Raw genomic sequence first — 130,499 nt, 5'->3', positions numbered from 1 at the left:
AGGCAAACCGGATAATGGAAGATCTCGGTCATCCTGCCCTCTGGCAAACAGTGCAGGACCCCTGGGACTTTTACCAGTAAATTCAGGGATTACCTCTATTCACAGGCTGTAAGGTAACTGAGTAGCCAATTACAGCATAATAACAAACATTCTAAGAAATTTTATAGTATAAAAAGTACTTTCACATTTACTGTTATACAATATTGCTTTTTTGACATTGGACACCAGGAAAAGACTGTTTAATGTCAAAGTGAAAACAGATGACTGGAAAGTGTTGTAAACTAGTTAAAAATATAAAAAATAAAATAATTGATTTCACAAGTCAGTACTTAGTAGATATACTTTGGCAGCTTTGAGTCTCTATCAGCTTCCAACATCTGGATACAGCCATTTTTCCCCCAGTCATGAACAGCCACAAGTTGTCAACTGGACTGAGATGTAGACTCTGACTTGGCCATGCCAGCTTGTTAACATTGGGGTCGTTGTTATGCTGGAAAACAAATCTACCAAGGCATAGATTTGTAGCAGACTGCATAAGGTTTTCTTCCAGGATTTAACTGGATTTTGCTGCATTTGCGGCCACCATCATGTGGTGGATGATTTGTTTTTAATAATGCGCAGTGCTGGGCTTACACCAAATATGATGTTTAGTCTGATGGCCAAAAGGCTCAATTTGGTCTCATTAGACCATAGAAGATTCTTCCAGCTGACTTCACAATCTGCCATGTGCCTTCTACTCACATTTCATGCTTGTTTTTTTTTTTAACAGTGTCTTTCTCTTTGCCACTCTCCCATAAAGCTGTGACTGGTGAAGCACACAGACAACAGGTGTTGTCTCTCCATTCTCAGATATGGTAGGTTCTAACTTCTTCAGAGGTCTTTTGGTGGCCTTCCCTCAATAATCTTCTTCTTATTTGATCACTCAGTTTTTTTGTGAGTGGACTGCAGATTTACTGCTCTGTCAGAATCTTTCCATTTCTTATTGACCAACTTAACAGGACTCTAAGGGATATTCAGTGACTTGGATATTTTCTCGTCTCCATCTTCTGACTTGTGCTCTTCAATCTCCTTTTCACTGAGCAAACTTTTTTTGCCCCAAAGGTGAAATTTGTAGATATGTATGTAAGTAAATAAATACATATACACACACACTGACTGACTGACACACTTTGGTCTGAACAAAGAAGAAAATGAAAAAGAATGAAGTGAAAACGTCTGACAGCTTTCACAGTCACATTGAGATATTATGTAGACAGACGTATTGCTGTTAATATAAAAGAGTCCCAGTCGTGTTTCTTGACACAAATCTGCTGAATAATTCATTGGCTGAAACTCCTCAGTGTGTGTGTATCACAGAGAGGATGTGCAGCATTGTTCATAATGGCACTCAGTTTTGTTTTTATTCTTCCCTTAGCTACGACCTGCAGCCGGTCCATAATGTATCATATTACTGAGCTTGCTCTTGCAAGTAGCTTATTGATTCGGTGGGCCTCTCTTGAAGTTACCAGCTCAGCACACCACAGTGTAGAAGATCGCGCTGGCCATCACAGTTGTAGGACATGTGAAGGATGTCACTTCCCATATTAAATAAGTATTCTGCCCTTTCTTATACAGTATAGCTTGTGTTCCAAGAGCAGCCCAAACTGTCATTAATGTGAACCTCCAAGAACCTGTAGGAGTGGACCACTTCCACATCCATTCCTTGAACAGTAACCAGACATAGAGGCTCTTTGGTGTGACAAAAGTTAACCATTTCCTTGGTTTTGCTGATGTTAAGATGCAGACAATTCTGTTTCAACCAAGAAACAGACAACCTGGATCCTCTCCTATATCTCATCCCCTTTATCAGTACACTCCATAAGTACAGAATCATCTGAGAAGTTCTGCTAGTGACATGACCTTGTGTCCAGAGTGAAGAGAAAAGAAGACCGGAGTGTTTCTTTGTTGTGTTCCAGTGTTGCTCACGTCCATATCAGAAACACAGTCCTTGAGTCTCATAAACTGAAGTCTACCTGACAGATAGTCCATTTTCCAAGACACCATAGGCTCATCCACCTGCATCACTCTGAGTTTACTCCTTAACGGAGATGGCTGCATGGTTTTGATGACATTAAAGAAATCAAAAATCATAATCATTACAAGTGCTTTGTCCGGGTGAGAATAAGCCTTGTGGAGCAGATAGACCATTGTATCCTCCACTCAAATCTTTGTCTGATAGGCAAACTGCAATGGGTCCTACAATGGGTCTACCACAGGAGGACTATGTATTCCAAGACCAGTCTTTCAAACGTCTTCATGATGTCAAACCCAAGTGCACTGGTATGTAGTCATTATGTAAAGAGGTAGCTGCTTTTATTTGGAACAGGAACAATGCAGTATGTTATGCACAGCAGCAGCACTTTCTGAAGTCTTAGGGATAGACTGAACAAGTGACAGGGGGCACAACACAGTTGATCAGCACAGGCCTTAAGAACTTGAGGACTGACTTCATCTGGTCCTGCAGCTTTTCCTGTGTGTGTAGCTTCCTCAGTTGTTTCCTTACTTGGTCTTCAGAATGTAAATATGGTTAAATCAAACAAATGAATATGTGCAATAATTATTTTGAAATGATAAAAGGGACTTATTATTTATGGGCCTCAGCATATTTGCCATATTTGACTGCCTATTTTCCATAAAACAAGTCAAACATGAAGGTGACACACTACTGCAATGGTTAAACCTCATGGCCCCAGTATTCTGGTTTTGAAAGTATCACCTGCACTCTTAGAAATACTAGTTCTTTAATGGCATTTTATGGTTCTTTACTGGGTTGTGTGGTTTCTTGTAGAAAGAATCACTTTCATTCTGGGAAGGTTTTTTTGCATATGAAGTTGGTTCTTTGTGCTTTGAAAAACCCTGAAATCTTGAATGTATGTTAGGCTACATAGAAGGACACCAACAGATCAGGAAAACCTGAGCATAGCCTGTGTTAGTGCATGCATTCTTTTAAAATCAGGAGCCTTTGGTATTTGACAGATTTTTTATCATTTGTGCACGGTTGTTTACTGTATGGACTCTGTAGCAGGTCTAAATACATAAAGGGTCTTTCTGGAACCTTCATGTAAATGGGTTTCTTGTAAAAAAAAAAAAAAAAAGCTGGCTCCTTTATGTCATCGTGCTGAAGGACCACCTTGACACTTTCAGTTTTAAGAGTGTGGTGGTATTTATTTAATTATTACGAGAAAAACAAAATACGAACATATAACTCCAGTTCTTAAATCCTTACACTGGCTCCCGGTTAAGTTTAGGGCAGATTTCAAAATCCTCCTTTTAATCTATAAAGCATTAAATGGCCAAGGTCCGGCTTACTTGTCTAAACTTATCATGACTTACAAACCAGAGCGCACATTTACTGTAGATCTCAAGATGCCGGTCTGCTTATGATTTCAAGGATTTATAAAATAACAGTGGGAGGTCGAACTTTTAGTTATAGGGCCCCTAAACTGTGGAATGGTCTGCCTGCTACTATAAGAGATGCCCCTTCGGTCTCAGCTTTTAAATCCTGGCTGAAGACTCACTACTTCAGTTTAGCATATTCTGACTACTGATTTACTTGTACAGGCTGCACCTCTGTTGTTAGTCATTAGCACTAAAACATAAGTAACATGATAGTTACAATTGGATACTAACCCTCACCTATTCTGTTTCTCTTCTCGGTACTCAAATGTGACACTTGGTTCCATGGCCCACCTGACAAGTTGTTTTGCCTGCCTAAGGTAAAGTCATCCCTGATTGAGGATCGCAGGAATTATGGGAAAGAGGGGTGATTTCATCTAATTGGCTGGCCCAGCACTGTTTCAGCTGTGGAATGGCCAAATGGGGGAAGCAGCTTGATGGCTGAGGTCTCCAGGGGCCTCATGTATAACGCCGTGCGTAGAACTCGCACTATAACATGGCGTAAGCACAAAGCCGAAATGTGCTTACGCACAGAAAAATCCAGATGCAGGAATCTGTGCGTACTCCAACTTCCACGTTCTTCTGCAACATAAATCCCGATCAGTGTGAAAACTAACGCTCGTGCACGCACATTATGTAACGCCCCAAATCCTCCCAGAATTACGCCTATTTGAATATGCAAATCAATATAAATCGCCCTTAAGCGCAGCCTTCTGTGAAAAGACAATGGGAAAAGCACGGGGGGAAACATAAGAATTTCAGCGAATACCAAGTGGAGGCAAAGGAAAAACATACTATTTGTTCAAATAAGCCGTGGTATAATCAACAAAAGGAAGTTGATCGAGTGGCATAGCGTGTTGGAGAAACATGAAAGCTCACATCCACAAAATCGCACAGTGCCGGAAATAAAAAAGAAGTCACATATCAAAGTCGCCGTGGAAAGCCGAGTTGTAAGCCCACCATGTCTGAGTGTCATATGAAAGCTTATTAGGGTACAGAGAAAAAAGCCACACGGTGGGGAAAAAGCATGAAATGTCCACTTCAATCTCGACATTTCCACTTTAATCACATAGTTTATTTTGTCATTAAAGTAGAACATCATAAAATTCATCTTAAAATTGTTTAATTAACCAGTTTCTAAAATCACATCGTAATTAAAGTAGCACGTTAAATGCTTTGTTTTGTATTTGATTTTCTATGTGCTCTATGTGTGTGAATCACTACTTGTTTCTTAAACCGGCTCTCTTCCTCCAACTGGACACAGAGTCCATTACATTCATGATATTACAGCTCTCTGAATAACTAAAATACTGAGATGTATACGTGATGTCATTTTCATGATGATAGGAGTTAAAGCACGTTATTAAACATGTTTCACTTCGATGAAATAATTTATTGCAGCAGTACTCAGGGGCGGCTCTAAGCTTGTGGTGGCACTGGGCAGAGGAAGAATCGGTGGCTGGCTCCTTCGCCGCCAATGTCAGTAAAGTATCTTATGCACGGTGGATGGCCACGTATGTTGCAGACACTAGCCGCCTCGTGCTCATGACACAAGCATTTAACTTTTGCCGAAATTTGTCGCTGCGTTTTTAGCTGTGTTGTTATTTTATCTTTCTGTTTTATATTCAATATATATTGGCGTAGCCGTCACTGCAGTCAGTGCTTTTCTTTCCCCAAGTAACCGATCGCCATACAATCAGCTCTGTAATAGGCGTTAAGCCATCTGTAAGCTTAGCGCCGATTCTTCAAAACGTTTAAAGAACATTGAAATATCTTCGTAGTACATGTTTAATTATTCTATCCTTAAAGACCCCAGTGAAGAATATAGATTATTTAAATGAAGTTAAAGTTTTATCTGTATAATTTAACAAACATATTTTGCTGCATTTCACCTTAAAAATGATATCGTCATCATATGTAAATAGCGCTTTATAAAGTGGCTCAGGTTGTGCGATATTATAACTATAGAGCAAGTTTACAGTGGGGTGATTGTACTTATAAGTACAAACAGTTTTACAAGGAGCACTTGATTGGCTGCATTTAAAGTTCTTGGGATTAAACTGTTTTGAACCGAGGTCCGTACAGGAAAGGCTTTGAAACGTTTTGCCTTGGCAGAGACAGCGTGTGCTTAATGCCGTATACCGATAATTCTCTTTCCGATCAGCTGCTGCTGTGATTCACACTCAGATACAGTGATATAAATACTCCGAGTGGTGCAGTGAGAGAAATATGGAAAAAGATGATCCGCTGTGGCAACTCCTAACAGGAGGAGCTGGAAGAAGAAGAAGAAGAAGAAGAAGAAGAGAGAGTAACACCGCTAAAGCAGTTATGGTATTTGGAATACTATGGCTGTTCCCTGGACCATTATATTGTTACAAGTTAATTACAATCAGATGCATTACACTAATAAACAATATGCGGTTAGTTTCTGTGTATTTAGAAAGCCGCGTCATGAAAATAATGAGTAACCACACAAGAACAGTAGCACTGCTTTGACGCTGGGTGCCGCCAGTTTGCAAAACCGAGCGGAGAACTTGCGTCGACAAGACATGAGGTACCGTGGAAAAGTGCGTGGCTTTACGCCAAGTGTAGGTTTTATACATCGCGATTTGAACGTGGAAAAGTTCTTACGCAACATTTTTGTGCGTACGCACCGTTTATACATGAGGCCCCAGGACTCTAAACATATCCAAATCGTATAATGTGATGTCATCAACTGTTAAATTCTGCTCTATACTTGTAAAATTTGTATTTTTATACTGTATTAAGGATTTGTTCTGTTCTGTGTATTGTATTGTATTGACCCCCTTCTTTTTGACACCCACTGCACACCAAACCAACCTGGAAAGGAGTCTGTCTTTGAACTGCCTTTCCCAAGGTCTCTTCTATTTTTTCCCAACAAGGGTTTTTTTGGGAGTTTTTCCTTTTCTTCTTACAGAGTCAAGGCTGGGGGGCTGTCAATAGGCAGGGCCTGTTAAAGCCCATTGCAGCACTTCTTGTGTGATTTTGGGCTATACAAAAATAAATTGTATTGTGTTGCATTGTTGTTTGTGTGGAGTTTCTGTCTTTGTGTTGGTCTGACTATTTCTGTTCTTCTCTCACATTCCTAAGGTGTACAGGAAAGGGTAATTGTTAAACCAAACTTTCCTCCAAGTGGAATGGACCCTGCAGTAGTATGAACAGCCTTCTTGTCATTCCATCCATCCATCCATTATTCAACCCGCTATATCCTAACTACAGGGTCATGGGGGTCTGGCGGAGCCATTCCCAGCCAATACAGGGCACAAGGCAGGCAACAAACCCTGGGCTGGGCACCAGCCCACTGCAGGGCACGCACACACACACACACCAAGCACACATTAGGAACAATTTTGGATCACCAATGCACCTAACCTGCATGTCTTTGGACTGTGGGAGGAAACCGGAGTACCTGGAGGAAACCCACGCAGACACAGGGAGAACATGCAAATTCCACACAGGGAGGGTCCAGGAAGCGAACCCGGGTCTTATAACTGTGAGGCAGCAGCGCTACTCACTGCACCACCATGCTGCCCTCTTGTCATTCCATACGTATGTACAGTGCATCCGGAAAGTATTCACAGCGCATCACTTTTTCCACATTTTGTTATGTTACAGCCTTATTCCAAAATGGATTAAATTCATTTTTTTCCTCAGAATTCTACACACAACACTCCATAATGACAATGTGAAAAAAGTTTACTTGAGGTTTTTGCAAATTTATTAAGAATAAAAAAACTGAGAAATCACATGTACATAAGTGTTCACAGCCTTTGCTCAATACTTTGTAGATGCACCTTTGGCAGCAATTACAGCCTCAAGTCTTTTTGAATATGATGCCACAAGCTTGGCACACTTATCCTTGGCCAGTTTCACCCATTCCTCTTTGCAGTACCTCTCAAGCTCCATCAGGTTGGATGGGAAGCGTCGGTGCACAGCCATTTTAAGATCTCTCCAGAGATGTTCTATTCTTCATTATGTAAAGCACTTTGAGCTACATTTTTTGTATGAAAATGTGCTATATAAATAAATGTTCTTGTTGTTATTGTTCAATCGGATTCAAGTCTGGGATCTGGCTGGGCCACTCAAGGACATTCACAGAGTTGTCCTGAAGCCACTCCTTTGGTATCTTGGCTATGTGCTTAGGGTTGTTGTCCTGCTGAATGATGAACCGTCACCCCAGTCTGAGGTCAAGAGTGCTCTGGAGCAGGTTTTCATCCAGGATGTCTCTGTGCATTGCTGTAGTCATCTTTCCCTTTATCCTGACTAGTCTCCCAGTTCCTGCCGCTGAAAAACATCTCCACAGCATGATGCTGCCACCACCATACTTCACTGTAGGGATGGTATTGGCCTGGTGATAAGCGGTGCCTGGTTACCTCCAAACGTGACACCTGGCATTCACACCAAAGAGTTCAATCTTTGTCTCATCAGACCAGAGAATTTTTTTTTCTATTGGTCTGAGAGTCCTTCAGGTGCCTTTTGGCAAACTCCAGGCGGGCTGCCATGTGCCTTTTACTAAGGAGTGGCTTCCGTCTGGCCACTCTACCATACAGGCCTGATTGGTGGATTGCTGCAGAGATGGTTGTCCTTCTGGAAGGTTCTCCTCTCTCCACAGAGGACCTCTGGAGCTCTGACAGAGTGACCATCGGGTTCTTGGTCACCTCCCTGACTAAGGCCCTTCTTCCCTGATCGCTCAGTTTAGATGGCTGGCCAGCTCTAGTAAGAGTCCTGGTGGTTTCGAACTTCTTCCACTTACAGATGATGGAGGCCACTGTGCCCATTGGGACCTTCAAAGCAGCAGACATTTTTCTGTAACCTTCCCCAGATTTCCGCCTCGAGACAATCCTCTCTCAGAGGTCTACAGATAATTCCTTTGGCTTCATGCTTGGTTTGTGCTCTGACATGAATTGTCAACTGTGGGACCTTATATAGACAGGTGTGTGCCTTTCCAAATCATGTCCAATCAACTGAATTTACCACAGGTGGACTCCAATTAAGCTGCAGAAACATCTCAAGGATGATCAGGGGAAACAGGATGCACCTGAGCTCAATTTTGAGCTTCATGACAAAGGCTGTGAATACTTATGTACATGTGCTTTCTCAGTTTTTTATTTTTAAAAAATTTGCAAAAACCTCAAGTAATCTTTTTTCATGTTGTCATTATGGGGTGTTGTGTGTAGAATTCTGATGAAGAAAATAAATTTAATCCATTTTGGAATAAGGCTGTAACATAACAAAATGTGGGAAAAGTGATGTGCTGTGAATACTTTCCGGATGCACTGTATATGTTTAGAAATATGTATAAATAATTGAATTAATCTTATGGAACCACTTAGTCCTTTGGTCTATTAAAGGTTCATGGGAAGCCTAGCTCTTAAATAGGGGGTCGTTCAGAAGCATCAACTAACCTAAGAGATACGTTTAGGGTGGAACTCCGGTGGATATGGGGGAGAGTTTGTAAAACTGTCTGTAGCTCTCTTCACAACAACAGACACAGGTCGATTCTTTAAAACGGGCGTTTATTGCTTGGGCTCGTCTTACTCACACCGTCATGCCTCCACGCCGTGAGAGCTACATGGTGAGTAATCAATTATCTACAACATGAACTTTAATTAAATATTGTTCAACAACATTTACACTGTCAAAGACAATGAGTAGACTGGGAAGCCACGTTTCTGGATCTATGAGGCTGCAGTGCTAATTGACTTACCGTTGATACATAGTCACTTACACTTCCCCGACAATTTTCCCAGTGTTGTACGAACTTTTTAATGCCCAATTACTACTCCTCTCGCCTTCACAGTTTCCAACAAAAATATAAAAAGTGTGGAAACATTTTGAATGTCCCTTGTATTTACAAGTGAGTGGCGATTAGTCTCTTTAGAAAGATTATTGGAAATGAAAGAATACAACCTGGGATTCTTTAACAGTCAATGTGTAATAAGGAATTGCAGCCTCTTTGAGTGTAACTGATCACTGAGTTTGAACATAAATGTCTTAGTAAAAAAAAATATTGCATCCATTTTTAACATAAAATGTTCAAAACCGAATTATTATGTTACAGGTAACAAAACTCTATATTTCATTTTACTTGCCTTGTCAACAGAAAGTACAAATTTGATCAAACATATTTTGAAACTGAATAGACTAATAATGGATCGCTGAAGACTGTAGTCAAGCTGCATTTAGCACAAACTACACAACACATCTCTCGAGAACACAGCACATACAGTGACAGTTGGCCATGTAACTCCAAGTAGATATTGCTGCAGACCTGAGTAAAAAGGGCGTTAATATCATTTTCGACTTCAGCCAATCATATATTAAATTTGTGTACGTCAGGCACTGATCAGCCAATCGAAAATGTAAACATCGCTGTCAATCATCTTTTTATTTAACAAATCGCCAATTGGTGTTATTTGTCATTCATGCTCCACTTTAGCCAATTACCTTATGGATACGTAAAAAGAAAGGTGGGAGTAATTTCTAAAGGTGGACATGTAAAATAATTTCTAAAGTGGGACTATCCCGAAATCCCGTAGGGATTATGTTCCACTGTATAAGTCCCTTCCATATAAACCGAAGCCTGTCCTGAAGTCCCCAGGGCACGGGGTTGGCCACTCGCGTGGGAGTGCAGGGGAATGCGGATGGAAGGGGGGAGGACGGTTATGTGCACTTACCAACCCCTTGGCTACTGGTCATATGGGAGTAGTAATTATAAATGGATTTCGATTTACAGCTTCTAGACTCCAGCAGCAACATCTCTATTGTTGATTGCCGTAACGTACTACCGCGACAGTGGACGAGAATAAAGACCAGTATTCGGTGCATACACGGTGAAACTCGTGTATATAAAACCGCCCTGTATATTATAAGCTATGAAGGACTAGTAAAAAAGTTCTCCGTGGCAGTCCACCCACACCCACCTTCTCCTGTGATCCTAGGATGGGACTGGTCTGACAGTAAATGCAGGGTGCTGATATCTACTCCCCTTATCCCTGTAGGCCTAGTCATGGAAGGGGCTAACCTGACTCAAGCTGTTTCCACACAGTGTAACCAGCCGGAGGAGAGCAGTACGGAGGGCTGCAAGGAGGATGGGGAGGCTCCTGGGCCGTCGCACTTAAACACGTCATCAACTCGGGCCTCGACGAGTCGGGAGGACTCCCCGCCCTTTGAGGTCAGACTGGACCCTCCCTCCGAAATGCATTTCTAATTCAACAAAACTCTTTCAAGCGGGAGCAATGGAATGACGACTCCCTCACTTTGTACTAGACAATGATCTGTTATATTGAATAGCTGAACAAGAGGGCGGGGTATGGAAGTTGTTGCTAATCCCGTGAACCTACCGGTGACAGGTTTGCGAGTTAGCGCACGCCCACCTCCTGGGAGGCCATTTAGGCAACGAAAAGACTTTAGAGCAGATTAAGCACCGATTTTATTGGACGGGAATTAACGAGGAGGTTCGCCGTTTTTGCATCTCTTGTCCAGAATGACAATTACGGCAAATTCCTAGGAGGGACTGTGCTCCTCTCGTTCCCCTTCCCCTGATTGATGTTCCCTTTGAGCATATTGGGGTCGATATAGTAGGACCTCTGGAGCCCTCAGCCCGAGGACATGAATATAGTGTATATTAGTCCTCGTGGATTATGCTACCCGATATCCAGAGGCAGTCCCACTGCGTTCTGCCACTACTAAAGCTATCACACGGGAACTAGTGGGAGTCTTTGCACGTGTAGGGATCCCTAAAGAAGTCCTTACGGACCAAGGAATGCCCTTTACCTCAGCAAAGTTCAACGAAACGGCCAAGTTACTTAAAATAAAGCACTTAAAGACCGCGGTATATTATCCTCAAACCAACGGTCTTGTCGAGAGGTTGAATCAGACTCTCAAGCAAATGCTACGCAAGGTGGTCAGTGGGGACGGGAGGAACTGGGATCAGCTCCTCCCCCTCATGCTCTTTCCTTATCGGAAAGTCCCACAAGCCTCTACGGGGTTCTCCTCTTTTGAATTGTTATATGGACGACAACCCTGAGGACTATTGGATGTTTTAAAAGAAGAATGGGAAGGAGAGGATCTTCCCTTTATCAATGTACAGTATTAGAGTATATCGCGCAGTTACGCGATCAATTCGGAAAAATCCGACCTCTTTTAAAAACTCACATGGAAGAGGTGCAAGCAGCACAGACCCACTATTATGATCATGGCATGGCTCTCCGGGAGTTCCAGCCGGGGGATCGCATCATGGTATTGGTCCCTATCTCACATTCTAAGTTACTTGTCCATTGGCAAGGCCATATGAAGTTAAGGAGAGGGAAGGGCTCATCAGTTATTTGGTGAAACAACCCAATCATCAGCCGAGCGAGCGGGTATATCATTTCAACTTGCTGAAGCCGTGGAAGGAGAGGGATCCTGATCCTCCTCCACTCAGCCTCGTTCTTTCTTTGCTCAGAACGACAGCCTTAACTTCAGTCCCGAGTTGAGTGCCAAACAGAGACGGGAGCTCGAAACAGTGATCTCATCAGTTCCGGAGGTAGTGAGTGAGCAACCCGGAAGGACCTCTCTGATTGCGAATGACATAGTTAAAGAACCAGGAGTTGTCGTACGAAAACGCACATATCGTCTTCCCAAAGCAAAGAAGGCAGAGGTGGAACTTGAGATCAAGCACATGCTGGATCTAGGTGTGATTGAGGAAAGGTATAGTCCCTTGTCCAGTCCAATTGTCTTGGTCGGTAAGCCCGATAGAAATTGGAGGTTTTGCAATGACTTCCGTCAACTGAATCAGTTTGACGCCTATCCGATGCCCTCCTTCAGAGGCTTGGACAAGTGAAATTTTTGACCACACTTGACATGACAAAAAGGGTACTGGCAGGTTCCTTTAACGGACTCTGTGAAGGTTAAGACCACGTTTAGCACTCCCAATGGGCACTGGCAGTTGGGCACAAGTCCATTCGGGTTACATGGGGCGCCGGCAACTTTCCAGCGTCTGGTGGACAGAGTGCTCTGGCCTCATAATGCATTTAGTGCTGTCTATTTGGATGACGTTGTCATCTATTCCAGCACATGGAAGGACCAAGTGCGGTAGGTGGAAACGGTATTGCGGACGCTGGGTAAAGCCGGGCTTTGAAATAATCCCAAGAAGTGTTTCTTTGGATTAAAGGAGGCTAAATATTTGGGCTACCTGGTGGGTTGGGGTGCCATGAAGCCACAGTGCTCCAAAGTTAATGCCATAGTAAACTGGCCCTATCCGAATACCAAGCGGTAAGTGCAGGCTTTCCTCGGTTTGGCCGGGTACTACCGTCAATTTGTACCCCGGTTCTCTGAGAGAGCAGCACCCTTGACAGACTTAACAAAGAAGAGGGCTCCAAACCACGTCTTATGGACTGACAAGACTGCTGCTGCATTTTGTGACCTAAAACAGGCCCTTACGTCAGCACCCATATTGAAAGCACCCAACTTTTTACTTCCTTTCATACTCCAGACGGACGCTTCAGACACGGGCCTGGGGGGCGTGCTGAGCCAAAGCGTTGATGGTGTTGAACACCCCATCATGTACCTGAGCCTGAAACTGCTGGATCGGGAAACCAGGTATGGGGCAGTGGAAAAGAAGGCACTTGCAATAAAATGGGTGATTACACAGTTGAGGTACTACCTCTTGGGCCGTGAATTTACTCTGGTGACAGACCATGCACCTCTCCAGTGGATGGCCCTTCACAAGGAGTCAAATCCACGGGTCACTAGATGGTTTCTTGACCTCCAACCGTATAAGTTTTCACTTGTTCACCGTAGGGGTTCTTTTCATGCCAATGCTGATGCGAGTCCACGATGTCTCGGACAGGTCCGCCCGACCCGATGGGTCTAGGCTAAGGGGGGCCTTGTCACACATGTGCGCATGAGAAACAGCTGAAGGGCCCAAATACTAGTAATTCTACGCCAGACCAGGGGGTGGCAGAGTGTACTGACTATCTCTCTCAGTCCCTTGCAGACCTTTCCTGGGAAATCCCGCCTGTTGCCAGCCCCAAGGATGACATCACTTCCGGGCATGAGGACGCCACTCCCAGTTCCTGTACCGATGACATCATTTCCCTTCCAGGCCTTTAAAACTGCCATCTTGCTTCAGTACAGGCAGTTCTGTTCTGGACACTGACCTAAGCACATCGTGCTACTAAAAACCAAGTTTGCAGCCAAGAAAATTATACGGGTGGCTGCCCCAACTCTATGATGTCTCTGATTCATTCTTGTTACTATATATATATATATATATATATATATATACACTAATAAAAGGCAAAGCCCTCACTCACTCACTCACTCATCACTAATTCTCCAACTTCCCGTGTAGGTAGAAGGCTGAAATTTGGCAGGCTCATTCCTGACAGCTTACTTACAAAAGCTGGGCAGGTTTCATTTCGAAATTCTATGCATAATGGTCATAACTGGAACCTATTTTTCTCCATATACTGTAATGGACGTTAGCCCGATGGCCGTGGGGGCGGAGCTGCGTGTGACATCATCACGCCTCCCATGTAATCACGTGAACTGACTATGACCGCAGTACGTAGAAAAGAAGGAAGAGCCCCCAAAGAGTGCTGAAGAAAAACGCTGAATACTTTATTTGCGAGATACAAGTTTAATGAGAAGACACAAGGTATAAATGAGACTTTGGATCACTTTGTAACGGAGTTAAAATTGCTGTAGCGAGAAACTTTTAAGTGCCAGGTCTTAGCTAACATTAAATAACGCCATGGACATCGCAAGATTGCACAAGATAGCAGAGGCACAGCTCAGAAGCTTCAATTCATGTACTCCGAGCGGCTCACGTGAACTGACTATAAACGCAGTACGCAGAGAAAGCAAGACCTCTAAAGAGCGTGGAGAGTTTTGCTCACGTGAACATGTCTGCAAAAAGTGGCGTTTCCTGCACTGCAAAAATGCTACAAAAGTCGGGCAGCCGGCGCGCGCTTGCCTTAAGTGAAAGTAAACACTTTTAATTTTTTTCCCCCTTTGCATGAGCCCAGACAACTGTAAACACGGGATCCCATTTCTAGACCGCGGCAAACTAATATTAAGGAGCTTCGCACTTTCTTTTACACGTATACGATTATGAGGTCGTCGGGTCGGATTATGAAGACACGCACAGGAGCGGAGGAACGACAGTGCCATCCCGGACAGTTAATGGCAGGGCCATCTCTCCAGTCTACGAGACCCACCGCATACGCTCATATCATCAGTGAAGACCTCTCTCTACACTATATTAAAGAAAAAGGCAAGTTTCCTTTCTTTACACCTTTTTTCCTTTTATCCCCAACCAAACCCTTTCTCTCTTAACACTGCAGAGGACACAAAAATGATTTTCTTTTAATTGCTGGTAATGCCGGTAAGGCACATTACCACAGGCAGAAATTTGGACATTCACATAGAAAATGTAATTTCTATACCACAGCTGTGGTGTAGCGCCTTTCAAAAGGGATCTACTACCAACAGATGATCCATATACATTTTAGCTGCTGTTAGTACTACTTACCTGTTATGTTATACCGGCTTTAAAATGTAGCTTACCCGAAACCACTCCACTGGTGCTCAGTGTATCTTTACTTCTTAAAACGTTAATGTTTTACTGTTTAATAGCTTATAGACTACATTTTATTTTTTTCCCTTGCACTCAGTGAGTGAGGCCAATGGGTGATCAGTTATATATATATATATAGATATATGAATGACCTCCAAAGAGCGTGGAGACTTTTGATCACATGAACGTGTCTGCAAAACGTGGCGTCTCCTGCCCTGCAAAACTCGAACAGCCGGCACGCGCGCATAGCTGTGCCGGCCTTTGAGATGCTGACTGCGCTTCTGCCTTAAGTCAAAGTGGGCACTTTTAATTTGTTTCATCCTCCCCCTGAACTATAGCCCAGACAAGTGCAAATACAGGATCCCTTTTCTACATTGCGGCAAACTAATATTAAGGCGCTTCGCACTTTCTTTTGCACGTATGCGATTATGAGGTCGTCAGGTCGGATTATGAAGACACGCACAGGAGTGGAGGACCACAGTCGACTAATGGCAGGGACGTCTCACCAGTCTACACAAGACCCACCGCGACTGTCCCCAAAAGGCGCTCATATCGTCAGCGAAGACATCTCTCTACACTATATAAAAGAAAAAGGCAACTTTCCTTTCTTTACACCTTTTTTCCTTTTATCCCAAACCAAACCCTTTCTCTGTTAACACTGCAGAGGACACAAAACTAATTTTCTTTAATTGCTGGTAATGCCGGTAAGGCACATTACCAGAGGCAGAAATTTGAACGTTCACATAGAAAATGTAATTTCTATACCACAGCCGTCATGTAGCGCCTTTCAAAGGGATCTACTACCGAGAGATCATCCATATACATTTTAGCTGCTGTTATTACTACTTACCTGTTGTGTTACACCGTCTTTAAAATGTAGTTTACCCGAAACCACTCCAGTAGTGCTCAATGTACCTGTACTTCTTAGAACGTTAATGTTTTACTGTTTAATAACTTATAGACTATATTTTATTATTTTTCCCTTGCACTCAGTGACCAAAGCTATACACACACATATAGAAACATACATATATATACACATATATATACCTGTGTGTATGTTTGTATGTATGTGTATATATATATATACACACACACACACACACCCCTATCTACATTATATATATATGTATATATACACACACACACCTATCTACATTATATATATATATATATACACACACACACACACACACACACACACACATACATACATACACACAGGTATATATATGTGTATATATATGTATGTGTCGATATGTGTGTGTATATATGATGTAGATGTGATGTGTGTATATGTAGATATGTACTGTATATAGATATGTATATATGTATATAGATATGAACATATGTATGTGTATATATGTATATATTATATATATATATATATGTATATATATATATGTAGACTCAAACCGATTATGACAGCAGCAATCCAAGCTGTGAGAAAACAGTAAAAAGGAGGCGTGTCAGATGTCGTGGTACATTTTCTGATGCAGCTACTGAAAACAACTTTGTGACGCTGCCACCAAATACACAAAACAATTACTTTGACAATCATGTTACGTTATTTTCAAAATGATTCCTTTTCTTTTTCTTTACTTCTTTAACACACTACTTCTCCGCTGCAAAGCGCGGGTATTTTGCTAGTATATATATACTGTATATATATATATACACATACTGTATACACATATATATATATAACACTGACACACACTTAATGTCAAGACCTTAGAATAACAAGGTTCTAGCTGTGATTTATGGTTTTGACTCTCCATTTATCAAGAGTATACAATCCTTTTCCTTTAATTGTGTTCCTATATATACATATGCTGCATTTTCAGTTAAAGACAATGCAAGTTTTATTGAAAATGTGACTCCTAAATAAAAATAAGTAAGACCCTTATTGTTGTAGACTATGTTTGTAAGTGAGCAGCAAAGTCTTGATGAGGACGCTCAGTTTCCAAGATGTGGGATTACCGGCGAGTCCAGCATGCCATTTGTAGACGGTGTTGATAAAAGTGGAGGCTCTGCTCAAATCTATCAATTCTAGTTGTGTTAATACACGAGTTGATTGGGTCAGCATAAATTAAAACACTCAGTATTGTCATTACCAAAACCAAAATTTGATTAATAATTATTCAGTATAAATTGTACAAGAAATATTTACAATTAACAATAATAATGGGTCAGTTGAACTAAAAGAAAAATTAATCTTCTTTGTGCATTATAACAAACAGACTGATCGGGGAATATACTGAAACACGCCCACTTCTATATATTATATATAAATAATATGTAATGGGGATAGACATGTTTGCTTGTAATGTTCAAAAAAGTTTTAAAACTGTACAATGCAGTTATAAAAATTAAAGAAAAAATGCAGATGCCATGAATTGGCTAAAACAGATACAAAGACAATTTCAAATATACAGAACTTAATCAACAAAGTGTCCTTTATTATTTACATCAATAGTTAAATCAAATATACACAACTCTATTATGCACAGTCAGTTTAAAACTCAGTAATAAAAAAAGGCCAAAGACAAATAAAGCAAGTGACACATTTATTAGAAGAGTGGCTGAGATGGAATCCCAAGTTAAAAGACTTAGTGATGCTGTCTGTCCTCAAACTCCAATGGTTGAAGCACAAGTTTGTCAAACTTTTCGCTCACTTTAAAAAAAAGATTTACTTTTACCAATACTAAAAGTGTATTAATGCGTATTTTAAATTTCACTTTAAACACATATTTACATTTATATGTATTTAGTTTATATTCTTGTCTAAATTCACTACAAGTAAAATGGTATTCTGATTAAAAGAATAATAGTGCTGAAAATAAAAAGAAAGGACCGTCTGCTCCCCAACACCACATGATGTCCCACTCACCGTCTGCTGGTCTATCAATGAACAGACCTTCTACCTCTGGTAGAGAAATCCTCTCAACTGTTCCTTGAGCTTTAATAAGAGCCGATTCCAAACACAGAAACAGAGAGGACGTCACTCACAGACACTTTCTGTACACACTGGAGATTCACTGAAGCCAAATGAGTCTCTGGTATCAGCACATCCTGAATAATGTGAACTCTGTCGATCTTTTCAAAGGTATTTACAGCTCTTGACAGCACTTCATCAGATAGTTGTAGAGGTCATTTGTCAGCTCCTCATCTTGTACTGTATAGAGGTCATTACCCGATGACCTTTAGGTTCTTCATAATTTTTAAACCCTTTGGATGACACATTTTCAGATACAACAGCCTGTTGGACAAGCAAATACAAGAGTTTGGTGCTCTGAGGTCATCATAGCTCTTTGCTACATTTTACAATAACAAAGTGTAACTTGTTATCTGAACTAAGTTACCAGTAAGTGATCATCTGCTCAATGGCCCTTTATGATGAACTCCAACAGTTTTTCATGTTGAGTCCTCCTGGAGGCCCTGCTGATCTCTGCAGCCACAAAAACCTGAGCCCCTTGTTCTCGAGTCAGCTGCCCCTCTGCAGCCACACAGCCACTGTGGACACACACAAATAAATACATCAAATTGTCATACTGTATGTAGTATTTGTCTTGTGCAAGCTATCTGGTTTTGGTCTAAACACTCCTGTTTTCTCATAAAAGTGGACACTTTGGAATAGAGTTCAAACTGTTAAAATTACTCTGTGGTTCACTACAAAAACTCTCGTTCATGGTTATTGCAATAGTTTTTAGAATACATCAAATATTTCAGAATATTATGAATACACCAATCTGGACACTACCTAAAGTAATATGCAAGTCACAGGAATGTCATCCCAAGATAAAAAGGATAAATATAAATACAGAGCTCTCCACTATAAGTGGCACCCCTTGTAAAAATTAGTATGAAGAGTTAGAAAAAAATTCACTACTGAAGAAATGTCACCTTGCACTGAAAAAATTAGAAACCTCTGACTTTTAATTGAAACAATTTCATTAAAAGAAAAACAAAGCCCTCATCAAGAAATAAATATTTTTATAAAGGGTGCCATTAGTAGTGGAGGGCACGTTAAATGAATGCCACAATTAAAGGTATACCACACATGAAGAAAAAAATATATATTTTGAATGTCAGACACCACAAGTGAATTCCAAGTTTAAGAAATTGTTGTTTGCAATTTACCTTATTTTTCATTAACATCCAATTTCCAGAAGATATTCTTGTAGCAAGCTGGCTGAAAGGAAAAAATATAAATGTCATTTGTAATTAAATTGAAAAGGCTCTGTGACCATCGCGACTGTCAGTCTGAGTCACATACAATTAAGCGGAGGTGGGTAGAGTAGCCAAAAATTGTACTCAAATAAGAGTAGCATATACTTCAAAATAATATTACTCAAGTAGAAGTAAAAAGTAGTCATCCAAAAAATTACGCAAGTAAGAGTTATAAAGTATTTGCTGAAAAGACTACTCAAGTACTGAGTAACTGTTCATAATAAATAATTTATTTTTTTAGAAATGTTGTAATAAGACAGTCCTGCGGTGGGTTGGCACCCTGCCCAGGATTGGTTCCTGCATTGTGCCCTGTTTTGGCTGGGACTGGCTCCAGCAGACCCCCGTGACCCTGTGTTCGGATTCAGCAGGTTGGAAAATGGATGGATGGATGTAATAAGACAGACAAAAATATAAGATAATGTGCAAATTCTGCTATTTCCAAATAATAACATACAAAATGAGTAAAAATAAATACCATCTTTACAAAATAAAGATACACAAATAACACAAAGTTCCAAATCTCAGTTTTTCACAACAAAGCTTTTGAAGCCAATACCTACAGTAGGTAACATGTATGTTTGAACAGTGCAAACTACTTACAGTGACAAGATATACTGTACACCGGGGTGCCCAATACGTCGATCGCAGTCAACCGGTAGATCGGAAAGGTAGTGCAGGTAGACCGCGTTGCATTCAAAAAAATGTTTTTTTAAATGTTTGTCTGTCATTTATCCTCGCTATGGCATTTGCCACTTGATTGACATAAAGGGTGGCCAGTCTGAGATCTCTTTTCATCTAACACACTGGTCATCCTGCACGCACGAGATACTACAAAATTCTGGCTATCTAAGTGATCTAGTTAGCCTTCCAATTTATATCGACCAAAGAAGGGATTTAAAAAAAAAATGTTATTATGGGCTGGATGTGGAGTTGGAAGAGGATTTTTTTCTCTCACAATGTCAGAATCGAAGTGCGTTTGTCTGATCTGTCAATCTATCATTGCTATTCCAAAGAAGGAAAATGTTCATAAAAACTACAAAACTGACTTCTTTCCAAAAAGCGATCTGAGAAAGAAAAAAGGAGAGGGAACTAAAATCGCAGTTAATCGGACAGCCATCATTTTTAACTCGGCTGAATTCAAAAGCAAAGGCAGACACACTGAAGCAGCGTTCCAGGTGAGTCACTCGATCATTAAGCACAAGAAGTCCTTCCAAGATGTAGAGATGATAAAAGAGGCCTTCGTTGAGGCAGATGACTAGGGAGAAATTCCTGCTGAGATTTCAAGGTTCCTGGCCGGAGAAAAAGGAGGTTCTCCTTGTCATTAAACATGCAGAATACAATCAACTTAATAACGATCAATGGCCGCTAGACTTGGCATTTTTTTCTGATCTGACCAACATGTTGAATGAGCTTAATTTACAGCTCCAAGGAAAAGAGAAAACCGTGGTCAATATGATTAGCTCAGTTATTGCTTTCAAACAAAAAAATGCAACATCTGTCCTCAAAGCTGCAGCGCCTTGATTTGGGAAACATCCAAAACCTCCCGTCAGAGCTAGAGACGCAATGGAAGGCGTCTGCGTAACTTGACAGCATACGCTATACAGAGCAGATTAAAAATTGTCTGTTAGACTTTGACAGACAGTTTCAAGACTCAGTTTTACTTGAGCCAATCACTACATTTAAGTGCTATCCATTTTGGGAAGGTATTGAGGGTGATTCACCCACATCACAAATTGCAACACTGTTTCACCTAAAACTCCTCTACAGTGGAGGATGAGATTTTGACACTACAGGATGACATTCAGCTGAAGTATGGGGCTCATGGACAGTTTTGGAACATACTCACAGAGAAAAAGTACCCAAACATAAGGAAATGTGCTACCTCCTTGACTGCATTATTTGGTTGTACTTATTTATGCGAGTCAGCCATTTCACACATGAAAATTATTAAATCCAAATACTGTAGTGACCATAAATGTATTGAACTGTTATTGTGCCATAAGGGTTTTTCAGTTATGTTACAACAACATATATTTTATGTATAAAGTATACTCATATATATATATATATATATATATATATATATATATATATATATATATATATATATATATATCAATCAATCAATCAATCAATCAACATTTATTTATAGCTCAAAGTGCTTTACAAAATGAATAGAAAAATAGAAGACACAATAAAAAATAAACATAAGTCAACATTAATTAACATAGAATAAGAGTAAGGCCCGATGGCCAGGGTGGACAGAAAAAACAAAAAAAAAAACCTCCAAAGGCTGGAGAAAAAAATAAAATCTGTAGGGGTTCCAGACCACAAGACCGCCCAGTCCCCTCTGGGCAATCTACCTAACATAAATCAAACAGTCAAATCAAACAGCCAAATACAGTGTATTTAGGGTTTTCATGGAAGGACCTGATGATGATGGTCACGTAGACTTCTGGCTTTCAGTCCATCAATGTTGGTACATCATGATGCTTTGAGTAGGTGGTGGTGGCACAGGCCGCCACCACAAAGAAACTGGAAAAAGAAACAGAAGAGAGAGTAGGGGTCAGTACAGATTTTGGAGCCACTGTGAATAGTTATTGTGATGAATTGAACATACAGAGTATCAGTATTAAGTTAAAGTGAAGTTATAAAAAGGCCATGTTAAAGTAATGTGTTTTCAGCAGTGTTTTAAAGTGCTCCACTGTATTTGCCTGGCGAATTCCTATTGGCAGGCTATTCCAGATTTTAGGTGCATAACAGCAGAAGGCCGCCTCACCACTTCTTTTAAGTTTAGCTTTTGGAATTATAAGGAGACACTCATTTGAAGATCTAAGGTTACAATTTGGAATATAACGTGTCAGGCATTCCGATATATAAGATGGAGCGAGATTATTTAAGGCTTTATAAACATAAGCAGTATTTTAAAGTCAATCCTGAATGACACAGGCAACCAGTGTAGTGACATCAAAACTGGAGAAATGTGTTCGGATTTTCTTTTCCTAGTTAGGATTCTATATGTATATATATATAAGCAAGCAGAAAACAGTGTGGGCACCCCTGATATACACTGACAGTATAATACTGCATATTCACTTGCCCTCCAAATAACACAGCTGATAGAAAATAACATTAGAACAAGGCAGCTTGTGCACATACAAGAAGTCTCACTTTACCTTGACTGTCTGTGTCTGTGCATGTTTGGTTAAAACGTGCTTGTTCTTCACTCAGTGAAGTGATGGTTAAGCTTCAGCAGGAGTTGACTCTCATTTTTCATGTATTCTTTCTTTCCCTCCCTTTCTGTGAGGAGTTTGTGCCGCTTTGCCACCACAGTTTGTGTGTGGTCGTGTGACTGCATGGCTACATCTGATTTGTGAAACGGAGTATTGTGATTATTGTTGCTACGTCTGATTGGTGAAACAGTCATGCATTAAATCCACTGGCGGATTCTCTCTGGCAAAAATATAGCGTACTGTATCTAATGGGAAAAAAGTAACGATTCGAATGTTGCCCAATGTAGCGGAGTAAGAGTAGCGTTTCTTCCTCACAAATGTACTCAAGTAAAAGTAAAAAGCATGGTGCAGTAAAACTACTCTTAGAAGTACAATTTTTTAAAAAAGTTACTCAAGTAAATGTAACGGAGTAAATGTACTGTAACTCATTACTACCCACCTCTGCAATTAATTGGTGCACTGCCCACTACAGGAAAGTCTTTAACAGTTTAGAAATGGCAGGCATCATCTGCACAAAACTACCATGAAATTCTAATAAAATTGATGGTACAAAACATCGCAAATTATTTGGTATTACAATTTAGACACATTACTCCAACATAAGGAACTAAACTGAAAAGAAAGGTAATATCGTGGACCAATATATAAATCAGTTACTACAGCGAAAATGACTATTAATACAAACGTAAAGATTCACGGTACAAGCAAAACCATGCAAAACAAAGTTATTAAAAATAAAAAAAAAAACTGTGCAAATTTCAAACATTTTCATTTCGAAGCACACTTACTTCCACTGTCAAAAATACGAGCAATTAGTTTTGTCGCTTCTTCTTCTTTTGTGTAATTTAGTTTCGTCGCTTCTTCTTCTTTTGTCTAATGTAGTTTCATCGCCGCAGCTTCTTTTTTTTGTCTCCTTTTGTTTAATGGTGTTTAGCAGCTTGGTACAACGGCAGGTTATTTAAGAAGAAACTCTATAAGGCAGAACCGCAAAGAGGTAGGGATCACGAACTGTGAAACATTTGGTTAAAGTTACACTTGATAGACAACTTCAAACGTTGATAGTTGGACAGGTGAGCTTTTGATTATCATAGTGCAGGGGTGTCCAATGCGTCGACCGGTAGATCGCAAAGGTAGTGCAGGTTGATCGCTTTGCATTCAAAAAAAAAATAAATTAATCGTTAGTCTATCATATATCCTCCCTCTGGCATTTGCCACCAGTGTATTACTGTATATTTTAGTCTTTTAAATTGAAATACCTAAATAAGGAGGTGTCTGACACCCATGCTACGCCACTGTACTTGATTGACATAAAGTTCGGCCAGTCTGAGATCTCTTTTCTTCAAACACACTGGTCATCCCGCAAGCACGATCAAACCCACGAGCTACTGCAAAACTCCGGCTATCTAAGTGATCTAGTTAGCCTTCCAATTTATATCGACTAAAGAAGGGAGTTTAAAAAAAATTGTTTGGGGAGGGTATGGGCTGAATGTGGAATTGGAAGAGGATTTTTTTTTCTCACAATGTCACAATCGAAGTGCGATTGTCTGACGTCTGAGGTTCGATCCCCGATGAGGGGTGCAGTAGAGTGTGTACTCCGATGAGCCTAAGATAGGGCGAAACACGTGTAGCATACTCTTTGCATTATTTGACAGTTAAGTATGTAACATTCTATGATCTGCTTCTCGCAACTGAGAGGCCACCCATGGCGGATGTTTGCCAACTTGCAGACCAACCACACGCGTTACCTGGTAGGTAACCACCCATACAATCAGATTGTGATTTAGACTTCGAATGCTATGTGTGTGCATATATATATATATATATATATATATATATATATATATACTAGCAAAATACCCGCGCTTCGCAGCGGCGAAGTACTGCATTCAAATTTTTATTAGGAAGAAAATTAAACCTTTTTAAACTGTGGGACAATATGCCAATAATTATTTGTAAAGGATATCTTTGTATACCATGTTGTCAGTTCGGCCGTCCGGTTGTAACATGACCAAGCTGTGCGCTGAGCTTACTCTTGAGTATGCAACTTACAGTTGGCCATGTGAACAGTAATCTTGTCTCAAATCTCACAGCTTGGATTGCTGCTGTCATAATCGGTTTGAGATCCATGGTTTGTTTCAATTACGACAGTATTTGCAGGATTTGTTGTGTTGAAGTGACATTTGGCATCTGTCAAGCGTTGTAAGCACACAACCGGTTTCATCGATAAAATCACATCCAGCTTTTGAGAGTTTAAACATTCATAAACATCAAAGTGTCCACTACTGAAATCATCACCTGTGAATCTAAGATGTTTAAGAGGCATTGGCGGTTGTCGAAAGGTGTAAAATATTTGGCCATTTCGGTACACTTGAAAGCGACAACCGAACAATTCAGCGGCAGCCATCAACTCACATGCAGAACCATAGGTGAAGGGCTTAAGCATTTCACTCTTCTAGTGCTCCTGTGTAGTATAATTATCTCCTGTACCGTCATCAGTCCACACCTTGAACCTGTCCCAATCATTCAATACATAAGACAGAATGTTCCTCCGGATATCAAGAGTGAGCCTGATATGGCCGTGCAATATGTAACAAAGAGAATGGAAAAGGTAGGTGGTATCTCCGGGCATGGAAACCACTCGGTAAGTGACAGTTCTTTGATCGAAAGAATTTCTTGAAGATGGGCCCATAAGTAAAAAGACTGTTGAAAAGTTTAATATGGCGGCCGACAGTGGCATCATACTACCGAAATAAGTACGTACATTGGTTTCAGTTAGTGGAGGGAAGCCGCCTACCAAATTTCGAGAAGATGGGGCCATAAATAAGAAAGTTCAACATGGCGGACGTTGTTGACCGTTATGACCATTACGCGTAGAATTTCGAAATGAAACCTGCTTAACTTTTGTAAGTAAGCTGTAAGGAATGAGCCTTGCAAATTTCAGCCTTCTACCTATACGGGAAGTTGGAGAATTAGTGATGTTGGAAAATTCAATATGGCGGCTGACAGTGGCGTCATACCACCGAAATAAGCACGTACATTGGTTTCGGTTAGCTAAGGGAAGCCACCTACCAAATTTCGTGAAGATGGGGCCGTAAATAAGAAAGTTCAACATGGCGGACGTTGTTGACCGTTACGTGGACAATTTCGAAATAAAACCTGCTTAATTGTTGTAAGTAAGCTGTAAGGAATGAGTCTGCCAAATTTCAGCCTTCTACCTACACGGGAAGTTGGAGAATTAGTGACGTTGGAAAGTTCAATATGGCGGCTGACAGTGGCGTCATACCACCGAAATAAGTATGTACATTGGTTTCGGTTAGCGCAGGAAGCCGCCTACCAAATTTCGTGAAGATAGGGCCATGAATAAGAAAGTTCAATATGGCGGACGTTGTCGACCGTTATGACCGTTATACGTAGAATTTCGAAATGAAACCTGCTTAACTTTTTTAAGTAAGCTGTAAGGAATGGGCCTGCCAAATTTCAGCCTTCTACCTACACAGGAAGTTGGAGAATTAGTGACGTGTGGAAAATTCAATATGGCGGCCAACAATGGCGTCATACCACCGAAATAAGTACGTACATCGGTTTTGGTTAGCGCAGGGAAGCCGCCTACCAAATTTCGTGAAGATGGGGCCATAAATAAGAAAATTCAACATGGCGGACGTTATCGACCATTATCGACCGGTATGACCGTTACGTGTAGAATTTCTAAATGAAACCTGCTTAACTTTTGTAAGTAAGCTGTAAGGAATGAGCCTGCCAAATTTCAGCCTTCTACCTACACGGGAAGTTGGAGAATTAGTGATGAGTCAGTGAGTGAGTCAGTGAGTGAGTGAGTGAGGGCTTTGCCTTTTATTAGTATAGATATATATATATATATATATATATATAATTTTTAATGTAGGTAGATCATTTCGACCTTGTTATTTTAAAAGTAGCTCGCAAGCCGATAAAGTGTGGGCACCCCTGTCATACAGTAACAATAATTTCATTCATCAAAGTTCTGAATTAGCACAATATGATTTGCTGTAGTCGAATTTGATTCACACTTATCCCACCTTCAGATCCGCCCATGATGTCTCTGGTCTGCAGCAATACCCATCTCCGTAACTCTGATGACCTTTTGCGTGATTTTGGTTTGAACGCAGCGGTGTGGGAGATCACAAATGTTGCTATAAATTCTAATAATATCCACTTGCAGAGCCACAGCACCTTAAGTCACCGCAGTTACAGACCCGGAAATGACGTCTCCGTCGTTTCAGGACTGACTTCGTAAAATTACTTTTGGAAGGTTTCGGCAGGTCTCGGCAAAGCTCGGAAAGTAACGTTGGGTCAAGGACCCGTTCAGAAATTAAGAGATAAAAATGAGAAGGAAAAACAGTACATCAAACCAAATAATACGCATCATTGTGAAGTTCAGAGGGTTTCTGCCATCACGTCGTGTCATACATCAAACTAAACAATACGGATCGTTTCTGTGAAATATTAATATTGACATTTACGTTGTGTTCAGGTCTGTGGGAACCATTTAACATGTCGGCAAAACTAAAATCATCAAGATCTGTGTTAATTGAAATACATTTTCGTTTATATTCATGAAACCAAGTATGCAAAATAATTATAATGTTTACATCACGTTAGAGTTTAGTAAAACGTTAACAATAAAAGTGATTACATTTTTTAAAATGTACTATGCATGTGTGCAATACTGTTCTAAACCAATTTAGAATAAACATTTAAGCCAATCTAATATTTTTAAACATGTATGTGAAGAAAACGGCAATACATATTCTACACTGAATTATGCTATATATTAATTGCCTTATATAGAACTGCTCTAGTTTTTGTCACTTTTTTATTATAAATGATGCGCCATCAAAAGAAAAAAAATAAAAATACTAATAAGAACACAATTTATTTATATCGCACCCTTCCTATGCATAAAATTCAGAAAGAACAACAGGACCTATATAACATTGGGTACAAATAATATCTTCACTAAATAAAGATAAATGCAGGATATAGAAAACATTCAAATAGAATAAATTACAATAATACAGACTAAAATACAACATATAATACTACAAAAAAATCTTCAACAAATAACATTAATTGTGATAAATATGCAAACCCTGAGTACTTGGACAGATAGAGGGGATAAACTGAAAGAAGGGGCAGAATGTCAGGTCTGTTTAATGTCTTTCTAAACAAATGAGTTAAAAAACAATTGAAGTGAGTCTGCTGATCTCATTAATTTTGGCAGGTCATTCCACAGTCAGGGTGCTATATACAGCTGAAGGGGCACAGAATGAGAGGACCTTAGTGGGCAGGTTAATAACAGAATTTGATATTTAATCCTGTAAGACACAGGGAGCAGTGAAGGCGCAGCAGGATGGCTGGGATTTGCTCGCTGTTGCCAGTCTGTGTCAGGACTCCTGTAGTTGAGTTTTGAATCAGCTGGAGCTGTGATATAAGATTATATTATTATAAAATTAAGATAACTTAATTATTATATTATAAATTAAGGCATGAGGGTTGCCCTGGACATGACATAAGCTACATAGGATCTGACAATGGGTCCAAGGATTTCATCCTGATACCTAATAGCAGTGAATGTGTCATTGTCTAGCCTGTAGAGGTCTGTACATCCCTCCATGGATATGCCTGTGCAGACCATCAATGACCCCCCACCAAGCTGGTCATGGTGAACGATGTTACAGGCAGCATAACATTCTCCACGGCTTCTGCCACATGTACTCGGGGTGAACCCGCTCTCATCTGTGAAAAGCACAGGACGCCAGTGGTGGACCTGCCAATTCTGATATTCTATGGCAAATGCCAATCAAGCTCCATGGGGCCCACTAGAGGACGTCGGGCCCTCAGGCCACCCTCATAAAGTCTGTTTCTTTTTGTCAGAGGTCAGAGACATTCACACCAGTGGCCTGCCTGCTGAAGGTAATTTTGTAGGCTCTGGCAGTGCTCCTCCTGTTTCTCCGGTCCTGTTGATGGGTTAAGGACCTTCTCTGGCCCTGTCCAGCTCAATTAGAGTGACTGCCTGTCTCTTGGAATCTCCTCAAAGCCCTTGAGACTGTGCTGGGAGACACAGCAAACCTTCTGGCAATGGCACATATTGATGTGCCATCCTGGAGAAGTTGGACTACCTGTGCCACCAACCTCTGTAGGGTCCAGGTATGGCCTCATGCTACCAGTAGTGACACTGACTGTAGACAAATGCAAAATGAGTGACAAAACAGATGAGGAGGGAAAAATGTCAGTGGCGTCCCTCCACCTGTTAAACCATTCATTCCTGTTTTGGGGGTCATCTCATTGTTGCCTCTCCAGTGCACCAAAGCAGCTGAAACTGATGAACAAGCCCCTCTGCTCCTTCACTGACCAGACCAATAGCCCATAAGTTTCATTGACTTGATGCTGTACTCGGATTAAAAAGTGTTCCTGTAATTTTTTTGAGCAGTATATTTTAATGTAATATTGTGGTTTTATAAGTCACTACATAAATTACTGAAATACACTCAATGATAGTTTTAGAAAGCCTTCACACTTCAGTCCTTCACAAATGCAGTAGTTTATGAACATCGTATTTTAATTTCTCTTTTAGAAGCATGAAAAATAATTGTGTTGAATCTCAACTTATGATTACATTTTTGCTATGTATGTACTATTGAGGGACTTTTTTTAAAATTAGATGGTCACTTTATTTTAACAAGCAATGTAAATAACCTGTTTACTCTTTACCCCATTTTCATTTTCTACACAATACTGTAATAACTGTACAGTTCAGTAGGCTAAAATAACACAGTGAGATACACAAACACACTCACTATTCATACATACTACAGGTGCTGTCATTGGTTCCTCTGTGGATTTGACTGTTGAATCGACACAATGGCTGTGCATGCTGGGGTCTTTGGCACTTGTCGTCCCAGTAGCATGTGAGGTGTCACCAATGGTTTACCCTGCTCCTCAAGAAGACTCTATCTCCTTTTCCCTGTTCCAGTCTCAGTTCAAGGTTGTCCAGATGACAAAAGTATTTTTTTCTGAGATGTTCAATATGTTAAAAAATTGCCTGTGGCCAGCATCCAGTGTAATGTTTTGTCAAAATTCTCCACTCCTCTTTTTGTAGCATTATAGTCTATTATCATTTCTGGCCATGGAATCTCCTATCCCTGTGCAGGTCACATTGTGCACCAAGGATGTGTCATTTGTTTAGACAAACTTTAATGTCTTCACTGGCCTATTCTGTGTCGCCAGTAGTTGAGATGGGAGCTCTGGCTTATTTTTCCTTATTGTTCTAAGCATTGATACCTTCCTCTTGAGGAGCTGCTGTCCCAGTTTGTATAAAAGTTATTGCATTTTGTATTGTGGCCATTCAGTTTATGTCATGTCCAGGGCAACCCTCATGCCTTAATTTCTCACAGGAGTTTCTCCATCTGATTTCCCTTTGTTAATAAAATGACATCCTCTGCTCTTCTGTGTCTCCCCTTGAGCATGTTATTCATAGGTTTGGACTGGGTTATCATTTTTATGCAGGTGATGCTTAGATCTGTTTCAGTGTTAAGAGTGACACTTCACCACAGCTTTCTCAGCTCATAACTTGCCTCAGTGAAATTAAATTAAAATTAAAACCTGAACAGAGCAAACTCTTTAAAATTAAATTGCAACATAACTGAACTCCTGCAAGAAAAACAACTCCTTAAGAAAACAAGTTCCTCTTCAATCATTCTTGGTGAAGATCTCATCAGATCTTCTTTTACTGCGAAGTATCTCGGTGTCACTTTGATTCCTCCTTTTCTTATTTCACCCATGTAAGCCACATTAACAAACTTCCACCCGTGTCACATTTCTTATGTTTGCTCATTCCTCTCCTTTTCTAATGCTGAGAATCTTGTCCCTGCTTTTATCACATCCCACATTGATTATTGTATGTCACTACTGGCAGGTGCCACTTCTAATCTTATATCACAGCTCCAGCTGATTCAAAACTCAACTGCAAGAGTCCTGACACAGACTGGCAACAGCAAGCACATCCCAGCCATCCTGCTGCACCTTCACTGCTCCCTGTGTCTTACAGGATTGAATATCAAATTCTGTTATTAACCTGCCCACTAAGGTCCTCTCATTCTGTGCCCCACACTAACCTCCACTCTGTGGGTGACAGCCGGGCCTTCAGGTGTATATAGCGCCCTGACAGTGGAATGGCCTCCTGGAATTAATGAGATCAGCAGACTCCATTCATTTGTTTTTAACTCATTTGTTTAGGAAGACATTAAACAGACCTGACATTCTGCCCCTTCTTTCAGTTTATCCCTCTATCTGTCCAAGTACTCAGGGTTTGCATTTTTATCACAATTAATGTTATTTGTTCAAGATTTTTTTGTAGTATTATATGTTGTATTTTAGTCTGTATTATTTTAATTTATTCTATTTGAATGTTTTGTATATCCTGCATTTATCTTTATTTAGTGAAGATATTATTTGTACCCAATGTTATATAGGTCCTGTTGTTCTTTCTGAATTGTGGGCATAGGAATGGTGCGATATAAATAAAGTTCTTATTAGTATTTTTACTTTTTCATTTATAATAAAAAAGTGACAAAAACTAGAGCAGTTCTATATAAGGCAATTAATACACAGCATAATTCAGTGTAGAATATTGTAGCAACCCGGCAGTCCGCGCTGGCGGAGTGACGCCTTGTGGGTAAATTATGTAAAATAGTTGTGGGGAATTTATGGGAAATTTATGTGAAAGTTATTGTGTGTAAAGATTAACTAAGTTCGTAATTGTCTTTCCTGTTGTAAATGTTATATGTGTTTGTGCGCAGCCCGGTGGGGTGGGTTGGGATATCGCCGTCCGGGGTTGTAAAAATGTAAATAGATACCGCCGTTAAGAAATGTCGTTTCGTTGTTGACCTTGACAGTGGTTAAGCGGATGAATTTGAGCTTTGCTTTCTGGCTATCTGTGAATAAAGAGATACAACAGGACAGAGTTGTTATTCATTGCTAAGATTTAATCTAAACAATTAATGCCGAGACACTCGGAGTCGTGCGGTGTATGGGACACGAGTGCTCGTTACTTGAGAAGTTGGGTACAGCTGCGTGCTGCCGAGACGCTCGTAGTCGTGCGGTGTATAGGACACGAGCGCTCGTACTTAAAGAGCTGGGTACAGCTGCGTGCCTAATGCTGGCAATCCGCTAGCCGACAGCTTGGAAGAGGTGCACGGCGAAATCGGCTTGAAAATCTTCCAAGACTCGACCACGGGTCGCTACAATATGTATTGCCGTTTTCTTCACATACATGTTTAAAAATATTAGATTGGCTTAAATGTTTATTCTAAATTGGTTTAGAACAATATTGCACACATGCATAGTACATTTTAAAAAACGTAATCACTTTTATTGTTAACGTTTTACTAAACTCTAACGTGATGTAAACATAATTATTTTGCATACTTGGTTTCATGAATATAAACGAAAATTTATTTCAATTAACACAGATCTTGATGATTTTAATTTTGTTAATGTTAAAGGGTTCCCACAGACCCGAACACAACGTAAATGTCAATATTAATATTTCACAGAAACGATCCGTATTCTTTAGTTTGATGTATGACACAACGTGATGGCAGAAACCCTTTGAACTTCACAATGACGCGTATTATTTGGTTTGCTGTACTGTTTTTCTTTCTCATTTTTATCGCTCAATTTCTGAATGGGTCCTTGACCCAACGTTACTTTCCGGGCTTTTCCGAGACCTGCCGAAACCATCCAAAAGTAATTTTACGAAGTCAGTCCTGAAACGACGGAGACGTCACTTCCGGGTCTGTAACCGTGGTCTACAACCATAGAGACGCCTCATGACCTGCGGAATCGTACGTCAACGTCGCCGCCATATTAAGAGTGGCACTGATGTGGCGTGAAGTAATGGGTAAGATGCCTCTCGCATGTTCTACTTGGGATTTTACAAACCGCTGTACGCTCCAAACCAGATCCCGGTAGATTACATTTCATAGGTAAGGCTGAAATTTTTTTTTGGTTATATTTGGCCATTTGAAAATCCCGTTTTATAATCTAGCTACACCAGGCTATGCTATCAAAGCTATGCATTTATGTGCTCAATTGAGCCTCCAAACAACGTTTTGGCTAAACGTATTTAGTCACTAACTATGCAGATTATTATTAGCTGTTAACATTTCTCAGACTTGATGTTTTTTCTCAAGGAGCACATTGACGAAATACAGTTTGAAATTGACAACCATCATTTTATGCTCATGTCTTTAGTTGGGTCTGTCATCCACAAACTAAGGCTGCACCATATTGCCAGACTGAATACGCTCAAATTACAGGAGGGAGTGTAAGTCTGTAAGAGATCAGTGAGGTAGGAGGGGGCTTTAAATGTTAAGAGCGGTATTTTGTATTGTATTCTGTAGTTAATAGGGAGGCAATGAAGTTGAGAGAGAATAGGTGGTAATATGTTCAGTGGATTTAGAACAGCAGGTTATTAACCTGGCAGCAGAATTTTGAAGAAGTTGTATGCGAGGGATACGTTTTTGTGGGATGCCAGATAGAATAGCATTACATTAATCTATACGTGAGGTGACTCGGGCATTAACCAATACTTCAGTACTGTGTTGCGTAAGAACAGGACGAAGTCTAGAAATGTTTCGGAGATGGAAGAAGGCAGCCCGAGAAATGTTACTTATATGGGAGGAATTATTTAATAATTAAAAATATTATTTAATAATTGCCATTATTAGTGTATAAATGGATATAAATAATTGCATTTAAACTATTCGCCAAAATGTGTTGTATGTAAACGATACTGTTTTAAACGTTATTGTTTTTTCATCGGTTTCCACGTCTACCTGTATTAGTTTAAATGGCACTTTTGCCACTCGCAATAAGGCTGACGTATCGTGTCGACTGGGAAACGCAGTGAATGTGGTGTCAATATACTGTATGTCCATCCATTATCCAACCCGTTATAGCCTAACTACAGGGTCACGGGGGTCGCTGGAGCCAATCCCAGGCAATACAGGGCGCAAGGCAGGAAACAAACCCCGGGCAGGGCGCCAGCCCACCACAGCTATATATGTCTCTGTCTACAACTACAGTGACGTATGGTGCTATGGCTATGCAAGTGGATGCTACTCATAAATTCAAGGAGGTTGTCACTTGTTGATTCCTGGGAGTATTTTACTTGAATAAAAAAATGAAATTTCTGATAACGAAGTTGTAAAGAGAATTGCAGTAGGTAAGGTCAGAAAACTTATAGTGTTTCTCTGACAGTGTTTATGGTGCAGTACGTGTCTGAAAATATATTTAACCAACGTTAGTCAGCTTGACCCCAACTGTATCAGGGCGTAACCTTAACTCCGCTTAGTTAGCGAATAACAGAAGTACTTAACGGATTTAAATCTTTTTTTCTATTAATTTGCTTGAACATTCCGGTTGATTTTGTGACTTCTCTCATTGCGATAAGAATCATAGTTCGCTTGCAGGAGCGATATATTCGCGCTAATCTGAGACAGAGGCTCGATATTACTATTACTTCCCGTACCCAAGCGTTAGATCCGAGAGTTACTCAGACTATAAATACAGTGTTAAAAGCGGTAGTCCTGAGCGTTACCCCGGCAACGGTATAGGCGCGTCTTCTCCTCTCACCTGTAGGCGTGCCTAGTTATAACAGCGTCTCATAAAACATGCTTTTCAGCAGCTCAAGTGTCACATGCTCTCTTGACAATGATACGAGCAATGACGTCGAGGAGCCCCTCATCAGCAGTGATGACGAAGTGAATCTGGCTTCAGATAGTGAGATTGAAACGGAAAATGGTTCTGATTAATGTAGTCCAAAAGTGATGATCGCTCGGTATTTCCATTGTTATTCTTTTTACACTTTTGACAGCGTACTTTTAGTATTTTGCACGTTTTATAGTAAAAAATAAAAATGTCTTTTTTTGAGCCAAAAATGCATACGTTTTTCTGTGTTTTACTCGAGAGAAAAAATATAACGTGAATGTTTGTTGTTGTTCCACGAATCATTTGCAAGAACTGAACAAGCTTTTAAAACATCCGAAAAATTACAATACAGCGACATCTGGTGGCTAGATGGCGCTCAATGAAAACACCAATCTGGCAGACAGATGAGATTTTGCCAAATGAACTTTATGGGTGAAAGTACAGGCCAAATACGCCGTTTGTTATGACACTAAGACAGTGCTGTGGAAAAATATATGCAAAGAATAAAATACCTGAGACACTTATTTCCAAGAGTCGTCAGGGTGCTGTGTAAATTAATACTGAAAGGTACATAAACCACAGGCTCCTCTGTCGCTGTGTGGAAAAGTATTTTCTGCAAATAAGGAAATGAAAAAATACAACTATAAAATGAAAATGCAATCTCTCTTTTTTACAATTTCATTTTCAACTTCTGCATGCAAGAATCCTGCAAAAATGTAAGAAAAAAAAAAAACAAACCAAAAAAAAAACGAAATAGCATGATTTGCAATTTCATTTTCAAAGTCTACATACAATAATGCTGCAAAAATTAAAAATAAAATGACATAATACCATTTGTAATTTCATTTTCAAAGTCTATGTGCAAGAATGCTGCAAAAGTTAAAAAGAATTTACATTTATTTATACTGAAGTGAAAATGGGATGCTTTGTATTTTTGTTTTAATGTAGTATTACATAATTTACCCCTCTACAGTTTTCACCACCTCCTCCTCCTTCCCATTCCCCTGTAGTTGATCAACAGCTCAATCAGACTCTCTATTGTTACAACTTTTTTTATGTTAGTTTTATTGAATTTTTAAAAATCAAATAACACTCCATAGAACTAACTCAAGTTTTACAAAATGAAAAAAAAAAGAAAAAGGTTTGAAACAAACCAACCCCCACCCCTGAGAAAGAGAGCTAGGCTAGCAGTGTAAAACTTTATGCTAGTAAAGACAAATGAATAGATAAAACAATAAATGAATAAAGATAAATGGAGTAAAAGAGGGGAGAGAACCTGCTTCCTCAATTGAAATGCTTGTTCTAAAATGTTATTGATTAGATCCTGCCAGGTTTTGAAAAAGATTGTGTACAAATCCTCTACGTACAAATTAGATTTTTTCCAATTTCAAATAGTATATAACATCAGTTACCCACTGACTTAGAATAGGAGAGTTAGGATTCTTCTAGTGGAGCAAGATAAGTCTACTTGTCAATAGTGTACAACTTATTAAAATAAGGTGATACGGTAGTGATTATTTAATTCACTATGAAGACTGTGCATAATCTGTAATATTCTTTAATTCATGCTTCTTCTTCCATCATTTTATAAGGTTTTATTTTAACCCACCACATTAAGAAATATATGAGTACAAATATGAACTGTATTGTCTATCAGTTAACTTCATATTTATAATAAAAATAATGTAATTTAAACAGACTGGAATCCATTTTTTGACCATTCTAAAAAAACTGAACATATAATTACAAGTACAAAGATATTTATTTGTTCTGCCAGCTAATCTTTGTGAGTCATCGCAGTGGCCTCCCGTCCAGGTAATGTATTTCTCCTCATCTCATCCAGGATGCCCATTCTACCTCCTAAACATTTCCCTTGAACAGAGTTTCTTGTCTTTTTTGTGTGTGTCACTGATTTTATTTTTTAAGTTCTTTATTAAAGGCAGTCAGTCAGCCATACTCCTAAAAATTGATGATTACAAGTAACTTCAAGTGTGAAAAAGCAGCTATGAATTGATAGAATATAATTTGTCAGATAAAAATCGGCAAAACTGAATATGAAATGACTAAACAATCCAAAGCAATTGCATGAATTGCTGTATTGATGTTAACTCTAGAATATACTTTAGCTTGATTTTAGCTTTTAAATAATGAGTTGAGTTTCTTCTAATGCAGCCTAAATACTGGGCACTGTTTACCCCCACATGTTTGACTCCTGGGATTTCATTTATAAACCTATGTATGGATTTGATCATGAAAGTATGCATACACCAAAAATATCTGATTTATAAAGCATGGCATACATGTATTTTACGCAATTCATCCTTTGTAAATCACAATCATCTTGTAAACGTTGTGGTAAAGAATTAGGCAGCTGACAGAAAAAGGCTTCGGGATGGCCACCCCATATACTGAAAAATCAGCAAAATAAAAAAAAAAAACAAAACATATCTTTACAGATGAGGAGCTGACAACTTTACTGACTTAAAGGTTGAGTCTGGGCTATAAATATGGTGGATAAGAGCTAGAGGTGGAGTCAGGGCCACCGGAATAGGAACTCATGTGACAGGAAGATGGATTCTTGGTACCAGAAATTGTGTTATCAGGGGTTGCCGGAAGTGATGTCAACAGTGGGTGGACCAGTGGGATTGAGAGGCAGGGTCTTTAGCTGAACTGCAGAGGTAAAAGAGGAGAGAGGATGAGGTAAGAGCACCAACCCCTGGTCTGGCTGATGAATAACATTATTTGTGCCTGTAAACTGTCCCCCATGTGCACTTGTGTGGCATGGCGCCCCAGGGCGAAGGCCCATCGGGTCGAGCGGCCCAAACCAAGAGGTTGTGAACCTGACAAAGAGCATCAGAAATGGCTTGGAGAGATAAAGGACAGAAAACTTATTAGGCTGGAGGTCTAAAAAACCAACGGGTTAGACTCCTTGTACACTGCCATCCACTACAGAGTGGCATGATCAGTGACCAGGGTGAACTCATGGTCCAAGAGGTAGTACCTCAGCTGCCTTACTGCCTATTTGATTTCCAAAGCCTCTTGTTCCACTACCACATACCTGGTTTCCCAGTACAGCAGTTTCCAGCTCAAGAATATGACAAGGTGTTCAACACCCTCGACACTTTGACTCAGCATGGCACCAAGTCCTGTGTCTGAAGCATCAGTCTGGAGGATAAAAAAAAGGAGAAAAGTTAGGTGCTAATAGAACAGGTGCCAACGTAAGGGCCTGCTTTAGGTCACGAAATACAGTGTCTACTTTACTATCCTACACCACATTGTTAGGGGCCTGTTTCTTTGTTAAATCCATCAAGGGTGCCGCTCTCTTGGAAAACTGGTAGTACCTGGCCAAACAAATAAAGGCTTGGATGTGTCACTTGGTTTTCAGACAAGGCCACTTAAACATGGCTTCTACTTCATGAACACTGTAGTTTGACTGAACCATCACCCACCAGGTAGCCTAAATACTTGGCCTCGTGCAATCCAAAGAAACATTTCTTAGGATTGATACGAAGTCTGGCTTTCCAAGTGTCTGGAGCACAGCCTGAACCTGCTCCAGGTGTTTCTTCCACGTGTCGGAATAGATGACCATGTCATCCAAGTAGGCGGCACTATTGGAATTGTGGGGCCTTAGCATTTTATCCACCAGATGTTAGAAGGTAGCAGGTGCCCTGTGCAATCCAAATGGAAGAACCTAATATTGCCAGTGTCCAGTAGGGGTGCTAAACGCTGTCTTGGCCTTTGTGGAGTCCATTAAATGAACCTGCCAGTACCCCTTTCTCATGTCAAGTGTGGTGAAGTGTTTCGCCTTTCCAAGTCACTCACGGTGGCCGCTCCCGAACGATTACTCCAGGGTCTGTTATGATATCATGTTCAATAACTGAGGTCCAACCAGGTTTCTCGCTTACCACTTCAAGGATGGACAGGATTACTGTTTTGAGCTCCCGTTTCTGTTGGGGTGTCAAGTTAGGGCCGAAATGAAGGCAGTTTTTACAGGTGAAAAGAGAACAAGGCTGGCTGGAGTAAGGAACTCCTGAAGTACTGTCCCATGATTATAACATTGGGCCTGCACTGTTTGAGCCTTTCCCAAATTCTCTTTTAATATTGGTTTAATGTTTGTGAATCTATCGTGTAACTGTGCTATACATTCCAGAATGTTAGTATAAGGGAGGGCCTCTTCCTCCTATCCTTCTTTTAGAATGACCAGTATTTTTCAGGGTCATATAGTAACTCAAAAGAGAAGAAGCCAGAGGAGGCACTTCCCGATAGGCAAAAAGTTACGAGGGGGAGGAGCTGATCCCAGTTCCTCCCATCCTCACTGACCACCTCACATATCATTTGCTTGAGAATCAAGACTTCTTTCAGGATGCCTCATCGCACAAAGACACCTACCAGTTTTCGTGTGATAGGTTTGGAATTGGCTACTCTTAAAGGGATAACCTTGGGATAACAGGTAACATAATCAACAAAGATGAGAATACAGTTTAACCTCGGGTCACGACCGTAATTCGTTCCAAAACTCTGGTCGTAACCCGATTTGGTTGTGACCAGAAGTCATTTTCCACATAAGATTGTATGTAAATGCAATTAATCCATTCCAGACCGTACAAACTGTATGTAAATATATTTTCTTTAAAGATTTTTAAGCACAAATACAGTATATATAATTATGCCATAGAATGCACAGCGTAATAGTAAACTAAATATAAAAACATTGAATAACACTGAGAAAACCTTGAACAACAGAGAAAACTAACACAGCAAGAGTTCGCGCTATAGTGTGTCACAGGTGGCTGGGTGCGGTCGGCAATCAGCCGCCTATTTAAGGAGCCACCGCCCTGCAATCAAGGCTGGAGTCTGGTGAGGAGGAAGATGAGGTCGTGGCAGAGGAGGCGAGGCGAGGCGAGGCGAGGCGAGGCCCAAGTGATTTATGTGTGGAGACAGTGGCTATTGACTTTGGGGAGACTGGGGGTTTGGTGGCGGTGCACTTGACTTTTGTATATAGTAGTGTAAGTAAACGTGGGGTGATGACTGAAACGGTGTCCGCCTGTGTGTGTCCGGGCCATCCTATTTCACAAGTGCTACAAACCGCTTTTTAACCGAGTTTTAAGCACAGAGAAAAAAAATGAACATTTTAAAAATCCGTAATTTAACAAACCACCAAGAAAAGTAACATTGCAACAATGCACGCTACGAACCGATCGCTGTAAACAGAAGTGAAGTGGAGGTTAAAATCCAGTAGAAAAAAGTCTTCATTAAATATGAGGTTAAAACAATGCTCAAATCTGTCTCTTTAAAAACAAGTCCGGTGCATTCTTTAACTGCCTTCTCTGCCTTATGCGGCCAGTCCTCTCTCTCTCTTTCGCGCGCACGTGTGTGTGTGTGTGTGTGTGTCTCTCTCTCTCTCTTGTGCGCACGCCGTGTCTCTCTGTGTATCTCGTGTGTGTGTGTGGGTGTCTCTCTCTCACGTGTATCTGTGTGTGTCTCTCTCTTTCTCTCTCTCGCTGCACAGGGAATGCACAGAGAGAGAATGAACACGTGCAGAAATCATTGGCATGCACAAACCGAAAAGAAAACTGGCTTGTTCGTGTACTGAGTGTGTGGTCGTGAACAGATGGAAAAGTTTGGCAAACTTTTTGGTCATAACCTGATTTGTACGTGTTCAGAGACGTTCATGAAACGAGGTTCCACTGTATATTTATGTCCTATAGCTGAGCGATCAAGGGGTCCTATAATGTCAACCTCTATACGTTCAAATGGGATGTCAGTTAGGGGAGGGAGAACCAATGGAGCATAGTCTTTCTTAGAAATCCGATGTAACTGACACTCCGTTCATGAAGCACAGAAATGATGGACCTCCTCATGGATTCCTAGCCAATAAAATTGGAGTTTAATTCTCTCCAGTGTTTTGTCAGCTCCCAGATGTGCACCTAGGACGTGGGTATGCAAACATTCACAGAACTGCTGCCAGAAGGTCCATGGTACTAGTAACAGTGACCTCACCTTCCCATCATGCTCAGCTACCTGGTATAATAAGTAATTTTCTATAACAAAGTAGGGCCCTGATGGCATGGGATGTAAGGTACGTCAACCATTTACTGAGACTACTGCACTTTTGTCAAACTTAATTCCGATATTTGCCTAAATTGAAACTGTAGTGCAAAAAGAGGATCTGGGCTGACTTCAGTGTGCCAAGCGTCCTGTTGACGGCCCGGGCATTAGGGGGTCGTCACTGCGACTTCCACTATGTCACACTGGGTAGCCATGTGACTCTTTGTTGAAGTCTGTGTACACAGCGTGGAGACAGTTTGGAGTGGATTACTTCCGTCCATCGCCAGGACCAGCGATTTAATGGGAGTGGTCTGAGTGATGCCGCATTTACTCTCCGACCAGGATCACAAGAAAAGGTGGATTTCAAAGCACTACTACCTGTAAAGTCCTTATGGAGTATCAAAACTAATGGTACAGGTGGTGGAACAATACCACTGTGTCTCCCCGTGAATGCAGGTTAAACTTGTTTTCCCTTTAAGCCATTGTTGTGGTAACCTAAGAGAGAGCTACAATTGAAATGTTGCTTTTTGGTGTATATTAGTGCGGTAACCTTATGCCCGTTTACAAGTACCACTCCTGTCCAAGGAAAAGATAAAGGTTTAGCGATAGCACAATACCTCTCCTTGTGCTCAGCTGCAGTTCACCAGCCTGATGAATTGCAGACAATTCAGGATTGTATGCCCAACCTCCCTGCACTTGAAATAGCATGGGGAGGATGTTCGCTTCTCCTCGGGTTGGGCCAAGGCTACAGTATTGTGATGTGTAGGGTCCAAAGGGGCAACACACCCCTGTTGGCTTATGCACTTGGGCTTTTCTGAACACTCGAGTTTGGCTGCTACTCTATGCCTTTTCATGATGTCACTGAAGATGTCTTGACTTGATTTGATCTACGGACTAACTGGGTGAAAAAAATTGGGTAGGGAATTTAGTAGGTTTGCAGGCCACCTGTTCTATGACCTGCTTTTTGCTGTTAATGTCTGGCCATAGCCAGCACCTTGTTTATCCTTATAAACCCAAGCCTGTGGTCTCAGTGTTGAATTTCCACTCTCTGCACCTTTTTGCCTTCTGGCCTGCAGACACTCTGTACCTCTTGAGGATCATGGCATTTAAAAGGTCATAATCAGTAGCCTCCTCAGTCCCAAGGTCATAATAAGCTCTTGCACCCCAAACCCTTCAGGAACAGCACCAATATGTCAGTCCAGTTCTTGCATGCCCAATGTTGTAGGCATGCCATACCTTCAAAAATCAGGAAATATAACTGAAGTTAGGTCCTGCTCTACTGTCATACTTCGAATGGAAAAATCCTGCTGACTATGCCAATGTGGTAAAAAAATTAGGCACCAGACAGAAATTAGGTTTGGGGATGGCCACCTTGTATACTGAAAAAAACCTGACAATACCTCAATATCATGCTTTGCAGCTTTACAAGAAGACATTTCAAAAACTTTATACAAGAATTTGGCATTTGGAAAACATGAAACTCATTGAGGAGAGTTTTTTGTAATTTTTTAAGTTTTTTTTACTGGTAGAAAGAAAGGAAAATACTTCTCCTTAAAGGTCTGTCAACACCATACATCCTTTTTGGAGTTCAAATAAGGGCCCAAATTCTTTCTCTTTTAGCTGTGTGTTCAACATTTCTTGCATTTTCGTGCCATCATACATTTACATAGATCTCTGTTGACGCGGAACATACATGCAATGCATGTATCCCAAATAACGATATATTATCTACCCAATACAACTCCAGGCACCTCACACTGAGATAAACAAGACTTGAAATGACACATTTACAAAACAAAAGACGCTAATGGAGAGGAACAAAGGAATTTAAGGTGACCCGGGATTACAAGTTTTTTTCGCAGGCTTCAGGGATTCTAGTGTTAAGGAATTGCAGATTAGTGTAATAGTTGAGGAACTGTATTTATTTGTTTGAAAAAAATCATTAGAATAAAGACAAATGAATATTGACACAATAAAGCCTTTCAGGTACTTTGTATTCCAACAACTTATTGGAATCTTGTAAGAATACTGGAACAAGAACCATTGGGTTTCCAAACATCTCCTTCTGGCCATTCCACATATCAACTAACAAATACTCTACAATTTTATTTTATTTTTTACTTATAGTTTGTGGACTCCTTTGGATGTTCTTTTTTGTACTTTATCTATGAGCTTGTCTTCTTTTCTTGAATAAAAAAAGAAAAAAAAATCTTAGCAAGTAATATTTTTCTCTTTATTGTATTCATATATCTCCCTTATAGAAAGCTATATAATATAATGTATCCTAATTCATTGGTCTAGTTTAATGTTACTATTGAAAAAAGCTATTATTTTCCTCTGGCATACCATCACAAAGAACCTTAAAAAGTATACAAAAATACAATTCAAAGTAAAACATTTCAAGGCAATGGTGTTGGGAGTTAAGGACTATAAATGTTGAAAGAAAATATGTTAGGTGGGTACGGTTAGCAAAAATACAGTTTTTCCAGTTGTTTTCCTTTGGCATTATAACAAAATGTGAAAAAATTCATTGTAGTTTATGAAGAAACCAGGTTTTATTATTCTGAGTTAACAGAATATACTGAATGCACAAATCATCATGCAACTTGCGATTAAAGAGAAATGTAATGTCAGGCAATTTCAAATTGGACATGCTCTGGCCTTCCATGTCACTGAATAGGCCTATTATAATATCATGTTTTAATATGAAATACAAGTTTAAAGCTAGTTAAGAGACTCTAGAGAGTACTGCTATCTGCCTTCTAGACAGAAAGTATCTTTTCATCCCCATTTTGTGCTTTTTTGATTGAAAGGCTTAATTCTTGAAACAGCTAGAGGAAAAGTGTATTTGTGGTGATGAAGTGCTAACTCTGACAGAGAATGCAATTGGATTGCAGTGAGTGAGTCTGTTACAAAAATGTCAGGAAATGTAAAAGTGCAAGAGTGCCATCTGTCCCATGAAGTCACCAGAGTGATGAAGTTTTCTTTTAGCTTAAGAGGCTATGAAAGCTTGATGTTCAATTCTGTACATGCGCACTTTGTACGTAACACAAGACAAGATTCTAAAAGAACTAAATCATGGTTTACATAGTGGTAAACCTAGGTTGCATTGTATTGTTACCAAGAGGCTTCAACATCCTGCCACACCACCACTTGTGTCCCAGAAGATCAGCATGCATGGGGCAAAGTGATGGCTGCACAAGAGACTTCTACCTAAGTCCCTGATTTTTTCTATTTTTGTTATTTATATTATATTATATATATTTATATATATTTAAATTTGGTGCTTTGTCACCAAGAGAATTGTTTGTCAGTATGCACAATTATAACATTTATTCCATCATGAGCGGAGAACTATCAGTTTAAGTGTAAATGAATTATAAGTAATTCATGTCTCTGGTGACTCTTCCTGTGAAGTCGGTAGACGGAGTGGGAGAGCATGGGGGGTAATGAGGTCACTGGAATGGGGTGTGTGCCGCTCCTGATAACTATGCAAAAGGACGAAGGTCCAAGTCGTTAGAGTCCTGGTGCTTCCTGTTTAGCTATATAGTTGTGAGACATGGATGCTATCCAGTGACCTGAGACAAAGACTGGATTCCTTTGGTACTGTGACTCTCCAGAAGATCCTTGGGTACTGCTGGTCTGACTTGGTGTCGAATGAGCGGTTGCTCATGGAGTCCCGAATGAGGCACATTACCTGCATTGTGAGGGAGCATCAGTTATGGCACTATGGCCATGTGATTCCCTGAGGGTGATCTGGCTCATAAAATCCTCATTGTTGGGGACCAGAGTGGCTGGACCAGGCCAAGGGGTTGCCCACGTAACACCTGGCTGCGGCAGACAGAGGATCATTTCCAGTGCATACTCCCCAACTTGACTTGACTTAATGAATTATCATCCAGTCCTAGCTAGTAATCAGACAATGTGTTTTTTTTTTCCACAGAAACAGGAATGATCAAAAAAGGTTAAGGGAGCTGTTTGTATAATTGGAATGACTGGCAACTGGCAAGTCAGCTATAATTTAAATAGTGTAAAAAAACAAATTATTTTGTGAAGTTTCCTTTTTAAAAGTGGTCATTTTAGTGGCAGATTAGAGAAAAATCAAGAAAGATGTAATGTTTCAAACAAAAAAGAACAATTGTCATTGTAGAAGTCTAAATTAAGACATTGCAGATTTTTGTATTCTCTACCTGTGTTTATAAACCCTACATACCCCTTATTTGTCAGAGGAACACACTCCATCCTTATGAATAACCATGTACTGCTGTCTGTTTATTATGTATTATTATTGAAATTACCAATGAAATCCAGTCTGGTCTTCCAAAATGATGGCATATACAATTCAAGTAACTGATGGACATATAGAATCACCATACTGTAAATCCTTGAATTTCTGTAAGATCACAGTGTCCAGTTCAATATTATGCTTTGAAGCTCTTCCTTTGAAGAGCAGATTTTAAACACACATATGGAAACATTTCTCTGTCAATTTTCTCTATCTTTTTGATTATTGCTCATGCAGTGACAGATTTCTTATACTGTATCAGACAATACCTTAATGTCATGCTTTGCAGCTTTACAAGAAGACACTTCTTAGCGGGCTGCATAGTATTTTTTTTTTAAATGAAAAGGGGAAAACTTTAGAAAGACTGTAGCACAGCCTTTTGCAAAATAATGAAATTAGGCAAGAATAAAGATGGGCCATAAAAATATATTGTGCTTGTTTGCACATTGTTCAAGTTTTTAAATTTAAATCAAATAAGTTTTAAATTATTTCTTAAACAAGCTGAAAATAACAACAGCTTTCTGTCTGTGAAACATAATAAGGACAGAACAAAAACAAGACAGTCTTTTGTAAACCATGACAGTAAATAGTTCATGGACATGAATCAAGGTGACAGAGTTATTTATACTGTTGAACTTGATAAGACTCTAAGCAGAAGAAAAACTGTACCACTCAAAAACATGTTAATTCAAAGAATTCAACTTTAAATAATTAAGGTACTCTACTTCCTACCTCTAGGTATAATGGCAGAGCCATCCCTTCTTAAACACAGATCATACACTACGTGTGGGGCACACAATCGGAGGACCAATGTGGGGATGTGGGACAGGCTTATTGGAGGTTCACAGACCTCCATGATTCAGTCTTAACCTTAGTGTAACCAGGAATATCACGTAACATCACTGACGAAAAATGCAAAATGATAACCTCGTCAATGTAGCGGAGCTGTGGAAATCTGCAGAAATCTGCAGCTTGACTCTAGTGGGGTTATAGCACAGATAAGAGAAAAAAAAAATAAAGCCTCAAGAAGCGGCTTGTGCTCCACACGCAAGTGTGTTTAGAAATCTAAATTTGTGGAACTTCCAGTAAGCTAACTAATGTCACATCAACTGTAACTGCACTAAAGCTAATGGCTTACTATGGTAACAACAGCATTATGTTTAATAGTTTTCATACAGAGTGTTTTAACAGATACTATCTCATGTTACATTACCTAGCTGACACATGGTTGAGTATTATTTATTACCGCCATATAGACCTCGGGACCTTTACACGTTGTTAAAGGCTGCTAGCGTTAGTCGACATATTAGGTGCTCTGAGTGATACTGAATTTGTAAATTTCACTCCACACACGGGGGCTCTCTTGCTTGCAAGTTAGTTATTGCCTGAATTGTGCAAAAGTACCATGCAAGCAAGTCTGACATACAAAAAGAGCAATTAGCTTAGATTAACTTCAACTGTTGGTTACTTTTATTGGTATCTAACATTGCAGATTTAGTAAATACTTTATTGCTCTCTGCTATTATTGGAAGGACAAAATGAAGTTTAGATAAATTCATAAGTGTAGGTTATATATTTGCATGTTCATTTTTTAAATATCTAAATATTAATCTTCATTCTGACCCAGCACATTGATACCCAGGACCATTATTTTTATTATTATTTTGATCATTATTTTTACTAATTAGGCCTTCATCTATAAAGGAAACAAATCAATTGGTATATCATTGTCATTAAATACTGCTGAAGTTCAAATCTGTAGGTTGCCTTCAGGATTGCAAAAACCATTCCAGTTACTAGTTTTTCAAAACATAAGCTCATCATGACATACTTGAGGTCATCCATGGCACAAGAATGTACAGTGCATCAGGAAAGTAGTCACAGCGCATCACTTTTTCCACATTTTGTTATGTTACGGCCTTATTCCAAAATGGATTAAATTCATTTTTTTCCTCAGAATTCTACACACAACACCCCATAATGACAACGTGAAAAAAGTTTACTTGAGGTTTTTGCAAATTTATTAAAAATAAAAAAACTGAGAAAACAGATGTACATAAATATTCACAGCCTTTGCTCAATACTTTGTCGATGCACCTTTGGCAGCAATTACAGCCTCAAGTCTTTTTGAATATGATGTCACAAGCTTGGCACACCTATCCTTGGCCAGTTTCGCCCATTCCTCTTTGCAGCACCTCTCAAGCTCGTTCAGGTTGGATGGGAAGTGTCGGTGCACAGCCATTTTAAGATCTCTCCAGAGATGTTCAATCGGATTCAAGTCTGGGCACTGGCTGGGCCACTCAAGGACATTCACAGAGTTGTTGTGAAGCCACTCCTTTGATATCTTGGCTATGTGCTTAGGGTCGTTGTCCTGCTGAAAGATGAACCGTCACCCCAGTCTGAGGTCAAGAGCGCTCTGGAGCAGGTTTTCACCCAGGATGTCTCTGTACATTGCTGCAGTCATCTTTCCCTTTATCCTGACTAGTCTCCCAGTTCCTGCCGCTGAAAAACATCCCCACAACATGATGCTGCCACCACCATGCTTCACTGTAGGGATGGTATTGGCCTGGTGACGAGTGGTGCCTGGTTTCCTCCAAACATGACGCATGGCATTCACACCAAAGAGTTCAATCTTTGTCTCATCAGACCAGAGAATTTTGTTTCTCATGGTCTGAGAGTCCTTCAGGTGGCTTTTGGTAAACTCCATGAGCCTTTTACTAAGGAGTGGCTTCCGTCTGGCCACTCTACCATACAGGCCTGATTGGTGGATTGCTGCAGAGATGGTTGTCCTTCTGGAAGGTTCTCCTCTCTCCATAGAGGACCTCTGACAGAGTGACCATCTGGTTCATGGTTACCTCCCTGACTAAGGCCCTTCTCCCCCAATCGCTCAGTTTAGATGGCCAGCCAGCTCTAGGAAGTGTCCTGGTGGTTTCGAACTTCTTCCACTTATGGATGATGGAGGCCACTGTGCTCATTGGGACCTTCAAAGCAGCAAAAAAATTTCTGTAACCTTCCCCAGATTTGTGTCTCGAGACAATCCTGTCTCGGAGGTCTACAGACAATTCTTTTGACTTCATGCTTGGTTTGTGCTCTGACATGAACTGTCAACTGTGGGACCTTATATAGAGAGGTGTGTGCCTTTCCAAATCATGTTCAATCAACTGAATTTACCACAAGTGGACTCCAATTAAGCTGCAGAAACATCTGAAGGATGATCAGGGGAAACAGGATGCACCCGAGCTCAATTTTGAGCTTCATGGCAAAGGCTGTGAATACTTATGTACATATGATTTCTCAATTTTTTTATTTTTAATAAATTTGCAAACACCTCAAGTAAACTTTTTTCACGTTGTCATTATGTAGTGTTGTGTAGAATTCTGAGGAAAAAAATTAATTTAATCCATTTTGGAATAAGGCTGTAACATAACAAAATGTGGAAAAAGTGATGCGCTGTGAATACTTTCCGGATGCACTGTATAAGCAGCACTGCTGTCACCAATGCCAGAAGTTGTTGTGCGATGACCTAATAGATTACTTTGCCTTCAGGAAATGTAGAAGTGTGTTGTTGTAATAGGCAGCAAAATGACTGAAGAAACCCCTCAACATCCACTTTCAAGTTTTGGCATTTGTAGTTCATCTTAAAAGTTATAACAATTACGTTTATGATGCATTTCTTTGTTATTTATTTATATATTTATTGTTTAAATAAGAGCGGTTTTAAGAAAAACTAATATAGTGATTTTAAGGGAGGGGTGGGGGGATCCCAGGAAGATTCTGCCGTGCCCCAGTTTAGCTAGTGCTGGTACTGCTTAATGACAAGTGAAAACAACCATTTTGTAAAATAGAAATAAGATCAGCTAGAAACAATACATATGTGTTGACAAAGTCAGTTCAGTCAAACACTAAGTAAACAAAATGTGTTTTCTGAAATAATTTTGTGCATAATTGTCCCTTATTTATGGTTTGCATGTCTCTCTCTTTCTCCCAGCTCCAGATTAGTTCATTTTAAATATATAAAAGTCTGTCATATTTTATCAAATACTGTAAGTATGTTTTTCAGTCAAATACCACAGTGTGTAGAGGCAGTAAATCAAATGCTAAAAAAAGTTTATTTACTAACATCAGCATTTTGGAATTTATTTTACACAGCAAAGAAAAATGATAATGTAAAAAATAATCAAATATATAAGAATACAATTTCAATTATTAACTGAAAACCTCCATGCATAGACCCAGAAATTTAAGAGGATTAAAGTTTACTACAAAACAAAGCAGTACCCACCAGGTTCAGCATCTAGCTACGTGCACTGTGCATATAATGTAGTTGTAATGCCACAAAAAAACTATTTACAATTTTTATATATTTTAAAAGTTTCTCTGTTTGTGATTTTTTTAACATTGGGGTAAAATAATATGCATCCTCAAAAATTCTCTGAGGTAGCAAAATTATAAATCACAGAAATATAGTTTTTGACAAATGAAAAGAGGGTCAGTTTATTAAAAAGGAAGCTGCAGAAAACAGTAAAAAGAACTTGGCTTTCTTTCACTGTAGTTCTGTGATTAAACATTACAAACAATCTTAAGCAATATTGTAATACGGTAGTCAAAAACTATGTTTTAATTTCTTTTTAATTGTATATTTGGGGATATGAACAATGTATTGGATATGAAATTTTGGAAGCATTCAAGAACAACCATGTTTACTGCGTTTACACACTAGAACCAGTCAAAGCGTAAAAACTAGTAGTGAAAGGCTAGGACCACTGAACATTTAAACGGATATTTAGGCCTGATAAAGTTTAGAAAGCCACTGGCAGATTTTTTTTCTGCTCTCAATTTTTAAATAAATGTACTAAAAAAAAATACACATTTTCCATACATACAACAGATATTCATTGACAAAACAACTATTACCACATTAAAAATATTTACATTTTGAATGATATCAAAATAATATTAATTTGATTTTAAGTTAACATTTTAAAAAAGTTTTTGTAAAAAAAAAAAAAAAAAAGGAAAAAGGAAACAAAAATATGTTTGTCTTTTTTCTAAACACTAATAAAGAGATTATATGTAGGTGCCTGTGCTACAAAATCATAATGTAAAAAAATGATAAAAAATAAATAGAAAATTAAAGGCCATGTTGTTGCTTTAGCATTTTAAAGTATATACAAGGGAAAACTGCTCAAAACCTTTAAATTCTGACCCAAAATAAATAAATAAAAACCAGAATGATACATTTCTCTGCATTGCCGGGGCTGTCCATGTCACCGATCTCTAAACTAGCCAATATGCCTAGTGTTTGTTACATGTTTGAAACATCTAAAATTTCTAAAAGATGATTTTTAGGACTGAAACCGAAGGCAGGCCAGGGTAAGTAAAATACATGACAGTATACCCACAGCACAGAGTTAATAACTGATGCCTACAAAAAAGGAATACAATGTTATAGAAAGCAACAGTAATAATTACTGTCAGCCGCAAAATGAAGCAGCTCAAAATATCCATCCATCCATTTTCTGCGCCATGTTTCTTCTGCTCAGGACTACAGGGGCCCAGAGCCGGAATATCACATTTGAAGTTTGTGTTTTTATTTAAAATGATTTAAGCAAATACTTAGATTAAACAAGAATACAGTCTACATTAAAGATAGTGGAAAAAAAAAACTCAAACAATACAGCTTTAAGCTAGAAAAATACGGACAAATTAAATTTACTGACATAACTTTGCTTCCTGGCTCTTCTTATTCCAATATTCATAAGGCAGGGTGTTGCAAAAATATCTTGAAAATAACTCACATACTTAAAAATATCGAGCAAAGCAAAATTATTATTGCATTGTTCCTCCCACTTTCTATGAAATATTACATGAAATATGCACATACTGGGTCAGAGATGGATATTTCTATACATGACAAACACTTCTTTGTGCAAATTTCTTTTACCACAGCTCAAAAATAAAGCCTCAATTTCCTTCATAGGTATACCTTTACAAGTTACAGTTTAGAGAAATAATTTCCCACACAGCTGTACTATTAACTTGTAAAGCATGGGAAAGAAAGTTGCTCTATAAACAAAATGTTACAAGTCAAAATAAATGCTTATGGATGATTGCAATATCAAGAACAGAAGGCAGATCTGAGTTGTGTTTATTATTTCATGAAGCTGGGCTGCAACCCTCATTAAATTTTGAAAGAATATTATATGCAAAAGAAATTCAAAATGAGTTTTAACCTCAGCATGTAAAGGTAGGAAGAAAACAATGACATGACAAGCACAGTTGCTTTCTCCACTTGTAAGTGTAAAAAACTCCTTTTCTGACACCAGAACAGGGGTGTAAAATGCTGTTGCGGAGTGGAAATGGTAATACTTGGGCAAGGAGCTATTTTCTTGGTTGATGAAATCAAAACCACTCACTTATGTGCAAATGCAGTTTGGCTAGTAAAAAATGTTATTTTAGCTTCTCTGACCCCTCAGTAAAGGTGTGACTGTTGTCACTTTACTGCCACAAGAAACTGTTAAGACTTCACATATTTGTGCCTCCGTAAATTTGAAGTGGGGAACAGCTTTATGTGTCAATTTAGTCTTGCAAGTTACTCTGTCATGCAATTACACTCTGTCTCATGTCTAATAAAAACTTCTTGGCAAAGATTAAAACATTCGAACACTGTATTCCACAAGAAACCATGATGAACTTATCATATTTTAAGTTTATGTTCTGACAGTATACAGTATACATTTTTGTACAAGATTTGCAGTTACCAAAAGTGACTTTTACTCTTCTGCTAGGGCAGTGTTTCCTAACCTTTTTTCAATGGTGAAAAACTTTCTGTAACCAAAAACATCCCAAGGCACACTACTATTTTACTAACCACAAACTCATATCTCATACACGTGCTCAATTGTCTGAAGGGGTGGGACTACTGGGGATGTCTGTAAAAAAGCAAGATTAGCATTCGCAAACATAGCACTTAGTGAGCACTTTCGTGGCATCTTCCCAGCTGCTTCATTCCTTTGCCCACCACTCTCTGCTTCAGAGACAACTTAAACAATATATTCACTATCCTCTGGCCCTGTGAGACTTGCTGGCGGTCACACCCCCAGGCAGATGGATTTTAACAGCCAGGAGACACGTCCAAACTGCTCTAAGTGCTGTGTCTGTATAATAGTGATTGTGGAGCTGCTCTTATGCCAGCTTCTACAAGTTGTCCTGTCCTCCTCAGACAGGTCTCGACTACCTGTGGAGCTTCTCCCTCCCAGATTCAGACCCAAGTGTGCTACACTATTATTTCCACAGCATACCTGGGTATCTCACATGGTGCACTACTGTGCCGTGGCACACTGGTCGAAAAACACAGCACTAGGGAATTAAATTCAGACCTACTATGATTATGTCTTCCCCTAATACACTGGCTGACACTTTTGCATCTACCTCCTCTGTGGTTAGCACTATGCCCAAAAATGTAAATACACAGTACACATGCCTTTATGTTCATTTAAAATTATTGAAAATTAGTTCTTTACTATCAAACTCCTGCTTATACTCTAATAATCATGTTTTCCGAATTCTGCACCTGTGTTTCTTCAAAAAGGCTACCATATTCTAAATGGTACACTGTTGTTATGAAAGCATAGCTCAGATAAGAGATTTTAATCAGTTTAAAGAAAACAGTAATAATCCCCAAACGTCTCTAGGAAAACATATATGAAAATAACTTTAAAATCCCCTGCTTTCCACATTCACCTCCTCGTTAGACAGCATTGTTTATTGACAACCCCAGCATTTCCAGACATCCAGAAAAGTCAAGCATGATACTTCACCCTGGGCCATCTGTTTTCACATGCATCAAACTTTGTTCACAAAACCAATTACATCTTCAAATTGTCTCTAAATTTTATGGAAAATAAGATGAATATAGTCATACCTCCACCATGTTCATCCATTGTTATAAATACCATAAAAACAGCATTTATTTGTGTGGTATGATTAAAGCGAAACATTTTTATGCTCACACAGCACTTTGTAACTGAAACAGACTGATTTACACCTAATTTTATGTTTTACTACAAAAGAAAAATCCAGTCAAAGACAAGATAAGATATTCTCTTTGTCTAGAATCCAAATAAATTAACAGCAATAAAAATGCAAAAATGAAATCTGGAATTACCAAGATACCAGAAGTTTTTTTTCCAAAAGCAGTACAGATTTTATGCAAAGACACTTTTATATCAAACAACTGCTGCAGCTAAATGCAAAGTAAAAATAATGATTATATTTGGTTTTACCAGAACTGTACAGGGCCATATGTGTCTCAAGTGTGTTACCCACTGTGAATAAAAAATCCCTTAGATACTGTTATTTAAATACCTGATCAGTAACTTAAAAAAATCATCCCACTGATTTTTTTTTGGTGGATTTTTCTTTAAAGGATAACTGCAAGATGAAAGGATTAACTCAGAAATACCCAAAGCCATGTACTTTGCTGTTCTCCTTATGTCTCTTATCTTGTGTCCACCTGACTTTAAAGAACAAACACTTCTGCATAGCTGTTACAGTTATTTGTGCCCTGGCCAGGTGGACTTTAAGTGTATCCTTGTAGTTGTGTTTATCATTCCTGTCTTTCTGGTCACAGGTTTAGCAATGCCAGATTTCCACATGAGATGGGTATTTCAGAGTCGACTAAGTGCTTAATAAAAATAATAAATACAATACATAAATAAACAAAAAGACTGTTTCCTAACAGTGCAGGGCTAGACCTTTAAACCAGCTGCTTTATATAAAGTTAATTTAAAGAGCTCAAAACAGCTGTTTTCTCACTCTGGCAGAATACCTTCCCTCTGCTTCATTTACAAGCTGTGTTTGCTTCCACCCTTTAATGTGTGGCATGCTCTTCCCACTTTTAAGTTCCTTGTTTGCATTAATTCTTTGATGTTTTTCAATTTTATAGGGCTTTATCATTTTCTTTCTTTAAATGGCTGAAAAATAAAACAGAAGCATGTAAAGAGAACATATTATGTAAAGAGAACATATTTTAATACAAAAATAATAATCTAATAATCCTTCACTTATTGCAACACATCCCTAATGGAAAACTTGATGTTTTACTTATATGAATATATAAAATGTATGCTGTACTCACCTGTAATAGTCCTCCTGTGCAGATGGCAAAGAGTGGTGGTGGAGCCACTGCTGTTCAAGTGCTAGTCTTTGCAGTTCAGCAGACTGAGCCTGCATAGCCTGTAACTGATGAGCTGCAGACATCTGAGGAGGGAGGGAAGGTGGCGGAAGATCTCGAAACGTTGCACCTAGAAAAAAACAAAGAATCACTTTTTACCATAAAATAATACAATGATGATCACAATATCTTGTAGTTACCTTTATTATGTTGCAGAACTTTAATGAGTGGGTTAATCAAGTATTTTCTCTTCCTAAGACACATGCATGCAAAGCAAATACTATAAGTTCACCTTTCTGGAAAAATCAACTTACCCACCTGTTACTGGTATCTGTAGAACTAATCTTAATCTACAGCTTTCTAAAATGAGCCTGGCAAAAGAGTTTTATTTGAGTTTTGATGGCATGAGAAACACAAAGAAAATATCTTGATTATTTCTGCATGTTAGATATTCACTAATTTCTGTGTCCTGAACATTAATCCTTTTGAATTTCTCCATGTGTACCTCATATTAGTACAGTTACATGTTTTTGTAAAATGATATACTTGCTGTTGGTTTGGTTACATCAATTTAATGAATGTCTCATTCATGTGTATTATGCAATAAATAATCATATATTCATCCTTCATGTACTGTATAGTAACAATCTGTATATGAGCTCAGGCACAGCAAGTTTCTTAAATAAAAAAAAATGAAGATCTTTCTTCACAATTATGTCCTTCTCTTCCGAAAAAATGTGTTACTCATCCTTTTGATCAGCACCTGACAACTACATTTTAAAAGAATATTGTTATGAGATGTTGTTTTGTACAAGAATACATGGCAATTTGGGTTTCCTTAAGCTGGATACATTTCTGAGCAGTTACCTTTGTAGTATAATGTTCCTGATCTTAGTGATTATTTAATTCATGGTGCCGCAATACTGTTTTGTTTTGCATATGGGTGCTGCAGTCTTCTTTGTCAATTTCTTCATTGTAATTAACGGGGTAAAAAAAAATAGACAGCACATTAATATAAAGCTGAGAATAACATCTAAAATTTTTAGAATCCAGGACAATTACACAAACTATTTGCACTAAGCTACTTTCTGGTTGTTAACTGTATATATTGTGCACTGCAATATAGTAATATATGCATTAACCGGTGTAGCATATACTTCAACAAACAAGGAGGGACAGCCCCAAACCCATAATCCATGTTAGTATTTAGTTTTATAATTCACAAATGTTTTTGGATTGCGTGGCATACATCTGTTCAGTTTGAGCTACACATGTTCCTGGTTTTCTATTATAATTTAATATATAAGATGATGATACATGGAGTTCACATTTTAACTTTAATGTCCGAATGCCGCATGAATACTTTAATAAAAAATACTGCAGATTGAACAATTGTTTTTTAACTACATGTGACTCTTCATAAGTAAGCCCTTAGAAACATCTGTGTGTTCTTACCAACAACCTTTTATGAATGAATCAAACTGACTCGACACCCTAAGTTCAGCGACTTCACTCTCCCAACATCAGAATTGTAATACAGCCTGTGCTTTTTTCTCTCCTATTCTATAACCTGCTAATTTTTTAAAGTAGTTGTAACCTTATATGTGAGTCATACATATAAAACATGTGTCAAACATATTATATGTGTGTCAACTTATGGACAACTGGTGAGAAGTGTTGGGGAAACACGTTAAAAGTAATGTGTGTTACATAGTGAGATTACTTTTCAAAGTAGTAAGTAACTTAATGCAATACTAATTTTAATGAAGTAAAATACCTGTTTTGCTTAAAAAAGTATATGTATTATTATGAATAATGTGCTATTTAGCAAAAGTGTTTTGTTCACAAAGACTTTGCTTGCTGGGCTCAGTAACATTGTGCCTGTATATGTCTGGCTATGTGGTGATAGTGTGGTAGAGGCTATGGGCATGCATAACATGCATTTAAATGAAAAAAAGTGAACAATAGCTTTTGCTATTCTTGGATGGGTTATTCGATGACATAATTCTTGAGAATGAGAGAAGAGTGGTCAGAATAAACCTGACAAATGTTGTGCTAGTCTGGGATAATGTTGATTTTACCAATCCAATCATGCAAGAGATTGGCTTGAAATCTACCCAAGGATGGTCATGATGCTTCTGCCACCACATTCAGCTCAACAAACATAAGAATCATTTTCAGCATGGAGGTGTAGTCAAGTCAAGTTGGGGAGCATGCACTGGTACAGTGCACTGCCGCACCCACTACACATCGAGACAACTCGGGATCCTGGTTGGCAACTCCCCAGGCAGACACGCGGTCCAGTCCTAACCTCTGGAAATGACACTCTATCTGCCGCAGCCAGGTGTTACATGGGCGATCCCTTGACCTGGTCCAGCCACTTGGATCCCCAACAATGAGGATCTTATGAGCCGGATCAACCTTGGGGAAACGCGCCACATGGCTGTAGTGTCGTAACTAACGCTCCCTCGCAATGCAGGTAATGTGCCTCATTCGGGATCCATGAGCAACCGCTCATTCAACATAAAGTCCAACCAAGGGTACCCAAGGATTTTCCGGAGAGACGCAGTACCAACGGAGTCTAGTCTTCGTCTCAGATCACTGGATAGCATCCATGTCTCACAACCATATAGTAAGACAGGAAGCACCAGGACTTTAAAGACTTGGACCTTTGTCCTTTTGTATAGATATCGTTAGTGCCACACACCCCTTTCCAGTGACCTCATGACCCCCCCAAGCTCTCCCAATCCGTCTACTGGCTTCACAGGAAGAGTCACCAGAGACATGAATGTCACTGCCAAGGTAAGTAAACCTCTTAACAAGGTCAACACTCTCACCGCAAACAGACACACTGCTGATGGCCGTGCCCAAGCGGTCATTAAAGGCCTAGATCTTGGCTTTTATTCAGGACACTTGCAAGCCCAGACACTCAGACTCCTCACTCAGTCTCTTGAGCGCCCCGATCAGAGCCTCCATTGACTCTGCAAAGATTACAGCATCATCAGCAAAGTCAAGATCCGTGAATCTTTCTTCACCAACAGATGCCCCACAGCCGCTGGACCCCACGACCTTGCCCAACACCCAGTCCATACAAGCTTTGAACAGAGTAGGAGCAAGAACACATCCCTGATAAATCAACTGGGAAAAACACAGAGGTTCTGCCTCCACTCTGCACAGCACTCACAGTACCAGTGTACAGGCCAGCCATGGTATCCAGTAACCTCGAGGGGATCCTGCAAACCCTCAGGATGTCCCACAGGGCAGCTCAATCAATTGAGTCGAATGCTTTGTGAAAATCGACAAAGGCTGCAAAGAAACTCTGCCGATATTCGCATTTGCACTCTGTGAGAACCCATAGTGCCAGGATGCGGTCAATTGTAGACTTTTTAGGCATAAAACCAGACCGTTACGGTCGCTGGTAGGTGACCAAGTGATCACAGATCTTATTGAAGTCTACCCTAGCAAGGACCTTACCCAGCAATGACAGCAGTGTTATCCCTCTGTAGTTGCTGCAATCCAGGCGATCACCCTTCCCTTTCAAGACAGGGATGGCAAGTCCCGTTTTCCAGTCAGTTGGGATGATGCCAACCTCCCAAATGGAAACAAAGATTGCTTGCAATGCCAGGAGGACAGCCTTATCACCAACCTGGAGAAGTTCACCCCGGATAACACAGATCCCTGCAGCCTTTCCCCCCCTCAGCTGGTTCACCACCTGTGCAATCTCAGTGAGATTGGGTGGTTCACAGCTAATTGGAGGATCAGCCTCAAGAACCATGGACCCAGAGATATCCAACGTCCTAGCCGGAGGATCAGCTTTGAACAACTGCTCAAAGTAGCCAGCCCAGCGGGTCACAACTGCAGCTCAACCAAACATAAGAATCATTTTCAGCATGGAGGTGTAGGGTGAATGAGAAATAGATGTCATGACCAGATTTGATTGCCGAAAGCCTTGACGTGGCACCTGATGCTTACTATGGGTTGGTATTGCTTGTGACATCCTTTTGTATATCCCCAAAAACATTTGTGAAACTCAAGTTACCGTTTTTCTCGATTGTTCAGATATAATGTCACAAAATATCAAATATTGCAAATGCATTAATGTATTTATGACAACCATAAAGGCATTCGCTGAAACCTGAATGTTTTCTCATTTAATTCACTTTTCACAAAACAAATGGAAAACACAATTTGCCAAATATTTTACACAAATGATGGCATAGAGTACAGATGTCACCTGAGAGTTACTTTTTTTAGTCCTTTCATTATCTTCTCAATCTAGATAAATCTTTTGTAGCTGTGTAGTCTTGCTTACTCTCTGTGAGTCACAAAAGCTATTGATTCACAATTCATTATGAAGTCACACACAAAGGTACTCGCAAGGTAAGTCACTTTGATCAAACACAATAGAAGCAGAAGGAGTAAGAAAAAAGTAGGGTGTGCAATTGCAAAGAGGAAGATCTGGATGGGGTCTTTACAACCAAACTAGATATACTGTATATTAAATAAAATAAGGGCAATAATTATTAATAAAGTAATTAACCATGGGTTGACATTGACAGTATAGTCTATTACATACTACAAATGATATGCATACAGGTATATTCCATTTGTATTAACATTTGACTACCATGAAAAATACAATTTTTGCACACCTCAGGGTAGAGAAAACACCATATGCTGCTGGTGGCATATGGGAAAAATTTATAACGGAACAGGAGACTGCTATAGTAAATATGGTTCTGGATAACAATGCCGTTCGCCTAAAAGACATTAAACAGAAAATCATTCAAGACAAGGATGTCTTTCGAAATATCAACACTGTAAGTTTAGCTGCTATTGACCAGCTTTTGAAGAGGAATTTAGTAAGAGTGAGGCAGGTCTATAAGATACCATTTGAATGGAACAGTGCCACAGTGAAAGAGCAGAGGTCTCAGTATGTTCAGGTATGCCTGGACTGCATGAAATCATGTTATACGCTGTATTTACTGTATTAATTTAGTCAGTGTAATACATTACTGTATCTACTTCACGACGGCAGCATGGTGGCGCAATGGGTAGTGCTGCTGCCTCACGGCTAGGAGACCCGGGTTCTCCCTGCGTGGAGTTTGCATGTTCTCCCCGTGTCTACATGGATGGATATACTCCACAATTCACCGAATTAATCAGTAAACTGTACTGCATTCATGCTTATTGTACAGTATGCATTGTGGCATTGTTTAAAAGTATTAAATTGTATGTACTTTAAACTTTCTTTTTCTTTTCCAAAGAATGATGGAGATGGAAATGTGTTTTTGTAGTTGAAGCAGGCTTTAATCTGACCAAAAAAAGGAGAGGTGGTTGAAATTTTATTGGTCACATCACACTGTGTGCAATAGGACAAAATGATGTCATACATCGTCATACTATAGTTGGAGTCTATAATGCAGCTCATCTCCTGATGTTCTTTCATGGGCATGCAGAGCGATTAATGGAGGGTGAAGCAATGAAGGTGGAAAACTTTGTCATCATATGGGTCAATGTGAGATTCGATCATAGCTGTGTAGTATAGCAGGTCCACAGCTCAAGTCAAAAAGGCCAGTCTTTAAATAAATAGTCGCCGCACTCGCGGCTTAGAGAGGGGGCGTGGTAGTGTGGCCAGAGCAGTTCCCGGGTGATTCGTGATGCAGATGGTCCTCACTTAAGTGCACAGGTGAAGAGTCGTCCGCATCCTTAATTGTTGCCAGGAGCTGCTAATTGCCATACCTGATCCACGTCCTCGTAATATTTAAAAGAAGCGCAAGGCGGATGGAGGGGAGAAAAAGAAAAAAAAGGAGAGAGGAAAAAGAGAATGGGAGGTTAAAGGAGAAGGAACCAGGAAGGAGAAAACTGTGAGCGAGTGAGAGCATGACCAAGAACAGGCTCTGTTAAGATGGAGTGCAGCTGGTAGAAGAGCCCCAGAGGAGTGTTTGGCCAACTCTCGGAGGGGGGTTGTTGGAAGCGGTCACTCCAGCTGAGCAGTTTAGAGGAGCTGGAGTGACTGGCAGAGGAAACGATTCGGCGCAGAAGGTAGCAGGAGTCGTGGAGGCTTTGGACATATTGAGCATGTTGAGCCCCAGCTTGAACACCCTGGCCGCTGGAGAAGGAACCCAAGTCTCGGTCTGACTGGAGCCAGACGTAGCTGGGAATCGGAGGGCTACCGGTCCAGAAAAGAAGGAGCTGCATTTGCTGGTAGGGCGACTCCCCTGTTGGGTCCGAATGGGAGCTGCCAGTAGAACGCACCTGGCTTTAGTTTTAAAGGATTTTTTTTCTATTGTGGTTTTAACCTCCACGGATTCACCTGTTTTATTTATTTATTTAATGATTTATTTGAGAGACACTGCACTATTTATTTGAACACTTTGATTTTGTTTATTTTTTAATAAAAGCTCTTAACACTTTTTGCACCATCCCCTTGCTTCATGGTTGATGTCTTCACTGCCTTGCTCATCGGTGACATTACCGACGGTTCGAGCGCTCCCAGAAGCTGGATAGGAGCATAGAGCAGAACCCGCACCGTCACAAGCAGGAGTTCACAAGTGGTTCCAAACCCATGCAAGGATACCAATAATATATCTTCCACCATACTCCCCATTTCTCAATGCCATTGAGGAGTTTTTTTCTGTATCGTTGTGGAAGGTTTATAACCACAATCCACATGTTAAGGTCACACTCATTGAGGCCATGGATGCAGTCTGTGATGACATCACTGCAGAGGCATGCCAACCTTGGATATGTCACCCAAAGCCTTTTTATCCAAGTTGTCTGGCAAAGGCTGATATTAGGTGTAATGTACATGAAACTCTATGGCCTAATGCGAATTTGCAGGTAAGCTTAGTTAACACCCCTCTTCATTAATGTTTTGCTGATTGACTTTTTAGCTTTTTGGGCACAATTAAATGTTTGCTGGTGCTGATGTATGATTGGATGTACTGCTTTGGAAAAAATGGTTGTTTTTTTTATTTTTGTTGTCTGTGGTGAAAAGTTATTTAAATATTGTTTTCTTTTTATATACCATTATGTCATTTTGTTTACTTTAGGAAGAATTATGTGAATTAAATTTTCAGCATGCATTTTCTGTCTGACAAATGGAAGCACAATTTTGTCGTGTCAGTTGTTCTCAAAATATACACTATTGTTTCTAAAATACCTTTGAACAATCGAGAAAAACTATAATAATATCAGTCCTACTTCATCTTGTTAAAGTAATGCAGCATGATGGGATTACAAACCCTCCCTTAACAGGTCGAATATAAAAATAAATTTAAAAAAAGAAGGTACCCACCAAATGAAACACTACAGCCAATACTGCTTATTTCTTTTCCATACTGTTGTAAAATTTCAAGACACACTTTTTTTATCTCTGACATATTTACGAAAAAAAGAACAAACTGTTCTTTTTTTCTTCTTTACTTTGAGATTGTCCTGCTTTTTCCTCTACTCACATGGAAGGTTGCGACAATATGTTTTATTGTAGGTCACAAAATCAGTGTGACAATTTTCACACATCTTTTAGCATTTTATTTATAATTTCAACTATGAATGGGTGCTTTAAAGGTGCAGGCATTTTTTTATCTGCAGATTCACTACATTCTAACGAGCAATGGTTGTGTCAAATGATGTGACTGAATGTAGGTTTTCTAAAGTGCCACATACAGTATAAGGCTGGTTTCTGGTGGAAAAACGTAAAAGTTAACCAAGATCCCATGCATCACTATCACTTAACACTGTTTTTAAATTCCAAAATAATTTACTTGACACCAATGCACACACTGACACTTGAGTGTTCTTATAGTGTGATGCATGTTATGTATCTTTCTGCAGTATATCCAACAATGTGACAATTATATGGAAAGTTTTGTACATATTTCTAATTGTGTTTGGGGAAAAATTCAAGAAATAAATAGTAACATTTGTTTATCATAGGCTTTGTCAAATTGCTGTCTTTGCACGCAACAGAAAAATACTGACATTATATACCTCATTAATTAAAAAATCCTTGTGATCTGGAACATTTCATCAACCCAATGCTACCTCCCACCACTGTTGTGAATTAAAGTCAGCTGTCCACCTCAATAGTCATTGTTGTATTGTATTTCATTTAAAATAAAAAAACAAGGTGTATTGCAAAGCAAACAAAGATAACATTAAATCATCAAGATTTAAAATTATCATTCAATTGCTATACTTGCGATTTGTGCAGTGGTAGCGCTGCTGCATCGCAGTTAGGAGACCCGGGTTCGCTTCCTGGGTCCTCCCTGTGTGGAGTTTGCATATTCTCCCCGTGCCTGCATGGTTTTCTTCCGGGTGCTCCAGTTTCCTCCCACAGTTCAAAGACATGCAAGTTAGGTGTATTGGCGATCCTAAATTGTCCCTATTGTGTGGGTGTGTGTGTGTGTGCCCTGCGGTGGGCTGGCATCCTGCCCAGGTTTTGTTTCGTGCCTTGCACCCCGTGTTGGCTGGGATTGGCTCCAGCAGACCCCTGTGACCCTGTAGTTAGGATATAGCAGGTTGGATAATGGATGGATGGATGCTATACTAGCAATTTTTTCTGTTATTCTTTTCATAGCTCATGCCACAGGACAGGTTACAACTTATAAAAAAGAAGACATCTACCCTTAATTTTTTACCATTAAGTTTTAGAAAATTATATGGACTTTTCTCATCCATAAGAAAAATTAAAAATATTCACAAACATAAGCTACAATTTAAAAAATACAGCTGAAACAGTATTTTTTAAAATCACACATCTATCTATTGCAATACACTTAATATTAAATTTTAATAATTTATTAGATACCACTCTTCAAACAGAGTTCATGTGGCTTCCAAGCTACACACAGGTTTCATGCACTAGGTGTTGAGGACAGCCAGAAAATATGTTAACAAACTACTTTCAGTAAACGCAAGTATTGTCAGCAGGAATGAGAAACAGAGAAAATCAATAAAGTAATAACATAACCTAATTATGCTGATAAGCAAATGAAATAATATGACTTTTTCATGTGGAGGTGCAACAGGTAACTATGTTCCTAGTGCCTCCTAGAATAAGTAAAATATAAGCATTGCTAAATCAAGGAAAGAGGAACCAACACGGGACAGCTGTGCAATGGAAAAAGCCATCCTAGTTTGAGAAATCTGAATTTATGTTTCAGTCCACATTTTTGTAGAATTATACTTTGATGAAAATCCCATAAACGAACAAATTCAATATCAACACTACAGGTTAATGGTGCGATTGTTCAGAAGGGCTTTACAGACATAACCTAGCTCCATTATTACTCATGTACAATAACTAATAGCCAAGAAGTGAACACTGTTTATGGAAAGATGCATTTCTTTCACCATTTAACAAACAATGTCAGCTTTGATCCAGAATACAAGAATTGTTCCAGAAATATGAATATGAAGTTTACATATGAAAATAAAGTTTACATAAGTCTGCAGCTCTCAGTGTAACTGAACACCTGTACAATTTGTGTTTTCACAGAGGGTTCCCTCTGCAGAAATTGCGTATCTTAATAAGCCACAATCTTAGTGGTATAGTCCATGTCCCCATATATTTAAGGTGCTTATGTACCTGAAGGGAAGAGCTACCAATCAACTGTTTACTTAGTGTATATTTTAGTCATACTAACAAATTTATACTTAGGGGTAGGGTTTGCGATATGTATCATCTACATTCACTGTGTCATGTAGTCTAGTTTGATAAGACCAGACGCCATTCTCAAATGAGAAAAAATGCACGAGGGCAACCTGTTAAAAACTTTTTAGTGAATAGCAGTGAAATCCTGTGCTGCAAAGACTATACCCATGGGGCTTCTTCCTAAACACCTGCCCCCACTTCCTCCAGCCCTTTCAATTTAAACTGCTGGGGTTCAGGGAGAGAGCAATGACAATGAAAGGTAATAAAAAGATTAAATTTCTGTTATCAGTTTAGGAGCACAAGGTTACTGAAGCTTAATGATTGATTTGTACATTTTAATGAGCACTGAGATAGAAGAGATAGCTACTTTTGACTGCTACAGTATCTTTCTATCACTTTGACTATTGCATCACTAAATGGTATAATAGTGAACAGAGTCTAGATCAGCATTGTGTCTACGGATATAATATGTTAAACACTTTTGCTTGCATTTCCAATTACACAGCAATTTTAACTTCATTTAGTCATTCATTTATACTTGCCATGAGACAGTGAATGATGATGTTGTTAGGCAGATGTGTTGGTTTGGGTGTGTTGAGTACTGAGATCTGCATCTATTGTGGCACTTCATTATCAAGTCCTTTTCAGTAACTTTTGACGGGGTGTGACCCATCATTAATGTCCAATGCATATCCTGAAATTCAAATTTTCATTAAAAAAGCAATTCAGCGATCAGAACTGCCTCTTTCTCGGATTGTATTAACAAGAGTACCTCTGCTTATTGCATTTCAAAATGGCCATCACTACTTTGAGTGCCGCCTTTATGAGGTGTTGGATTAGTTTAGTAATGTGATACTCAGTTTTAACCAAAATTCACTCATGGTCAACTCCAAACATGTCTGATGCAGCAAGAAAACTTGTAGCTTAGTAGGACAGACTATTGCGTGCACATATCGAGAGTGCATGCACTGTGCTAATATAGACATACATGGTCCCTGCTCCTTAGAAACAAGTGATCAAACAGAACCAGAAGTCAAATTACAGACACCACCAGCCTCGTAATCTACGATGTTAAATTTAATTGCTAGACATGGATCATCCTCATTTGCAAGTAGGTGCATTGTGGGAATTTCATTTTCTGATTTTACATTCAATGCAGACATTTTCAGGAAGCCATTTTGACCATACAAATGGATATCGGACAGGTGGGTTATGCAACGTAAGATAGGTGAGATTTTTTTTTTCTCCTCTTTTCCATGGACTTTTTCACATTCTTTGTCACTCTTCAGCACTGATCACTTATCAACAACATTGAGTTTGAATATTGAATATTTAATTGCTACAAAAAAGCATGAGAATAAAAATTTTTTTTCCCACCACAGCAGTCTACACGGGGTAAGTAGAATTTAATAAAATATATTTGGGTGGTGTATTTCTTTAAATATTTTGGTTCCAATAATATCATTAGTAAGCAACAGTTCATACTCTATTAAAAAGAGTGAGTCGACTTTTACAAGTGAATACTTTTACAAACACATTTTTAAAGGATGCAAAATATTATCTACTTATCGAGACGGACAAAATCACAGAAAATATTGACATATTTTTTGTCAATATTGCACACCCCTACTTATGGGAAATTTGCACTATTAAATGCCTATGTACTTTCCCATAGTATACCACTGAACGGCTTTACAGCATCCTTTAGTATTCCGAGGTAATATTTTAGATGGTAAAATAAAACTCGTTAAAAGACTCACCAAACAACTGGTGTCTCAGCACCTCACTCTCATGAAGAGGATGAGAAGTCAAAGGGTTTGCTATTCCTCCTGCTGGGTAGGGCAGCCGAGCCAAATGTGAACCTGATGTGATGGGGTCTATCAGGGGATGAACTCCTGCTGAGGCTGGAAAGTATATATTTAAAAATCTCAGCAGTGATTTTTAATTCAGAATCAAAGTACTGCATACACATGCATTTAATTTCACTTCCATTTATACTACTTGCTGTTTCTTAAGATTCAGAAAACCTACAATTCTGTGATGATGTACAGTATATTCCTTCGTAACACCATACCAGACAAAGCAGATACCAATCTAATAATAATGATTTTTGTCCTTCAAACAACATGACTTTCTTAAAGACATTGTCACTTTATTTATGGAACTGGCGCATCTAAAAATCTGTATTCTTCATACTCTACTCACTGCCTGTTTAACAGTGATAGTAATGGGTAGATGTCAAATGATTGTAATACAAAGCTTGTTATGCACATGGTTAAACTAACGATCGAAATCTGGCCAAATATTCTAAATACAAAAAGCTAACAAGATTTGTTTTTTGCACCTTATCTTCAGTGAAGCATGAAGGTTTAACACTAGAATTACCAAAGCCTATGAAAAAACTCGTAAATCCAACCCACCTTAAATCCCTTCTTACCTCTCCATCAGCATCTTTTTTCTTGTAAATGTGTCGATAAGCAGCAAGCAGCCTGCTATCACATCCCCCAACGGCCACACAAAGTTTTCTCAGCAAGTCTGTTTACCTGCGTGTCAGTTGCTTAGAGATGTATAGAGTAAATACTATATTGTTATTTGCCATTGCTTGCAAAGTGAAGTGTCAGCATGCACTTTTCCTGGCATTACACATGTATTTTTTGAACATGCCCATGTTGATCAAACACAGGAAGCTCTGCAGATTACTTGTGACTTTACTCTATAGGAAGTAAGTAAATAAGTCAATGTAAATAGGTAAATAACATTCGATATGGCTTTTATATACAAAGTACAGCGACTGCAGCTTCCACCTGCAGCTTTAGACTTTTTAGTACGCGAGCAACTTTCCATGCTAGTGTTTAGATCTGAACGGTATATGTGCCCAAAAAAGAAGTCTGACTGCATTCTCGTGCCATTGCTTGAAAAATAAAGTGTCAGCATACACTTTTGTGGCATTACACATATATTTTTTGAACATGCTTGTGTCGATCAAACACAAGAAGCTCTGCAGTCCACTTGTGATTTTACACTGTAGGAAGTAAGTAATTAAATCAGGGTAAATAGGTAAATAACATTCGATCTGGCTTTTATACACAAAGCACAGTGACGGCAAAAGTGCGACGTGCATTCTTTCTCCGATGTAGAACCCTCGTTATCATCTGAATATCTCTCAACTCTCTCTATACCTATGTCTCTGTTTTTTGCAAGTGTGGCTTTGACATCATGGACCATAAGGTGCATACTAATTCAGCGTGAGCAGGAACACTTAATAAAACTGACAATGAAATACCAAGAAGGCAGATTCACCAGTGTTTGTGTGTCAGCTTTTATCCATCAAGATCAGATAATTTCCAGTTCCATTGTCTCAAAACACCACTCACATCTACAGTTATTCCCAGTTTTAAATAAAAACTAACAGCGTCAGATCCCTGGGTGATTGTAGTATGTATCGTGATTGTGACTGAGAGGATAAAAGTGTTTTTATTGTATAATATTAAAAATAAGAGCAGCTCACTACTCAAATATCAAATATACGAGGCAGTCAGTATTGAACCAGGGGACTTTTCATTACAAGTCAGCAGTTTCTCCTGCTGGTGCTACAGAAGCTGTTGTATCATCTTTGTACCTTTTGTGAAAGTGTTTATTTGACCTTTGGAGTTCAGGCTTCACACATTATACAGTTTATGTCTACATTTTGTCATTTATTACTAAAATATGAAAAACATTTCTGTTTTAACAATGTGTTTACATAGATTATTGTAGAAATGTAACGCACATGAAATGCATGTGATCCAAATAACAATCTATTATTTCCCTATACATCTCTAGGTACCTGACTCCCAGACAATCATGGCATGAGCTGGGAGAACTTTGTGCTCGTTCTGCAGCAGTGGGGGAATGGAATAGTAGGCTGCTTGCTGCTCGTCTTGATAGGCACATTTACAAGACAAAAGACGCTGACGGAGAGGTGTGAAGGGATTTAAGGTGGGACGGATTTAACATTTTTTTTTTCGTAGGCTTTGGTAATTCTAGTGTTAAAGAATCATAGTATTTGAAAAGATTTCATAGCTAGTAAAGGCCATGTTTTTCTTTTCTATAAATATCTCTCTTACTCTTGCTTCTCTGACATTTGTTCTTCAAACTGTTGTTCACTTCAGCCAGGTCTAAAGCCAGGTAAGCAAAACACAATACTCTATCCTTTCCGATAGTTAATCAAAAACATTCTGATTTATTGAGAATGTTTTCAATGCCTCTGTAAAGATTAAGGTGAGAACAAGGACAACATGATTCAGTGTGATCTCAGTACCTACCTCATAATATAGTGATTTTTTAATTTTCTCTTTTTTGCAAAAAGTTAGGGATTGCACTTTACTATTTTCTTTTTTAATTCATCTAAAGTCAAACTTGAATTCATAACCCTCTCTATAGATAAAAGTGTGTCATTCAATTACATGTAATAAGGACATTTCCTCAGTTCAATTAGTCTCAACAAATTGAGAACTCTAATTTATGACACATAAATATGCACATTGGAACATAACACTAGGTGATTCCTTTCTTTTTTGCATAGTACAGCTGTCAACTGAAATTAGACAATAAATTGTTTCACAATTAAAATCCCTCAATTGAATAGCCGCTAATGTGTATTTAAAATATTGGTGACCCAAAATAAAAGCCAAATTTTAAAAAAGTGTTTCTTTATAGAAATAGTGGATATTATCTATGTTGGTGGAAGCACTTTTTTCACTTGCACCATACAAGACTGTAGTGTGGAATTATGAGCTATCACAGTGTGCACCTCATACCTGTTCGATACATTGAACAGCCTATTGTTGTTTTTGGCTGGTCAGCTACTATTATCAATGAAATGGGAAGCAGCCACAAGGCTGATTTTACCTTGGGTAAAGCACACACTTTGTGCAATGTATCCTAAATCAGGTAAATATGTCTTTCTCAAAGGATACAGTGTAAGAATCATTGGATGGGATTGGGTTCATCCATTACTGTGACTGAATGCACAGTGCTTATTACAAAGCTCTGTAGTGACAAAGCCAGGTGGATGAGATCTTACTGGAAATGCTTAATGTTTTGGGCTGTGGTTTACACATGTTTTCTTGCAGACTAGAGTCATGGTCACCAGTGTTGAAAAAGGGAAACAAGAAGACGTGTTCCACTGAGCAAGAGATTATATTTCTCACCCTCACTGGGAGGGCAAATGCAAAGATTCTGAGATTGAGACTGTATCAGATAGCTGAACTTCACATCTAAAAGAAGCAATATAGATTCTGTATTGGACATGAAATTGCCAAGCAACCATTTGTCCTTGTGCAGGTACTTAATGGATTGTGTAAATTTTGCAATCCAGTCTACATGTTCTTTGCGGAATTAGAAAACGTTTACAACCATGTACCCCATAGGATCCTGTTGCAGACGCTTCAATTAATTTGGGTCCCAAATCACTGCTGCTTGCCATTTAGTTTCCATATTTTTGTAGCAAGAGTTGCTTGCATGCTTTACTGTAAATTAAGCTTATTCAACACAGGCATTTGGCTCTACCATTAGTGAATCTTGTCTCCACTCCTGTTCTCGATTTTCAAGTGAAACGTTAAACAAAATGACACCTTTACATTACATCTACATCATAGATTACATCTTGCCTGAAGAAGGGGCCTGAGTTGCCTCAAAAGCTTGCATATTGTAATATTTTTAGTTAGCCAATACAAGGTGTCATTTTGCTTGACTTTTCATTAAATTCATAATTGATTTTCAAGGAAAGACTTTCAAGGCACAGTCATAGCTTAGAGAGTACCTAGTTTGGAAACCTAAGGGTTGTAATCTCTGATATTTGCAGTTAATATTATTTAATGTTTAAGAATTGCATCTTTCATATTTGCAAATGATGTTACCCTCTTCTCTTCATGAGAATGTATTCTAGAATGGGTCAAAGCTGTTTGTGATGCAGTTGGATTTAGAATTAGCCCCTCCAAATCTGAGGTCATGGTCTTCTACTGAAAAAGACTGGATTGTTCGCTTCAGGTAAAAACTGAGCAACTACCATAAGTGGAAAAGTCCAATTACCTTATAGTCTTGCTGATAAAGGTGTTGCTAAAGGTGACTGTGACTCTGACAGTGACTCAGTACAGTGAAAACAGTACTGCAGACACTGTAACAGTATGTGGTTGTGAAAAGGGTGCTAAATCATTGCATAATGCTTTCAATACACTAGTCAGTCTAATGTCCTTGCCTGTGTTTTTCAGCTCTAGGCAGTGACTGAAATAATAAGATGTCAAATACAAGTGGAAAAATGAGGTTCCTGTGCAGGGTTGAAGTGGAAGGTTGGGAGTCGCTTCCTCAGACGATAAGCTACTTGGGGTAGTCTATGCATATAGTTCGGATGATACCTCGATGCCTACATCATAAAGTATACAACCATGGCACACAGATAGAAGACCAAGGGCCAAGTTCATGACACGCTTGAGGCATAGAACGTCTTAGCTTTCCTGGGAGCATCTGGAAATTCCTAAGAAGTTGAAGGAAAAAAAAGTGCTAAGGATAGAGCAACATGGTCTGTCCTGCTCTGCCTTTTGTCATAATGACCACCATATGATAAGAGAAGTAAAACTATAGTGAAGTGTAATGGATTTGGATGGCTTATGAACTGACTTACAGTAAGTGTTTAGTGTAAAAGGTCTAAATAAATGAATAAAGCATAAACAGTCTGTTTTCTGGATAACTTCATTGTTAAGGTAATATACACATACCAACAATCAAACTAATGGTACTTAGTCAATTTAGCATCATTCTTGATAAACACTATTCAAGCAATCAAGAGAAAAATTAAGTACCAAATTCATCTAGTACTAGTTAATCAGACAATATATTAAACAGATGATTCTAAAGATATTGAGTTAGCTAATCATGAAAGCCTTATAGTGATGAATAAAGAAAGTAACTTAACTGGTCTAGCAAATTATCATTTTTGAGGTATACAATATAATACAATGTTTTTGATGCAATCTCCCAATGTAATATGAAAAAGAATGCCTACCTGCATGGAGAGCAGTATCTTGCTGATGCAGATGCAGATGTGAGTGAATATGGGAGTGTTGGTGATGATGGGGAGTAACATTCACCATTTGCAGTCTTCCCAGGGGTTCCCCAGTGGAGCTGGAAGCCGCTCCTGTGCTGGGATTCCCAGGTGCACTCCCTGATCCAATAGCAGGTCCTGAACCACTTCCTGGTGCTGCACCTGGAGGGATTCTCTCTGGATCTGCAGAAATCCTTGCTCCTACTGGCGGTTGAGGAGTGGCTGGAGTCCCATGATGGAGTGCAGCAGCAGTGCTGGAGCTGGGATGCACATGCATCTGTGCTTGAAGCTGAGGATGTGGAAAAGGGTGTACAAAGGCAGGATGGGCATGGGGATGAGGTGCCAAATTCCTTGGGTTAAACAAGGGGTCGCTTGCCAACAGGAGTGCTGAATGTGGATTATGACCCAAGTGGGCAAGATCAGCAGAAAAATTTTCAGTCTTGAACTCAAAACCAGGTTTCATTCTCTCCCGTGCAGAGGGATGAGTTGGAGGTAGCCCACCTTCTAGGCCTCCATAAATGAAGCCAAGAATAGCAGCTGCAGTAGCATCTGGATGAGGCCCAAGACTCGCATTAGGGAACTGTGGAACAAAGAATGGATGACTACGATTGTGAGGTGACATCACATGAGGACGGGCATATTCACTCAGAGTACGGAGGGCTGGCGTGTCAGGTCCAAGATATGGTGGAACTGTGGCTACAGAGCCTTGAGATGTTGCTAGAATTGGCTCAATCTGAGGTGGACGAGGTATAGAGGGATGGTGATGAGGTGGCCCCAAAAGTAAAGTCTGTGTTAGTGAAGAGGCTGGATTAGCAATCATAGCTGAATTTGAGTTGGTAGGATGCTCAGCTAACATATTCAGAGATGTCGCACTTAAGCCAGAAGCTGGCTGTCCAGGAGGAAGGGCATGAGGCAAGGAACCAGAGAATGGCAATAGTCCGGAAGATGGACGACTCTCCTTCTGTGGGGGTGAAAATAAAAACAACTTTAGACATAAAAAATAAAGATCCAAGATGGATCTGCTGAAGCAAAAACATCTACTATATAAAACCTCAGACACAAACAGGTATTCAATATCTTCTAGTTATCCAGCATTTAGGAAGATACGTAATCCAAATTCTGAAAAGTAAGCTAACAATCACTCGTTGTTGCTTACAGCATTGTGAAGTTGTTGAAAAATCACCTAACTCTGATTCCAGAAAGCTTAAATAATAGACGTTTACTCCAGCTTTAGCACATGCCAATTTTCTATCCCTAGTTTTATAGGAGATACCAATTATTATTTAAATTTGTTGGTAATTTTTAATGTATAATATTATCAACTTATAACCCCAACTCATAAAAGCTGGAACAGTATGGAACATGCAAATAAAAAGAGAAAGCAGTGATTAGTAAATTATAGTTAATGATCTATGGCCTGAAAGCAATCACGAAAGCCCATTATTTTGTATACCTAATGAATTTTTTTTTTTAAAAGCGTTTTTATTTTGATACTTGCAAAAAGTTTCAAAGAATATTTGAGCATTAAAAAAATGTACCACTTTGTAAAGCTGACTTTCCTTTTCACAACACTTTAATAAATGTTTAGGTACTAAATATAACAATTTATTGAGTGTTTCAGGTGTAGATTCTTACCATTCCCTTTGCAAACAAGTCTTCCAATGTGAATTAGAATGTTTTTTTTTTGTTGCATTTTATATTTAAAAATGTGCTACACAATCTTAACTGGGGACAAGTCAGGACTGAAGGGAGGCCAATCAATCACCTGCTCGCTATTACTATGGAACCAATACCTTTGTAATACATGCAGAATGTGGTTTTGCATTGTCTTAAATCAACAAATACCAATATGAGAATCAAGCACAGAGGTTGAAATCAACATGGCATGAAACTGTATTGTTGATGCAGTAATATTTTAACAATCGTCATTCTCACACTGCATCAAAGTATGAGCCTGTGTAGTGATCTTTGTGTAGACTGCAAAAAAACAACAACCTTCTTTGCTCTGACTGAAAATTATTTCTTTTATTAAATTTGTATTTTTCCATCTACATTTCTACACTGAATAGTTTGTGGTTAGCAGCCTCTTAATACTGGTACACCTTACATGCTCCATCTATGTTCATACTTTGAAAATAGCACTTTACCAACAAAAAAGTCAAGTCAAAAAAGTCAATTCATACAAAAAACCTTTATGGTACATACCTCCAAGATCAAAATAAAATGTTTCCCATTAACTGAAAAAGCAGATGTAAAGCAACACATTTACTAGCCAATATATGTTCTGAAATTATAATGATCAAGATTTGGATTATATTCTGTGCCACTAGGATCAGGGTTTTCATATGACCAGACCCTTTCAGAGGCAGCAATAACTGATGTGGAACCAAGCCCAATATAAACAACAAAAGTCATAAGTTTGAGAAATCAAGACAGAACATTCAGTAAAACAAGCACATTTGGTTAACTAATAGCAAAGTTTTCTCAATATTTCACCTAGATTCTTGGGAAAAGTTGTCAAGGTGTACTTTGTGTGTGAAAAAGAGCTTTCTAGTTTCAATCATAAACACTGTTCCCTTTATTTTCCACTGGTGTCTTCAAGTACATGACTAACTATTTAACCAAATGAATTATGATGGTTCAACTTTATTGATGTCTTTAAGAACTACTTTGTTAACCCTGTCCCTGAAGACAGAGAGGTTGGGAGCATGCACTAATACAATGTATTGCTGCATCCACCACACGACAAACCACCTCAGGATCCCAATTAAGACTTGAGTTTATCTGTGCACAGGGTGACACCTCAGCACCACACTAGTTTGGATGGAATGGAACAGTGTGAGGTTTTTTACAGTGGCTGGAGTGCCAATCCCCAAATTTTCCCTTGCAAGTTGGAGGGGCTTCTTACAGGGCTGGATGCATGTCAACATCAAACCTTAGGGGCCCAACGGAGTGAAATCACTACAGGCATTTATTGGATTTGAAAAGGCAGCCTTCTGTTTGCCGGCACAGATCCCTAGCCTCAGAGCCACCACTCTTCTTACCCCAAATTGACTGAAGAAAAAGCAATTGACTGGAAATTAAAGTTCAATCAATATGGATTTTTTAGACTGATAAAGATATAAATATGAGGTCGGCAAAGTTGACTGATTACCAATAATATTGTACCTTAATTGGTTTCTCTAGAAAAAAATCTGAAGTGAAAAATACAAAGTATATAATGTTTTCACATGAATATGTTTTAAATCAACATTTAAACAGGATGACAGTGTTTTTTTAATGAACACAAAGCACAGAGAAGTCTCAAGTTTGTCACTCTTCCTTGAAGTGTTCTGAAGGTTGTGTGAGTACAAGCATTTAAATGTTAAATATAAAGAATAAGCATCATTGACAACAAAGGACTTGAACAGAAAATGTCTCTATATGCAGATGATATGGTACTGTATATATCAGACCCACAAAATCTCTGATCTCTGATCTCAGTCTTAACAGCACTTACAGAATTTCAAAAGATCTCTGGTGTCAGAATTAATTTGGATAAAAGTATGCTCTTTCCAGTGAATTCACAAGCATACAATATTAGATTGGACAACTTTCCTTTTATCATTGCAGATCAGTTTAAATACCTAGGGGTAAATATCACAAGTAAACATAAAGCTCTTTACCAACAAAATGTTGCCGTCTGTATGGAAAAAATTAAGCAAGACTTGCATAGATGGTCAAACCTTCATCTCACTCTAGCTGGAAGAATTAACGTTGTTAAGATGAATATCCTTCCTAAGCTTCTCTTTTTATTTCAAAACATTCCAATATACATCAATAAATAATTTTTAAGCAATTAAATTCAACCATAACCTCATTTATTTGGAACTTAAAACATCCACGTATTCAAAGAGCGACCCTACAAAGACCTAAGACAGAAGGTGGCATGGCGCTACCCAAATTTCAGTTTTATTACTGGGCAGCAAACATACAAGCTATAAAAACTGGACACAAATAGATGAACATACACAGGCTTGGTGTGCAATAGAAATAAAATCCTGTAGTACTTCTTTATATTCCCTGCTTTGTGCCCCTATTAATGCAAGTTATCGCCGATATACTAATAACCCAATTGTGCTTCACTCACTCAGAATATGGACCCAATTTAGAAAGCATTTTAAGATGGCGAATCTTTTATCTGTGGCACCTCTGCATGAGAACCACTTTTTTCAACCCTCACAAACATATTCAGTTTTTAATATCTTGAAAACATTTGGGATTAAATTACTTAGAGATCTTTATATAGACAACATCTTTGCATCCTATGAACAATTACATTCCAAATTTAACTTTCCAGCAACACATTTCTTTCACTATCTTTAAATTAGAAACTTTGTTAAACAGAACCTGCCTGATTTTCCTCATCTCCCACCTTCCTCTATGCTGGAAAAAATATTGCTCAGTTTCGAAGACTCAAGACAGCATTTCTGCAATATGTAAAATTATTTTACAGTCCATCCCTTTCAGAGATCCAAGAGGACAATGGGAAAAGGATCTCTCACTCAACATATCAGAAAAGGAATGAAAGGTAGCAATGCAAGGAAATTAGTCGAGCTTCATTTGCATTCAATTATTCAGCTCAAAATTATATATTGAGCAGATTTGTCTCGCTTAAAACTGTCTAAAATGTTTCCATGGCAAGATCCAACCTGTGAACGCTGCAATCAAGTTTCAGCCTCACTGGGTCACATGTTTTGGGCCTGCACCAAGTTAACATCATTCTGGACAAAAACTTTTAAGTGCCTTTCAGACAGCACTTGGTGTCACAATCCCTCCTAACCCGTTAACAGCTGAATTTGGTGTTCTTCCAGGTGGACTTAAAGTGGAGAAGGACAAACAAACTGTGATTGCCTTTACTACACTATTGGCATGCAGACTTATTTTGCTTAGCAGGAAGAATCCTAACTTTCCTCTTTTAAGTCAGTGGGTAACTGATGTTTTATATTATTTGAAATTGGAGAAAATCAAACTCTCACTTAGAGGATCTGTGCAGAACTTTAACAAAACCTGGCAGGATCAAATCAATAATATTTTAGAATAAGCTCTTAAAGCACTGAGGAAGCAGATTCTCTTCCCATTTATTTTTCTTCTCCATTTATCTTTATCCGCCTATTAAACTCATCAATTTATTTATTTTTACTAGTTTTAAGTTTTACTTCGTTGGCCATGCTCTCTTTCTCAGGGGTCAGGGTTGATTTGCTTTCAATCCTATTTTTTGTAAAAATTGATCTATTTGTATTGGATGATTGCAATAAAATCAATAAAATTAAAAAAAAAAGAAGTAGTAAGGGTGACAGCAAGAAGGGTGGTTGGTGTGACATCTGGACAGAGGAAGGAGGAAATGGAAACCTACTGATGAAATGGGGCAGTACAGGAGAATATACAGTGGAAGAGGTGGGATAGTCAGAGAAATACAGAAAGTAGACGAAGATACAAGGAGATAAGGCGTAAGGTGAAGAGAGAGGTGGCAAAGGCTAAAGAAAAGGCATATGATGAATTGTATGAAAGGCTGAACACTAAAGGGGGGAGAAAAGGACCTGTACCGATTGGCTAGACCAGGGGTGTCCACACTTTTTCAGTTTGCGAGCTACTTTTAAAATGACCAGGTCGACATGACCATACCTACATTAAAAATTCTATATATATATATTGTCACACACGTGTGCATGGGGGGCAGCTGAAGGGCTTAGAAAATACTGATTATACATCTGCCCAGGGGGGAGCGGGGTACACTGACGCTCTTTCTGAGTTCTCTGCAGGTCTTACCCGGGAAATCCCACCAGGAGCCGCCATTTCCAGGAAGGACACATCACTTCCGGTTCCGGCCCCAAGGATAAGGTCATTTCCTGTTCCGGCCCCAAGGATGATGTCACTTCCAGCTCCGGCCCAGAGGACGACATCACTTCCGCCCTCTGTACTATAAAGCCCACTGCCTTTGCTCTGGCAGGCAGTTCTGTTTTGGACTCTGTTGTGTAAACTTGACTATGATGTCTCAAGTACGTTTGCAGCCAGGAAACCGGATTAAACGGGTGGCTGCCCCAAACCTTTTCACGCCTCATGTCTCAACTTATTACAATACATACATACATACAGTGATCCCTCGCTGTATCGCGCTTCGACTTTCGCGGCTTCACTCCGTCACAGATTTTATATGTAAGCATATCTAAATATATATCACGGATTTTTCGCTGGTTTGTGGATTTCTGCGGACAATAGGTCTTTTAATTTCTGGTACATGCTTCCTCAGTTGGTTTGCCCAGTTGATTTCATACAAGGGACGCTATTGGCGGATGGCTGAGAAGCTACCCAATCAGAGCACGTATTAAGTATTAAATAAAACTCCTCAATGATACTACGATATGCTTCCCATGCGGTGCTTTGCATACTTAAAAGCTCGTATTGATTTTTGATTGTTTGCTTTTCTCTGTCTCTCTCACTCTCTCTGACATTCTCTGCTCCTGACGGAGGGGATGTGAGCAGAGGGGCTGTTCGTACACTGGCCTGGAGGATACAGATGCTCCTCTAAAAAATGCTGAAAGACTGCCTTCACATTGCTCCCTTCCTTGCGGCTGCTTTGCCGGGGCGTTGCTTCACATACTTAATAGCACCTATTGATATTTGATTGCTTTTCTCTCTCTCTGTCTCTCTCTCTATCTGACATTCTCTACCTCTGACGCGCACTCCTTTGAAGAGGAACATATGTTTGCATTCTTTTAATTGTGGGACGGAACTGTCATCTCTGTCTTGTCATGGAGCACAGTTTAAACTTTTGAAAAAGAGACAAATGTTTGTTTGCAGTCCCTGTCTCTACAACCTCCTGTGTTTCTGTGCAAATCTATGACCCAAGTGTGACAATATAAAAATAACAATATAAACGTATGGTTTTTACTTTGCGGATTTTCACCTTTCGCGAGGGGTTCTGGAACGCAACCCCCACGATTGAGGAGGGATTACTGTATACACATACTGAGTATACTTTATACATAAAATGTATGTTGTCGTACCTTGCATAACTGAATAACCTTTATGGCACAATAACAATTCAAAACATTTATGGTCACTACAGTATTTGAATTTAATAATCGTTATGTGGGAAAAGGCTTACTCTCATAAATAAGTAGAGCTGAATAATGCAGTCAAGGAGTTTTTGAATTCTTTTGAATTTTTGAAAAATGCCAGCTGTCCGATTAAGTGCGATTTTAGTTCCCTTTCTTTTATCTTTCTCAGATCGCTTTTTGGAAGGATGTCAGTTTCGTAGTTTTTATGAACAGTTCGAAAATGCCTTTTCACATTTTCCTTCTTTGAAATAGCAATGATAGATTGATTGACAGATCAGACAAATGCACTTCGATTGTGACATTGTGAGAAAAAAAATCTTCTTCCAATTCCACATCCAGCCCATACCCTCCCCAAACAATTTTTTTTTAAAATCCCTTCTTTAGTCGATATAAATTGGAAAGCTAACTAGATCACAGCCGGAGTTTTGCAGTAGCTTGCGCGTTTGATCGTGAGTGCAGGATGACCAGTGTGATGGAAGAGAAGAGATCTCTGACTGGCCTCCCTGTATGTCAATCAAGTGGCAAATACCATAGGGAGGATATATGAGACTAACGTTTAAAAAAAATTTTTTGAATGCAACGCGATCTACCTGCACTACCTTTGCAATCAACCGGTCGATCGTGATTGACGCATTGGGCACCCCTGGGTTAGACAGAGGGACCAAGCTGGGAAAGATGTGCAGCAGGTTTGGGTGATAAAGGATAAAGATGGACACATACTCACAAGCAAGGAGAGTGTGTTGAGCAGATGGAAAGAGTACTTTGAGAGGCTGATGAATGAAAAGAATGACAGAGACAGAAGGTTAGATGATGTGGCGATAGTGAATCAGGAAGTGTAATGGATTAGCAAGGAGGAAGTAAGGACAGCTATGAAGAGGATAAGGAATGGAAAGACAGTTGGTCCAGATGACATATGAAAAAAATAAAACAAGGAGTGATGATTATCATGTACCTATGTATAAATTATGCTAACATGGTCAAGATTCTTGGTTGGAACTGCTAGAGAGCTGCAGAGATATTGTTGACACTTTGCTGTTATGAAAGAGCTGTTTGTGTGCAAAATAAGGAAGAAAGTGCATGCCTCTGCAAAAGAAAACTGCTGATCCATATACACCCTGTGATATTTCAAAACTAGCTGTAACTAGATTTGAAGAGTTAACTAATCTAACTAGACTGCCTAAAGCTGAGGGTGTGCTTTAACCCTCATCCATGAATGCCATTTTTATAACATTTCCATGAATGGGGGGTTCTTGCAGGACCCCTTCTTGCAGACCATTTTAAACTGGTTAAATCTGCCTAAAAAGCAATACAATAACTTCATAAATTTTTATTACCTCTGAAATGAAGTAAATGTGATGTAAATTGTCAATGTTACCTTTGTAATAGTAATGCATGATCAGTGTTCACCAAATCATATAAAATACAGTCATAGTAGCACTAAAACAAGACGTCAGTTACACGTCTGATTCGCATACATAACAGTCACTCAGAATCTGCCTCAACTTCAACTTGGTTGCAGGCCAGGCACACAAAGGAACGCTCTGAATGTTCCTGGCAAACTGGAAGTTTGCACTGGGAGCAAGCAGCCTTTATCTTTCTCTCCTTTGCCCTTGGGCACATGTGACAGCTACATTTGCTGCATCTCCACGGGACTGTTTCATCATCAATTTTTGTTTCCTGATCACTTGACAAAGTGTCAATCCATCATCATTGTGCTCTTCATTTGAGTTGTCTGAAGTATTGAAACTGACAGCTCCTTCAATATTTCAGCCAGGGCTTCACTTGCATTGAATTTCTTTGTTGGTCGTTGACTCATTGTTCATAAACACATCAACTGGACTTGCTTCTCAACAAACTATACACCAGCAATGTCTCAGGCAGGACTAAGAAAATCTAAACTAAAGCAAATACAAATTTAAATAGAAAATTCAAATATAAAACAAACCAAAAACGCTCGTATGAAAAATGGTAACGTTTCAATTAATGGGGGGGACCCCCAACTACTTTGTGCTACTGTACCACTTATTTGCACTAAGCTATTGAGAAGCAGATTTCAGTACATTTTTCAAGACAACACAAAATGAAAAGTCAGAAAATTTCATGGCTGTCATATTACCTTGAAAGGGAAAGAATTTGAAAAATCTGCGACTGAGGGTCTTAAAATTCCTCTTAAGTTAAATTAAAACTAACATTGTGTAATATTAACTGCTTGTGTAAGTTTCCTCTCTGAAAGAAGTATAAAAGAGGGAAACTCCCTGCTGCAGCCTTCTACTCACCAAGAATAAAAAACTACTCTCCAACTTTAAATTCGTGAGACTCCTGTCGTTCCTGACTTTCAGCGACCACACATACTTGTGGAAGAAAGGAGGTGTTTAAGAGAGATGGCAGTGGAGTTTCTAACCAGACTGTTTAATGCAATATTAGAAAGTGAGAGAATGCCTGAGGAATGGCGAAGAAATGTACTGGTATCAAGTTTTAAGAATAAGGGGGATGTGCAGAGCTGTAGAAACTACAGGGGGATAAAATTGATGAGTCACAGCATGAAGTTGTGGGAAAAAGTAGTGGAAGCTAAGTTAAGAAAGGATGTGTGATTAGTTGGCAGCAGTATGGTTTCAAACCAGGAAAGAGCACCACAGATGTGATGTTTGATCCAAGGGTGTTGATGGAGAAGTTTAGAGAAGGCCAGAAGGAGTTGCATTGCATCTTTTTGGACCTGGAGAAAGCATATGACAGGGTGCCTGGAGAGGAGTTTTGATACTGTATGAGGAAGTCAGGAGTGGCAGAGAAGTATGTAAGAGTTGTACAGGATATGTATGAGGGAAGTGTGATAGTGGTGAGGTCTGTGGTAGGAGTGACAGATGCATTCAATGTGGAGGTGGGATTACATCAGGGATCGGCTCTGAGCCCTTTCTTATTTGCAATAGTGATGGACAGGTTAAGAGACAAGATGAGACAGGAGTCCCCGTGGACTATGATGCTTGCTGATGAGATTGTGATCTGTCGCAAGAGTAGGGGAGCAGGTTGAGGAGACCCTGGAGAGGTGGAGATATGCTCTAGAGAGGAGAGGAATGAAGATTAGTAGGAATAAGACAGAATACATGTGTGCAAATGAGGGGCAGGTCAATGGAATGGTGAGGATGCAGGGAGTAGAGTTGGGAAAGATGGATGAGTTTAAATACTTGGGATCAACAGTACAGAGTAATGGGGATTGTGGAAGAGCGGTGAAAAAGAGAGTGCAAGCAGGGTGGAACGAGTTGAGAAGAGTGTCAGGAGTAATTTGTGACAGACAGGTATGGGAAAGGGAAGGTCTACAGGACGGTAGTGAGACCAGCTATGTTCTATGAGTTGGAGAAGGTTAGCACTGACCAAAAAACAGGAGACAGAGCTGGAGGTGGCAGAATTAAAGATGTTAAGATTTGCATTGGGTGTGATGAGGATAGATAGGATTAGAAATGAGTACATTAAAGGGTCAGCTCAGGTTGAACGGTTTGGAGACAAAGCAAGAGAGGCGAGATTGCTTTGGTTTGGACATGTGTAGAGAAGAGATGCTGAGCATGTTGGGAAAAGGATTCTAAGAACAGAGCTGCCATGCAAGAGGAAAAAAACAAGGTCTAATAGAAGGTTTATGGATGTGGTGAGAGAGGACATGGTTGTAAAACAGCAAGAGGCAGAAGCCAAAAGGAGATGGGAAAAGATGGTCCTCTGTGGCAAGCCCTAATGGAAGTAGAAGAAGAAGAAGGTGGCTTATTGTAACATTAATAATTACATATCTTCCGAGTTTGTTACTGACACATACCTCTTAATGAGCATGTAAGAGAATAAGCTAAGACAGTAGACTGCATGACATCATAAAGACACTAATCACAGGTCATGGTACTCGAAACTTTTATTGAAATTTAAAAATAGTACATATCGTAGATAAAAAACTGTTTGGGGACAAACATTTGGCAATTGCACATGAGTTGAGACAAATGACTTGATTCACTGAAAGCCTGTCAATGGCCTCTTGTTCAGCTCTTGCAGTTTGCATAACTGGTTTGACAGCTTTTCTTACAGCTTATACAGAGTCAGTAGTAAGGAACATGTAATATGTACTGGTTAGGTCAGGTTAGGTTGTGGAGCATGCACTGATATAGCGCGTTGACGCACCCACCACAGGGTGAAGCTTGGGATCCTGGTTGGAGCTGGGTATTATGTGGGTGTTCTCTTGGTCTGGTCCGGGTGCTCAGGTCCTCAACAATGAGGATCCTGTTAGTCAGGTCATCCCCGGGAATCGCACCACATGACCATAGTGCCGTAACTGACACTCCCTCACAATGAGGAAAATGTTCCTTCTCCAGGACCCTATGAGCAACTGCTCCTTCACACAAAGTCAAACCAGCGGTACCCACAGATTCACCAAAGGAACATAGTGCCGAAGGAGTCCAGTCTTCTCCTCAGGTCACAGGATAGCATCCATGTTTGACAACCATATAGCAAAACAGGAAGCACCAGGACTCAAAATTCATGGACCTTTTGAATAGACACAGGGACTGACACACACCTCTTTCCATTAATCTCATGACAACCCCCAAACCCAAACCCCCACACACACCCCATGCTCTTCCAGTCAATCAACTGACTTCATAGGAAGAGTCACAAGACAAAAGAATGTCACTGCTGAGGTAAGTAAACCTCTCGACAAGGACAACACTCTCTTCACAAACAGACACACTGCTGATGGCTGTGCCTAAGAGGTCATTATAAGACTGGATCCTGGTTTTTATCCAGGACACTTGCAAGCCCGGAGTCTTAGACTCCTCGCTCAGTCTCTCAAGAGCCCCGGTCAGAGCCTCCATTGACTCCATAAAGATCACAGCTTTGTTGGCAAAGTCAAGATCATGGAATCTTTCTTCACCAACAGATGCCACACAACTGCCGAACCTCACAACCCTGCCCAACACACAGTCTATCCAAGCTTTGAGGAAATTAGGAGCAAGAACACACACACAACAAACCCCAGAATCCACTGGGAAAAACGCAGATGTTCTGCTTCCATTCTGCATAGAACTCACAGTACCAGTGTACTGGTCAGCCACGATATCCAGCAATCCAGGGGGATCCTGCAAAGTCTCAGGATATCCTACTGGGAAGCTTGATCAACTGAACTGAATGCCTTGTGAAAATCGATACAGGCTGCAAAGAAACTGCTAATATTAGATGAGAACCCTCAGTGCCAAGGATGTGGTTGATGGTAGACTTGTAAGGCCTAAAACCAGACTGCTCCAGTTGCTGTCAGGTCGGCAAGTGATCACGGATCCTACTGAGGATGACCTAGTCAGAAGTTTACCCAGCACCAAGATCAGTGTTATCCTGTAAGCTATCACCCCTCCCTTTCCAGATAGGGACGATAAGTCCCATTTTCTAGTCAGTTGGGATGACTCCTATTTTCCTGATTGAAGCAAAGATCGCCACCAACGTCAGGAGGACAGCCTTACAGGGTGTACAGAGTGTGACTATAAAGAAATTAATTAAAATGAAAGATGTTTTATTCATCACTTGTGTAAGAGTAAATCATCTCTGTTTTGTAAGAATACTTAACATAAAAAGTTTTCTTTGATACACACAAAAAAATATATTAATTGCCAGCAAGACAGCTTGGGAAACAAAGTATAAAAAGTGACTGAACTGCTCCAGAGCAGCATGTTAGGGCTCTTCTGAGAACAGAGGAGAAACAGCTTCCTGTCACTTTACTAAGAGAACATGCTGCTGAGTTGACAGCAAACATACTTTTATCAACAAATAAATTGCACTGTCAAATATTTGCTGCAACTTAAGCCATGGTGGTCCTCCATATAGGATCCAACTTACTAAGATTATTTAAATGAAGTTAGCAAACGAAATTCCTGGTAAAAAAAGTAGTACGACTGAGCCTTTATGAAGGCAAGTCTATATGTGTCAGAAAGCCAAATCCCTGCTTTTTTGAAAACTGGCAGACTGGGCATTTCAAAAGTAAGAATGAATAACAACCTGCAAGACACTTTGATAGGAAAATTGATGCTGAAATTGGTGTGAACTGGTTGTGTAGCAGCCATTTTGAGTAAACTGTGAAGACAACGGGTAAATATAAAAAAACAAGAAATACAAAACTTTAACAGGAAAACTGTGAACTTCAGTTATAACAGTAAGTAATGAACACATTTGACTTATTGCTAGTTCCAGGGAAGAAAAATGTGGGCAAAGTTTAGCATTTTGCAGTTCTTGGAATTGTTGAGTCCATACATCGTTAAAGCTCAATCTGTTAACATCATTGAGCACATCATTCAAGGGTAGGTCATTTATACAATACAATTTCAAACCTGCTTTGCTTTGAAGAGTTTCAGCACCATAATATCAGCGGAGGTTTTACCAACACTGATTCATAGGCAGAGACCAAACATAATAAATTGAAGGGACTATTCCGTTTTTTAAATTTTTTTGTTATTGTGTGTGACATCCCTGGGGCTTTTAAAGCAGGGAAGTTCAAGCACTTTATTGTCATTGTGTAACACAACAAAATTACTTTTTTTGACAGCCCCAAGGTGCATTTAAAGAAATGTGTCTTGGTGCTGGTGTATGTGCATAAGAACTTTAAATAAACTGGTGTATTATGGCAAAATCTGTCTCCTGTCTGTTTGTGTCTGAGTTGGCTTCACAATATAAATGTTGTATAATATATATATATTATACATATATTATTATGCCATGAGCTCAGGTTTATTTGCTAACCTGGTAAGTGGTTGAATGGAGTCTACATGTTTTCCTCATGTGTATATGGACTGAGTGTGTGTAACTTCAGATATTATTTCATAGCTGGATATAATAAGTTTATCATTAAGCACTCTCAATTGCCAAAACATGTTTATTGATATATACAGTTAGGTCCATAAATATTTGGACAGAGACAACTTTTTTCTAATTTTGGTTCTGTACATTACCACAATGAATTTTAAATGAAACAACTCAGATGCAGTTGAAGTGCAGACTTTCAGCTTTAATTCAGTGGGTGGAACAAAAAGATTGCATAAAAATGTGAGGCAACTAAAGCATTTTTTAACACAATCCCTTTATTTCAGGGGCTCAAAAGTAATTGGACAAATTAAATAACTGGAAATAAAATGTTCCATTTCTAATACTTGGTTGAAAACCCTTTGCTGGTAATGACAGCCTGAAGTCTTGAACTCATGGACATCACCAGATGCTGGGTTTCTTCCTTTTTAATGCTCTGCCAAGCCTTTACTGCAGCAGCTTTCAGTTGCTGTTTGTTTGCGGGTCTTTCTGTCTGAAATTTAGTCTTCAACAAGTGAAATGCATGCTCAATTGGGTTAAGATCAGGTTACTGACTTGGCCATTCAATAATTATGGTAGACTTGAATATGGATATGCCTGCCCACTGGAGAGTGTTGTTCACTTGGTTGGCTGTTGTGAAGGGGTTTCTCTTCACCATGGAAATGATTCTGCGATCATCCACCACTGTTGTCTCCCATGGACGTCCAGGTCTTTTTGCGTTGCGGAGTTCACCAGTCCTTGCATTCTTTCTCAGGATGTACCAAACTGTAGATTTTGCCACTTGTAATATTGTAGCAATTTCCCGGATGGGTTTTTTCTGTTTTCGCAGCTTAAGGATGGCTTCTTTCACCTGCATGGAGAACTCCTTTGACCGCATGTTGTCTGTTCACAGCAAAATCTTCCACATGCAAGCACCACACCTCAAATCAACTCCAGGTCTTTTATCTGCTTAATTGATAATGACATAACAACGGACTTGCCCACACCTTCCCATGAAATAGCCTTTGAGTCAATTGTCCAATTACTTTTGAGCCCCTGAAATGAAGGGATTGTTTTAAAAAATGCTTTAGTTGCCTCACATTTTTATGCAATCGTTTTGTTCCACCCACTGAATTAAAGCTGAAAGTCTGCACTTCAACTGCATCTGAGTTGTTTCATTTAAAATTCATTGTGGTAATGTACAGAACCAAAATTACAAAAAAGTTGTCTCTGTACAAATATTTATTGACCTAGTTGTATGTTGTTAAATTACATCCTCACAGTTTAGGCCCACAGGCAGCTCCTCAGGTTTTGCCTGTTGCTTATTAAGTGAATGATCTGAGATATTGCTATAATATATGTACTATATTAATTTAAATAATATGCTTGCAGAAATTCACTATTCACATGGAAAAACTTTAATCTCTGTTTCTGTTATTACTGTTATTAACGCAGTTCAAGTAGTAACATCAAAATTATTTCAAAAAATAAGTGAAGAATTCTCTGAAAAAATAAACCTTCAAAGTTAAATAGGAAGATAACATACAGTCAGCGTCAGGAAATATCAAAAATAAATGTGAAATAAGAGTATATTTGCATGATGAGTTTACTGCTCGCAAAGGGAATTTCAAAAATAAAAAAGAAAGAGTTTTTGAAATTAAATAACCATTTGCTTAAACTTGCTGCAGGTTAAATTAACAAAAGACATCAGATCACATTTGTTGGTTGGTTCTTGCATTTTTTTGATTAAACGGAATCCCTGAATTGTGACATTGCAGGAGAAAACAGAGTTCTGTCACAAACTATAAAATTATATGAATTAAGCTGACAGGTACAACATGAATGATATATTTTGACAATTTAAAGGCAGTTGTAGCCTACTGACCACAACTGCACACAGTACTTAAGATTCTATCTCACTAGTGCATTATGCAGTTTAGACTTTAATTTGCCTTTTGAACTGATTCTGCTTATTGCCTAGACAAAGACAATGTTACATTAATTTTAGGTCAATTAAGATTTTGCTGGGAGGCAGGATCACCCATATTTTATTATAATTAATATTTTTATACTTGGTGTAAAATACCTTCTGTGAACATAACTAGGACATTCACAGTTAACAAACATTTAAAGACAGAAGTAGGTATCAGACTTACTATTTATTGTAGAGACAAGTAACTTTAGTATGAAAAAGAAAACACTAAAAAACTAACTTAAACAATTGAATATGTACACACTTGCCCCACAGGCCCCTGTGCTCTAAACAGATTAAAGTAACTGGGATCACATCAGACTTCTTTTACTCACAGTTCAATATCCACATTTATGATAGTTAGAAGGAGTCTAAACTGATAATATCACACTTTTGAACACCTCAAGGGTAAAAGCATTAACATTAAAATATTTTATGTTCAGTCTCCATTCAATGAAGATAATTTAAGTCAGTTATTTACAAAATCTGTTATCTTATTCTAATACATACACTAAATGCATGTTTAGTGTTCATCTAGTATGTAAATCCATACTGTTGAACTTATCTCTTTTAATTTTTTTCCCTTTTGCATAGGAGAAGACTGTCAGGTATGTGTTATTCTAAAATATATTTAATGTCCCTAACACAGATAGCCCCTTCTTGTTTTTGTCCAGTACAAAAATGCACACTGTTGAACCTATGTCCACTACAGTCTTGGTTTAATGTCCGACCCATGGCAGTGCCTAGTATAAGGTTAATTCTGAAAGAATAGAGTGTAGCTCAGTGGCTACTTGTGGGAACACTTCACTCACTCCCCTAACATATTTACTCATATAAATACACATAGTAAATGTATTTCAATATTATTTTCTGTCATTCACTTACCTGCATCACTCTGTCAGCTTCTCTCTCACGCTCTCTCTCCCTTTCCCGTTCTCTCTCACGTTCTCTCTCCCTCTCATCACGTGCTCTCTGCTCTGTTTCTCGTCTTGCCTTTTCAGCTAATTCGCTACGCTTTTTCCACAGCTTAGAACCATCAAGAGGCACAAAGTAGAGATCACAACGTGAGCAGGAGTTGTAGCCACGATCAAGGGCCTTGTGAAATCTGGGTAAAGAATGACATATATAAAATTGGGTCAGAGCTTTGATATTCTTAAGGAGGCATGTTTTATTAACTTTCAAAACCTGCTTGCTCCAATACAGGATTAGTTGAAACTCAAAAGCCTATCACAACAGTACTTCATTGAATAATAGGAAATGGAGGCAAAATTCAGAAGAACCAAAGCTAGTGCATTGAAAGTTTTTTGGTATGCTGAAACTTAAACTTCTTTTTCTCTGACATTCTCACCACTAAACACAAATCACAACTTAAACCATGTCTAACATAAATGAATGAGCTGGCTGAGATTTCACTGTAAGTATGTCAGCACTGCTATGTGTATATAGCCTATTGTTTATGACCACAAAATATATGTTAAGTAGAATATCTTGTTAGTTTGGTAGCATAGCAAAAAATATCATCTTATCATTAGATTCAGTTAGATCTTTATGAAAAAAACATTTACTCTCAGGTGTAATTTCTATGCTACTTCTCCAGTTCACAGTCACAAGGGAACAATGCCAATTCCAGATGCACTGGGCATAAAGGAAGGCGCCTGCCCTGAACAGGGCATTGATCCATCACAGAACACAATCGCCTAAACTCACTCATGTTCATTCTAAACAGGCTGTTTGGCTTCTTTATTACTAACCATAATTTTGAACATGTATAACATTGGAGATGTTTACCAAACATTGAAAAAGCATTTAACTGAAAATCTGAATACACACAGTAAACTCCCTTTATTTTTATATTTGTGTTTTGCTTGTATTCAGCTTCATTTTAATGTGAAAAGGACAAGAACACTAACACTATTTTTGCTGGTTTTTGTTTGATTCTCCTTGTGAATGTGGAATATATTAAATACTGGGTCTTAATAGTAATGATAATAAGAAAGATCAAAATGGCTTTAACAATGACACCAAATTAAATTCCGTTGTTTTCCAAATATTGTACATTTGTTATTACTTTACATTTTAAATCTAAGTATGCTAAAAGTCACCTGCTGCACAGCTGTGCTAGTATCTTAATTTGGGATTGTGAAGTGGTTTATCATGTGGTGGGTGTGGCAATACGCTGTATCAGTGCATGCTCCTAACCTCTGCCTCTCTCTCTTTCTATGCTAAAACATCAGTTCGTTAAAAGTGCTCAAGTTTGCTGATAGGTTAATATTATGTTGTCAAGTTAATACATTAATAAAAATATTCATAGCAGGCCAATCAATAGTGAAATAATATAAATCCAAAAAACTAAAATCTACATAATTTTAAGACATATTATGAGAAATTCAAAACTGAACAAAAAATATCTATAAATGGGAAAAATTAAAATGCACTTTATACCGTATGACACTACATACTTGAAAACAGTGAACAGAAAAGTAGCTGATTATAATGATTTAATTCTTAATTGCAACAGAACTTTCAGAAAAGCTCTATTAATCAATGTGAAAATGAACATACTGTAAATTAGAGAGTTGCAGTCTTACAGAAATGCTGCAGGACCTGACTTTTTATAGTGCAGGACTAAAATTTAATTGAAGTGAGTGAACATGGCCGATTAGACTTTATTCCTGTGGTTGGTAGTGGGTGGTCAGAGCACTAATGAACATCTGAAAAAATTCTTGAAAGATAAATAAACTACAATATATACAGTATTAGTTATCCTGCCTTGCACCCTGTGTTGGCTGGGATTGGCTCCAGCAGACCTCCGTGACCCTATAGTTAGGATATAGCGGGTTGGATAATGGATGGATATTAGTTATCTATACTAATAAAAGGCAAAGCCCTCACTGACTCACTCATCACTAATTCTCCAAGATTCTCCATATATATATATATGTATGAATGTATGTGTATATATATACTTTGTATATATATGTAGATATGTATATATATGTGTATATACATATCTGGATATGTATATATATATATACTGTGTGTATATATATATGTATGTGTGTATGTATGTATGTATATGTATGTGTGTATATATGTTGATATGTGTGTATATATATGTATATATGTAGATGTGTATATGTATATATATATATATATATAGATTTGTGTATGTGTAGATATTTGTATATGTAGATATGTTTATATGTATATATGTTTATATGTGTGTGTGTCTGTGTGTGTTGTGTGTGTGTGTGTATATATATATATATGTATATGACAGCAACACTCATAACAGTGACAAAACAATTACATTGACAATCATGTTACGTTATTTTTAAAATGTTTCCTTTTCTTTTTCATAACTTCTTTACCACACTACTTCTCCGCTGCGAAGCGCGGGTATTTTGCTAGTTTTACATATTATCAAATCTGTTTCACAGTAAAGGTGTACAGTACACCCCCAAAATTCGCATGGGTTACGTTCCTAGAGTACCCGCGAATTGTGAAAAACTGCGACTTTTGGATGTGGTTAAAAATGCCTTTTAAATGCCTATTTTTATCGTTTAAACCCTAAATACAGTATGCCCCCAAAGTACTTTAATTTCGTTGCAAACTCAGCTTAATACATTAATATATTATCTAAAAAAATTACCTTAATACATTACCTAAAAACAGAATGTAAAGGTAAACCCGTATACTGTACAGTACTGTACTGCCATGTCTCCCGCAGTGTTAGAATATAAAATATCGATGTTACCACTATACTTACTGTAATTCATGCAAGTGTGTTTTCTTTGGTATGCGCTGTCGTTTTCTTTATTATAAGTAGAGTAAATACATAATAATTTAATTTAATTAAAATACAGTAAAATATACAGGTACTCACCAATGATGAAAGATATTGATGATGATGATGATGAAGTAGCTGTACTACACAGGATTTAAAACTCCTCGGGAGGTGCCTCTTCTTCAGGTTTCAGGAACATTGTGATGGAAGTTGATACATTGTCTCCTTTAGCGAACTGCTGGTACAATTTCCGTGCTTTCTCACAGATGATGTTACTGTCCAAGGGGATATTTTTCTTCCTGCGTTCGGTGATCCACAATGCCAAAGCAGATTCCTTCCTGACGATATTTTTATTCCTTACAGTCGTAACTGGCACTATCACAGAAGCTTACAGAGACGGTACTCCAGATCGCTACTTCGTTCTTCTTTATGTTATGCTTTCATTAATGCCATAGTGGCACGTTACTGCAGCATAACTTTTTAGTTCCCGGAACAAATCCAGTAGTTAAACCTTCTCCTGGAGTGTTTTAAACTGCTTCTGGCGCTTAGGCTCAGAGCCAGAAGCCTTAGAAGGCGCAGTACATTTCAGCGACATTTTGTTTGTTTAAGAATAACAAAATGAAAACAGAAACATAATAGAAAACATGAGGACACTCAGCTGGAGACGCGTCACAGGGCAACATTCAATCAGCAGCAAGGAAAAATGAATAATGCTCTTGGATTGGCTACTTTCACTGTCCTAAACTGTGTTTCCCTCAGTGGTTGCTTCCTGTTCTCTCTACAGCACAGTACTGCCACGAAAAAAGCCATAAAAAATTGCAGAGGACATTTGCACTTTACGCTAACAATTAATAGTTAGGTTTTAAGGAAAATCTGTGAATGACTGAGTCCGCGAACCCTGAACCGTGACTTTGCGGGGGTCTACTGTATACAGTCAGAAAAGATAGCACGCTTGTCTGCGGTGTAGTGGCATCTTTTTTATTTTTCTGATGCTTTTATAATGTAAATTTGTTTCCTGCATAAAGAAATCAAGGAACTAACATCTCACATATACTGTATTTAACCTTATAAAATAGATATATTAATGCATGCGACACTTTCTATGTAATCAACAAACAGAGAAAAGCAAAGTGATATCACAACAGTAGGACAATTGGTATGTGTTGCAGATGCCATCTGGTGGTCATTTTAAACACAAACATTTCTAGGTAAGAATTCACAAATTAATTGAAAAAGTGATACTATTATGATGACACTGAGAAATATATCTATGGGGTTCATTTAATGAGTGATTATCCCCAATTTTCATTTAACTACATCTCTTTATTTAAAACTAGATATCAGTCATAATAATTGATAAACTGATCAATGCCATCAACTGTACTTCTTAATTAGTACATCAAGAAAATCAAGTAAAAGTATTCTCTTTCAAAGAGCAAAGGTCATCTTGCTAAAAAAACTGACCTACATCCTGTGCCTGAGAATATCTATAAACCAACTACCATTTAACATCTGGATCTACTGCTCTATTTAGTATATGTAAAAAATACTACACCATTCTTAATTGCTGATCTAATTGTTTTTCAATCTTGCGTGAAAAGAAATATAGAATCAGACATAAATTACGTAAAAAGGAAAAAAAGTATAATGTAAGCGTTAACAACGAATCCAACACTAGTTTCCAATAATTTATTTATTAACTGGCAGCATTAACAAATCAAACAAGAGTTCTTTATAATAAAATACAGAATTGTGGGGGAAGGTTTGAGTATCACATCCACCCTTTCTGAGGGGAACAGTTTGGTGATTTTGAGGTCATGCTGGTGACCAGACACATATGCTCTCTTTCATCCCTGTATGATGTCAAGCTGGAAGCAAGTGTCTTTAAAGACATTAACTGCATGGCTATGAGCAAAATATCAATGCAATATTATTTCATAAGTTTTATTCAGAAACAACACAGGAGTCTCTAATTTTACGGAAACTGAAATGTGTCCCTCTAAGAATAAAACCACTGCATCAAAATTATACTAACAAGTATAAACACCATGTTTCTGAGAAAGTAAAATTCCTCCCACTTGTACCCACTCCTTTCAAAAACAAAATGTATTTAAAAAAGTATATATGGACTTTGATGGAGAATATCTGGCCTTAAAACTAATGACAGGAAAAGATAAGACACTTAGGCCTACCATTGCTTATTCTGTTAAATGTTTTCAATTGTGTGTCATAATCATATCATGAGTCAGACATGCAATTGGCTGTCTGTTAAATGGCACACTTTGTGTGCTCGAGAACAGTTAAGTTTCCACCACTTCTTCCAGTCCTGCTTGCCTTTTTCAGTTTCACTTGGGAACAGTTAAATTGTTGTGCTGATGGTATTGATTATGTGCAGCCAATATAGTTTTATTGGCTGATCTTGTTTTGGCACTTTGTTCCTCTCTGACTATTCATGTAGCGTGTATTTTCAAATGGGTTCCTTTGGGTTTTTTTGTAACATCTGTCCTACCTATATCAAGGGGCTTATGATGATGATTTTCCAGAATGGTTCCTGCTTGACTTGAATACTTGCGTGTCATCCATACTTAAAACAATGAAGCACTGAACACTGAAAACTTTATCAAGCATATATATTTTTTTAATACAAAACAAAAGAAATGCTACCTGCCTTACTGATGTCACTTTTTGGTGGAGTTGCTTGCTCATTGTCCAAATTCCTCAGTGCCTCAAGAATAAAACACTGTCCCACTAAAACACTGCACTTATTCATCTCTGGTCATACTATGTTCCAGTCACTCAAGCCTTTGCCTCAGCTCACCTCTCAACTCCTAGATCCTAAGAATTACCTGCAGGGAGTAGCCTGGAGAAATCCTTGGAATTACTTCCAGAGTCAGGAGGATTTTTAGCAGATGAGCCCTTGTTTACAATGGTCAAATACTGCTAAAGGCATTAACCCTCCTTGACCTCCATAGAAGCAGGAACTGTAGGAACCAAATTCTGCCATCTAATGGTTTAGAGGATTGTACCTAATATCAGCATTCTCAGTCACCATGGAGTAGCTACTTTCAGCACACTATTTAAATATGCTGTGCAAAATATATATAGAAGGTATCATTATTTTGTCAGCATTGGCTTGCTCTTTTAATTTCTTGAGTGTTGTAAAATCACCATTGTTCCATTATTAAGTGTGCTGTTTAGGCTCTGGGTCACGGTGATGTATCCAAGTTTCATTTACAGCCAGAAGTTTCTCCTTAAATTTCCATGTATTAATTAAATCATTAGAATTAATGTATTAATGCTTCATTTCAGGAGACAACATTCTGGGTGCTCAATGCACACAGACAATGGTCATTTTTAATTGCTCATGAAGAATGGATTCAGATGATCCATAACTCATTTTTATAGTGTCTGCCATTTTATGCACTATCATTCTTCAATTCTCCTTTATGATTTACTTAAGGTCGGACAGATCTTGGGCCATCTTCAAAAAGACATCCTGTTATGACTATGACTAGTCCTGATACATGTTATGTAAGAATTAAACTCTAAAGTCTTATTGTTCTCTAACATTACAAATTAGATAATAAACCAACCATGTCGACTAAGTTCTGAAAACAAGAAACAATATGTGCATATATAAAATGACAATTCTTTATTAGGCACTTTTTTTCACTACTCAAAGCGCTTCTTTGCAGAGATGACATGATCTCCTTACTGCAAGGTACCAGTTTTACCAATGCATCACCTATATACACTATACAGAAGAAAATCCTTGAAACTTTTAATTTGCATATTATAGTAAATAATGGCTGTTGGAAAATCAGTACCATATAATAACCTCTTCATGTTCAGTCTCAGAACTTAACATTAGAATTCCTGAAGCCTATGAAAAAACTCGTAATTCTGGGCACTTTAAACTCTTTCACACCTCTCCATCAGTGTCTTTTTTTGTTTTGCAAATGTGTCGATCAGCCCAAGCAGCACGCAGCCTGCTATCCCAACCCACACACCAATGCGAAATTCTCAGAGCTCATGTCTCTTTATTTGAGAGTGAGGTGCCTGGAGTTGTTTAGGGTAAATAATATAACATTATTTGGAATACATACATGTGTGTTCCATGTCTAGAACAATCTGCGTAAGTGTAGGATGACAGGAACTGCTGAACACATAGCTAAAACAGAAACATTTTCCATGTTATACTGATAATGATGTGAAGTGTGTAATGTGTGAAGACTTTAGTCCAAATATCAAATAAACATCCATCCATCCATCCAGCTATATCCTAACTACAGGGTCACGGGGGGTCTGCTGGAGCCAGTCCCAGCCAACACAGGCAAGGCAGCAAACAAACCCCGGGCAGGGAGCCAGCACACGCACACACACACACACACCCACACACACCAAGTACACACTAAGGACAATTTGGAATCGCCAATGCACCTAACCTGCATGTCTTTGGACTGTGGGAGGAAACCGGAGCACCCAGAGGAAACCCACGCAGACATGGGGAGAACATGCAAAGTCCACGCAGGGAGGACCCAGGAAGTGAACCCAGGTCTCCTGAGAGGCAGCAGTGCTACCCACCGTGCCACCCCTTCAAATAAACATGTGCTCTTTAATTCGAGAATTAACCAAAGAAAAAAAATCTATTGATTTTCATATTGTTGTCAATGAGTTAAAAACTCAACCTCAAATGTGAATTGACAGGGAGATGCTATGTCTTCTTAATTGGTGCAGAGGTAAGAACTGCTGCATTATAACCCAAAGGTTCCTGGTTTGGAGCTGGGCGCTCCACATTTTGAGTAGTGAGCTGCTATTATTATTACTATAATATAATGAAAGTATTCATTTGATTTGAGTCTGTAATACCCGGTGTACATTTTGGCTACTTGTAAAAGTTAGATCGTTTTTTTTATTAATCAGTTTTATTCTGTCAGTGACGTTCACATGGTACAACAAACTTGCCTCTCCCTCACTGAGTTGATGGCATTTTTCACCATTCTTTTCACAACAGCAGCAATGACCATAGTTGGTGCTGTGCTTGATGTCTGCTCAGAACTATTTGTTGTACCAGCAATCAAAGATTCAATGTCCCGTGACCACTATCATATTACCATTCTGCATTTGCACTTTGACAACAAAGACACCGTGGCACAAAGTACAAGGAAAATTCCCTGTGGGCTGAATGTGACAATATGCAAACTGGATATGATCTTGACTATCTGGAATATTCTGTTAAATCTGACCCAGCAGTTTCTCAAAGCACTTTATCACAACTGAAGTGAGTGTCACCAGTCTGTATTAATTTAGACAGTGCACTTCTGTTTTCTTAGGCACAGGGATAATTGATGTCCTTTTGTTACAGGCGAGACAAAATATTGTGTCAGTGAAATATTAAAGCTGGCATGGAAGATGTCAGCTAAATCACTGATACAGGTTTTTAAAACATACCCTGAAATTATTTCCAGACCACATACCTTGTGGAAAACGTCTTTAAAAGTCTTCCTTAAGATATGTACAGAAATAAATAAGGATGAATCATATGGTGCTGCATGCAACTGAATTGTGGGCTGCTTGTTTTCGCAATCAAAATAGGCACAGAAAGCATTAAGTTAGTCTAAAAGGGGAAACAAAGTTGATATTGGATTAGGTTTTGTAGTCTGTAAGTATTCTTAATTCCTGTCACATGAGCTGTTCTAGCCTGTAAAGTCCGTCTATAGATGAGAACCCTGAATACAATGAGGACTGATTATTTATGTTAGGTAGACTGCCTAGAGGGGGATGGGCGGTCTCATGGCCTGGAACCCCAGCAGATTTTATTTTTTCTCCAGCCGTCTGGAGATTTGTTTTTGTTTTTTCTGTCCTCCCTGGCCATTGGACCTTACTTTTATTCTATGTTAATTAGTTTTCTCTGATTTCAATTCTTACTTTGTCTTTTTTCTCTCTCTTCGTCATGTAAAGCACTTTGAGCTACATTATTTGTATGAAAATGTGCTATATAAATACATGTTACTGTTGTTGTTATAGTGTACCTCCATACTGATATTTAGCCAGTTTTATTGTTTTTCCAAGTTTGTATCTGCATTTCTTGCATGTTTCCATTTCACTGCTTCAAAATGTATTACTGTATGCCTTCAGTAAATTCCTGATGTCAGTAATGATGGCCATTTTCTAATTAAGAAATATGCAGATTGTTTTCATATGCACACAGTCATCCATATATTTTTTTGAAGAATCTTTTTAACAATGTCTGCATACTAATTCAGATATGATAAAGAGTCTCTAAACATGTCTCTGTTTACACAACCAAAGCAGTCCTGTAGTTTATCTTGTGTTTCTTTTGTTCAATTGTACCATTTTCTTGCCTGCTCCTGATTTTTTACTCTCTGCTTGTAAACTAGCAGCAGGATTACAAACAGGTGTTCAGACCATCTGAGGTTGGGTGCAGTGTCTTTTATTGGAATATAGTAGTGGTCCAGAATATTAGCACCCCTTTTGGGGCACAGGAAATGCTGCTGATATTTAGAGTAGCTTTAACATTCCTTAAATTTGTGTTATTGAAGTCCCCAGTAGAAATAGGTAATCCCTCAGGGTGTAAACACTGTATTAACGTACAGATTATTCAGCGCATTGTTCAGGTTAGCCTGCAGAGGAATACACCAACCAGAAAAATAGCAGAGAACTCCCTCACAAGATGAAAAAGGATGACATTTGATTGATACATATTTCAAATCAATTAAAAATTATTGACAGTTTTAACATTTGTGTGGCACATGTTGTTCACCATAAAATTACACACCTTCGCCTTTGCTTTTACCTAAAAGTTTAGTCCTATCCCCATGAAAGACGTCAAAGCCAACTGGCTATATTGTAATGTCTGGATTATCAGCAGTTAGACTCTGCCATCTTGAAAACTAACATTAACAAAAGGTAGTCTAATTCAAGAAGAGTTTTGTATCATTCACCAAAACATATATTTTTATAATGTAAAGAAAGTAAAAACACTTTATATTCAGTGCACCTGTAATTCAGGCTAATTACATAAATTTAAGTAATAATCAATGACTAACCACTGAATATTCTGCAACAAAATAAAGCTGGTCACAAATCAGAATTTTAAATATACAAAGCCAGTTCCCTAATTTATGAATTACACTTTGTGAAATTACACTCAGTAGCTTCACTCAGCATCTCTGTTGCAGAATAATTTCATTGTCGTTACAATGAAAAAAAACTATAAGTAGATACAGACATAGCTAACCTGTTAAGGCAACTACAACTGTGGGACAGAGAGAGAGGCAGGGAGATGCAGAAAGATGGAACAAAGTCTGGAATGTCTGTTAAGTCATAACTTTCTACTTTGTTTCTCTGTAGAAAAGCAGGTAATTAGAATGAACATCAAAAGTTTTCAATTTATCCCTGTAATAATATTACAGTATTTATAATATTTTTCAGCAAAATGTTTTAGCCTTCCACCCTGCCAAAAGACAAATTAAACTGAAAGCAGAAAATTCACTTCAAAAGCAAAACTTTTCTTTGATAAAACTGTTACATCATATTAATTATACTGTATAAGAGATTGTACTTAAAAAATAACTGGCAAAATTGATAGTTACGGAGCATTTTAGGTGGTACACATTAATAGTGCTAATAAATAACTTATTAGATTGCATTCTTGTGTGCACTGTATGAATGGTTTCCAAATTAACATAAATATTTAAATAAGAATACATTCACATTATACAGTAACCTCTTCACAAACTTGACATTCCCAGTTTAAGTTATTCCCGAGTTGGCCATGAACAATTAAATGGAATATTTTGAGAGCTTGCCGAAAGAGCACAGAAATAACAACAGATAAGCCAGAAATATATATACAAAACTGCAAAATAAAATCATATGATATATAAATATCAGTGTTATTATTTATTGGTGTACAGTGATCCCTCGATATATCGCGCTTCAACTTTCGCGGCTTCACTCCATCTCGGATTTTAAACGTAAGCATATCTAAATATATATCACGGATTTTTCGTTGGTTCATGGATTTCTTCGGACAATGGGTCTTTGAATTTATGTTACGTGCTTCCTCAGTTTGTTTGTCCAGTTGATTTCATACAAGGGACGCTATTGGCGGATGGCTGAGAAGCTACCCAATCAGAGCACGTATTACATATTAAATAAAACTCCTCAATGATATACGATATGCTTCCCACGCGGTGCTTCGCAAGTTTAAAAGTTCTAACATCCCATATTGATTGTTTATATTCATTGTTTGCTTTTCTCTATCTCTCTCACTATCTCTGAGAAATACAGGCAAATACTTATCCATCATGCAATGCCATCAGGGAGGCGTATGATTGGCCCCATTATCTGCTCCTGATGGAGTTGGTGTGAGCAGAGGGGCTGTTTGCACAGTGGCTGTTTGCTTAGAAGATACGGAAGCTCCTCTAAAAAATGTTGAAAGGCTACCTTCACATTGATCCCTTCATTGCGCCGCTTTATCACAGTGCTTGCATACTTAAAAGCGCAACAGCCCTATTGATTTTTGATTGTTTACTTTACTCTCTCTCTCTCTGACATTCTCTGCTCCCGACGCGCACCTTGAAGAGGAAGATATGTTTGCATTCTTTTAATTGTGAGAAAGAACTGTCATCTCTGTCTTGTCATGGAGCACAGTTTAAACTTTTGACTAAAGGGTGTTATTTCATGTCTAGAGGGCTCTAATTATGTTAAAAAAACGTATTTAGACGGTCGTAAACAGGTTTTCAAAGCTCTAACTACAAAAATATTACATTTATAAATAAAGAATCCTACTTCGTGGAAATTCATAGATCTGTCTGTAGCGGATTAACCGCTATAAACGAGGGTTTACTGTATAACTGTGCGGAGAATATTTATAAACAGTGTGGGAGAGTTTCTAAGAGCTTAAAATATATAAAAATAACCATACAAACATATGGTTTTTACTTCGCGGATTTTCACCTATCGCGGGGGGTTCTGGAACGCAACCCCCGCGATCGAGGAGAGATTGCTGTAATTGCAAATTACATGTTTGATAAGTTAAAGTTATTTTTGGCAATTAAAAAAAAAAAAAAAGAGGTGATGCAGCACAAGTGTTAAACACTGCAAGTCTGTCCAGTGATCTGTCAATTGTAAGTGAGCAGACAAACTTCTTTGTCAGGAGTTGCACATGTAACAGTCTCTTGGTTCTTTTTCTTCAATGAATTAATGCTGCATATGCTGTTCACGGTCTGGATCTCAGCTTTGAGACTCCCCCTTTACCCCATAACACCCCTGCAAACAGCATCAATCCCCCACCCTCTACTAATGCTTCAAACAGAACTAAAGATCCTGGATTTTAGCCTTAACACTCCCCAGCAACTCCTGTGAACAGCCAAGCAAGTCCATTATGGACCTTTGTGGCACTCAGTGCTTTGGCAAGTCTAACGTTAAGTCTTGTTTTCATCCTGCTCCTGACACTAATGTAGTGCCAGCGCAGAGTGTCAGAATGCAAACTCTTGCTCTAGAAAAGGTTCTTTTAGGTGGCTTATTATCCTTAAAAGAGCCATGTAGGAATGACTTTTTCTAAAGGCAAACATGATGCTGGTGATGGAGTACCAGCTCTTATAATGGTGACTCACCCAGGGCTGATGCAGCTTGTCAGTGCCATTACAATATTAAAAAATATGAATTATTTTTCCAGTATAATAAACCAAAACATTGTTTAAGCTTGACTTGCTTAAAACAGGTGCACTTACCTAATCATAAAGTATGCTTGTCTATATGTTAGGAGAACCAAAGTATTATTTGCAAATTTTTATATTTGTGAATTTGCAGCAGTTACTGTAAATACACAGTTTCATTAAATATTAGGTCTAAATTCATAAATTAATAACGTCTCTTAACATGATGGAAAAACACATAGTTATTCAAAAAAATGTTGTTATATAATTTAGCTTTTGCCCTTGACTTTGCAACATTCCTATAGAATTAGAAGCTCTCATATTAAATATACAAATCTCATGCAATGGTTGGCTTTTTTTATGCAGCTGGTTGCACTTGCATTCTGTCAATACTGGCACATATTAATATATCTTTTATTTGTTTTTTGGTTATTACTGCCACTATATCATCTTGCTTATCTTTTCAGCATGACACATTCTCTTTCAACATTCAAAATTATGGCCATTACAGATGGTATGTTAAAGTATTAAATTAGGCAGGCAGCGCTTAAAGACTATGAAACTTTTTTTTTTTTTTTTCAAATTTATGTCAAGGAGTGTTCTTAATTGGCAAGGACTTGTCAACAGCCTTTTCATCTTTAGTTACTTTTATGCTTAATACAGTAGTATCGGCTAGGCTGAATAGTCCAAGCAGCAGTCTTGTGATTTTAAATTGAAGGCCATTATAAATCAAACCTGGTATTTTCAGTAGTTGCTACAATAAGTCCTAATACTGGAGTACATTCTAAACTAATTTGGGCAACAAATCAAAGTTACTTGAAAGGAAGCCTAGAGATTACATAATTAGACACAAAATTAAAATTAAGTAATCTGACTCCCATTGCAACACAAAATATAAAACCAGTCTCTTTTTACTTTTGCTAAAGTGCTCACTTATAAATTTAGTTGTTTGGATAGAGACTTTATACACAGTACCCTGCCAATTCTCTTTATTTTAGGATAAACCAAATGGCTTTAAATGAAGAAATACTGGTCAATGAAGTAGTTTTGGAATAATTTTATGTGATGAACTGCATCCAAAAAATGAAGATGATTTAACATTCACTGAAATGCTCAACTTAGATATCAAAAAGCACGGATGCTTTTCAGCCAGTGCTTTTTTAAGCTTTATGGTAATTTAGTTGTAGTGCTCCTTTAACACTAGAAGCCTATGAAAAAAGTTGTAATACCGGACCACTTTAAATTCCTTCTAACCTCTTCATCAGTGTCTTTGTTTTGCAAATGTGTCAATTGGCACAGGCAGCAAGCAGCCTGCTATCCCATCCCCCACCGACGCAGCTGAAGTTTTCCCAGCTCAAGTCTGTTTATCTGGGTGTGAGGTGCCTTGAGTTGTATAGGGTAAATAATATATTGTTATTTGGAATACATCCATTTCATGTTTGTTCCGTACCTACAATGATCTGGGTAATTGTTGGATGACAGGAAATGCAAGCCAAGAAATGTTGAAAACATAACTAAAACACAACATTTTTCCATGTTATAGTAATGCTGATGTGAAGTGTATAATGTGTGAAGACTTTAGTCCAAATATCAGACACTTTCAAAAAAGATATAACAAAACAAGTATGCTTTTATTCAAGAATATAACCAAATAAAAGGAAATCATTCAATTTACAGTAATCCCTCGTTTATCGTGGGAGATAGGTTCCAAGGCCGGCCGCAATAACTGATTTTCCCTAAAGTATGGACAACATATTTATTTAATTATTTAACGTGTATTTGGACGTTTTTAAGCCCTCCCTGTACTGTTTACAACCCACCCTTTACTCTATTAATAACAAGGACCTACCTAACATTTCCTGGGGCACCTCTTCCACGGTTTCCGAAGGTGTATCCGTAGTAGTAATAGGAACTGGCTCTTTTTTGCGAGGCTGCAAAAACATTGTGATTGGCAGTTGCTGCCGCTGCTTCTTTTTCCGGTCGAAGAGCAGCTTGTAGGCGGTCATGACGTCGTCGACCTTGTTGCAAAATTGGACCGATCTAATCATATCGTCGTCCCATTCCTGTGACCGCTCTTGCAGATCCTTAGCCAGTCTGCAGATCTGTAGATGGTAACTGTCTTCCTAATGTTCGCCTCTTCCTTCTTGATGTAGAGAACGGTGGATTCGTTCACGCCATATTGGCGGGCCACAGCCGCGAACGTTATCCCTTCCTTCAACATATCCAGAAGTTTCACCTTCTCAGCGATCGTCATCATTCTTCGTTGGCGTTTAGGCTCGGCACCAGCCTTGGAAGAAGGAGCACGTTTGGGAGCCATTGCAGGGGGTGAAAATTGAAGTGAAGTTCAACACAAAGAAACCACAAAAAAATCACACACAGTACAGTGTAAAGTAAACCGCTCGGCGAGAAAGCTTGAAGCGAAATGGCCGCGACAGAGAGATAAGGGGAGATGCTGTGGGATCTGGGCATCAGTCAAAGCACCAATCACAGGCCCGATTAAAAAGCGGGAAGCTGTGATTTGTCGTCTCCGTCCCATGTACCAATCACAGCCCGTGTTACAATGCACTTAGTCACCGAACTTGTTTTGTTGTTCTTAGACTAGGAATTACTACTACTATATTTAAAAACCCGCGAAGTCGTGAATCCGTGAAAAGTGAAACCGCGAACTAGCGAGGGATTACTGTACATGTTGCTGTCAATTACTAAAAACCCAAGGCCAAATATTGACAGAAAGCTGACATGTCTGCTTGACTGGTGCAGATGTAAGAACTGCTGCCTTGTAATCAAAAACTGCTATTAATATTACTATAATATACTGCTCAAATAAATTAAAGGGACACTTTTTAATCAGAGTATAGCATCAGGTCAATGAAACTTCTGGGATATTGATCTGGTCAGTTAAGTAGCAGAGGAGATGTCTAATCAGTTTCAGCTGCTTTGGTGTTAATGAAATTAACAACAGGTGCACTAGAGGGGCAACAATGAGATGACCCCAAACAGGAATGGTTTAACAGGTGGAGGCCACTGACATTTTTCCCTCCTCATCTTTTCTGACTGTAATTTCACTAGTTTTGTGTTTGGCTACAGTCAGTGTTCACTACTGGTATCATGAGGCAATACCTGGACCCTACAGAGGTTGCACAGGTAGTCCAAGTTCTCCAGGATGGCACATCAATATGTGCCATTACCAGAAGGTTTGCTGTGTCTCCCAGCACAGTCTCAAGGGCATGGAAGTGATTCCAGGAGATAGGCAGTTATTCTAGGAGAGCTGGACAGGGCCGTTGAAGGTCCTTAACCCATCAGCAGGACTGGTATCTTCTTCTTTTCACAACAGCAGCAATGACTACAGTTAGTGATGTGGTTGATGCCTGCTCAGAACTATTTGTTGTATCGGCAATCACTGATATGATGCCTCATGACCACTATCAGACTATCATGCGGCATTTGTGCTTTCACAACAAAGACACCCATACAGAATGTGTAAAAAATGAGAGATTTTTTGAGAACTCAGCCATTTGGCCATATTTTGTTAAGAACTGTGTTTTGAGTTATAACCCAGTGCAACATATTACTGTTGATGAGCAACTGTTTCCAACCAAGTTCCATTGTCCTTTCTTGCAATACATCACAACCAAGCCTGAAAAATTTGGCATAAAGTTTTGGATTACGGCAGATTTGGATACAAAGTACATGTGCAATGCCACTCCTTATTTAGGAAAAAATCCAAGTCGTCTCACGGGAGAAAGACTTTCCGATACTGTGATTATAAAGCTTAAGGAGCCATTTCTGGACAAAAGCAGAATTGTAACAACAGACAACTTCTTCACATTGCTTTCACTGATTTAGGGACTGCAGCACAGTAACACAATTCTGCTTGGCACCATAAATAAAATGGGACGGCATTACAAGTTTTTTCGTAGGCTTCTGGGATTCTAGTGTTGTACACGGTATTACAGCAGTTTAACCAGCGAACATCTTGTTCTTTTACTACAAAGAGCTGTCTGTGGCATAAACAAAGAGCAGCAAGTCGGGGCTTGTTTTACTGGAATATTGGACTTTGTTAAAGAAAGCAAAGCAATTAACTGAGATATTGAATTGGAGGAGTTGTCCTGTGCAATTAGTCAAACAGCTACTTTAATAAATTCAGACTTTTTTATTTTGTCCATTAAATTAAAACAGACACTGTTTGAGTTTGGACAGCAAGCTTGTTTTCAGTGCAGCAGATTACATTTTTAATTGGAGAAAAGAAACAATAAAGATGAATAGCTGCTTAATAGTAAAATGATTCTTTTACTTATAATCCTATTATGCATGTTAGTCTTCGGTCTTCTTGATAAACATGTTATGAACATTTGATTCATTTGTGGCTTTTTTAAAGATTTCTACTGTGTTTATTATTTGTTTCTGTGAGTCATACAGCACAGGGTTTGGTAAAAAACAAGTACAGCATAATGAAAATGGTAGTCCATATTTATAATTACATCTCAAGAATTATGAATGTCTAGCTCATACACTGAAGAAAAAGACAAAACTGTATAAATATAGTAATTGTATGTTTTAAATGCAACTATTGATATAAAAGGATTAAAACCTGTAAGTGCATGTATATTTAAACAATGATTAATTGTCAATATCAATTAATTGATTGTGTGAGAAATATATATAATTTTTTCCAGTGGTGACAGAAATGGTGAAATCTATTTTTTTTAATTAAGCCTTGTTTCAGATAAGTACATTACAGAAAAAATATGACAGTTTATAATTATAAGTTGTATTTTATTTTCTTTTATGCCATAAGTATTATGAATACTTATTTTTAAGCATATTTTATTAGTTAAATTATGTATTTTAAGGAAATGTTACTTATTTTTGTATTTCTATGGTCACTGAACAATAAGCCTTCAGAATTTAATCCTGTTAATAAAAAAATGAACAGTTAACACCTGCAGTCTATAGTTTAATTAAACAAAAATACACTTTAATATAGCACATAAGGTTTCATGTGTCTGGTTAAGCAGGAGCTTAGTGGAAAAAGTTTTTTAAAGGGATAAAAAAAAGTGAAATCAGTATCACAATTAGCAGATCAAGTAATATGAAATAACCTGACCAAAGAATCCCTATTAAAAAGAATTCTGTACAACTACAATATTAACTTACTAACCTCCTGGGCCATATTGATTATTTTTTAATTAATTCAACAAACTGAATGAGCTATAAAATATGATAATGTAGTATCAAAAGCTAATTTCAAATTTCTCACAGATGCAGTAACAGACAAAAAAGCTAAAGGTCTATCTCATTTTTGCCATCTTGTCTTAGATCTAGTTGTTACTTATGGTGTTGATAATCAAACAGTAATTTTCAATACACAAAATGAAATTTTCTCTAAAATCACTTATTCTATGATTTGTCCTTACCCTTACCAAAAATAAAATCACTGATTAAAGTGATAATAGTGCAAAATTAACAACAAAATCACTATATCACAATGTATGGATATTTTGGGAAACTCAAACTTAATTCTAGAGCACCATATAGATTACATGGCATTTTATTTTAATACATTTTAAAGAAGTCTTAGGTACAGTAGTTCCTCTTGAAACATTAGTGATTACTAGGGATGTAAAGGTATTGTATATACCGTCGTACCGCAATAACAAATTTTTTCGATACTACCATGGTCGCATGACTCGATAAAACGATAGGTCTTCTGAGAAAAGTTTGCTCAAGCGAATGGAGCGAACGGGAGGTAGCGGGAACTACAATTCTCATCAGCCCAGGCATGGCCATCATCCTTTGCGGTCTGTTGTCGCTACAGATCCAGTAATGCGGAAATGGCGGGTGCTGCTAGTAGCGGCGAAGGAAAAGAGATGGAAATGGTCGAACCTAAAGCGGGTTTTAAATCAGATGTGTGGAAGCATTTAGGTTTCTCTCTGAAAAGAAACGAGAAAGGAGAAAAGGTGACAGACAAAGAAAATACGGTATGCAGTCACTGCCAGACTGTGGTGAAATACAAGTCGGGGAATACGACTAAGATGAGGAGCCATTTGTTAAATCATCACTCCGAAAAGTTACGTGAAGATACGAGGAGCAAAATCCAGTCGGGCCAAAAGACTATAAAAGAAGCATTTAAGGCCTCACTCCCCCACAACAGTGCGAGAGCACAAGAAATCACAAGATGCATTGGTGAATACTGTATATAGCCAAAGACCTACGGCCCTTTTCGGTGGTGTATAATGAAGGTTTTAAGAGGTTAGTAAACATGCTGGAGCCAAAGTATAAAATCCTGTCGCGGCCACACTTTAGTCAAACTATTTTACCAGCTCTTTACAAAGAGACAAGGGCGAAAGTTGCACAGAGCCTCAAGCAAGCAGAGTGCATCTCAATCACCACAAATGGATGGACTTCACGAGCTACTCAGAACTATGTTACCATCACAGCACATGCTATGACAAGTGAATGGGAGATAAAAACTTTTGTCCTACAGACATGGATACTCTTTGAGTCACACACTGGACACAACATAGGCAAGGTGTTAAAATCTGCTGTTTCAGAGTGGGAGCTTGACATGGTTTACAACAACAATCACCAGGGCATCGCTGTGGTTACTGACAACGCAAGAAACATGGGTGTAGCGGTGAAAGAGGCTGGTCTGTCCCCACATGTAAAGTGTTTTGCTCACACCTTAAACCTTGCGCCCCAGGCAGGTTTGAAGGTAAACCGTGTCAGTCGTCTGCTTGGCAGAGTGAGGCATGTAGCAGCGTTTTTTCACCACAGATCAACTGCAACAGCTGTGCTGACCTCCAAGCAGCAAATGTTAAACCTGCCAGTACATAAACTGATAATGGATGTAGTAACTAGGTGGAACAGCTCACTTGACATGATTGAGCGCTACCTGGAGCAACAACAAGCAATTGCTGCAGCCTTACTGAGTTCTGAAGTCAGGAGCAATGCACGTGAAATAGACACTCTAGATGCAGCTGACATCGCAGATGCTGAGGACATTGTTAAACTTCTCACAACCTTGAAAAAAGCAACCACTGTGCTGTGCGCTGAATCTCGACCAACAATCTCTCTTATCATGCCACTCAAACACATGACTCAAGTGAGCATGGCAGCGTGCAATGTAGACTCAAACATCATCTCTCAAATGAAGGCAGCAATACTGAATGATTTGGCAGACCGTTACCAAGGGGAGCAAGCACAGTTTCTGTATGAGAGCAGTGTGTTGGACCCCCGGTTCCGGGCACTCCCCCATCTGAATAACAGCGAAAGGGATGAAATTTTCAACAGGCTCAAGTTAAAAGCAACACAGATGCAGAACCAGGTATTTGTTTAAAAATACTTTGTGTGTGTGTGACTTTTTTAGAGTTCCCAATATTTACAAAAATTATGTGTGCGTGTCTAACATTTTAAATTTTTGTAACTCTGCTTGCTTCTGCAGAACCCTAGTGAAGAGGAAGGTGCAGCACCAGGCAGCCATGAACATGTAGCTGGACACTCAAAAACTGACCTGCCACAAAAAGCACATGCTGTGGGAGGTGTCTCTCCTCCATCCAAAAAGACTGCTCTTGAAGATCTCCTTGGGGATTCTTTTAGTCAAGGGGACAGCCGAACACAGCACACTGCTCAGATTGATGCAGACATTGACTTGTACCGCAAAGAGACCTCTATCTCACTCATGGCTTGTCCTCTCGAGTGGTGGAAAGACAATGCACAACGTTACCCACTGCTGTCAACCTTGGCCAAGTCATATCTCTCTGTCCCAGCAACCTCAGTCCCAAGTGAGAGGGTTTTTTCTGTTGCAGGGGACATTGTAAATGCCCAGAGATCCCAGCTTTTACCAGATAATGATGATATGCTAATTTTCCTTAAAAAAACCTGTCTCTGTCTGAATAAGTATGTGTGAGTGAATGAGGTGAGTGTTCTCAAATACTTATTCAGCACATGAGCCAGCTGCAATAAGTAGGCTGCTATTTTTGTTTTTTCTGAGTTTTCAAGAATACTAAATTGAAACTTTATTTTTTTACATGGTTTAATAATTTTTTGTTATTAAAATTGAAAAATTGAAGTTCTTGTTTCAAAATTTACAGATAGATGGCTAATTGATATGCCATTCATACCGAGGTATTACCGTACCGTGAAGTTCTGATACCGTTACATCCCTAGTGATTACTTAGTGAAACTCACCTTGGTTTTATTACAGCACCTGCACTATTTATTTAGAATGCTGAAAGCTAGAGGTTAGATAAAGAGCAATGAAATTACGTGTCTTTTTCTGGACCACTGCAAATACTATTCCCGATTAACACTGTGTAGAACTGATGCAATTTGTGAAATATAAAATATGAACTGCCACGTAAAATACTTACAAACATTAGTGGCACAGATACAAACATAGAATACAAGAGACCAGATTTCAAAGTCATCTTGCAACCTTAAACTCTATTTCTCTGTGATTCCTCTTTTATTGTTTACTTAAGGATTCCTTTATTTTATTGCAGAAGGCTTGAACTACTGTATGGAAAGAAAGATTGTATATAACAAAATGGCAAATCAAAAGAAAATACCATCAGAATAACTGTAAAATTCATTGCATATGTAAATTTCTTAGGTTTAAATGGGATACCCTATAGATGGGCATATCATCAAATCTGGTGGTTTATGACTTTGTTTAATCAAATGATGCATTTAGAATTTTGGTCACAACTGAAGTAAATGATAGCTTATACATTTATACAATGGACTAAGAAAATCAGTGGCAGAATGTGAAAAGGTGTTCCACATTTGTTTTTCCCCCAAGTGTCAGTCAAATTGTTGGCAAACATCACTTTGAAAACAAAGAAGCTTTAGGTCGAATTAACAATGTGCAATTTCATTTAGTTCTTGTGGAAGTGCATAAAACTGTACAGATAAAAACACTAAATCACAAAATAAGAAGCAAAGGTAATTAGTATAAACCTGCTGAAGTGAAGATATAAAGATACCAAGTTTGGTAAGAACAACTTCCACATAACAAAAACAGATATAACGATTAATAAGTATTCATTAAAGGATAATTTTGGTATTTTTCATGTCAAAAGTTATTGATTAATTTGCCATACAAAATTCTGTTCTAAAGTGAAGCGATTTTTATACATTTTAAAAATACATTTTCTGTTCTTGTAGCTGACAATGAGGCTGAAGAGTACAAGGATCCATAGGTAAAAAACAAGCATTAAATTGTGCCAAATACATTTAATATGTTTAATAAAAGCCTTAGATTCTTAAAAGAGCCAAGCCACTTGCACATAACAGTATCTGTGGTGTGTTGTGTGATGAAATGTACAGTGAAAAAATGTTTAGAACATGAAAAAGGCAGTATGTGCAATACAGCAGATTGAAGCACCACAAACCAATTAATGACTTTTTGAATGCACAATGCATTGCTCTTGCTGAGGAATTGATAATAAAAAACTAAAGAAACTAAACTAAACTCACTGACACTCACTCATACCAATCAATGCCTAAATACACAAGTAGAACACATAAAACTCATGCGGACCCTAGCGCCGTTAGGCAGGAATTACAAGTCTGCACAAACTCTGTCTATTTGTATTACCACCCTGACTATGCCTATCTATACTAAAGTTCAATATGGTTAAACTTAGGTGAATTGGTGTTGTTAAACTGGTCTTACCCTGTTTGTAATTTGTTTTCACTCTGCAATGAACTGGTGCCCTGTTCAGGTACTGTTCCTGTCTTGCATCCATTGCTTGTTGGTCTAGGCTCCTGATGGCCCACTACCCTGCCCTAGATAATCGAGTTAGGTACATGAATGAATTGATGCATATAATGGTTGTTTAGTTCTTGTCATTCGATTTTATACTATGTGCATGCATTTCCTCAATGTGGCACACATGTGCTGTATCAATTCAGAGGCAGAAGGCAATTTCTTTGCAAAAGAAATACGCTTTTGTATATTGAACAAATATAAGCAATTGTAAATTTAGACTTTTCAGTTATTATTATCTAGCTGTGTACATAAAATAGACAGCAATTCACATCTGGGCATCAACATTCAATAATGCAAGTGATCCTCTTGGTGATGAGGTGAAACCGCTCTCTTTGGGTTGAAAAGTTGCTTCAGTAAAAGATAAGCTAGGTAATTGGCAACATGAAGTCCACAGTCGGTCTGTTTTTGAAATTGCTGAATCTCTAAACAATGGGTTGTACTTTTTACCTACTTCAAACAAAATGGCTATGCTGTTTTACAAAATGTGTTTAATCCCAAGATGCAGATTAATACATTTTTGTCTTGTAAAATGAATGTACTGTACTTGGTACATTTTAAGGCGTTTCTTTAGACTGGGGCACAGATATCCATAGGTTCCATCACAAAAACCAAGAGAGAGCTACTTATTTTTAAAAATTTATGAAATATGCTTTACTATATAACACAGATTTATTTGGCAAACTAATAAACACCATGATTGTGAAGAAACAGCTTCAACTATAACTAAAAATACCAAACTTATCCTTTAGCTCTGACTTATATTAAACTAGCTTTGAGAAAAAAATAACTACCGGTAAACTAAAAAAAATTTTCACAGACACACTTTTTTAAAATTGTGTAACAAACAGCATTTACTTCTAGTGTTTTCATGATGCTTGAAACAACAGCACTTAATTTCTGCATGGATAAACAAATTAGCCTAGAAAAAATACTAATTTTACTTATAACTACAAAGCAATTTTTATCAAAGCATAAACATGCTTTGTGGAATGAGAAATTAACAAGAAAATGAAATATTTCCAAAGTGCTAGTTGAATACCTTGATTTTCAGACAGAGAATTTTCACAAACAGTTCAACAAACTTCACAAATAATTCTATAATAAAATCACACACCTTGCTGACTGGCTGGCATGAACTGGAATATCTACCACCTTAGGATCTGGAGATGGACTTCTTGGAATAGGAGGTGGACTTTCTACTTCTTCTTCATTTGGCTCTTCCTTGATAAGTGTTGGAGCCTGAAGGATTAAAGATGAATCCGCTGGCTGAAGTGTAGGTCCAGAAACAGGTGGATGAATTGGGCTAGATGTTTTATAGGACTGAGCGGGACTTGTGCCTGGGGAAGCAGGGCTTGATGGCCGGTGGACAGTGTTTAAGATAGAATTAGTAGTACTGCTCAAAGAAGGTGGTGGCTTGCTAGAAATATTGCTGGGAGAGGAATTTAGACTAGTGTTTAAAACAGAAGAAGGAATTTGAGTTGAGGAAGAAGCAGGACAAGTGGTGTTGCTAATACTGCTGCACACAGAACTGCTATTCATGTTGGCAGAATAAGAAGAGTTGTTTAGGGAAGGTGAATGCAAAACAGTCGGTGCTGTGTTAGCTGTGAATGAAGGTGATCTAAATCCTAGTGCTGATACTGGAGAGGGAGTAATAGTGGTTTGTGAGGTGCTGTTGTTACTGGTTGCATTAGGAGAAGTATTAGAAATGTTGGTAGCAGATGGTGGACAGCCAGTGGGAGCAGGTAAGGGGTTGTGTGAAGTAGATGCCGCAGAAACAGGAGAAGCGGAATTTGATTGGTAATGGTAGGGGTAAGGTGTCTGGGAAGTAGATGAGATAGAAGTATTGGGATTTTGATTATTGATAAGTGATGAACAAGAACTGGGTGGGGGAGACGTTTGTATTTGGCTCAGTCCCTGGTAATTTCCCCCTCCATATAGCTCTCTATCTGTAGCTCCTTGACTAGAAGGTAGTTGCTGGGAACTTGGGTTTTGGGCAGAACTTGGACGGTACTGTCCAATGGGAGTAAGAGAAGCAGAGGAATTAGGGTGGACAGAAGGAGATATGGATGACCCTGACAAAGAGCTTGAAAAATTGCTAGATAAAGGGCTTTGGCTAGTCTGAGATCCCTGGGAGGCTGAAGGATGTGTTTGAGAGTTAGAACTGGAATAATCCCTAACTGGTGTACTGGTATTATATAAATCCCTGTTTTGGATTTGAGTATTGGAATTCTGAAACTCTCTTCCTGGTGGATTTAGGGTAGTATAGTCATTAGCTGCCGGTTGGTGAAAGCCCAAATTAGAGAAGTCTCTGCTCTGAGGCTGTGGATTGGAATTGTTGAATTCTCTGGATGACTGACTTGAAACATTAAGGCTTGTGAAGTCCCGAGGATGTGGCGGACATTTAGAGTTTGAATATTCTCTATTCTGGGGTGCTGAATTCACAAAGTCTCTACTTGCTTGAGAAAGACCAACATAGTCCCTGGATTGCTGATTGCTATTACTTGCTTCTCTTGACTGCTGAGCTTGCAAATTAGGGTTAGAAATATCCCTGGACTGCAACTGAGGAGTAGAGTTTGAAAATTCTCTACCCTGAGAAGGTAAACTTGTATAATTTTGTACCTGGCTATTTGTAGAGGGATAGTCTCGTGGCTGTTTTGGCTGAATATTGGAGAAATCTCTGTCCTGAGACTGTCCAATTTTTGTTTCTGAACATGTCCTATTCGGGATCTGGGCAGTTCCCAGCGTAAACTCCCTACTCTGAGAAGAGGAGTTTGTAAACTCTCTGCTACCATGAGTCGATGGTGGATTATTTTGTCCAGATGATGGAAAACTCTGAAACGGTACACCAGAACTATAAGAATCTCGATTCTGAGAGTTTATATTCAAAAAATCTCTGGCTGTACCTTGTCCCACGTGAGACTGAGAATAGTCACGGTTTTGCTGGGGGCTACCAAGTGGAAGATGATGGGAATGTTGTTGACCATATGTTGTGTGTGCTCCTTGCTTCTGATACTGAAGGTGCTGTCCATATCTGGTGTAGCTGGAACTGGAAGTTGTGGAAATTGGCTGTGATCCCCAAGACTGCTGGGTAGCTCCTGAGCTTGGTAAACTCAGATTTGGAGACGCTCCCCAAACACCAGGATTAGGCAAGGAATATTTACCATGGGTTACCATAACAGATGAATTTGTTCCATGAGGTGGTTGTGATGGTGGTGGTGGTGGATGAGAAGGAGGTGGAGGAGGAGCAGCAACAGCACACTGTTGCTGTTGTGGATCAGCTCTACTAACTGGAACATTTGGTGGACTTGATTTGTCCGGTTTTTCCAAACCCGGCTGGTGAATAGCCTGAGTAGAGCCAACAGAAAGAGGTTTAAGTGCTGGTGGTGGGGGTAAATTAGTTTGTGATGCCATTGAGGCAGACTGAAGAAACACTGTAGAAGATGAAAAGTTATGAGTATCATTTTTGGCAGAAGATGGCTGGCTTTTTGTCAACTGAGTAGATAGACATGGCTGGGGCATACTCATGGTGGTAGCAAGGGTTGTGGATGGAAGCAAGTAGCTTCTGCTTGTGTCTGCAGCCTCAGTCTTGCTTGTAGAGCAAACTGTTTTCTCAGCAGCAATAGAGTTTGAATCAGAATCAGAATCAAGGCTACCCATGGGGGAGGCTGAAAGACTGGGAGAAGAACTGAGATTGTCCTGATCGATATCACGGCCACTGCTACTGCTTCTACTACTTTCCACACTGCTGACACTTGCATTTGACTGGTTGTCTTCATTATCACTGTCATCTCCTATTCTCCTCTGATTCAAGATGTTACCCCTTCTTGCATGACTTCGGCTAGCATTTTCTTTGACTAGGGTCACTTCCAATGTTGGGACAGAGCTTGACGCAGCAGGAGTGGAAGTGCTGTCCTATTTAAGGCAAAAAGAAAGAGAGCAGAGTATCATGAGTGTCTCTAAGATATTTTTCCTCTTCTTTTAAAATTTCATACAAATAAATTTACAAAACTCTTTAATTTCTAGAAATTGTTATTTAAACTCACCTGCAGCCTCTGCTTTTTAGCATGTCTCCCTGCACCATCTCCATCACTTTCTGAAGAGTCTCGTGCTCGTGAACGTCCACTGGCACGGTCCCTTCCCACCCCTTCACTCGTCTCTTTCTGAAATAGAATATTTTGCACAATGAGATTAGCTTTATTGCCTTACTAAACAAAAGAGCCTTTGCAACCAGGATAGATAGATAGATAGATAGATAGATAGATAGATAGATAGATAGATAGATAGATAGATAGATAGATAGATAGATAGATAGATACTTTATTAATCCCCAAGGGGAAATTCACATACTCCAGCAGCAGCATACTGATAAAAACAATATTAATTAAAGAGCAATAAAAGCGCAGTGCAAGTTATAAAATGCAAGGTGGAGAGTGCAAGGCAGGTATAACCGTCTATAATCTTGTATAATATTAACGTTTACCCCCCCGGGTGGAATTGAAGAGTCTCATAGTGTGGGGGAAGAACAATCTCCTCAGTCTGTCAGTGGAGCAGGACAGTGACAGCAGTCTGAATTTATAAGTAACCTATACCATATGCCAGTTAATATAGAGTAGAGTAACACTGATTTTTGTTTAATCATTCTAAAATAAATTATGTGCACTAATTATATCTTCACAACATATAGTATGCACTAAGGTAATTGAACACCTCTTTTTATCAAGATTGAGGTAAAAAAAAAAAGAGCAAAAATATAACCAAAGGAACAGACACAAGTATATAAAATAGAAGCAGAAACCTGAGTGAAAAAAGTGACACACTGAACCAACACTATGAACATATTAACTTTTGGATGAAGGAACTATTGCTTTGTAGAAGTGGTCCAGAAGCACAAAAATACTATAAAAAAAACAATTCACGCTCCAGTCAGGGTAGGCAAGTAAATTCATTATGAAATAAAAGGCTTCAAACAGTGCCATCTGCATACTTAACATAAAATACCAGACAAATGCATGCTTTATTATACCTAATCAAAGCTGTGAAGAAAATTAATGGCTTAAACACACCGTGATAACTTCATGTTTAGTTTCACAGCCTACATTTCTGTTTCCACTGCCAGTACTGCCCCCTGCAGATGAAGTATGATTTCGCGTGCCTTTCAATTCTTCTGATAAAGAGGAGACTTCCTTCTTTCGACTGCTGCGCACTGACATCTATTAAAGAAATAAAGTTATAAGCTTAAACGCAAATAGTTGCACCTTCAAGTCTTATTTTTTATTGCCACCTTAGTTATTAGGCAAGCATTATGTATCTTAAGATTGTAATGCAGCAAACATGGTATGCTGCCACTGCACATGTTTTTGCTTTCAGACAGACAGGTAGATAGTACTTTATTCATCCCAAAATGGTAAATGCACTATGTAAAATAACACAACTGTCAAGCCATGATGGGTGGTTAACCTTATTTAGAAACTAAAATTCTGAGGCAAGACAAGAGAAAAACAAAATCTTTTTTTTTTTATGGACTACTATGAAAATAAATGCAAAAATAAAGGGGCTTTTGAAGATATTAGAAAAAAGGTGATACCAAAAATTATAATTAATGCTATAAAATGTATTTATTGCAGCACAATAAAAACATAATCTCACAGTTTTTTAATGTCATCAAAGAAGTTTTTTTATTGTTCCTCTAATCAATTCAGCAACTTCTCATTTAGAGACAAGTCATCTTCCTCTTAAGAGCTTCTTTTACTGGGCAAAGCACAGGAAAACTAATATATTTATTTTTAACTTTTACTGAGTGATAAAAGAATTATTAATTGTAATTAATAATTGGTAAAAACTGTATTAGAATCTTAAAATACTTATTATAACTGGGTAATTGAGAACTGCACAAAACTTCAGAAAACATTCACCCATCAGTCAACATCTTCCATAATAGTTTTATCACAGAAAGTATCAAAAGGGAGCACAAGCCTCACAAAATATGGTTCACCACAAGGCAGGCACAAACATATGAGCACATATGAGCACAGCATAATTTCTGCATGGTGAAAAGAGACTAAAGACAATCAAAAACTGTGAAAATACCATTTTTCAATAAAGAATTCATACAAGGGCCCTGACATCTCAAGTGCAGAAACAGAACATTTAGAACTACTGTGCCACCTTAATCATATTATACTAATATACACAAATAATATTTTGAAAAAAACTGTAACTCACCGATCCTTTATTGTTCCGCGTTTTCATGATCCGCAAAATGTGTGGCCCATTTTCTCCAAATTTAGGAGGTGTTCTTCTTTTGTCTCCAGTCTTGAAGATAAAAGACTTTCAAATGCTACACTGGGCTCTTGTTCTCTAAATGACAAAATGTAGGGGAACTGCTTAATTTTTACAATCTGGGGGAATAAAAGCAAGAAAAAAAAAACTTGGATTAAATGTGTTATCTATTTCTCAGTTAATCAGATAATCAGATTCAGGAAGAAGGCACTGGACAAAAAATGACTAGCTATGGAGTGAGAGAAACACATAGAATTCAACAACTGGGTCATAATTTTGCATACATAATAACTAAATTATTTATTGACAATGTATGGATCTATTGAATGGCTTTACATTGTGAAGATACATTCATGACTTTAAAAGGAAATAAAGGTGACGTTATTTGAGTGCAAATAAAACACCAGTTTAAACATTCACTATGGACATAAAATTAGCTTTTAGAAAATAAATATACTAAAATGTAACAATATAAACATAACATTTAAGTTGCTTTCCATGTCATTATAATCCCCACACTCGCCTATTACACATCATAACTGTCATCATTGTGTACCTTGTATAACATTTCATATAGCAAAAAAAACAATGATTACCAACAAAAGAACCTACTTTGCTGTTATAATAAACATTTGATTATATCATGCTCAAGCTACATGATATTTTGAAGCCTGCTCTATGTCACACCCATTTTCAGTCACCTTTTTTGAGTCTAAAAATTCTTCATGTCTCACATCTTGCCATTACTGTTCTATAGTGAGCATAACTAAACCTTCATATTAGCAGGTTGGGTAAAATTGGAAGCATATTTCCAATTTTTCCATTCTGCTCATTTAATTCAGAATAGCAAGATGGCACACTATTTTAACATTGCTGCCATATAGCTCCAAGGAAATACTGAAATCCTGACACAAATCCCTGTTCATATAAGGTTACTTTTGGTTAAAAGGCAAGGCTTTTTTTTTTAACAAAGAAAGAACTTCAGAAAGGCAAAATGACACAGTAGCTATGACATCCATTAGAGATTCAGATGGTTCACTACAGTTTTAAATAACTGAACAATGCCTGGACTGGCTAGTGTCCTCACAAGTTTGGCAAATTACTCAACTGTCAGCCAAGAGGCTACACAATGACTAGGGAGTAATCATGTGAGCATGATATGGTAACAGAGAAGAGTAGGGCATTTGCACAGTTTCTAGTCACTCAGTGATTATGATGAAGCTCCAGAACTAGGTCTGCCTTTAAAATAAGACAATTTTTTAAAAACAGGCTGACAACAGATCATCAGTGGGCTTCCTAGTAACATTAGGATTACCTTATTCATGTTCATATTCATGTCCATATTGGACAGCAACACTCCAAGTTTACCTAACCAAAGTTTTTGTTTGCAACACACAGGGTAAAATGAGGTAACACTTGGGTTGCTCATAGATGGAAAAGGAAGTTTAGGTGTTACTCTGCTCTAATAGTGCTGGATCTGATGTGATCTGTCCAAGACAGACTGCAACAAAGCTACAGTACATATAACAATAAGATACATAGAATATCTACTGTACTGAACAGCATACACAAACCCTCAGTCCATTCACTTGTCCTAGAGAGGTCTTTATTCAGCTGGTCTATAAGATCACAACATGTAGCCTTAACTGGGACCAATTAGTGCTACATGGGGTCATGAACAAAGAGACCATACTAACACTTTGTAAGAATTAAGACGTTGTTTATAAATACAAGGAAGTGAGCAGGTCTTAACTTGGGGTACACCAGTACTTGCTAAAAGAGATGTTAATCCTATAATCCTATTATTATAATTAAATTACCCCAGACAATCAAGGTGTATAAATTGATAGTGCCCTTCAACAGTCAGGACCCTTGTGACCCTTGTCTATAGCTGGTTTCTGCAATGAACCCAATACTGTTATGGTAGTTTCCAGTACCTTTCACCACAGGAAACAGACTTCAGCTCAGGAAAATCAGTGGATGAATGGATGCATGAATGGATGGAACTGGAAATGAATGTAAGTCAGTTTGTTCATGTCACAAACACAGTCTTAAACACAGTCACCCTGGAAAAATTTAGAATAAGCAAATGACATGACAGCATTTATTTGAATGTAGGAGAAAACCAGACTGGTTGCAGAGGAGCACAACACAAAATTTACAATGGAGACACCCAGCTCAGAAACAATCTGATCTTAAACAATTGATCTTAAATACTAGGGCCAAAACACATTCTACCATAATTTTACAGCAGCATCCAATTGTTTGCAGCGGTCTACCAAAATGTTTCCCTATGTTTTCCTCTTATATAAAGGCAACCCATACCAATTTGAACCCATACTGAAGAAGAGTGTAACCCCTCAAATTTGCCTAAGATTAATACATTTGTAATCCCTCAAATTTGCCTAAGATTAATACATTCTGTAGGTAGAGTTACACTTAACACTGGTAACAACACAACATACTTCCTAAAAGTGAATAGGATACATTACGATACATAATACTATTGAGAAAAGTGCAACATAGTTAAAACTAGAGGACCAATAATAATATAACACTGCCAGATACAAGAAATAACACACACAAAACTGTTTAACCAACCCAGTTTCAGTTGTATTACAGTATTTTTTAATACATGCATATAAGTTGAACATGTCTGGTGCAAACACTTTCAGGCAAACTGGCACTATACCCAAAAGCACCAAACACAGACATTCACAATCAGTAATTTCAAATAATCAGAAGTTTGAAAGAAATATTTAGAAATTCTGAAACTATAACTTGCAGTTGCTTAACCTTCTTGAGTCATCATTAATAGATGGTAAACTGTAACAATTCAGATCTCTATTTGTCAAATATAGGGTGGTCCAGATCTAATTATGCAATTTTCATTACACTATAACTTATTAAGTTTATTACAAAGAAAATCACCCGAAAAATCCCGGACCATCTAGAAGTGTGCGAAAAATCGTCTTCGTGCCGAACTGGAATTGTCCCTGCATAAATTAAAGTCATCCGGACGATCTGGATCTGCATAATTAAATCTGGACCACCCGGTATATGTAACTTTTATAACTTTATCACACCATGGAATTTGTATTATGACACCAAGACAAGATTTCACACCAATTATACTGATCTTCTAAACAACCTACAAGTTCAAGGAGAAAGAAAAATTCTGACATGAGCATCAGCAGGCTTTGCTGCCTAGGAAACAAGTTACCCGAACTATTGTATAACATTTCAGTAATTATTTACCTCTCTGATGCTGATCTTTCTGATCATAAAATAGGTCATTACAATAGCAATTAATGAGAAGAATTCATAATTAATTTCAGAATTACTGTATTTGAGGGTTCCTCTAGACTGCCTCTTTTCTCTTTGGCACAAACACTAATCAGCATCATCATCTCATAACAGGTTTGAGTTTTGTGTTTGGTATTTTTCTGTCCAGCCGTTTTAGCCCAAGACCATCCTCAAGAAACTATGACAGACACAAACACAGACAGACACACAAACATCATCACTGCCGATGTTTTCGATACCAGGGGAGCCTAAAACATCAAGGTCCGTCAAAAACCAGAGATCAAACTTTTGATGAATCTAAAGCTTTCACTCCTCCCCCACAGATGATAGGTTAAGGTGGGGGAGGGTGCAAACCAATAAAACACATATTAAGACACAATGCTCTTGCTCAGAACTCACATGAGGCATATTGCAACAGAGAGGCTCGAAAGCATCACACACTTCAATGAGTTTAACTGGTGAAGGTTATTTTGGCATTTATGAGTGATGCAAAATATTATCAATACCACTGTACTTGTAAGTTGAACAAAAAGGAAACAGTTTACCTGAAGCATTATTCCTTTTTCATTATGTTTGCATTGTATGTTAAAATAAAGCAAGTTAATAAGCTAAATGTAAAAATCAACATTCTGTCAAAAACAGCAATCTGAATTTTACTCAAGCTACATCAAAAGGGTCACTGTAATATATACTAAACCCAACAATTCTGTTGCTCTACTGCAGATATGGTTAGGTAAAGAATTGGTATCCAGTGTCAAAATTGCCAAGACACATTTCATCAGTACTCCAGTTCACCCCTCAGTTGGCTGCAGATAGCCTTGCCTCGGAAGTGTACAGTTCTACAAATAAAAATGGATGGCCGTAAGCCCTAAACAACTCAGCTCTTTTGTAGCCTAGAACCAGCAATGACTGGACCTGATTAAACCTGGAGTAACGAAGGAGTAAACTAGGTGGACACTTCATATATTTGTACCTAATAAAATGGCTTACCATAACCTCTTGCCGTACTCGGTTCTGAAAGTTTCAACATCAATAAACTAGCCTTGCAAAGAAAAAAAAAAAACGTAATATGACCAGATACCACAGCTTACATCAATAAGCCAGCCATGCAATACAAAAAAAAACATAATATGGTCAGACATCACATCTTTTAAGCACCTGGTCTAATGAAATAGTTAAAAACACATATGGATGGCAATACATGCAAAGCTGCTGCATAACCTCAAGTGCAACAAATGGTTTCACTTAGCGGGCGAAAAAATGCATAGCTGATGGGTGGAGAGGGGAGATCTATCCCAGCAGCATTGAGAACAAGGCAGGAAGCCATTTCAGTGCAGTGCCCAGTTACACAATGGGCGAGTTTACATCCACCACACATCTTTGGGGATGATGGGAAGAAAACTGGTTATTTACTATTGAGAAGAAATACTGGACTTTTACTCAGCTTTAAGAAATCCAAAGAAAAATCTTCCATGTAATAAAAAGTTTTTTTATGACAAAGATATTTAGAAGTGTACTAAATATTAAAGTATCAAAGACAATGACAACCTAAACAATGAAAGTGAACAATGAAAAAGTGCCTACAAAATGTATTGCACACATTTTACAACTGACTTTAAGAACTGAAAAAGTGGTCATAATTTGTTCTTGACATACATTATAAAAACAGTTAAGCATTATAGGTTTTGCATATTATTTGCAACATGTTATCTTGTGCCTAGGGAGTGGCTGCATGAAAGGCGGCATGATCATTTTATCACAGGCTTCAAGAAGAAGATTCAACACAGAGGACAGGTACCAACTTCACAGAATATATACTGCACAATACCACAGCCATCAACCTAAGTATGACACATCCCATTCAATTTTTAATTAGTATTTGCCAATTCCAAAAAATGCAACGTGAACATGCAATATTTCACTACACCTGAAATATAAATGGTATACCAAAAAGTGTGATTGAAAGCTTAAGATGGCATATGAATTGTTACCTGAGTTTCAGAGGGTTATGAACCTCTGTATCAGCTCAGAAAAAGACTTCTGCATGGTGACACAGAGAATCAACAGAGGCAAAATGGAATGATTATCTTGTTGTCTTAAGCAAAAAAGATTTAGCCACAAGTGAAAATTGCAATGCTAGAAAGGGTTAAAAAAAACTATTGTATCATAAAAGCTATGTTTGACACTAATATATAACATATTGTTACTTTTTAAGCAATAGCTTAATAGAGGATTAAGGCAAAAAGATGCACTTGTGCCAAACAGAATAAAGTATGCAAGAACAAAGGTTCTAAATTACTGAAACAATACAGTCTAGATTCTATATGCTAACATAATACTGGATCATTTAGACAGTTGAAAACATAAATGTTCTGATGAGGAGGACAAACCTTAAAGTAAAACAAACTATGAGAGATTAAATTCCACACGTGTCATTTCCATACCAACGTCGCACACTTCTTCATTAATTTCATGTGGAACGCATTTGGTCGTTGACCTCTGTCTGCTGCACACATTCCACCCCCTCTTGCACCCACACTTGCGTTTAGACGGAAAGTTGCTTTGCTGGTGGGACACATCCTGAAAATGACAATGATTTTTATTGAGTCTATTAAAGGAATGTGACTGAGCTATTTTTTACCCTCTGACCCTTTCTTTAGTAGGCCAATAGGTCACTTATTTTATGAAGGATGTGAATAAAGCAAACGAATGCTGGCCTCAAAAATGAGGCAGTAGTTAAAAAAAAAAAACACCCTTTAAAACCTGCCTGATTAACCATCAAAAACAAGCAACACAATGGATCATAGTTGTGAACTGAAATATTATAACTATAGTACAAGAATATTGCTTACTGGATGGTTTCATCACATGTCAACAATTATTTGCATCAACTGTAATCAGAAGGTTTGTAATTCCAAAATTGTATTCTAGGCGCCGGATTAAAAAAAATTATATCCATCGCGGGAAAACATTGGGAAGCCTATTTTAGCGTGACAATAATTGCTTATTCACTGTTTGCACTTACAGTACTCAAGTCTGCACCATAATCTTTTCATTCCGGCTAAGCTGCATATGGTGTTTCAGTGTGTTATACAGATATCTCAAAATGGTTTAGGAGTAAATACAGATTTCACCCCATTAATCACTCCGGCACCGTCAAATACGAAAATTGCAATATAAAAGGAATGCTAGCATGAAAAATGTAATAAGAATACACCGACCTTAACATACGCTAGCGTTCTGCTTCCAACTATACCGCGAGGAGCCCGCGTCACACTGGTGAACATGAAGAACAAAAAATCAAATTAGGCTGTTCACACGCTTTAAACGTGCCACCATTAACTCGGAGACCGGGGGCTTTGCGACAGTGGTATTAAAGGTGGTATGAAAGCCAGAGACACAGACACGTACTCGCACGGACGGAGGGAGAGACAGACAGACAGACAGGCGGCGCACAAAATGAAGGAATGCCTCCCCAAAAGCGGCATATTTTTCTTACCTACCAGTGCTACTATTACTACGGCGCGGATTGCTCGCCCCACATTCTCGCTTTCTCTTTTTCGATCCCTGCTCGAATCTGCATTTCAACAAGCATTATAACAATAATTGTATCACAAATGCTTGGAAGCGCCGCTGGATCTGCGTGCCCTTTGCCGCTGGTGCTCGTATGGGCACGCGCATCGGTTAAACGTGCTTCAGACACTTCGTTTCACATAGTCTTGGTCATTTTCTTAGGCAGTGTTGTGTTTGCAAAGAGTCCATTTGCCAGCCTCCTCTCTCTCTCTCTCTCTTTCTCTCTCTCTCTCACTCGTACTCTCACTCCCTCTCTGTCTCTCTCTCTCTCACTCACTCACGTACGATTTGCATGGACCCCCCATTGGGAACGAGCGAGAGGCCTAGAGGAGGGACTGGAAGGGAGAGAGAGAGAGAAGGGAAGGGAAGGAGAGGGAGAGAGAGAGAGAAAGAAAAAAGGGGGGTGAAAAAGCGTTCAGCAGACCAAGAGATCCGAAGACGGAGGGAGGGGAGCTGGGGATGCAGTGCTGTTCAACAGTCTCTTTTTCTCTCTCTCTGATTTCCAGGATCACCATTTTAAAATCGCTTATCATCTATTCATTATTTTAAGCGTACAAACTACACGTATTCATACATTCGAAGACGGCTAAGGCAGTGGCCATGCTTCGTGAAAAGGGCTACAGTAAAACAACTTTTGAGATGCTCGACAAAAAGTTCGATGGGCAATTGTTGAATATATTAAAATAGCGGATTAAAAATGTTGTCGACCCGCTCGCTTGTAAGATGTTTGTGTATTTACTAAAATAAAGCCTTCATGCGTAAACGGTTTAAACGAGATTAAAGGAATATAAAGTTAGTGTAAAACCACAATTATCCTAACGTTCTGTTATGTCCCCCGGACAGAATTAAGTGAGGTAGAACAATTTACTGTTGAAATTATTAAGCAATACGAAGGTTTGGTAAATCAAAAGCTTACAGGAACTGGATGCAACCAGACTGTTGGAAACATAAATCTGGCCATGAATGTAATTATCAAAAACACAATGAAACAAGGTGAGGTGTACGCTTCAGCTGTTTCTGTCGGCTTTCATAATCTATAGCCATTACTTGGCACAATGTGTAGTGAAACCAGAGTATGGAAGAGAAGCAGAACAGAACTATCAAATACAAAATCACAAAAGTTTGCAGATTGTATCTTTCCTAATCCATTTACAGCATATATGGCATTCGCACATTCTCCCTGTGCCTTTGTGGCATTTCCTGTTTGTCTCCACTTGTCCACTCACATCCCAAAGACATCAATTGTCATCTCTTAATAGGCAAAGTATGAATGATTGTTGGTGTGTGTGTCAAATGTCTCTGAATGTGCCCTGTGAGAGAGTGACCTCCTATCTAAGGATAGACTTCGGTCTTGCACAAAGTGCTGCCTGGAAAGACTTTGACTTCCAGACATCCTTGAATTAGTTTAAGTGAACTTGTTAACAATGGGTGGATGGGAACAAAATTATACAGTATAAATATTATTGTATAACTTAAAATACATATTCAACCTGGATATACAATGATTGATTCAATTATTATTTATTAAATCAATAACTGTGTTGTTTACAAACAGAAGTCAAGCATAGCAGAAAAAATTATATATACTGTAGTTAACAAAACAAATAGAGCTCATGCAGCAAAATTCACACACCTATGTTGCTAAGTAGACCACAGAGTGTAGATCCATAAAGAACAGCCAAAACAGACCTTCTAAAAGGAGCTAAAACACAAAGGGGTCAGTGGGACAAGAAGATGAATCAGCCCCATCCCTCTATTTAGCTGGTGTATTTCAAAAGTTCTGAATGCATTTTGGCTTAGTTTTTTATAGGTCCACCAAAATACAATTCTACAGTATCCATCATATGTCAAGGAGCCCTTTCCAAGTATGGCTTTTTTGTTGGATCTCCTCAGAACACCTATTTATTTTGGATGTACAGTACTAAATACTACTTTAGTGTTTACAGTCAAATGAAAAAGTTTAAAAACACCTCTTAATTCTTTGGAATTTTGTTTATCATTGGTTGAGCTTTCAAAGTGGCAACTTCCTTTTAATATATATGACATGCCTTATGGAAACAGTAGTATTCCAGTAGTGACATTAAGTTTATTGGATTAACAGAAAATGTGCAATATATATCATAACAAAATTAGACAAATTTGGGTACCCCAACAGAGATATTACATCAATACTTAGTTGAGCCTCCTTTTGCAAATATAACAGCCTCTAGACGCCTCCTATAGCCTTTGATGAGTGTCTGGATTCTGGATGGAGGTATTGTTGACCATTCTTCAATACAAAATATCTCCAATTCAGTTAAATGTGATGGCTGCCGAGCATGGACTGTCTGCTTCAAATCATGCCATAGATTTTCAATGATATTCAAGTCAGGGGACTGCGACAGCCATTCCAGAAGATTGTACTCCTCCCTCAGGATGAATGACTTTGTAGATTTCGAACTGTGTTTTGGGTCATTGTCTTGTTAGAAAATCCAACCCCTGCGTAACTTCAACTTTGTGACTGATGCTTGAACATTATCCTAAAGAATTTGTTGATACACGGTTGAAATCATCTGATCCTCGACTTTAACAAGGGCCCTAGTCCCTTAACTAGCCACACAGCCCCACAGCATGATGGAACCTCCACCAAATTTGACAGTATGTAGCAGGTGTTTTTCATGGAATGCGGTGTTTTTCTTCCGCCATGTAAAGCGCTTTTTGTTATGACCAAATAACTTTTTGTTATAGTCCAAAGCACTTTGTTCCAAAAAGAATCTGACTTGTCTAAATGAGCATTTGTGTACAACAACCAACTTTTTGGCGTGAGTGCAGAAAGGGCTTCTTTCTCATCACCCTGCCATACAGATGTTCTTTGTGCAAATTGCGCTGAAATGTAGAACGATGTACAGATACACTATCTGCACCAAGATGTTCTTGCAAGTCTTTGGAGGTAATCTGTGGGTTGTATGTAACTATTGTCGCAATCCTGCGCATATGCTCCTCCTGTATTTTTCTTGGCCTGCCAGACATGGGTTTAACAGCAACTGTGCCTGTGGCCTTTCATTTCCTAATTACATTCCTTACAGTTGAAAGTGAAAGTTTAAACCTCCGAGATTGCTTTTTGTAGCCTTCCCCTAAACCATGATACTGAACAATCTTTGTTTTCAGATCTTTTGAGAGTTTCTTTGAGAATCCCATGCTGTCACTCTTTAAAGGAGAGTCAAAGGGAAGCACAACTTGCAATTGACCACCTTAAATACCTTTTCTCATGATTGTACACACCTGTCTATGAAGTTCAAGGCTTAACGAGCTAATCCAACCAATTTGGTGTTGCAAGTAATCAGTACTGAGCAGTTACATGCATTCAAATCAGCAAAATTACAAGGGTACCCAAATTTTTGCACAGCCTGTTTTTCACATTTGATTTAATAGATAGATAGATAGATAGATAGATAGATAGATAGATAGATAGATAGATAGATAGATAGATACTTTATTAATCCCAAAGGGAAATTCACATAATCCAACAGCAGTATACTGATACAAAAAAAAAAAATTAAATTAAAGAGTAATAAAAATGCATGTAAAAACAGAAAATAATTTTAAATAATGTTAGCATTTACCCCTCCCCCCCTCCCAGGTGGAATAAAAGTGTTGCATAGTGTGGGGGAGGAACGATCTCCTCAGTCTGTCAGTGGAGCAAGACAGTGACAGCAGTCTGTCACTGAAGCTACTCCTCTGCCTGGAGATGACACTGTTGTGTATGCAGTGGATTCTCCATGATTGACAGGAGCTTGCTTCGCTCTGCCACAGATGTTTAACTGTCCAGCTTCATTCCTACAATAGAGCCTGCCTTCCTAAGAAGTTTGTCCAGGTGTGAGGCGTCCTTCATCTTTATGCTGCCTCCCCAGCACACCACCGCGTAGAAGAGGGCACTCACCACAACCGTCTGATAGAACATCTGCAGCATCTTATTGCAGATGTTGAAGGACGCCAACCTTCTATGGAAGTATAGTGGGCTCTGACCTTTCTTACGCAGAGCATCAGAATTGGCAGTTCAGTACAATTTGTCATCTAGCTGCACTCCCAAGTATTTATAGGTCTGCACCCTCTGCACACAGTCTCCTCTGATGATCACGGGGTCCATGAGGGGCCTGGGCCTCCTAAAATCCACCACCAGTTCCTTGGTCTTGCTGGTGTTCAGGTGTAAGTGGTTTGAGTCGCACCATTTAACAATGATGCAGCCCACAATAGCAGTGTCGTCAGCGAACTTTTGCACATGGCAGGATTCCGAATCGTATTGGAAGTCTGATGTATATAGGCTGAACATGACCGGAGAAAGTACAGTCCCCTGCGGCGCTCCTGTGTTGCTGATCACAATGTCAGACCTGCAGTTCCTGAGGCGCACATACTGAGGTCTGTCTGTAAGATAGTCCACGATCAATGCCACCAGGTGTGAATCTACTTCCATCTCTGTCAGCTTGTCTCTAAGGAGCAGAGGTTGGATGGTGTTGAAGGCACTAGAGAAGTCCAAAAACATAATTCTTACAGCACCACTGCCTCTGTCCAAGTGAGAGAGGGATCGGTGTAGCATTTAGATGATGGCATCCGTCACTCCCACCTTCTCCTGGTATGCAAACTGCAGAGGGTCGAGGGCGTGGCGGACCAGTGGCCTCAGGTGGTGAAACAGCAGCCGCTCCATGGTCTTCATCACATGTGACGCCAGAGCAACAAGCCTGAAGTCATTCAGCTCACTAGGACGTGATATCTTTGGGACTGGGGTGATACAAGATGTTTTCCAATGCCTCAGGACTCTCCCCTGTTCCAGGCTTTGAAGATGCACTGTAGAGAACACCCCAGTACTCAGATGTTCCTTGGAAATGAAAGACATACCACTGTTATCTTTTTTGTTGAAAGTAAATTATTATGCAGGCTAATAGGGGTTCCTAAACTTTCTCATATGACTGTAAGTGTATGATAATTTCCAAACTAGTTAATTTGTTTTACTTTCTACAAAAAGTTCTATGGCAGGGGTGTCTGAATCCGGTTTTCATTCTAACCATTTTATTAATTAGTGGCCAATTTTTGCTGCTAATTAACTTCTTTTGCCTTAGTTTGAATTAACTTGATTCAGTCCCCTTAATTGTTTCTTTTTCCTTAATTAGTAAGGAAACAGTAATGAGACACAAAATGAGTCGCTGCATGACCAGCTAACCTGTGCCCATCACACAGTATCTGAAAATAAAGAAAGGTAAAGGTCTTAGTAAAGATGATCTGCTCAGGTCAATAAAATATTTTGACGGTGTTCTTAGAAAAAAACGAAAATGAACAGTTTTGGAAATGTCTGCTGTGACAGCAAAAAGTGGTGGAATTAAATAATAGGTTTAATTAACAACATGAGTCTGCTTCTAATTATGAAACAGGTTAGATTGAAATTGGTTGGAGTTTGAAGCCCCAAATTAGCTGATCATCTGTTGTCTCACTTCACATCAAATTTCTGTTTGGCTGTCATTTAATGAAGAAAATAATCAATTCAGAGGACATAATCCTTGCAAACAGGGCTATGAAAATGAAGGGAAAAGATTGAAGTTACTTAGCACTGTATACTGGTCACTGATTAGAAAAAGAATGAAAACCTATAGCCACTGCGGCGCTCTAGGATTGGAGTTGGACACCCCTGGTCTATGGACTTGATTAGGCTTATTTTTTTATTATCTAAGGACATTGAATGTGCTTATTTGCATTTATCTAAAATATACAGTATAGTGCTCTGATTACTTTAGGAAAACTGGACACTGCTGCAAATTGACTTTTTATGTTTGTAAAAACCTGTTGTATTATATGTACTGTATGTGCACCTACATGATACATAAAAGCACAGTGGGCATGACAGAGTGAAGCTTGGCTGAGATATTCCTCACTTGTTGGCCAGTTCCCTGAGTAGTGACAATTAGTACCCAATATAAATTGACGGAAAACCAAAAAAAAAAATCTTCAGTGCAAATTCATAGCATTGACCTTCTTAAAAGGGAACTAAATCACAACATGTATATGATATTCATCACTTTTGAGGTGTAATTTGTTTGTCAACAGACATGATAATAACGGCTCGATGCTGCGTATTCTTATGCATGAGTAGTCATTTATCTGGTTTGGCTGCGTTCTCATACTTGACCAAGGGTGTCATCATTTCTCAGATTCTCCCAAATGTTGTCTTCTATAAATCTCAACATTTATGTGGGAAATTATGTACACACATTTCAAGCCTCTTTTTCTGCATACACAGGCTTTATAAATGTGACCCCAGTGTTTAAACTCCCATCTCAAATTTAGTCATATATTTAATTTTATAGGCCCCAGCACAATGAGCTTCTTTACACATTTACTACCGCAGCACATTCTATTGTTCACAAGTTACTTGTATCCTGTGGTTCTTATTTGTTTTCTTTGGTACGTAGTATATACCGTTGACTATTGGCCACTTGTAGGCCAACCCCAAACTCAATGTAAGACAAATGGTAATAAAAAGTACCAGAGAAGAAGAGAGTTTATCTTATAAACAAGAAGGAGTAATACAGAGAAGAAGAGAGTTTATTTTATAAATAAGGAGTAATCACATCAGAATAAATGGTGCAACACACAAAAGATACAAAACAAGAGAAGCCTAGGCTTTGAGGCCCACCTAGGGCTGTCCTTAACTATCCCTTGGCTTTGCTGGTCATTTACCCATTGTGAGAAGCAAACCTCTTGCTTACTTTCCAAGTTATACAATATTCCTTATGTTATGCTGGGTTTCCTATGTGCCTTCTTCCATTCCTTCCCTCATTCATTCACTTCATCCTTCCCTACTTCCTTCCTTCATTTATTCATTTGTACATTCCTTCATTCCTTCCTTCCAGTTGAGGCTTTATTATCACTACCTCCCAAATCTGAGCTCAACATTATCCTGCCCAGGAAGGGAATTTCAGCCAGATCCCTGGATTTCTACTGGGCAGCCTGTAGTAAATACTCCCAGGTAACCCTGTCACCAATTAAAGTCCTGGTGTTATCTGAGGTGAGCATCCCCTAGCAGCACTAGGTACTCACTTATATTGCCTACACCTTAGGGATGAACTGGGGAGAGCCAGGCTGTGTGTGTTATTTGTCTTTCTATTAAATTATTATTTCTTTTTATACATTCTTCTTTATCATGGCACCAGAAAGTGGCAGGGTGCTGGGTGTTGGTCAGATATGCAAGTAAGAATTTCACTGTACTCTGTACATATGATAATATTTCTACTAATAATATTAGTACTTATATATTTCCCTCCAGCAGCTTGGAAGGGTCAGTAGAAACAGAACTATATATTCTTGGGTCTTGGCCGACTTAGGTGTGCTGTAGTAGTTTCCCTTCAAGATCAAATGGGTATTGGTACCCTTTGCTTTTCTCTCAATGTTTATTCCTAATATAATACAGCATAACATCCTCAAAACTGCTTGATCCAATTTGCGGTCATGGGGGTCCAGAGCCTATCCAAGCAGCACAAGGTGCAAAGCAGGAACCTGCTTTCAATAGATGCATATTCATTGTTATTTCGTGTGACTATTGCTTTTTAGGTAGCTCTTTCTGATGCACTATTTGTTGTACTGTGTATTCCTCTGCACTTTTCAAAGTTATTGTTGATAGTAGTTACAAATTCATTTTATATACTACAAGGCATAGAGACAATACTGTAAATTAAATTAGATGTATGTTTTCAGTCAGTTTCTATCACACACTAGATGCTGACA

At 38.6% G+C, this 130,499-nt stretch overlaps 1 protein-coding gene across 4 annotated transcripts; it reads right to left on the bottom strand.

Annotated features, from left to right (window-relative positions):
- Window positions 1-52,507: 52,507 nt before the first annotated feature.
- atn1 (atrophin 1) lies at window positions 52,508-123,090 on the bottom strand. 4 transcript variants are annotated; one of them, XM_039763647.1, is made up of 11 exons: window positions 122,681-123,089; window positions 121,568-121,757; window positions 115,815-115,990; window positions 114,656-114,802; window positions 113,636-113,752; window positions 110,707-113,504; window positions 87,230-87,449; window positions 70,448-71,447; window positions 65,166-65,309; window positions 53,709-53,874; window positions 52,508-53,544 (listed from the first exon to the last, which is right to left on the bottom strand). In XM_039763647.1, exons 3-11 carry the CDS (start codon window positions 115,839-115,841, stop codon window positions 53,511-53,513), a joined length of 4,653 nt encoding a protein of 1,550 aa, XP_039619581.1. In that variant the 5' UTR covers window positions 115,842-115,990; window positions 121,568-121,757; window positions 122,681-123,089; the 3' UTR covers window positions 52,508-53,510. The 4 variants fall into 4 exon arrangements, with proteins under 4 accessions (XP_039619581.1, XP_039619582.1, XP_039619580.1 ...); XM_039763648.1 differs by lacking the exon at window positions 121,568-121,757 and having other exon boundaries at window positions 122,677-123,089; XM_039763646.1 differs by lacking the exon at window positions 121,568-121,757.
- Between the last annotated feature and the right edge of the window lie 7,409 nt (window positions 123,091-130,499).

Source organism: Polypterus senegalus, chromosome 9, assembly GCF_016835505.1.
Source record: "Polypterus senegalus isolate Bchr_013 chromosome 9, ASM1683550v1, whole genome shotgun sequence".
In the NCBI taxonomy this organism is placed as follows: domain Eukaryota; kingdom Metazoa; phylum Chordata; class Cladistia; order Polypteriformes; family Polypteridae; genus Polypterus; species Polypterus senegalus.
The sequence above is the reverse complement of the archived record's forward strand: the minus strand, read 5'-3'. Positions and strand labels throughout refer to the sequence as shown.

Bases quoted from the DNA above. Each gene is read 5' to 3' on its own strand.
- atn1 (XM_039763648.1), bottom strand. From the start codon at position 115,841: ATGAAAACGCGGAACAATAAAGGATCG. The intron at 53,875-65,165 runs GTGAGTCTTTTA...GTTTTTTTCTAG, and splicing joins GCTGAGACACCAGTTGTTTG to GTGCAACGTTTCGAGATCTT. The intron at 53,545-53,708 runs GTGAGTACAGCA...TTTATTTTTCAG, and splicing joins GCACAGGAGGACTATTACAG to CCATTTAAAGAAAGAAAATG.